Source organism: Perna viridis, chromosome 7 (assembly GCF_037379345.1).
Source record: "Perna viridis isolate PV_CMFRI_1.1 ecotype Kerala chromosome 7, ASM3737934v1, whole genome shotgun sequence".
NCBI lineage: Eukaryota > Metazoa > Mollusca > Bivalvia > Mytilida > Mytilidae > Perna > Perna viridis.
The window spans coordinates 44592980-44717384 of record NC_142451.1 but is presented as its reverse complement, the minus strand read 5'-3'; the positions used below and the strand labels follow the sequence as shown (position 1 = coordinate 44717384).

Here is a 124405-nt window from a genome sequence, read left to right as displayed (position 1 = left end):
AGCATTACAGTGGAACGACCTGGGGCACACAACCCAGTTGCTCTGTGGGCAAAGCGCCCTATTCCCCGGTCAGGGTTCTGGGCGCTATTTAGTCGCCTTTTACGACAAGCTTAGCGAGGCTGAAGGCTTATTCTTTTGACATCCGGATGCGCGCCAAGGGAACGAAATTAGGAGTAGACCAGTGTTTTTCCATCAATTTCAACATACTTCATATTTCTTATAGTTGAGCTTGATCATTACATGTACAATCCACATAATTTTCAAAGAAAACACACTAATGATACTTTAACTGAAAAGAAAATATTTATTTCATTCTGCTGAAATGTCTCACAGGAATTAATTATATAAACGTTTTTGATGGCATAAAGTGATGACAATAGCTCATATGAACTCGTTTCAGGTACCTAAAAACAATGCTGACGCGGAACCATAAAAGCAGCACCCTGCAGAAATACATTATAAAAACAAGTCATTCACATATAAACCATTAAGAGTACCGTAAATTATTCATATCCAGGCGCGTAGCTGAGGCCAAATTGAAGTGTAGGCAAAATTACGGCAGGGGTCTGGGGCAGGTCCAGGGCGGAGCCCTGGTAGGGGGTCTTTGCCCCCCCCCGAACCTCCGAGGAGATAGCAGCTACGCGCCTGATATCCCATATCACTGGATAGCTGGGTCCATTCTTGGTTAAATACCGTTATAATGAGAACGATTTAAGTAAAACTCCAGCTAAGAATCATGCAAAATGTGATATATGGTTGTAAAGCCTACATATTTCTATTTTCGATATTTTGTTTAAAATTTTATGGTTAATAAAAATTAACACGTGACTTTACCTATGACCCTTGGAGTTATATAGAATGTATTGTACAAATAAAAATAATTTATGATGACTCTTTTAAATGACGCTTCAATATAATTGAAACTAAAAGATTTTCGATGTGAAGTATCTCCAAAGATCGGACAGTTCGGAATAAAAACGTATACAATTTAACAAAAAGATCAATAAAGCACCTTGATAACAATAAAGTAAATGTGTGTGTGTGTGTGTGTGTGTGTGTGTCACTTTTTACAAAATATGAATGATTCTTAAAAAACTGCTATTTAAATAGAGCGTTATCAATTGAATACAGTACATGAAAGGTACTTTAATTTATTTGTGGATATTAACTTAGGGGATGTAAAAATTTACTTTTATCACAAAATTCTAAATTTCATCGGAACAATTAAGTTTTAAAAGAAATTGTACATTTTTTGCACTGGATGGTTTGACATTTTCGTGAAAATTCGTGATACAATGGAAATAGTTCTTTCGCTCGGCGGGTGTTTCTAGAAAAGCAGAGGACGCTTACCCTACCGGTGCACCTGGTCCATGCTCCCAGTTTTTAGTGGAGTCCGAGTTGCTCATTTACTTTTGTTACTTTGTATGTATGATTTTAGTTACTTTATGTTCTTTGTTGTGTATGTCTGTTTTCCATGTCTGGTCTTTGTCCCTGGATTACATTCTTTTGATTAACGAATGAGCAAGTCATTTAAGACAATTTAAACGACCGTAGGTGTCAATAAAGTCGCAGAAAATATTTTTATTCAAATTTTAACAGTATGTTATTTATGTGACGCCGAGTTTTTTATAATCTACGATCCTTTATGACGATATGGAAAACGTCAAATGTGAGCAATCACACGATGGCCTAATTTAATAAGCATCTTTGTAAACAATTAAAGGGTGCTTATAATGTAGCAAAATACAGAATGTACTACCAGTATTAAATTGTGATGTGGCTAATGAATTAAAACAGAATATAGAACATTAGCATCATATCTGTTTTGCTTACTTGTGTAAATGAGGCTGTGGATAGTTCATTCACTGAAATAAAATATCCCAGGTAAATTTGAAGTACAATTCTGTGTAAGAGTTTAGGCAAATTTGGTAAAAAAACAGATATGGTTTCCGTCGACTTAGCTGTTAACTTAATTCTGCTGGCTAAAACAATAATTTGACAAGGTCAAAATAATGGGATTTTTGATCACCCACTACCCGATTCAACGTCATAACATAATACAATTGCAAAAAAAAGAACAAAAACAATAACAAAAACAAAAACATAAAAATGTCATGGTGACATGAACAAACTCATAAGATGTCCTTGCTACCTACCAAATTAAATTATTCTCCAGAGTAGCTGCACTGACAATCTGCGGCAGTAGTTTATAGTTTTGGTATTTTTTAAGTTCAAAGGGGCATTATAAATTACTCCCACAAAATTTACTATTTATATGCATGTATAAGTAATTCTTGTTACAAGCCGAGTGTCATGATATTCGCTTTGAAGTGTAACGGATAGATAGATGGATAGATAGATGGATAGATTGTCGGACAGCTGGACAGACGAACGACAAAAACAATATGTATCCCTTATATAGCCATGCTTTTCAGCGATCTATGCATTAATTAGATTTAAGTTATTGTACTGAAAAACAAAAACAAAAAACAGCATAACAGTGTTTATATCTACTATGAAATCATAGGTAACTGATCAATTCCTATCTGTCTAATATTCAATAGGTGACTGATAATGTTTGTCACTAACGTACAAGATCTATCGATAAGAGGCTGCAAAGGTCGCTCCCTCAGTGATTCGAACCCCTTCTATGCACTGATATCTAGAACAACCTCTAATGGTATCAGGGAAGACAGAAGAGGAACTGCATTGAAATACAAATAGGGCCACACCAAGTAAAATACATACAAGAGGTATAATGAGATGTGGGAACTCTGACTACCATCTTACTTGCTAGTGCATATCAATATTGTATAGAGAGAGAGATGTACAAGATGGTTGCCATATACACAAGTAAAACTGCAACATATGTTTTCATATGTTTTAAAACAAATGGAAACATACGTTTAGGACCAGTATTTTTGTGCCTTTAAAAATACATGAAATCATATTAAATGCATACTCTTTTCATAAATAAATTCTATTGAAAACATATCAATACCATGATTTTTATTCAATTGTTTTTCATGAATTAATATGTCAGGCTGAAACATGTTTTCCATACGTTTTTATGGTGGCCCTAATTATAAACCTCCGAAAAACATGTTTTTCAGGTGTTTTCAAAACTTATGAAAATAATATGTTGCAATTTATCCTGAGTACCTCCTCGAACTTGGTCTAAAAATCTATAAAGAGACAAAAAACTGATTTTTTTGTTAATTTTATTCATCTGATTAATGTATGCACATTGTAATGCTTTAGATTAATGATCCATCATATTTACACAGCCTAATATAGACATCGGTGACAATGAGAAGTTTTTGTAAATTCTGTTCGAAAAATAACAATTTTGTGACTTTTTGTCAATGAACATCCCCCTGCCAGACAAATGAGAGAAGTAAGTACAAACAAGGGGTTTCTGCTCATTCATCCCTCTAAATTAGGCCCTGCATTACATGCACATTTAGCATAAAGTACTTTGACTAAAATTTAAAAGATATTGTACTGAGCAAAAAAAACAGCATAGCAAAGTGTATATATCAAACATGAATTAATAAAGTAACTGAACTTTTTACCTGTTTAATATTCAATACTGTGAAAGTAATATTGTTTGTTGGGTACCAATTTTCGTGGTTTACATGGGAAGGCCAATCCACAAAATTTGGTTCCCATTGAAAAGGAGATTTCCCTCAAATAGAAATAATTGGCAGTAACCATTTAAATTCACACTTGAAACTCACCTTTTCAATAACTTAAGTCATAAAAATTCATTTTATTTTAATTCACTAGGTATGATTGTTTGTTTGCCACATCTCTGATTTCTTGCTGTAGTGGTTACATACCTCTGTATGATACAAGTAAGAGCAACAAACATGTAACTTCAAGTTTTCATAATTTGTAAGGATCTTGCAAACAAAATGCTGGAAATCTCTTAGGTACATGGCAAATACCAATTGAACTGACAATGTACTTTTCAAACAGGCATAATTTGCATGAAATTCACACAATTTTTAAGAAAATTCTTTAAATGAGTAAGTCTCATGCCAAAAATAATAAAATTAAATTAGATCTTAGTATAAACCCATAAATTTTTATTCCTTGGAAAATATCAGGCATTTTAATTGTTAAAGCATATAACAGACCTGTAAACAAACATCATGGAAAAACAACCCAAAAACATGAAAGGATATCAACCAATGTAGATGGGGAAAAAACATAGATCTTTAATTGAATAAATCTACAACTTAAAAATTTCAATTAAATTCTTCAACAGGAAGTCAGCACTACAGAGACATAACTTATACTTTTTACAATACATAAAATAAATGTATAATTGTCATGAAGAGCAAAATAGAGGTAGCCATATCAGTCCAGCAGATAACCCAATTTATTTTGTAGAAGTCTTATTAACTAACACATTGCATTAAACAGCTAAATAAGAACTGTTAATTTTAATCATGGAAGTTCAGTGGAAAAACAGGTTTAAAAAATTTCAATGTGATAAACTGTAATGGTTGCCAAGCCAAAGAATAATGATATAAACCAAGCTATCATTTCCATGATACAGAGGAAATGTACAAGTCTAGTAGAAGTTTTCGATGTTGCTATAAGCAAAACTACTACTACAAGGGTACTACAGAAAGTACCCTGATTAACTTCAGGGAACAGATTGGTATTCCATTAATTGAATGACCATTATTACACATTTTATTATAGGTAACAATGCTGTTATCTGTTCTTGGTGGTTCATGACAGTATAACACTTTACAATATTAAACAGAAACGCCCTTTACAATTCTTATACTGCTAGATATTAGGTCACATTTTCAAGAGTTAGACCTAGGATAAGGGACATAACACTTACAAATCATTCTAATGTTTACATTCAGCAATTTACATCAATCTTATGTAAGCATCAAAGGAGTAAAACCACTATTAAAAGTTCCATTACTTTCTATGTTGAATTAAGCAATTTTCAAGGTCCCAATCTTTTTTAAAGTTTGTTAAAATGAACTTAAACAGGTTTTATCATAGAAAGGACCCTTTAAAGACTCTCTCATAAAATTTGCAGCATACCTGTAATGGCTTCTAAGAAAGAACGGTGAAGTGAAAGTAGACAGGTACTGAAAATACTACCTTCCTTTTGGAAATTCGACAAATCAATGGGCTTAAGATCTAGACTCTTGCAAATTATTTTCTACTTCAGAGTTCAAAACTTGTATTCAGTATGTACCTGGCATGATAAGCTTTCAGATAATACCCTGTTTGCATATACTGGCTAAATCACAAAAAATATACAATGCATCCTAGGAACTACTTTCTTTTTATGGACTAATTTCTGGTATGTGCAGGTGACTTGTTCCCCTTAATAGTGGTATTATACCTATTAGCAACTTGGACTGATTTCATTCTGTTTCAAATGAAAGCTTGACAACCTTGGGTAAAAATGAATATGATAAAATCGTATCACTGATTTCAAGAGTTATGTCCCTTACCCTAGGTCAACCTCCTTAGAAAAAATAAAAAATATAAAAAAATACCAACAGTATAAGCTTAAATCAAGCTTTAAAGTATATAAACTAAAAAAAAATGTCATGCATACTATAAGGAATAACAACAGTCACTGCTAGGTTTATACTCCAGTAATTACCTGCAATGTATCATATATTAAAACTATTTTTTTCAATTAAGCTAAATGATATAACAAACAAGAATATAACCACCCCCATCCCCCCCCACCCAGTCGGTAACTATTGTTATTGTGAACCCCATCTAACAGAAGCATGTGTAATGACTAGGGTTGTACATGATAACTGACAGTGAATATATTGATTACAAAGGACACATGGTGATATAAATTTAAGTAGCAATCTTTGTAAGAATCATATACAAAATCTTTAATATGTGATACTTATCCAAAAAGGCTACACATTTTTATTTTTTATAGTAAGTTGTAAAATGGGTCTATTTGATCAAATGTATAATCATTCATTCCATTCTGTCTGTTCTTGTATTTTGAGATAATTTACATTGAAAATTCAATAGTTCAAATGTATTTCAATGTCATTTACAGAGTTATATCCCTTTATTGTGAATTCTTTAAGATTCTTTCTTTATAGTTTATATCTCCTAAGAGCAGACGTTTAATGAAAAGCCAAATGTTAATTTTCGTTTACTAGGTCATTTTAACAAAATATCAAAAATAAAAATATGTAGGCTTTCCGACCCTTTACAATGCATCACATTTTGCATGATTCTGTGCTGGAGAGCTACTTGAATATCACAAACAAATCTGTAATAAGCAACAATACAATTGAGGACAAAGTTAATTTAAAATACTGTGCAGAGGGTAATTTTGGCAGGGATTTTATATATATATTATATTACTAAGCAAAACCCACCATACAGTATAAGATACACAAATCTGTAACAAGCAGGTGTACAATACTGAAATAATTGAGGACGAATGTTGATAAATAATTAAACAGTGTACATAAACCTGTCACAAGCAAGATTAAAACAATTGAGGACATGGCTGTACTAAATTAAAATGAATATATCACAAATTTGTCACTGGCAATAAAACAAAAGACAAGTTCGATACAAATCTGAAATAAATGCAATAATAAATCAATTGAGGACACACGCAGCTATAAATTTAGGTGAAACATATGAACAGTAAAGTCATAATACAAAACTGTTTTTCAAAAACACCCAAAAAGGATAGATTGCAAGTTGTGCAGGTTTGGCATGAAAAATTAGTTACTCTGAATTGTAAATATTTGAGAAATGATATAAAAGGTGAAGAAGTAACTGAGAATAATAAAAAATATTGGTTAATAACTTACCCTTTTAAAAATGTTTAAAAATGCAAACATTAAAAAAATACATGACTGATTTGTTTTCAACAAAATTGTCATTAGAACAGCACTATAACAGACTTCAAATAAAAAACACTTTATAAAAACAAATCCTACAATTCAGTGGCAGGTCCACAGGTCATTCTGGGGTTGGAACCCCCTAGAACATAAAAGGTTCATTAATGCCCTAAACATCTTTCAAAATTTCAAAAGAATATAACAAGTCTGATTATAAATGGTTAGGAAACCCTTATCACCAATTCTCACTAGCAAGAGAAAAAAGAAACTAATACACATAGCATTCCATGTACAATTATTTAGTAATTAAATAGTTCACTGGATTGTCTCCCTTGCAGGTTACAATATCATATTTAGTTCTCTGTATCCATCCATTTTCTTCTCACACTAAAATAAAAAAAAAAATCATTTAGTTAGGCCAAAAAAATAATAATTTTGTTTCCTGTTACCAACAAGAACAAATAGGATAGGATAGGATAGGGTAGGTAAGTAGGGAAATTACTTCACTTTTTAAAAAAAAAATACATTGAGTTGATTTGTAAACAATGTAGAGTTTAACAGAGCTTATAATTGCCATAAAATATCTAGGGTAGGTAGGGTAGCAGGTAGCAGACATATCATTTTTTTTTGCCTTAGTTTAAATTAACCTTTTTTTTATATAGGTTATAGGAATAAATGAGAGCACATTAAAAATTATAAAGATGACTTTGAACTTGTGTTATAAACATATTTTCCTTGGCAAAATTATTTCAAAATCAATGAAAATTCAAAATTTAAAGTTTACACAGAAGTTTATGTAGCCAGATGTCTTCTCCAACCCTAAAAGCCATGCAACAAAATCACCACATAGTCCATTTAACAGCAAAAACCAATTCCTGCTAGTGTCTAGTGAGAAAAAAAGCCATCTTGACAGTGTCCACAAGCACACAAAATGAAAATACTCATACATTAGAGTCAGCTTGCACAGAACATGTGTAAACTTTATCTGGCATCTCATGACAATGACAAAATAAATCATACTGGAATAGGGAACAGAAACTGAGTTAAGCTCAATGTAACTACCACAGTCTGTGCTCCTTACATTTACATGTAATGATATGTGATTACAAAATAAAAGTACTGTACTCGGTAAAAATCAGGCAGTTGGGTGAATCATGGTAGGAAAAAACACTCTCAAGTCTTTCCATGAAATCTTTTCCAATAAACCACCAATTCACTGATTTGGGGATATAATATTAATTCCAATAAATCATCCATTCACTGAATGGGGGTGTAATAATATCAATACTTTACTTACTTGTAGGCTGATTTGATCAGAGCATGCCATCCTGATTTTATCAACAGTTGCGGGACAGGGAAGAACAAAGTCGCCTTCTATCCCATGATCCTTTCTGGCGGCAGTTACAGCTTCGTGTATAGCTTCATGAACTGATACTCCAAGCAGCAATGGTGGTTCTCCTAATCCCTGAATATTTATAATTATATACAAAATCATATGTAATGCCTTATTAACTTGTGGATCGTTATGGTGTATCCATCTGCACCATGAAAAGTGATTTATTCAACAGGTCATGGTTTTCCTTTCCTCGTTTGTCTACCCCGGACTCTACTTTTTATGAGCAACTTGGCGGGTGTTTCTAGAAAAGCAGAGAACGTTTATCCTACTGGTGCACCTGGTCCATGTTCCCAGTTGTTTTAATGGAGTCTGAGGTGCTCATTTGCTTTTGTTACTTTGTATGTATGATTTTAGTTACTTTATGTTCTTTGTTGTGTATGTCTATTTTCCATGTCTGGTCTTTGTCCCTGGATTACATTCTTTTGATTACTGCAATAACCTTGGTTCCCTTGATTACTCATTCTCAACAGTAAAATACATAGTAAAGCAGGAAAAACATTCCCCCACCAAACAAAAAAATTGAAGTATCAATTAAATGATCACCAATTTATTTCATATTAACCTTGCTAAAATAGAAAAAAACTTTCCCACTATACATTTAAGTTTGTAGGGTTTAGTTATTACCTTTGAGGAGTAGACACTCTTCTCAATCTTACTGTCCTTCAGCAGGGTGACATTGAATTTCCTAGGTATGTTTCTGACCCCAGGAATTTTATAGTTGACTGGTCCATTAGTCTTCATCTGACCCTGGGATGTTAAGTACATGGCTTCATAGACATACATACCATACCCCTGTCAAGGAGAAGAGTTCAGTTAGACATACATACCATAGGAAAAGAAAAAATTAAAGATGCAAGTGTACAATGTAAACCGATCTAAATTTGTTTGTATATACAGTGAAACCTGGACAAACTTATCCCTGAATAAATCAAACACCTGTTTAAACCAGACACTTTGATGGAAGCAGTCCACAAATTCAAGACTCTCAGAAACAAAGAAATTTTTCAACACCCAAAAAATTGACACAAACCAATCCAAGATCCTAAACAAAACTTTTCCAAGATCCATTGACTTGTGATCAAGTTATAGTCTAGACAAAACTGAAATCTCTATCTGATTCCTAATTCCTAAACAGTTCTTTAACTCCTAAAATTAATCCCAGCCTTCCTTGTGTAGTATGGCACCTCGAGTTATAATTTCATGACATATTAAAGTCTGTATGACATGTGTATCAACCCTCGGCCTATATCAGCCCACAGACCAGTGGCCCTTGGGATGATTTAGGAATCTCAGGTTGAAACAATATGTGATACAAATTTTGACCTGTAATATTCAGTATGTATTAAGTCGGTTTGCCTATCCAAGCATTATTGGGGATAAACCTGTATAAATTCACTTTCTATCTGACCAATACAATCTTTATTCTGCAAAGATTGCCATTTTTATCTGTATAAATCCAAAGTCTATCTGACTGATATAGTCAGTAAAGTATAAATACACTTTCTATTTGATCGCTACAGTGGGTTCCGGTATACAGTCAGTAAAAGTATAAATACACTTTCTATCAGACCAATACAGCCTTTGTGCTACAATTTTTGTCATTTATACCTGTATAAATCCACCTTCTATCTGACCAACATCAATTACCGGGTTTAGACTTTTACCAATGTCCATCACTATATCTGTCTTCAGCAGCTGTAAAATACAAAGGAAAGAATTTAGAGTTTTTGCACAATCCATTTTTTCCACTTATTTACAAATCCTTGTGGTTTATAAGATTTGATAGTAACATATTTTTTTCATTCTTGATTAAGTTATTTAACCTAATCGAGGATGCTCACAATATCCAAAATACCAACGCATTTGCAATCTTTTGGAAAAATCTTCATTTCTATACCCAAATAAAAAGTGGTCCCCCTTGACCAATTTCTGTGAAAATCAATCCCATCCCAGATTTAATGTAACTAAGCAATCACCAAAGTTTTTACGGAAACTGATAGAGAAATAAAAGTTCAATTCTGGCGACAAGCCTAAAAATCATTGATTTTGTACTCAGTCCCAATCCCAAAAAAGTGGGCCCCCTAATTTCTGTGAAAATCAATCCAATCCAAAATTTACTGCTACAAACCACTAACAAAAATTTGAAGAAATTGATAATAAAATTGAAGCCCTATCCAGACAAAAAGGAGTTTTGACAAATGAACAGACCAACAGATATGTCAAAAACATTATACCCCGAATCTTTGTTGGGTTAGATATAAATATTTATCATGGGTCATTGTCTATTTATTCTGTACACAGTCAGTAATTAGTCAAATAGTTGTTTGGATCTGTTCAAGAACTTTAAAATACAACAAGGACCAAAATTGTTCAAATTATGGGCATGAATAGTGGCTGATGGTTCCAACCATACTGGTGTAGCAAGCTAAATTAAATAAGATGAAGTACTTACTCCATACAGTCACTAAATGTAGCATCCAACAACACTTCATTCTAATTTCTGTTGTGACCTTTTTAGGATCCTGGTACTTTTTCTTCATTAAATAATGCTTTCACTATCATGAAAGCTGAAATCTTATTGGCTGATAAAAAGGTAAACTGAACAAAAATAGAATAGAGATATGTTAGACTCTTCATGCAGTGAGAGTTAGGAGTAATTATTGGGTATAATTCAAATTGCTAGCCATAAATACCTGATGTTCTCCTGTCAGGCAGTCAATTTCTACTTCTGAGCATGCTGCATTGTGGGAAAAATACCATGTATAAAATCCTTCTCTCTTGTTAAAGTCATAACTTGTATCTGCCCCTGGAAGTCTAGAAATGACATAAAAAGATACATGATGTAAATAGCATATATTGGAGAAGACAACATAAATTGATGTAACTCTTGCTATAGATCCTTCTTGCTATTATGTTCAATTAAAATATGTTTGAGCTACTGTATGATTAAGTGGTTGATTGAGTATTGTTAACGTTCTATGGCAGATATTTCATAAATTGCAGGACGAGAACAGAACCTGCTTTGAAATATATATACTGACAAGCTGAGCCGGTTAGATATGAGTAGGAATTACAAAAGACCCTTTCATAGTAAGTCTATGAGAATGCTCAATATACACTTCCACAAGGTATGGCTTAGGTAAAACCAGAGAATTTTCCTTTGCAGAAGTGTATATTAAGCATGCTTCATGCCCGTAAAATATTGACAAAACGATAACAACTGTGAGCAATGCTCACTAAATCTATACCCCCACTCCCCCAAAAATAACCATATACACAGAAATCCTTATTGTAGGATAGGTAATTTTAGAACTGAAAAAAGGAAGAGTTTTAGGCTTTAACAGTGTCAATGGAATTGTGATGTTGGGTCATTGTCTCTTTGATATAATACCAAAATCCATTTTTGTTATATTTAAAAGTGTTATGTACACTGTAACCTTTGAATTATTTAAGGCTGAGAGAAGGTCATCAGTGGCTTCATGGTTTCTTGCTAATAACAGAAATTTTAAATAAATTAGACAATATGTTATACAAAGCTGTAATCAGTATACAAAAATATCTTTTAAGCTCATCTAATCACTATATCACCAAACATCTGATCATTTCTTCTAATGGGTGCTGAGGAATCTGAGACAGAAAAATTTCCCAATAACTCAAATGTAAAAATTCTACGTCACTAGGAAGACAGGAAGTTGACGACCTAAAACACTGAAAAGGGGAGACACTGTACACATCATCATGTTTAAGCCAAATACCAAAAATCTAATCATTCCTTCCAATAGGTGCTGAGAAATCTGCGACACAAAATTTCCCAATACCACATTTGTATAACTTCTAAGTCGCTCAGAAAACAGGAAGTAGATGACCAAAAAACCAAGAAAGGGGAGACATGGTACAAGTCATCATGCATAAGCTATATACTACATATCTAATTATTCCCGGTAGAAGCCAAGGAATCTTTGACAAAAATATTGGTTATGAACAAAGAACCAAAATAACACAGACACACCCCTATCACTATATATACCCCTCACTTTTCATGAGGGGGGTATAATAAAAAAAATTTTCAAAATCAGGATTTTTTCATGTAAGTTTCTAGTATTGAGATTTGTTTCATTTCTTGGTGACTAAAATGATGTTCCTTCTCTGAAATTGATGTGGCTATGGATTTGAAACATATCAATACTTCATATAGCCAAAATTAGCCTAGCAAATATCTGGAAAAAATAAAATCCTCTAACTAGCCCCAAAATTTTTTGTGAAGGTTGGATGATAATCTACCATATAAGTTTATTTGGCCATACCATTTATTGTAAATTTGTTTGCTCAAATAAATATTGTCTATAATCAAAAACTTCATGAACTAAATACCAACAATATCAGATTCATTTTAAATCAGGAAGTTAAATACAGTGAAATCTGTCTAAACCTAACATCTTTTGAAAATTAAAATTTGTTCAGTATAGACAGATGTTTCAAGGTTCAAAAACATTTAAATTGATTTAATGGAACTTTAAAAAGTGTCTGGATTAGACAGGTTTTCAGATTATTCATGATTCAGTTTAGACAGGTTTCAATGTACATATAATATGTGGTGTTCTGATGATTAATAAAATCTCAAAATGGTTGGTTTTCTTTCTAGTTGTGATTATAGACATATCTACAGTTGTGGATGCCATTGACGAAAATAATATTTAGTTCTGTTGTTATCCAATTAAATTCTCCTTCAACTTAAAGATTAATGACGTCACAATTTTAAATTACATTGTTTCATTGACATCAAAAGGTTATTCAGAGACAAATCTGGGGTCATTCAGAGCAAAATGATAAGTATGAATTCATGTATTTGATTCAGATTTTCAGTGACAAATATCTGTCAAAATCGTATGATTTAAGTTACGTCATATTCTTTATTGTGTATGTCTGTTTTCCATGTCTGGTCTTTGTCCCTGGATTACATTCTTTTGATTACCACTATAACCTTGGTTCCCTTGATTATTCTTACACAAAATCACCAAGCAGCATTTTCTACAGTCTATATTTAGGTCAAAAACCAAAATTAACCAAAATTTCTCACTGATAATAAGACTTCAAAGCCTTAACTGCTCAATTTCAAACAAACACATTCATAAGGTGATATATCCTATGGTGATATATCCTAGGACAGTATTTTTTATGAGAATACTTATGATAACTTACTTGTAATGTCCCATTTCAGACAAACTCACTCGATTTGCAAATGCTGCAGCAGCCTATAATTAAACAAGTCAAATGTTTCATTATGAAGGAACAAGTGCATATAAACTTAAACAAAGTTGTCAATATTATCAAAATCAGTTCTTACAAGACACACATGGTAATTCAAACTTTGTTTACAGAAAAAAATAAATATTTATTTTGATACAGAATTAAAAGTTCATGCTTGATCCAGACTAGTTTTATTTACTTACCCAATCCTTCATGGTACCATTAGGTATAGCTTCTTTGAAAGGTTTTAATCTTTCCATTAAGGCTTCACATGCATGCTGAAAATAAAATCTGTAATTATTACTATGCTGTTTTTTTCAGAGATTTGTGTTCTCTAAAATGTATAAAGCAACTGCCATGAAATGGGTACACATTATACTGAGCATCACACACGAGGCTTATGATAAACATTCAGTCAAACCAGAAAAAGTATCAGACAGGCCCACAGAAATGGGTCAGGAAAAATAATTTAAAAAAGTAGCCTTTAAATCTGATTTAAAATTTAAATATGTAATTCAAAAACCAACAAAAATATTTTAAAAAATAATTATGGCTTCAAGATCCATCATGCTGCATTTTTTTTTTAATGGACAACCATTTACCTACCCTATCTTGCCTACTCTATATAATCCTATAATACATGTAATTCTAAAATGTAATGTAGTTCTAAAATGTAATGTAATTCTAAAATATAATGTAATTCTAAACTGTAATGTAGTTCTTAAATATACATACAAATGTAAAGGAGAAATCAAGGAAACCAAGGTTCTAGCGGAAATCAAAAGAATGTAATCCAGGGACAAAGACCAGACATGGAAAAGAGACAAACACGACTAAGATCATAAAGTAAAATAATACATACAAAGTAACAAAAGTAAATGAGCAACTCTGACTCCATTAAAAATCTGGGAGCATGGACCAGGTGCACTGGTAGGGTAATAAATACTAAACTTCCAAGAACAATCCAAAGGTCACCTGAATATTGACTTTTAGTATAATAAATATACATTCTTTTTTTTATGCTGTGAATGAACATACCAAATACATTTACCACTCTTGTTGAATGGGTGACCAGTTTCTTCTTCCCTGAAATAACTTTGGGCAAGACCTTAGATAACTTTATCTATTTTTCTGCAAGAAAACAGCAAGTCACAAGCCAACAAGAGTGCATGGTAAATGTATATTATCACATATAGCAGGTATAATACAAACAATTAAATCTTAAGTTTAAGTTTTTGTAAGAATCAAGCAAAATAGGAAAAAATCAGAAACATGCATGTCTCTGACAATATAATTTCACTCACGGATGCTTTCTCCATTTGAAAAGAATATTATTTGATAACTGCATCACTGGATTTGCTCAGAAATTTTTAATAAGAATGTTAGAAAAATGAGGTTATTCCCTTGAAATGTTCATTTTCAGTGCATTTCAATGAAATTATAACTCAATATACCCAAGTGATATGGAAAATCTTATCTCTTTTCCTTGATGCTGATGGTGCAATTAGTAAAATTAAACGTTCAAAATGGTGGGTTATTATATACCATGTTTCACCCACTGCCTGATTCTTACAGAGACTGACACTTAACTGACCTTAACAGCAAATCCATTCGTGTCAGCAACAAAACTTCCACCAGTCTCTGCTGCATTTCCAATAATGTTCGATGATGTTTCTCCCGTAAGAATATCTGACATTGGAACTCCAAGTACAGTGGCAGCAATCTGCTGCATCTTAGTATTGATACCCTGTCCTAATTCTATCCCACCATGTGTCAATAATACAGTGCCATCTATATAGATGTTGACAAATGCGTAAGCCTATAGCAAAAATATTTGTTATATACTAGATGTAACTCAAAAAATTATACATATTCTTACATTTTGTACTTTATAGATTCTATTTAAACATTATATTTCTGACACACTGATATTTTGTGATATTGCATGTTTGGTGTTCTGATTACAGGTCAGATACAGCACGGCTAATGTCAGCTGCATGTTTACATTGACACTAATATTGTTTTGTGTGGAAAATAACCAGAGTCAATAGGAATTGTTCAATTATCTAATAGGCATTTGCCTAAATACAATCTCTTTAAAAATATTTGTGTTAAAATTGAGATGAAGAGAAACTCACAAACTGAATGGAAAATCTATTAAAATTTTAACTGAAAAATGTAATAAAACAATAAAGTCAGCAAAATGCATGCAATATCATGTTTTATGGAACACATAAGAGAGATATCGACCTTGGCCCATATCTCATTTAAGTGTTCCATAAAACTGATGAAAATTGTCTCTATGACATTTCATATCATGAAAAATAGCGAAATCCCACACAACTTTAAGTTGATATGAGACAGCACCTTTACTTGCTAAAAAGTTATACCCTGTCTCTATAAAGCCACACCTAAAATTTAAAATAAATCCATTCATTGGGAGCCAAGATAATTGTGTGTAAAATTTTGCAATTTTGATACAAAAAGGTGTTCAAAATATTTTGATGTTTTTAATTTTGGTGGGTGCTAAGTAGTAGACTACAAAGACTTTGACCCAGAGGAAATACTGTTGAAGATTTTATTTTTGTAATTTAAGAAAGACTAAGTGCTAAAATATGCCAAAATTAGAACTCTGCTAAAATTTACCTGCTATACAGTATATCCACACAATAAATGTAACAAAAAATGCATTATGAGAAAACAAAAATCTGATGGAAAATCAGCAAATTTTTCAACCATTTAAAACAAGAAATTTATTAGCAAAGGCCCACTTATGATATTCCATTTTTGTTTGTTTGTTTGTTTTTTTGACAAACAGGAAGTAGATGTCATACTAGTACAAACATGCATTTCATAATTAAGTATATCCATATGAACCTTTGTATAAAATATCAACAGCCAGTGATTTACTGAAGCTCAAAATATGGTCAGTAGGTAAACAGGAAGTAAATGAGCAATGAACCTGAAAGGGAGACAGGGTACAGTCATTATGCAAAAGTAATATACCAAATATCTAAGCATTAATTCCCACCAATAGTAGCTAAGAAATTTGTTACAAAAATCACCTAAAAAGTTATTAAGTCGATTGGTAAACAGGAAGTAAATGAGTCAGGAATTTGGAAAGGGGAGACACGGTAAACATCATCATGCAAAAGCAATATACCAAAAATTTATGCATTTTCTCCAATAGAAGCTGAGAAATCTGTTACAAAATGACAGACACAGGTAAAACAGTATAACCTCTTCTCTCACAGAGCAGGGATATAAACAATAAAAACTGTAGTATGATTAATTCACAGTACCTGATTCAGCAATGAAACTGGATACCCAAGGTTAAAAACAATTGGAGTCATGGCAATACCTCTTTTCTTCCAGGAGTTCTCACTGGAAAAATGTTCATACTATGAGTTAAAATACTGAATAATATCAGCACAAAGATTCTTAATGTAATACAAACTTTAAAGTCAATACCCTACACTAGCTTTCAAAAATATTTCAAAAGTACTGTTTTCTATCAACAATGAGATCTGTACAGAACGTCACAAAATAAAATGGTAGATATCTGTTGAAAAACTATTGAACCTAAACAGAAAATAGCTTAATAGAGAAAAAAGTGAGAGGTATTCAAAACTTTAAAACAGCACTTATAGAATAATTCATTGGGAAAACGCAAAACAAAAGACAAACTGGAGGCTCTAAAGAGCCTGAATAGCTCACTTGTTTCAATTACTGTAGCCCCGTGCAGGTCCGGGTGTTAAAAGAATAGGCCTGCAGCAGCGCTAAGCTTGTCGTAAAAGGCGACTAAATAGTGCTCAGGGCTAGGGCGCTCTGCCCACAAAGCAACTGGGTTGTGTGCCCCAGGTAGTGGAATGGGGTACCCCTGGCGTCAGGCTATAATACGGAAAACCTGACCGCAAACCATAGTGGTGCACCATGTTGGGAAAGATGCAATGTTCCTCACACATTAAAGAACCCTACTGTGGTATTCTCCCGCAGTAGGAACCATAGGGCTCTCCCTATTTCCAGTGGCAATCAAAATTTGTCCTCGTGATAGTGGCGACTGAGCATATTCACAGATTCAAAAAAATGATTAGCCTTATTTAGTGTTAAAAATCAATGTCGTGTGTACTATTTTTCACACTTTTTTTGTCCACCACGAAAATAGCAAAAAATGGTACATCGCAAAAGTTAGTACGCTTATAGTATTGTAAAAGAGGCCATAATTTTTCTTGGATAAAAATTCCTAACCCTCATACCTATGCAGAACACCCTAAGGAACATTCATACCTAGTTTGATTCTAATTGGTCAAGTAGTGAAATAATATTAAACAGAGCCAAAAAGTATTGAAAAAAGGGTAATACTCAAACATGGCCAAACAAATTAACACAATAATTTGACTGCTTATAGATCTCATTACGCTAAGTACTTTAACCCTGTCAGAGTTTGATTAAACCTAATGGTTTTGGAGATACATGCAAAAAACTTGTCTAACCCCTATTTTCTATTTTTAATAATGGAAGCCACGTTTTTTGACGGATCAAAAATCCCCACATCAATTCTCTGAAGAACACACAAAGGAACATTCACACTAAGTTTGGTTCTAATTGGTCCGATGGTTTTAGAAAAGAAGATTTTTGAAAGAAATAACATTCAAAAAAGCAAAAAAACTATGAAAAAGTGCAATAACTCCAACATGGCTTAACAAATACAAAAAAAAAATTTAATGCAGATAGATCTCATTATGCTTAACATTTCAATCCCATATCAGACTTTGGCTTAACCTAATGAATTTGGAGATATATGCAAAACTACTGTTTGTTTTTTGATGAATCAAAAATCCCCACAGCAGTTCTATGCAGGATACCCAAAAGAAACATTCATACAAAGTTTGGTTCCAGTTGATCCAGTAGTGTCAAAGAAGAAGGTTTTTGAAAGAAATATCATTAAAAATAGCAAAAAAGCAAAAAAAGGTGGAAAAAGGCATGGAAATTTGACCACAGATAGACCTCATCATGCTGAACACTTTTACCATATAAGAATTTGGCTAAATCTAACGGTTTTGGAGATATATGAGAAAAACTACTGTCTGACCTATATGTTCTATTTTAGTAATGGTGGCCATGTTATTCAACGAATCAAATATCCCTATATCAGTTCTACACAGAATACACCAAGGAACATTAGTACAAAGTTTGATTCCAATTGGTCAAGTAGTGTCAGAGGGGAAGAGATTTGAAAAATTGTTAATGACAGTGGACAATGACAGACGGCAATAGCTCACATGGCCTTTGGTCAGGTGAGCTAAAAATAGTAAAAAAATGTCAAAAAAGGGCAATAATGAAAATATTTTCCATCCCTGTCCCCCAGACTGACTGACAGTCTTGAGCGCAACCCTGTCAAAAAACAAAAAAAAAAGATATTGCATGCATACCTGTTGAACTTCTCAATTTCCTTGAGTCTAGTATCAAAATCTGCTTGTTGTTTACACTGAGACCAACATTGGTCCATATAGATACCATCTAATTTCATCCTGGAAAGGATTGTATCACCTTCTTGTGCCAAATTAACCTCTTTGATCTAAAAAGGATACTTGATTTTAGAAAATTAAGAAGAAACAGATATTTGAAAAACTAGAAAAGTTGTGATATTTTTCATTTAATGTTGTATTACTTTTACCTGCAGTTTAAAGGCAATAGTAATTATTCATCAAAACAGACTTTAATATAACTCAGCTAATCAAGAAAATAACAGATTTTTAAGAGTAATCAAGGGAACCAAGGTTATAGTGGTAATCCAAAGAATGCAATTCAGGGACAAAGACCAGACAAGGAAAACACACATACACAACAAAAAATATAAAGTAACTAAAATCATACATACAAAGTAACAAAAGCAAATGAGCAACTAAGACTCCACTAAAAACTGGGAGCATGGACCAGGTGCAGAGGTAGGGTAAGCGTTCTCTGCTTTTCTAGAAACACCCTATGAGTTGCTCATAAAAAGTCAAGTCTGGGGTAGACGAAAGAGGAAAGGAAAAAGAAGACCCATTGAACAAATCAGTTTTCATGGCACAGATGGATACACTGTAATGATCCACGAGTTCATGATGACAACCATAAAACTTTTGTAGTGATGACTTCAATCTTGTAGCAACGTAACCCTGCTCCAGAAGCCTATTTGTTAGAATTCTAGCGCAATACCAAAAGTCTGCATAGTCTCTGCAAGCTCTAACATAACATGAGTTGTAATATGAACACTCCATACACAGGTGCTGAAGGGATGTTGCCACAGATAAAAGGAAAGTTGACAATTCTGAATGAAAAGTCATTATGTTTGTCGTAAAGTTTGATCCATAAATTTCCTTTACCATCGATTTCTACGTGTAGGTCAAGATATGAGGCTGACTTCTCAGTGTCTGTAGTTTCCTTTATCTCAAGTTCTTTGGGATAGATGCAATGTATCAAATCCCCCAACTTAGGATTGTTTAAAGACAATACAACATCTATATAGCGGAAACTGAGAATAAAGGATCTAGCTAAATGATATTCTTTCTTTCTGATCAGATCAGCTATAAAGTCAGCCTCATAAGAGTGAGGGAATAGGTCAGCAAGTAGAGGAGCACAGTTTGTTCCCATTGGAATGCCGAATGTTTGTGAAAACCATGTCCACCACACTGGACAAATATGCTGTTGATTAAAAATTCCAGCATTTTGTAAACATCTTCTTCCATATATTTGGAAGATGATTTGGAATTATTTCTTGCAAAGTATGAGGGATCTCTACCAAGAGCTATTTTAAGAAAAGGTAAAAAACAGGAAAATACACATGATTTCAAGTAATATACAATCGAACCATGTTAAGTCAAAGCCAAAAGGACCATGCAAAAATTTTAAAGTTATCTGAGGTTGTCTATAACCCAGAAACAGTTTGGTTGATGATTGTTTCTGCATTAATACTATTTGTTGTGCTTGTACATGTACATGTACTTCACCTTATATGGTATTTCCTGATGTCTTGCATTTCATATCAAAAGGTATTTTTTGTATGAAAAATAGACAAGTTTCAAGCAAAATAATTCCTAAAAGGAGTCTTTATACAGCAAAACCTGTCATACTGAACCCCTTGTTGACTTTGTTCCAGTTTTGACAGGTACTTGATTTATAAAGGTTTTAAATACATTTGAATTAATATAACAGGACTTTTAAAAGTGTAGACAGGTCTTCATACTATTCTGTGTTAATATAGATTTCAATGTACTTCCACCAAGTATTAATTTTATAGGGCAGATACTGTGAATTTATCCATTATGTCAAGGTCGCTTTTTCTTATCTGCTATATATTTCTAAAAGAACCTAAAATAGTGAAACTTATTGAACAAGAAATCTGTGAGCAAATGTGCACTAGTGTTGACCCCCCTTCCAATCACGATATGAGGAAAATAAACAAAGTCCTTGGAAAATAGGAAATTGTGGAATTTTTCTGAAAATGGATCCCACCATATGGCATACCCTAAGGAAGAAAATGTTAAAATTTCAAGCCACTGTAATGATTAGCTGCTGAGAAAACTGTGATGGAAAAATTATTTACAGACAGACACACAGACAAGGATAAAACAGTATACCCCATCTCCTTCGAAGTGGGGTATAACTTAAGGGTATTAACTTTAGACTTTTAGACTTATTTTTTGGAAAGGAGGCTACACATCATTTAATTCTATTGTGATTGCAGTACCAAGAAAGGTTTGACATTATTTTGAAGTATTTTAAACTTATACAAAGTGAACCAACCAATCAGAAAGTTACTGTGAAAGTACTATTGTTCGTGAGGTACCAATTTTCATAGTTTTTGTGGGTAAGCTAAACAACGAAAATTTTCAAGGTCATTATAAAGGGATAATATATTTACAGTTTCCCGAATGAACAGTCAACAAATGTTTTATTACACTGAACCATAACAATACTGTCATAATCAAGAAATGAAAAAGTGTGACCAATGATACATCATCCATTAAGGACAAACCCAGAAAACAACCTGAACTCTAATAAGCCAATGAGAATTGGAGGGTAAAAAAAACATGAAAGATGAGTATGGCAACATTAATTTTTATTATTGATCGTATTATAATTCCTCAGTATATTTTTTCTTTACAAAACTTATTTGAATAGTTTTATTATTCTGATGGACTCGCTAGATTTGCCAAATTAGGAACATGTATATTTTTGTATGAAGACATGGTTTGCAGATTCAGAAAGTGATACTCATGGTATGTTGATTCAGCTCAATCCTTCCAAGACTTGCAGTGACAAACTGTTCCAGTATCGTAACTTGAAAAAATTTGGGGATCAATTTGGGGATCAGAAATTCCTAAATATATGCATATTTACATATTTTATCCAGGCCATATAGTGTCATGAAATTCTGTTTGGTAGGGTCAGACTAGTTGCGATGAGAAAAAGAGGACCAATGGACGGACTGACGGACACATAAAAAATGTCAATACCCCCAATAACAAATCCCTAACTTTGTTGCTTGGTATATATTTCTGACAAAAATTACAATGTCTAACTATCACCCAGTTCTGTAATATTCCGAAGTCCAACTATCACCCAGTTCCATAATATTTCATGAAAATCAAGATCCTATGACCTTGCACACCATTATTACGTGTAGAATCATCAAGCAAAAAATATTTTAGATGTAGTTCAAAAACTACAGGAGGAGACAGCCATACAAGCCATATGGCCCTATTTCTGATGAAAATAACTAAGTCTAACTTTCACCAATTTCCGTAATATTTCACCAAAATCAAAATCCTTTGACCATGCACACCTTCATCATGTGTAAAAACATCCTGTAAAATATTTTAGATGTAGTTCAAAAATTGTACGAGGAGATAGCCAGACAAGCCATGATCCATATATTTCTGGGTAAAATGACTAAGTGCAACTATCACCGATTTCTGTAATATTTCACGAAAATTAAAATCCCTTGGCCCTGCACACCTTCATCATGTGTAGAAACACTGTAAAATATTTTAGTTGTAGATCAAAAATTGTATGGGTAGATAGCCGGACAAGATCATGTGTAATCCGGATGGATGAACAGACGAACGGATAGGGGTAAATTAATATGCCCCCGACAGTTTCTTGTGGTGGCATAAAAAAACTGCTATCAGATCAGTCACCGGTCATCCATGATCAATTTGTCAGCAATCATTGCGCGGTTCAGTTTAGTGATTGTAAACTGCATTTCTAATTACCTAAGATCTTTAGGCATAATAAGTTATTACACTTGATTTTACCAAGTAAAATATATACTGAAGTATGATAATAAAATATATAAGAATAGAAGGAAAAAGTTCATTGTAATGATATCATAATGATGCAATAATGATACATCATTTTCCAAAAACTGCTGAGAATGGCAAATTTTGTTGATTTTTTGGACATATTTACAACCAGAAAACTATATTTACACCCAAGAAACAACTCTATATTTGTACATAATATAACCTATGTAAAAATGAATGTATTCACTAAATATGAAGTTGTTTCTTGAATGTGGACACCATTTCCTTGCCAAAAATATGACCAGAATGTGACAAAGAAGCACAAAGTGGAGATATCTTAATTTGTGGAAACTTTAAGCAATTCTTTTGTCCTTTTAATGTAAGAATTGTCTGAAGTCTTTATGTCTTCTCAGTTGTGATTGATTGAAGTCTACAAATTTACAATTAAATTGGTCAACACTTCATGATTAATTTTCAGTTGTATTTTTGGCCAATAAGAGGCTTTATCATCCCTTCTCCTTTCTAAGTTAATAGTAATTATCAAATGAAAATCAAGTTTATAAGTGTCAGTCTCTGTAAGAATCAGGCAAAGGGTTAAACATGTTATGAAAAAACCCACCATTTTAAAAGTTTAATTTGACTACTCTGCACCATCAGAATAAAGGAAACGAGACAAGCTTTTCCATATCATTTTGGTAAATTGAGTTATAATGTCATTGAAATACACTGAAAATGGACATTTCAAGTGCATATAACTACGTCAAAAACCAATTTTTTTTAACATTCTATTGAAAAATTCCTGAACAAATCTAGGAATGCAGAGATCAAATAATGATCTTTTCAAATAGAAAAAGCATCCTAAAGTGAAATTATATGTCAGATCAGTGAGGTTTTATTAAGGATAAGTATTAAGGTATATTGAAGTACACACCTTATTGACAGAAATCCCAGTTTTATGACTTATTGACCTCATGATCTTCTCCATGTATAGTACTTTCTGAGGATGCCCAAAACCACGCATAGCAGTATTTGATGGTGTATTGGTCTTACAGAGATGGCCCTTCATTCTAGCCACTGGAATCTTGTATGATGCATTGAAAGGCAACGTACAACTCAAAACCTATCAAAGACAGAATAGACAGTGTCATTTGTAGCATTCAAGACTATAACAAAGGATAAAAAATGAAACAGAATCATGATTTTCATAATAAGTAATGGATGAATTCCCCAAAATATCAACTCAACTTATTCATTTATTATGATGTTTCAGTTAAATAAAGCAAGCTAATATTTTGCAAAACTCAATTTTTATGAGTTATAAAACCTTTCTCTATGATTCCATTGAAATATTTTGGCGGCTTGAGATTCAGCATCTGTTTTCTAGAGTTCATCTATGACATCGCCAATGGTGCTTAAATAAAACAACCATAAAAACGTCTCAATGTTGCTTTCAATTCAATCACCAGTTCATAGCACACCATCCATTAAAAAGTCTTCCACATATCTTTGTCTTACCTATGTAAAACTGGTTGTCACGCATAATCTCCCTCTTAGAAAAGCTGAAAAAAGGGATATCTCCCTAATTGAGCATTCAAATGATTAACAGGTACGTACACAACTTCTGCCTGAACAAGACAATGTTACAATAAGTATTAAAATATTTGAAACAAACAGTATTATTTCCATATTATTGAACAATAGTACTTACAAAGTAGCTTAAATCTAGGCACCATCCACAATTCAGATATATATTTAATTCCAAACCAAGTAGTTTCCCATCACTGTTGACAGCAGCCTTAAATGAAAAAGTAAGGTCTCACTAACCACTTCTGGGTCAAATGGCCACCCCCCTATGTAGTACCAAAAACACACTGAACCTAGACATATGCATTGTAAGTGCATTATTTGTGTGTATTATGATTAAAAGTAGTCAAAATAAAGCTAAGAATGTGTACTTTAAAATCATATATGTAATTAACTACAAAAGTGTATGAATATTGTTTACATGTGTGAGTAATTTGCCTCCATGCTGTCAGTTAGCAGAACAGGTAAAAATGTGGATTTTCAGTATTATTTATTCAAGTAAATTTTGTGAAGAATTTCTACTATGATCGTATCATTAGCATAATGATTTTGGAAGCCTTATTTTCCAAGCTTCGCAACGGTATGCAGCTTTAAAATGTCATTTGTCCTGGGAATTCACAGTGAGACTTTGAAAATTACTTTTTTAACATGTAAAGTAATGGAAACGTTAGAAGTGGTTAGTGAGACCTAAACAAAATTTGATGTCTGGATCTGTGTTACAAATAGTTTTTCAATATGTTAAATGCCAAATGCAGTTTATCACTACAAAATTCAACTGTTTTCTTTGAGTCATTTTGGTATAAGAAGTTTGAAAAGTAGGGCATTAATGGTTCATTAAGTGATACACTGCCAGGTAGTATTAAAAATAGGGAAATGTCAAAATATTCCAAATTTCAAAGAAAAATTACATCTTGATTTTTGCTTAATTTGAACTTCACCTGTATTTTATGTTACTGAACAACTAAACAATGGTGCAAGGTTAAAAAAAAGTCACAGGTTGGTTCCCAAGTTATCATCTGAAAACCCTTGGGGTCAGACAGACAAATGGACATTCATCTTCTCAGAGGATATCACATAATACTCCAACACTTTATGTGGCAGGGTATAAAAAGTCGAAAAATGAACCAGTTTGGTGAAACACAACAAACGCACCAATAACCCTTATAAAAACAGTAAATAGGAAGATTGGATCAGTCCTTCCTTTCATCCAATTTTTAAGATATTTGCTCACTTAAGAAGGTAGATCTCAAGTCAGAGACACAACTCTTACAAGTCATTGGAACATTTGTATTCAGCAGTTTACATCAATCTCATACAAGCATCAAAGTAACTTGGATTGATTTCATTCTGTTTCAAATGAAAGCTTGATAGGCTTTGGTGAAATTGAATATGATACAAACATATCACTGATTTCAAGACTTATGTCCCTTACCCTAGGTCTACCTCCTTAACTGATACCTCCTCCCCCATTTGAAAACATGCACTTAATTATGACCATGAAAATTAATAGTGTTGACAATCTTGATAAGGATCAATCCACTACCTATATGCAAAATTTAATCAAAAGTCATTGGAGGATGTTGAATCTAGAATGTAAACAATCATATAACATAAATTCTCAAAATATCTAAATTGATGGTACCCTATATTCCTGAATGATCATAATCTAAAAATAAAAGAGCAGCACATCTTCAATATTTGATAAATATATATTCTATGAAAGTTTCATTAAATTTCACTCAATGATGTTGGAGTTGTGGATAAGCCATAAGTACTCTTTAATTATAAATTCCAAAGTACATGTCTTGCTGTGGACCCCCCCCCCAAACAAAAAGATCCAGATAAAAGTTGGAAATGTCTTCAATATTTCTCCATTTTTCCACAGAAACTCCATTTTATCATTATTTTACCATGGGCTGGCCACTCATGTTGTTATTTAAAACAATGCAACATGAATGGCCAGCCTGTGGTAAAAAAATGATAAAGTGGAGTTATGGTGATTAACTTTTTAAAAATTACTGATTCATTCAAAGCAAATTAACAACTATAGGACAAAGTACCTTGTAGAATGTTTTGACAGGATGTCGTTTCCCTGTTGATTTCATATCTGTGGCCCTATCAAAGATGCATCTGACAGGCCTCTTGGTTCTACAAATAAATCAAATATGAAGCTCATTTCACATACATGTACAAATGTATACATTGTATATCATGTCACTTACATGCATGTATCATATATTCTAGAGATCTACTAAAGAAGTTTTCACATTGCTCTCTGGACCTACATAGGACATTTGATTTCAATAGTTGTTTTTCATATTTACAGAATGCAAGCCATTTTAGCAAGCTTTTTTCAAAGGGACGTAACCCACCAACACCCTACAATCATTTGGAAAAGGAAAACAGTAAGTATTTTTCTTGGAAACTTAAACTATTTACTCTTCAGTAAGTACCTAAACAGTTTGAAATAAGTTATTTATAAGTTATTTATAAGTATCCCAGTACTTAAGATGGCTGTAATAAATTGAATATTTGAATTTGAAGTCTACTGCTTTCCATTGCTCCAAATTGACAGTAAACCAGTTTGTCTGTTGAAAATTTGTAGAAAGTTGCTGCCCTTTGCTTGAAATCTTAAAAAACAAAGCCAAAGTTGGGAATATGAAAAAGGACTATTCCATGGTTGGTTGTTTTTTTTATTATATATAATTTTACATCAAATGGTTTCTGATAGTTTCATGGATTTTTTTTTCTTTTGTGCTTTGAATATTATTGGTTTTATTTTAATGAACAAATATCAACTAAGGTAATTTAATGTTAATATTGCATTTATAAATAAAATGCTGAAAAATTAAATGAATAATAACCATTGGAGCCATTACTTGCCAACAATTCTGAGTACAATTGTGTAACTTCTTTGACTTTGATTTTTTCATGTGAAAAATTCATAATTTAGACAAATCATTTAAATGACATTTCTCATAATAAGAATAATAATAAGCAGTCCATATAAAAATCAGACACTGCCTTCATAGTGTAGAAAAACCCATGGAACAAAAAATGCTTTTTTGGTCTACATATGCTATATGTTTATGTGACAATAGTTGTTTATGTATTCAGATCTGCATTTTTGAGAAAAGCATACATTCATCTTCAAGTTAAATCAAACCAAATCAAGAATGATAACTCTTGCAAAGTGCTGATTTCACACACAATGTTTAAATTTGTTTTATCTCTACAGTTCAAGTGCAACAACTGAGTGGCGAATAAAGACAGGTTATGTGGTCTGTAACAAATTCTGTACAAGAAATTAACATGAATTAAGGAGGTAGATTTATGGTAAGGGACACAAATCTTACAAATAATTGGTACCTTTGTACTCAGCATTTTACATCAATCTCATGTAAGATTAACATGATACAAACATATCACTGATTTCAAGAGTTATTTCCCTTACCCTAGGTCTACCTCCTTATGTGGGTTTTTGAAATGAATGAATCACCTCCTTTCTGATTTTTATTGTGACTGCAACTTAAAAAAATAACCAAGTGAACTGGTCACTCACTTCAATTCATTAAAGCTATATAAGGTGAATTGCTATTGGAATCTTCATGTTTTTATAGAGACTCCAGTCTTTGTTTGAAATCAGATAAAAAAAGATGTGTTATCTTCCCTGAAGGTAGTATATAGAATCTGATGTCATCGTCATGTGACTATCATGTGATCTGATATTCAATTATGTAACAGTACTTCTATAAGATTGAATCAAAATTTAATAGAAGAAATATGTCTATAGAACACATCTACCTGTATGAAAGGTTAACAGGAAGTAGATGTGAAAAACACAAAAATAAAACAATGTGATACAACCTTTAATGCAGAAAACTTGATGCATCCAGTATTGTCATGGTATAGTAAATTTCATTTGTGTTAGGATTTTTTTTCATGGATACCATTTTACATCAAAATTTTCCATCAAAACTTTTCACTTCAATAATTCAAAAAAAAGGTAGAAAAAATGGCTTTAACATTGTTGGAAATATACTATTTAGGAAAATTATACATGTGGCAAAAACATTGTCTACTATACATGACAAATATGTTGTCGTACCAGCAGACAAAGCCAAAAACAACATTGTTTTTGTCTGCAAAACGTTTTACATCCAATGTTTATAATCAGAGGTAGACGTAGAAAATAGTAGCAGTGATAAGATCTATACTGCTACCACACTCTCCAAAGAAGAGATTGTGGAAAACCATAAATCTGTGCTATCCTCTTTTGGTCTCTCTACCAAGGACGATGATTGTGATTTACCATCTATGTACTGGATTCCTAAACTCCACAAGAATCCATACAAACAACGTTTCAAAATGTACCACCAAACCTCTTTCAAAACCTTTGACTTCTATACTCACAACTGTCAAAGAGGGTCTGCAGTCCTACCACAACACTTGTTACTCCTGTAGTGGTATTAATTCAATGTGGATCCTGAAAAATTGGAAAGATCTTTTGGAAATAATTAGTTTACGACTATTATCTGAATATAATAGCATTAAAACCTATGATTTTTCAAAACTGTATACTTCTATTTCCCATACTCAGTTAAAATCCTGACTTAAAAACATTATACATCGTTGTTTTTCCAAAAAAGATGGTAAACCTAGATATAAATATATAGTTCTTGGTAGAGATTCCTCATACTTTGTAAGAAACAATTCAAAATCATCTTCCAAATATACAGAGGAAGATGTTTACAAAATGCTGGAATTTTTAATCGACAACATATTTGTCCAGTGTGGTGGACGTGTTTTTCAACAAACGGTCAGCATTCCAATGGGAACAAATTGTGCTCCTTTACTTGCTGACCTATTCCTTCACTCTTATGAGGCTGACTTTATAGCTGATCTGATCAGAAAGAAAGAATATCGTTTGGCTAGATCCTTCAATCTCAGTTTCCGCTATATAGATGACATATTATCTTTAAACAATCCTAATTTCGGGGATTTGATACATCGCATCTACCCAAAAGAACTTGAGATAAAGGATACTACAGCCACTGTGAAGGCAGCCTCATATCTTGACCTACACTTAGAAATCGATGGTAAAGAAAAACTATTGATCAAACTTTACGACAAACATGATGACTTTTCATTCAGAATTGTCAACTTTCCTTTTATCTGTGGCAACATCCCTTCAGCACCTGTGTATGGAGTGTTCATATCACAACTCATACATTATGCCAGAGCCTGCCAAAACTACCCAGACTATTTGTATCGCACTGGAACTCTAACAAATAGGCTTCTGGAACAGGGTTATGTTTCTACAAGATTGAAGTTATCACTACAGAAGTTCTATGGTCGTCATCATGAACTCATGGATCGTTATGGTATATCCATCTGCACCATGAAAACTAATTTATTCAATGGGTCATAGTTTTCCTTTCCTCATTTGTCTACCCCGGACTTGATTTTTTATGAGCAACTCAGCAGGTGTTTCTAGAAAAGCAGAGGACGCTTACCCTACCGGTGCACCTGGTCCATGCTCTCAGTTTTTATTGGAGTCTGAGTTGCTCATTTGCGTTTGTTACTTTGTATGTATGATTTTAGTTACTTATGTTCTTTGTTGTGTATGTCTGTTTTCCATGTCGGGTCTTTGTCGCTGGATTACATTCTTTTGATTACCGCTATAACCTTGGTTCCCTTGATTACTCTTTCCAATCAAAGAAGATAGAAATTCCATATCTAGAACTTCTGTAGAAAAGTGAAAGCATTACAAGCAAACTAAAAAAATAAATAAACAAATATAAAAAGCACACAAAAAAGCTGTGCTGTAGAAGAAAGAAATCATTAAAAGATATTCTAAAACTAAAGGAGCACCCTCAGATAGTTAGTCAACTTGAAATTTACAAACTTACTATAGAAACATCCTACAGAAGAGGGTGAACTAATAACTTTCTTATACAAATATTTAATTTTACAACATTTTCATATATTATCATTATTTTTGGTATTATTTATATTTCTTTTGAATGCAAATTTATAGAATTATATATTTTTTAGAAGTATTTACCATAATTTAATACATAGTACATTAGAATACACAAATGAGTGAGCTCCAAATAGTACATAATGCTAAATGTTAAAAACCAAATTAAAATTACAACTGCGTTATATTATATCATAATATTGTACCATGCTTACATCATTAGATATGCATCAGTTGGTAAAACATCAGTTTACATTGCGATGTGGTGAAGAATTCTGTTGAAAGCAGTATGGTTTATATTTAACTGTTTATTAATAAAATGAAGTGAAACAGAAGACTTACTTGTGAGCACCTAAAGCAGCAATGGCAGCTGCCCAAACTGAGTCAGTACCTTTGCCCCCAAAGCCTCCACCTGGAAAGAGAACAAAACCATCCATAATAACATGAAAATTAGTCTATACATAACAATGATCTTCAAGCTGATTGGCTTGGTTACCATGGCTAAATTGTCAATTTAAGAATAGAAATATGCAGATGCAAAATTCTATCAGAACACCAAGTTTCATGAAATTTAAGTGATTGAAGTTGTGTAAAATAACCTATTAAAGTTCATACTTATGGCCTATTCCCATGGCAACCCATAAATATACTAATAAACATTTGTAACCACTGAAATAACTGAGAATTCCATAGTGTGTAACATATTTTAGATTGATTGATTGATTATAGTTTAATGTCATATGACAGGTACTATATTTAAAAAAATCCATTAAGTGAAATTGATATCAAATGTCTGTATATACCATAAGAAACTTTGATGGGAAATAGTAATGATGAAACACCATATCACAAGAAAAATCCTTTTTAAAACATGTATAGGTATGCACATATCTAGTATAACTGTTGTTCACTACTGTAAAAATAATGCTTTTTGCTTACAGAATGTTGTTGAACCACACAAAAAAATGGCATTAATGGAACATAAAATGATATCCTGCTATGTAATGGTAGAAAATGGGGATGGCATGATGTTCAAAATGGCCTACTGTGAAAGTACTCTTGTTCGTGGGGTTCCAATTTTCGTGGTTTTCGTGGATATGCCAAACCATGAAATTTTGCTCCCACCGAAAAGGAGAATCCCATTGATGTGTATATTGCAAACCTCAAAACTACAAATTCAGGAATTCGCAAACTTGTGTTTCTTACCTAATCCACAAAAATCAGTATCCACGAATTATAGTGCTTTCACAGATCTCAATCCACATATTAGATTTTGCTTAAAATTGAACTTAGTCTGTATTTTGGAGTACTATACAACTGTGCAGAGTTTAAAATAAATCATGGATCCCTTGCCAAAAGTCAATACTTTAGCTTGAATGCCTTTGTTATTTTTGTTTTCATGATCTTTTATCAGTCATTAATCCATAAAAATAATTGAGTATTGTTTTCATTGCATCATTTTGAATCAATTTATATATTTTTGAAACAAATTGTTTCTTCTCAGTCAAAAGATTGGCTTTTTCAGAAACAGCCATTGATCTGTGGTAAAGTCATGCCAATTGGTTTAGGGGCTGAAGTCTTAATTCATTACCACATCTTCTGGTTCTGACATTAATTCTGTTGCGAGGTAATTTCAGCATATTACACAATTCCCCCTGTAAAAAATATATATTCTTTTTAATAAGAATGCAACACATAAAAGAAGACATTAAAATATTATTTTATTTAATTGCAAATAGTAAGCAAGTATTCAGTAGTAGTCTTTGTAAGAATCATGCAAATTCTGTAATATGTGATACACCCCTAAAAAGGCAAGATATTTTAATTTTTGTTATTAAGCTGCTTTCTAGGTCTATATGATGAAATGTATAACTATTCATTCCAATCTGTCTGCTCTTAGGAGATCATCCACATTGAAAATCTAACAGTTTCTATCGTATTTTAGTTTCATTTAGAGTTATCTCCCTTAATTTGGAATTCTACAGTACATTCTATAAATTTGTTATCTCCTTTGGACAATATATGAAAAGCCACATGTTAATTTATGTTTACTATAACATTTTATCAAAATATCAAAAATAAAAATATGTAGGCTTTCCAACCATGGATCGCATTTTGCATGAATCTTATCTGGATAACTACTTAAACTGTGACAAAGCAAGTGTTTATTGAATAAATTTGGATATTCAGTGATGTCTGAAAAAAGGTGTTTTTATAAATGAAAATGAAAGAAGAAAATACAAATTTTTAGGTGGATTGGTTTACTGTATAAAATGTTGGACATTTCTTTCCATCCTTGCTCAGACAAGAAATTGATTTTCGACATTTCCGCCAGCACAGCTACATGGTTAGTGATTTTGTTGAATTGTTTTCAATAGAAATCTACAGAAAGTCCATTTCATGTTTGTGACGGTACACTTCTGAAAATAAAATTGAAATAATCCATTATTTCTGAATAATGATTGGGAAATAGTTCCATACTTGTACTTCCATTATAGCTTGAGTTGAACTGTAAATATCCATCTCTTTCTGTTCCACCTTAGGAATGGCTAGAGCAGTCTGAGGTTCAAAATAGAAGTGATCCTGCCCATGACTCTCCACCACTCCTTCAACAACATGTGTAGCTTCCTCCAAAGCTTTGTCCATGTCTCCTTCATCAATACCCATTGGTAATTCAAACATGGAGTTCTTCTCAATGGCTTCCTTAAATTGAACAAATTATCAAATCATTTTCAGACAGATAGATTGTTGATTTCGAAACTGTATATTGTGGAACATAGTAACAAATTAGTAACAACCTAAATCAAATTTTAATAAATGTAATTTTTTGTGGTTTAAAATTTTTTCTATTATTTCATACCTGTTAAAAACTAAATGTCAAATTTTAAACTTTGCACTCTTACAAGAAGGTGTCAAATATAAGAAGCCAAAATGAAAGCTTATTTCAAGTTTAATTACTTAATCATGTTAACATCTGTATTAATGTGGATTGAATAAAATATCTTACCTCTAATGTAAAAATTGCCTCAAGATCTTGGTACTCAATATTTACAAGTTTTGATGCCTTTCTGGCTGTTTCTCTGTCTCTGGCTATAACAGCTCCAATCAAATGGCCATGGAACATAACCTAAAACATAATAGTACATAACATAGCAGTATATAACCATTCATAACTGTATATAACAGTCCATAGTAGTATGTAACATTCCATAACAGTCAAAGTAGAACACTCAAGTCCATATCAAAAATACATTATCTACATACATGTATATTATATATATAAATTAAGGACTTTCACTCATTCAATACATTATATATGGACCTGTTCAGATTATATTGACCTCAAATGGACAATATGTATGGACCTTTTAAACTATACTGACCAAGGAAGAAGTCCGAGGTCAATATAATCTGAACAGGTCCACATATAACATACTGACTTTGTTATAAGTCTATAATTGATAAGCAACAGTCCATAACTGTTCATAGCAGTATACTTCAGTCCATAGCAATACATAAGAGTCAATAACAGTCCACGGCATTTATTTCTTTTTTATCAGTCAGTAATCAGATGAATAAATTACAATACGCTACAATTTTTATCATCAAAGGGAGATAACTCACTTTTCCCCTATCATTCTATGGTAACTGTGAACTTGTTTCTCTGCATCTTCTGACACTTCTAAGGCAAAGAAAGTGTCAATTCGTTTTCAATAGACCATAAATTATGTGCCCACACTTGTCAAATTCATGTGTTGTTTCTGAGTATGATTCATTATTTTTTTAATTTTGCCTGACTGTTATACTTCGTACTTTTCTGTAATAAGCTATTCGTTTTCTTTCATTTAAAAATTATCACCTCCCAGCAGACAACGATTTTAACTTAACAATGAGGACTATTTTACTGTAATAAATGGGACAGTTTATTTCATGGTACACATATACCATGTTATTGATATAGTTTGTTGTAACATATACTAGACTATAATCCTTTTCTTCAGAATCAATGTAATGATAATGACCTGGAAGTTTATATTCAACTATACCTCATCTTCAGCAAATACATTTTTATCTTTCATTATCAATCCATGAAAATTGGTGCCAGGGATATCTTTATAGCAAATGTAGTCAACAACTCCAGGCATATCAAGGGCCTTGGTGGCATCAACATTTAATATCTTAGCATGAGCCCTAGTGCTGGTCACGGTTGCAGCAAACAGCTCATCTGTACCATAAGAAGAGTTACAATTTTTTTTTAATACATGTACCTTACAGTCTAAGAAAACATTGATTAAGCTCTATGAAATATTTTACTAGTTTTTCAAAAAAATTGGTAGCATTATCAATTTGTTCAGTTTCTTTTCAAGAAAAACTAAAAAGAAGATTTTCCCTGTTTATAAATCTGCTGTAAAGAAAGACAACTCTTCCAAACTAAAGGTAAGTCAGAGTGCTGAAAATAGCAAATGACTCCAACAAATCAATTAACTCTACATATATTTCCCTGCAGCATTCTAACCATTGTCTATGTAAAAGTTCTGACCAATCAGATGATTTGCTTACCTTTAATAAATTCATGTTTTTTTCATAATTTTACTGATACATTTCATTCATAAACTACACAGGATTGGGCAGCACACTAAGCCTACTTAAGCCTCTATCATAATATGAGGGCAAGTACAACATAATGAACAAAAACAGATACATAAAATATATATCCAGTCATAGCATCCAATATGATATTTTAAGGTCGCACAAATGTTAATTTTTCAAATAAAAATATTTCCTAATATTTTTTTGATATGCAACTTTATCATTTTTTAATTGCTCTTACTGCCAGGAATTTTCTTTCTCAGGATAATAAATTGATGCTTAAAGATATCTGCAATATCCAATGACATCACATCAAATCAAGCCTAGAAAACTCAGTGATATTTTCTGTATTGACTTCAAGACTATTATTATTCTGTATATCTAAGTAGTAGCCGGTGAAAATATCAGGCAGTGAGAGCAAATGGAAAATACTGTGAAAGTACTTTTGTTTTTGGGGTACCAATTTCATGGTTTTCGTGGATAGACCAAACCACGAAATTTGGTTCCCAATGCAAATGAGATTTCCATTGATGTGTATACTGAAAACCTCAAAACCAGGAATTCAAGAATCCACAAACTTATGTTTCTTCCCTAGTCTACGAAAATTGGTGTCCACGAATTAAAGTACTTTCACAGTATAAATTTGTCTACAAAAGAAAGTTCACTCTTACTTGAAAATTGGCCTAAAAACCAGGAAATTAACTTTACATAGCCTTACTTGAAAGTTGTGGGAGATCATCAATGAAGACAGCTTCCCCAGACACTATATAATCTGATCCTACATTGGGTAGAGGCTGCCATACAGCATGTTTACCATCATCATCTGGTTTGTCAAAGATCTGGGTACCAGATGATGTATCCAGTTTTACGTCCTCAATGGCACTTACCTCCCTTGGTTTATTACATGGCAACTGCAAATTACAAATACTGTGCATTATAAAACAAAATCAAGATCAATTATAAACAGAAAAGTTTCAAAAATAGAGTGGAGTACTGAGAAAATAAAACAATATAACCAGTTATGATGAATATATGTGCTTCCCCTTGCTCCTAAAAGTTGCACGAGGCAAAAAAAAATCATTCTGTCTCCAGTTGCCCAACCAACCTGGATTTTTTTTCTTTGAATTTCGGAAAATATTTGTTTCCAGTCCAGACAGGAACCCGATAGCTTCCTGCATGATCCAGATCTACATTCTACTATGCCCAAACAATCAAAAAATGGCTGCTCCCATTGGAGGAGCAAGCAGGAGTGTGTTGTAATGAACATTAAAGAAAAGTCAATTCAGCCAGTCATGGTGTGTATCTTTCATCATGAAAATTCTCAATCATAAGCATTGATAATCATTTTTAAAAATCTGACCTATTGACCTACATCTTTTTGCCTTGGCCACCAGAAATTTCTTTTTTGGCCTAACTCTGAAACAAACTATCAGACAAAAATGAAATATAAAAGGAGGCTTTCCATAATAACAACATTGCACCAACATATTACTAGTCTGTGGACAGACCGAGAGTTGATTGATTGATTATTGGGGTTAAACACACGAGAAGCAATATTTCAGCTTTATTCAGGTAACAAACATAAAATAGGTGATAAAATGAACATTAAATGAAAAAAGGGATGGGACACAGAGATGACAGGGTCAACAAATTTTGATTGCCACTAGAAATAGCTAGGGGTGGATTACGGGTCGGGCAATTTTGCCTCCTGTGGCAGAGAGCAAAGGTTCCTACTCCTATTGAATACCACAGCAGGGTTCTTTAATGTGCAAGGAACATAGCATCTTTCCCAACACGGTGCTCCACTATAGTTTTCTGTATTATAGCTTGACAACCCCAACATGTAACACACTAGGGGTACCCCATTCCACCACCTGGGGCACACAACCCAGTTGCTCTGTGGGCAGAGCACCCTAACACCCGGCTAGGGTTCTTAGCACTATTTAGTCACCTTTTATGACAAGCTTAGCACTGCTGCAGGCCTATTCTTTTGACACCTGGACCTGCATGGGGCAGCAGACTGAGGGACTGACAAATTAATGTTGATAATCCATACAGTCATCTGTCACATAACAGGCGTATAAAAATCGTACACACCTTTACACTGTCACATATTTTCAGATAAAACTTATACAGGAAGCTGGCAGCTAAGGTCATCTTATACTTCAGATTTTCACAGTCTTTGAGAATAGACAGCACAGCCATAAGCTCATTGGTAATAGCTTGTATATCAAGATCTTCCCATTTCCTGAAAATGAAATAATATACTTTAAACATATTAATTCTCACAATTGCTAATCTTCACGAAAAAAAGAGAAAATTAGTACACCGTGAAAATTAGTACATTAACAGTAAGTGATAAAAGTTTACATTGTCTTTAATGAATTCCTTTTGTTCTTATTACAGAGATGATCTTACTATGTCAACAAACAATGCTAAAATTGGCAAAATCAGAAATATGCAGTCAAAAAAATTGTAACAGCTAAATCCGGATTAGAAATAGCGAAATTCTGCTTGAAAGCGGAAAAAAATCATCCCTGTTACTAGAAGTAGCAAGAAGCTTCAAAACAGCTTACTTTCCAACAAATATCGACCTGACAGACTTCAGTAAAACAGCTTACTTTCCAACAAACATCGACCTGACAGACTTCAGTAAGACAGACTTCAGTAAAACAGCTTTCTTTCCAACAAACAACGACCTGACAGACTTCAGTAAAACAGCTTACTTTCCAACAAACATCGACCTGACAGACTTCAGTAAAACAGCTTACTTTCCAACAAACATCGACCTGACCGACTTCAGTAAAACAGCTTACTTTCCAACAAACATCGACCCGACAGACTTCAGTAAAACAGCTTACTTTCCAACAAACATCGACCCGATAGACTTCAGTAAAACAGCTTACTTTCCAACAAACATCGACCCGACAGACTTCAGTAAAATAACTTACTTTCCAACAAACATCGACCCGACAGACTTCAGTAAAACAGGTTTCTTTTCAATATTGCCATAACAAATCCTTGCTTCTTTTACAACCTGACTGCCTTGCTCAAACTCTAGGAACATTCCAGCATTCAATATGGCATAATCAAAACCCCTCCTTCCAGGCTGTTTGTTGAAAGTAATATACTGGTTCTGAAAATTACATTTGTTCTTTTATTAATGAAATATTCATTTAGAGGTTCAGCAGGACTTATAAAAATTGAAAAAAAAGATAATGTCTGGATTTTTCATACAAAAACTTTCTGCTTTAACTAAGCAAACATTTTTTATTACACACCCAATTCATATCAATCTTCATGTGCATGAATTTCATGTAAAATATCTGCATGAAAACTGTAGACTTTTTATATCAAACCAACTTGAATTGCAAGTTAAAATGAAATCATTTGCACCTCATGTGTAGCCAACAATCAATTTACATGGATAACAAATAGACTTATTCAGCCTGCATGTGTATGTACTCTTGTTACAGTCATCTTTTAAAGGAGGATTTATATTAAACTTGCATTGCTTTTAAAGTTCTACAGACAAACCAGTGGCTGTCCTTGGTTTCAATAAAATGATCAAACAAAATAACTTAGCACTAGTATCATTACATCGTCAGGGCAACTGGTGCTAAATTCAGCACTAGCCAAGTTACTGACCTATTGAACTTATTCATGAATCTAACTATAAGATCATGAAAATTATGAAATTTTAGAATTTCTCTTTGTTTGATATATAAACCTGATGATATGGCATTTCTATAGAAAGATTCCATCAAAATATAAAGTGGCTGTGATGAGTAGTTTAAAGAAATAACAGACACATGGGAACAATGATGGACACATTGACATATGGACAGACAGACAGACCCAGAAAGGTTAATTAGGTCATAACTTTTACCCCTACAACCACCTTAATTCATGTTTACTTTGCAAGGCAAAGATTTTAACAGGCCTAAATTTAGGCAGTTTAGTAAATGATGATTGGAAGATTTTTCATTCCTTGAGAAATTATCTTTGCATATTTTAACATTTTTTTGTCCCCTGCAAGAAGGTACTATGCAGTGCCTACAAAAACTAAGACATCACCAAAAATATACATCATTTACAGTACCTGTGATGTTAAGGGAACAGTAATGCAGGATAGAATTTCTCTAGCACCAAACCTTCCTAAGCCATTCTTCAGGAATTGCTCATCAAATTCAATGCACTGCCCTCTCTCCTTTCCATTGTCATCTAAAACATAGAACTAAAACATTATTAATAGCAATTTTTTTATTGCCAAAGGAATTCTTTGAGTTTCATTTTTAAAGTAAAATTCCATCTAGAACCAGAAATGCTGTGAGCATGCTCATAAGGATAAACCACATACTTATCGACAAAGGTGTAGGGTAATAAAGTCATTTTTTTGGCCTAAATTTTACAAGTAGTCATGGTTTAAAAAAATGATATTTTTTATCAATGGTAAAAATGAACAATGGGGAAAAATGAGAAATATTATAGATCTCACTATTATCATTTAATGTTTTCCCCTTCTTAAGATTCATAAGTGTAAGTGTTTGTAAGAATCAGGCAAAATGGGAAAAATCAGAAACATACATCAAAACTCCACTGATCTGAAAATGTAATATCACTCAAGGATTCTTTCTCTATTTGAAAAGACCATTATTTGATCTCTGCATCACTGGCTATGCACCGAAATTTTTCAATAGAATCTTAGAAAAATGAGGTTTTTGACAGAGTTATCTGCCCTTGAAATGTTCATTTTTGGGGCATTTCAATGAAATGATCTAGCATTATGGCAAATCTCGTCTGTTTTCCTTGAATCTGATGATGCAAACAGCCAAATTACACTATCAAAATGATGGATTTTTTTCATACCATGTTTCACCTACTGCCTGATTCTTACAGAGACTGACACTTAATAGAAAAATATGAGCACATTTAAGAAACAGACACATAACCTGATTAAGTTCATTCAGTGTTTGATTGAAAAAAAAACAAAACTTACCCAGCCATACAAAATTCAACTTTGCACCAGCAGCCATTAGCAATGTTTGTAGGTCATGGTTTGGAGCCAAGGTCATTAGATGTCCACCAATGGTCTACAAAAAGATAACAGAACTGAAAATTCAAAAATTAAATTGTGTTTTAAGAAAAAATGTAAGAGTAAATTAATAATAGAAAAAAAAGCTACAGTACAGTATCACTACCGGGATCCTGATCTTTTAAAAAAGGGGATACCAGGCTTTTATGTTAATTTTTATTTTATCAAAATGATGCACAAAATTAACATATACTTTCTATCCAAAATATTCCAAAAAAAGGCTATTTAAGAATTTGGCAATAATAAAAATTTTGTCTATTGAAAAATAACATAAATTTTCCATGTGCATATTGTTTATTGCGTGAAGTGCAATAAACAAAATATGCACATGGAAAATTTATGTTCCTTTTAAATAGACAAAATTTTTATAATTGCCAATTCTTATAAATTAATTTTAAAACATATTTTTATCTTTACATATGAGAAAAGTAGCTCTGAATTTAACTGAATAGGGGCGTGTCAACATTTTTTTATCCATTGAGATATAACAAAGTTATTTTAACCAATCAGATTACAGTATTTATCTCAAATTAATTTATTACCCATTTGTTAAATAAATTGTTGTTCAAGTCCAACCATCAAAACCTCTAGATCCCCATCATGATACATATGTGCACAATTTTTTCTGAAATTCTAGAAACCAAAATGACCAAAGCTTAAAACAACAGAATTAAAACCAGGGTTCTTTGTAATGCCTGTCTGCATATGGTACTTTCGACAAGAGAGCATAATATTTTAATGATGCCATGATATCTTCTACTTAAAATATATCTTCCTGATAACTTCCCCTTTGGAACATGTACTGTACTGTCCCATTTTGATAAGAGGCAAGTTTGTCAATTGAAATGTACAGGATTAATGTTAGAAAAATTATTTGTTGTTAAGGTACAGTAAAGGACAGAACAAGAAAACATCAAGTTGTATCCATGTATTGTCTTACTTTACATACCCCAATTGTACTAGAAATTGATAATGGAGAGCAACCGAAGTTGTGTACAAAATATGCCCCATCAATACAAAGCCATACACCAAATTTTTTTGTGACCAAAATTTTCTCTATAATTCCATGTAGTAAAAAATGGCAAAGTCCATAGAAACACGAAGTTGATCTTGGAGAGCAACTAAAATTGCTAACAACATATGCTCTATCTATATAAAGCCACATACCTAATTTAAAATCAATCCATTTATTGAGAGCAGAGACAATTGCAATGAAAATTTGGATGGACAGAATGATGGACAGACAAGGTGATTCCAATATGTTTATGTACGGTCAAACCAGTCAATAGTGACCTTCCAATGAAGAGGAAATTCATGGCCACATGAAACAGGGGGTCTTAAATATATACAAGTTAATTTTATATAGAATGCACTACAAAGAAATATTTTATTCAAAATCTTTTAAGGCAGGTTATAGCTGAAGAAAGGTGGCTGCTAAGACAGGATTGACTGCTAACAACAGATTTGATAGGAAAAATTCAGACAGACCGTCTAGAAAAGTATAGGAAAGTAACTATATTGATAAAACTGGTCTCTGCTCATAGATTTTGCCAAATTTAATATACTGAAACATGTACAATGATATACCATACTATGCCAATACAAATAATTACACCGCTAGTGCATAAAATTGTTCTTAATATCAATGTTGACTACCTACGGCTAGACTCCTTATTTGATCTGCACCAATCCACCGTAAGCCATCTAGCAATGATGCCATCGTTCTTTGTTGATGTTCTGTAACCATGGTAATGCATATGATAATTAAAAATGCATCGTTTTTGCATTTTACTTGGAGTTCTCCATAAATGTTGCATAATGTTATCTCAAACAATAGCGATAGCAATATCAAAATAAATTTACAGCCCATGGTAAAACAATGATAAAATGGAGTTTCTGTGATTTATTTCAATTCTAATAGGACTAGTTTCTTCAACATATGTGTTGCATGAAATTTAAACCATTATGGAGCAAAATTGTCACAACAGTAAAATGGGGTAAAATTTTTATATAACATCAGAATACACTGGTCATATCTTTTACCACAGCTGTCGTCTAAAGACCTTTAAACACAAGTCATATTAAAATCAAACTTAAAGATGTAGACCTGGGCTAGGAGACACAACTCTTACAAATAATTGGAATGTTATATTCAGCATTTGACATCAATCTCATTTAAGAATCAAAGTAACTCAGACTGATTTCATTTTGTTTCAAATAAAAGCTTGAAATGCTTTGGTGAAATTGAATATGATACAAACATATCACTGATTTCAGGAGTTATTTACCTTACCTTAGGTCTACCTCCTTAAACAATCTTCATATCAGACTTTATATCAAAATATTACGATTGTCTACATCCATGGATTTGGAAAAGAATTGAACTATTATGAAGTTGACTCCCATGATATTGTATAATTATCAAATATCAACACAAAAAGGTGGAATTGCAAATCATTCCAAAATTAATACATTTTATTTGTGGTTGTAACTTCCAGATGAGATTAATTTTGATTGGAGTAATTTTAGAATTGAGGGCTTGGTGGATAAAAATAGAAAAAAAAGACATATATTGAATTAAGTTCAAATATAAAGTGTTTGTCTATATTAGACGTAGTTCACTATTATATAAATTTGAAAACAATGCATTGTATCTCTACAAGTACATTAATATGTCTACTATTTACTATTGTGTAATTTGATTTTTTTTGCATTTGTTTCAGTAAATATTTTCCCTCACAGGAGTATAATATTGCACTAAGAACTCCTGCAGTATGATACCTGCTTGGGAAGATATTCACCAATAATGAAATAACCATATAAAAATTAAAATACATTTTGCCTCCTGTAATATGAAATTACGTAAATTCTTCGGTCATCTGCAAAATGCATCTTTACCTTCGAGTCCATTGATTTTGTTCTTCAGGGTCAGTTCAAGGTTACTCATTGTAACAGCAGACCCTATACTGATTTCAGCATCATTGACCTTGACCTCAGTCAGTTCAGGGACATTTGTTCCACATATAATAGTCTTTGTCTGTAACTGTCCTGTTCTCAAGAAATAACCTGCAAAAACCATTAACAAAACTTAACAGAATTTGTAGCACATCAAGAAGAAAATAAAATGAACATAAAAGCATAAATTTGCCTGCATTTTTTAAGAAGCATAAAAATCTTCTTTTAAGATACATATATATATTTCCTATATAACCAATGGACTTGAAACTAAAATACCAAAACATCACAACCTGAAGAAATCAAACATACAAGAAAAAAGAATAAATATATAAAAAATCACAGTTAAAACCATACAAATTCTATTACTATTCATGTTAAAAAATATTTTCAAAATTTCGTTGTGGATAAATGATACTGAAAATCCAAACTTTATAATTTACCTTTTTTGACAGCATGGAGGTATATTACTCACAAATGTAAACAAATTCAAATTCAAATTCAATTAAGTTGATTACATTCTTACATGTTCTGTTCAATATAAATAATATCCATACAAATAAAAGTCATTAACAAAAAGAAATATCAGCCATAAATAAACAAAAACAGAAGGAATGCCAAAAATCTATAACGGATAACAGCAGAACTGGAAATAGGATTGAACTAAAAATAAAACTTATCTCAATATCATAGTCCAAATAATTGTGCATGGTTTGAATAAAATCCTTTAATCTTCTACCATCATATCAACAGAAAATTACAAAAGAGAGGAAGAAAAATGTCCAAAACAGCGTAAGTCGAGATCTACAAAAAGAAGAACTAATATGATCTGTATTTTGCATATAAGTAATCATCTTGAAACTACCAAGGAAAAACCAGATAGATAGCCAGATTGAAGGGCACACACTGATCAACGAGAATGGTTGGCATCACATTACACCTTGCAATTATGTATCACAATGATAATAGCAAGTCATTCCCTAATACATGTAAGAGGCCTATGTGTGATCATAAATTGATTTAGTGAACAGACAGACAGACAGGTGGATTACCAGCTATTTCTCAGATAAGCTCTCATAACTACGGTAAATCTTTATTACCAGTAACTGAAGTACATCCCATCACAACTGCAGCCTGTTGATTCTGATGTTTCAATAGTAACATATCAGACAGGGAACAAGGTCGACACCATTTGTAATTACCAAAGGTAAACACAGCAGAGCTCTTTCTGAAGGAGGAGTTAGTCTGAAATAAGAAATATACAAGAAAGGCCCAAATTATGGTTTAAAAAGCCCAATAACTCTGAAACAAAAATTAACAGGAAAATGACCAAAATCTAAGGAAGTTGTCTTCCATCAATCCATCTTTAGTGTCCTCTTTTCCAAGATTGTGCCCCTCCTTTACAAATTCTCAAGCTGAATCATTAGTTTCTTTTAATAGATCACCAAACCTTCTAGCATATTTAAATTAAATTTCATGATACAAAGGGATATGTTTTGTTCAATCATTTTTTTTTAATTCAGCACTGAAAATAAACTTGGTCAGATCAGTATGGATAATGTGTAATATGAAGTAAAATGTGTGCTAACTTAGCCAACAAAACTTTTTTTTTGCACTTTATCCACGTAATAAATGTAAACCACAAAGTGGAACTAAATTATGTAAATTTTGGGTTAAACGCTTGATTTCATTAGCTTTTTCGTAGAAGGAAACTTTGGCCACATGCTTCAACAACTTCAAAAATACATACATCAACATTCATTCATTAATGGCCAAAATGAAAAGACATGATTGGTAGAACTGTTTGTCAATTGATGACTGTGCATCAGTAGTTATATAGATCATTTCATATGGTGCTAAAGATGTCAACAGACTGATCATGCTTCCAGAACATTTATACATCTTCCCTATTCAATTCCCTATATTGGTAACTACCTCTATGGATAAATATGGGTATGACCAGTTATTATTAAATGAAGTCCATAATCTAAAAAAGTAAAGTACACGAATCTGTACTAGATAATTCATAATTCACTATATGAATGTGTGCATACAATGAAAATAAAGTCTTATTGCAGTTCATGCACAACTTTTGGGGCCAGCAGCTGCAGCCTGCCCTGTGGTGTAAGGGTTCCTTCATCATTCATTGAATACCCATAGGTAACATTGAGCTGCAATTTCTTTTACCATATAGTTGAAAAAAAAAAGATAGGGATAAAAAAAATATTTGCAAAACAGAAAAATTAAATGCATGCTCTATGAATTATTTATCAAAAAAAAAAAAAAGCCTGAGGTAAAAAAAATATTTGTTTGATTCCACAATCCCAACTGACCCATTTAAAATCCCCCTACCCCAAAAAGATATATACTGCAATTTTTTGATAAAATATTTTGATAGAAAATTTACTGTTTCTTATTCAAAATGCATTTGAGATATATCACATGCTTAAATTTTACCTTCATGTTAAAAAATAAAATTTGTTGCCTACTGACCTACCCAAACATTTTTTGAAGGGTCGAATTTGGGAAACAAAGCATTATTTAATTACCAGTAAGGCTGATATACCATGACTACATCTGGCAAAAATAATGTTTTTTTCTTTATTTAAAAGTCACTTCTTAACTTCTCATATTAAAAACAAGGTCTTGAAAACTATATAGAGCCAATATTTTGTGATGTTATTTTGAAACCATTATGACCAAACAGCTTGTAAATACTAAAAGCCAGTACTCATTAACATTTCAAATGTGATATATGCAAACATTTCAAAAAGTGAGTAAATAAAAATTAAAACAAAATAAGAGGCCATGAATAATCTTTTTTTAAATCAATCCCTATTTACCTGTAGTTCTGAAGGAAAAATAAAACTCTGTGTTGGATCTTTAGTTTTCTCTGTTAAAGATGATGGAGTACATGTATTTACATCGGTTTCCTTAGAACCTTCTTGTTGTAGACAAAGTCCTAAACCACATGGACATTCCTAATACATGAAGAAAAAAAATAATGAAATTTATCAATAGGAATGTTGCTGCCATAGTTCAGCTAGGTCAAAGTTCACTGTTTTACAATGCATTCTATCCCTTTGTATTTTCTTTTTCACAAATTACAAACATATTTTAAGGTAGTCTCAAGCTGACAATTGCATAGACATTTATGCCTTAATTGGGCTTAAAACAAAGTATTTTGATGTCAAAACACTGATTCAATTTAAACTCAAGATTTTTCCAAATTTATTCCTTAATGGAACTTCTCCTTTGAAACACAAAATTATCTTATTTAAATGAAACTCCAGTAACATCTGTCAAATCAAAATGTGTATGATTGAGTAAATATAGGATGAAAACACACTACTAAACAGTTCATTCAATATCAGGTCTTCCACTAAGTACCTGTGATGTAGTCAGGACTCATGTACATATGCAGACCAATGCTAAAATCCTCTTTATTTTGCAGTGGGAGACAAAGAGTACTGTCAAAACTAAAAATACAGTGAGCAAGCTAACAAAGAGAACAAGCTCTGCTTCAAATGAACTTAAATGTAAAACCTTCAATTTGCATTATCTCCCTTTGGAGTCATCCAACAGTAATATTCCTTCATGCACATCTACATATGATACCAAACCTTCCTGTAAAATAATACAAAAATTCTTTGAATGTTTAAGGAGGAGTTTTAACATGTAAAGCCCTTATTATAGATTATCTCCCTTTGGAGTCCTACGGCAGTAATTATATTTCTTCTTGCACATCCACAAATGACACCCAACCTTTCAAAATCTCTTGAATAGTCCAGGTGCAGTTGTGCTTACAAGGTTTTAACATGTAAAATCCTGTTTTTGGATTATCGGATTTGAATTATAGGAATAATCCAACAGTAATTATATTCCTACATGCAAATCAACATATCATACCCAACCTGCCTATATATTTTCATCAAAATACCTTGAGAGGGTTAGGAGTTGCATTAACACGTAAAACTCCTGACCTGGATTATGTCCCTTTGGAGTTCTCTGACAGTAATTATTTTCCTTCAGGCATACCTACATATAATTCCAAACGTTCCTATTAAATTTCATCGAAATTCCTTGAGCAGATTAGGAGGACTTGTGTTTACAAGGATTGTGGAGAGACAGAGAGACAGACAGACAGACAGGGTGATTCCTATATACCCCAAACCTTGTTTGTGGTGGGTATAAAGATATCTCATGAGCTCATAGGCTTATATCTCATAAGCTGAAAATTTCAAATCATATCTTAGAGGTAGATTGCACAAACATAGTAGGTGAAAAATTAATCAGAACCTTTGATAAAACAATGGGAAAACACAATTTTCCAGTAGCTGCTGGTAACATTTCTCCCATAGCTCTGTTTTGATTGAACATGACCAAGAATGTCATTGTTTACCTTGGAAGCTTGTTTGAATCCGTCAACTATAGGTCTGTATCCTGTACATCTACAAAGATTACCTGTAATAAAAAAAGGTATAAAGTAAAATGGTGTCAATATGATAATTATCTGTCAAATCATGTATATATAGTTTAATTACACTATGTTCAACTTAACAAAGGAGCAATTGCGCTTACAAGGCTTTTAATATGTAAAACCCTTAATTTATATTATCTCCCTTTGGAGTCCTTAAACAGAATCTATATTCCTTCATGCATATTGAAAAATGATATCAAACATTCCAAATAATTTTTTTCAAAATCCATTGAGCCGTTAATGAGAAGTTGTACTTACAACGTTTAACCATGTGAAACCTTTAGTTTGGATCATGTCTCTTTGGAGTCCTCCCACAGTAATTATATTCCTTCATGCACTTGTTCCTTCATGCATTTTGAAACATGATACCCAACCTTCCTATAGAATTACATCAAAATTCCTAAAGCAGGTAAGGAGAAGTTGCAGTTACATGACACACAGACAGACAGACAGACAGATGGGGTAATTCCTATATACCCCCCACTTTGTTTGCAGGGGGGGTGGGAGGGAAGGGGGGGTATAACAAAAAATTTGTAATAGTTTCTTTAAACTCCATTCAGTGATGTAGGTGGAGTAACAGATAAGAAATGAGTTTCCTCTCTATGGAAGGAAGGATGTAAGGAGGGAATGAAGAACAGACACCCCTATCAATATACACCCCCACTCAAAAGGGTGGGGGAGTATAAAAACATCATGCCCCTGATTCTCCAATTAAACCATTTCAATTTTCACAACAGCCCTCTATTTTTAGTCTTTCTAATAGTATTCTTTGGTATATTGAGGAAAATAACAGCAATGACTGCATTACCCTCTCCATCTACCAACTGTAGTCATCGGACATCAATGACTGCATTACCCTCTCCATCTACCAACTGTAGTCAGAGAACATCAATGACTGCATTACCCTCTCCATCTACCAACTGTAGTCAGAGGTGTATTGTGAAGTAAAGTTTAGCAGAGACTGACTTAACTGCTGGGACCATCTCCATATGACAAGTGTGTGCTGCGGTAAACTGGAGAACCGAGTATGACAGACTAACCATCTAGAGCCCTATCAATTTGATCAGCTGTTGGCTGTGATATATTGAGGAACAGAGAATGCATGACAGACCTTCTAGAGCCTCTCCATCTGATAAGCTGGTATATTGCAGAACTGAGTATACATGATAGAGGCTTACCTTCTAGAGCCTCTCCATCTGATAAGCTGGTATATTGTAGAACTGAGTAAACATGACAGAGACTTACCTTCTAGAGCCTCTCCATCTGATAAGCTGGTATATTGCAGAACTGAGTATACAATAGAGACTTACCCTCTAGAGCCCTCTCCATATCATCAGCTGTTGGCTGTGGTATATTGTGGAACAAAGTATACATGGTCATCACCATTCCAGGAGTGCAGAATCCACATTGAAATCCCTGGGCCTGTACAAGACTTTTCTACAATACAAATATACATTCAGCAATGGCTGTCTTTTTAAATTTTATGAAAAATAAAATGTATCCTTGGGGAACAGAGTCCAATAAACTTGCAATAATAGATCTTGATGTTGTTTAATAACATTCTAATTCATTTGAATATACATGTACTGGTATGTAAAATTTGATTTATCACAAATGAAAGCTAAAATTTTCACTTTTCACCAGGGCTTAACCAAAATAACTTTAGAAACATGATAACAACCTCATAGAGTAATACTACTTCTGGAAAATGGTTTTCAACCCAAAAGACCCTTAATTTGAATTTTCTCTTTTTGGAAGCATTCCAGGATAATTACAAGTAGAAAGTACACGAATACACAAACATCCATAGAAATATGAATTCAGTCTTTCCTAGTCCAACGTTCATCTGGTCATAGATTTCTTTCCTCTTTTTTCTACCCTGGACATAACATTTTGAGCAACTAAGTGGATCTTTCAAGAAAGAGGACTCCCACTCCTTCCACTGCAGTGACAGCCTAAATAGTCATCAACCTGTGTAGGGTGTAGCCCTTTATCTGACCCTCCCACTCTTTCCGCTGTAGTGACTGCCTAAATAGTCATCAACCTGTGTAGGGTGTAGCCCTTTATCTGTCCCTCCCACTCCTTCCACTGTAGAGACTGCCTAAAAAGTCACCAACCTGTATAGGGTGTAGCCATTTATCTGACCCACCCACTCCTTATGCTGTAGTCACAGCCTAAATAGTCACCAACCTGTATAGGGTGTAGCCATTTATCTGACCCTCCCACTCCTTCCACTGTAGTGACAGCCTAAAAAGTCACCAACCTGTGTAGGGTGTAGCCCTTTATCTGACCCACCAAATCCTTACGCTGTAGTGACAGCCTAAATAGTCACCAACCTGTATAGGGTGTAGCCATTTATCTGACCCTCCCACTCCTTCCACAGTAGTGACAGCCTAAAAAGTCACCAACCTGTATAGGGTGTAGCCCTTTATCTGACCCACCAAATCCTTACGCTGTAGTGACAGCCTAAATAGTCACCAACCTGTATAGGGTGTAGCCCTTTATCCGTCCCTCCCACTCCTTCCACTGTAGTGACAGCCATCCCGTGTAGATAACATATTGATACCAAACAAGCATTGGCTGAAAAATGTCTGAAATTAGGGTTAAGGTCATTTCAAACAATAATAGAAAAGATATTGGAAATGAGGGGGGTATTAATGAGGCAAATACCCCTACTAGACTGTGATAAACAGCCACCAAAGGCAGTCTTCGGGTCATGTTTTGGAATATTGAGAAATTTCCAACACCTGTTTTCTACTTATTTTTTTTGTTTTCTTGTATGAAAAGAATATTAAATGCATAAATAATGCTATTAAGCACAAGTGTTCTGGCTTCAAAACTAAGACAGCTGAGCACAGTCATGGAAAAGAGCATACTTTAGCATGTTTTCCAAAACAATTAAGGCACACCTATTAAGAAAAATATTTTACTACTATTAACCAATTATTTTCCTGATACTTCCTTATAGTGTTTTTTTTTTTTGACAGGTTTAAAATTCGGCCATTTTGAGGAAAAAAGATATACCTGGTTTTCCATGTAATCACATTCTTGTTAATTGCACATCTTGCTTAGTTGCAAAGAAACTCAAAGAACAAAAATATTCCCATCTTGTCCGTGTAAAAAATCCTCTTATTTGCATAACATAAGACCAACCAAAGTGCTGTTAGCACTGAAAGTCTTTGATTCTTGTAATAGCAGCATATATACACAATCGATTTCAAAGATTACATGATGTAAATTTTAACTGTAATCATAACTTTGCATTTTACATATATATTTTCTTAAAAGTTAAACTGAATGTTAATCTTTAATATTGATTTTGAGATATGCATACCTGTTCACCTTTGGAATAGTTCATGTGAGAATTTCCCATTGACACTGCCTCGAGTGGGAGATTTTTACATAAATGCATTTTTTTTTAAGTAAAAATTCAATTATTTTGTATTTTTCAAACAAAATATACTGATAGTAATTGAAATCATTAACTTCCCACAAATGTTACATTTTTATTTGGGAGATTATTTTTTCAATGAATTTGTGGGAGTCTTCCCCTGATGTGGATGATTCACAGTTATGGATATAATTGTAGATCAATATTTAAACAGTATCCAACTTCACACACATTTACAAAATTTGTTTCATTTCACCTTATTCACAATCTCTCAATCCTGTCCAAAACATTTATTTGCAGTTCCATTTAAAAACACTGCTTAAGAAAATAATTTCCTAGATGTACATAAGATTTTTAGAAAATAGACAATTTACCAATTTTAATTTTCCCGCCAATTTTAATTGATTAAAATTACTGCTCTTCACTTCCTATTATAATATATTGATTGACGAATGAAGATTTCGACAGACAAGTGTGTTGAGAAGAACATGCTTAACACATTCAATGCTTCTAAAATTACATTTTGTTTTCAAAAACTAAATTAGCTTACAGCAAATTTATTACTAAACATCTTTCAAGGCCAAAAAGAAGTTCATCAAGTCTTCATTTTATTTTAAGACTAGAACTTAATTTTATTTGCAGGAATACTAGAATATTATTAAGCTGAATAAGTGCCGGAGACATATTTACTAATTAATTGATATAACAGGAATTATATGTGGATCATATTCTGTGTAGTAATTCATTCAGAAGCAATGGGGAAGTTCCTGACATAAACCTTTGACATAAGATATTTTGATTCTGAAAATACCCAAAACTAGAAAATTCCTCTTAATTGCATAAATATTTTTTTTTCTAAAATTTACTCAAAAATGTACCTAAATGGGTAAAACAACTATACATTGTTAGTGAAATACCTTAATTTCTGAAGAACTTTGTTTTACAACAATATTTTCTCTTTCTTTTGACTAGACACTGTAGCAGGAATCTAATTAGACACCACAAAAGAATATGTCCCAGTTTAACATTGAAAATATTAGGTTTTTTCTCTTGAAATGGTAATTTCTGTTAATTGCATATATGACAAATAAGGCTATGGAATTAACAGGAATCCACTGTATGACAAAACATTTGTGTTTCTAATTTAGGCAAATAGATACTAAGTAACATACTTAGAACTTAAGCAGAGTACAATTTGACAGAATTAATTTAGACAGTTGCTTATTCAGGGTTTTGTTCAGAGAATTTTTTAATTTTTCAGCGTTTGGTTCAGACAGAGCTTGGGTTTATTGGTGGTATGGTTCAGACAGAGCTTGGGTTTATTCATGGTATGGTTCAAAGAGGGCTTGTGTTTATTCAAGGTATGGTTCAGAGAGGGCTTGGGTTTATTGGTGGTACGGTTCAGACAGGGCTTGGGTTTATTCATGGTATGGTTCAAAGAGGGCTTGTGTTTATTCAAGGTAGGGTTCAGAGAGGGCTTGGGTTTATTGATGGTATGGTCAAGACAGGGCTTGGGTTTATTCATGGTAAGGTTCAGACAGAGCTTGGGTTTATTCATGGTATGGTTCAGACAGGGCTTGGGTTTATTCATGGTGTGGTTTATACAGGGTTTGGGTTTAAACAAGTCTCACTGTAATATAGAAATCTCATGTCATTCCATTACATAGCATAAAATACAGCCTGTCTTTGGTCTACTAACTTCTTTCTACCTTAAAAAATACTATTTTAATCACTATAACAGAAAAAAATATACAGTGAAGATGAAATATTTGGTATGTATGCTTAAATGATTTTACTACATCCAGCAACAGGAAAAAATTCTTGTTTGATATGGAAATTGTTTTTGGATTTTGTTTGATAGTATAATTTTAAGTACCAGTCCATCTGCCTATGGCATAGATGATTTATGGTTAAGAAAAACTAACCAAACTAACAATGCTTATTCTATTTACATTATGTACATATGATATTTTTTTTTATATTTATAAATCAAACCACATCAAGAACAATGACCCAGTGCAATGTACCTATTTCATACATGGTCTATATAGTTCTTGTCTTTGAAAGTGTAACAGGGACAGACAAACTTAGACTGGATACATGGTTTGTAACTGTGTCTTTGATGAGTTTTTGACATGCATGGATACTAGAGGCCCTACAGAGCCTGAATCACTCACCTGGTCAAAAATGATCTTTTTAGCCTTCTACAGCAATAACTCAAAATTGGACTCTAGACTCTACTGTAATATTGTCATAAGAATCATTTAATCAATAGAGAGCATCTTAGTTTTTCATCACATTTTCAACTTATAAAATAAATTTCTCAGTCATTTTTTTGGCTCTTCAAGGGCAATAAATCCATCATCACCACAGATCTAAATGAAACTGTCCCATCATGCTAATAGTTTTAACCTTGTCAGAATTAGCTTAACCCACTGGTTTTTTAATTATTTCCCAAAATCTTCAATTTGATCCTATGATCTATTTTAAGTAATGGTGGGCATGTTTTTAGCAAGATCAAAAGTCCCCACCCATGGATTGTTACGGATATCCAAAGGAATGTTCATGCCAAGTTTGGGTACAATCCTTACTCTGTTTTTAGAGAAAATGACTTTCAAAGCTGAAATGTAAAATTTGGAAGAAAAAATCAGTATCAACATCCACAGCTAACATACCTGTTAACAAATCTTTTTGAAAATTTTGGCATAGGTCCATCCCATCATTTTGAACAATTTTACTAAATTTTACAACCTATCAGATGTTAGTTAAACCCAACTGTTTTGGACTAAATTCTGCAGATTGACCCTATTACCTTTTTTAAGTAACAGTGGCCATGTGTTTTGCAAAATAAAAAATTCCTAAGGAAAATTCAAGCAAAATTTCGTTATACTCTGTCCAGTAGTTCCAGAGGAGATGTTTGAAAACATTTTTGAACAATGACAGACACATTGTGACGATAATAACTCACAAAGCCCTTCTGGAAAGGCAAGTTAAAAATACCAATACCAGTATTAAAGCACCTGATGGGTAGAAACAAATAATACAAGTACATTCATGGTAACTTTATATTAAGTAGCAGTCTTTGTAAGAATCATGCAAATTCTGTAAAATTTGATACACCCCAAAAAATGGCTACATATTTTTTATTTTTGTTAATAAGTTGCTATATAGGTCTATATTATGAAATGTATAATTATTCATTCCAATATGCCGGATCTTAATAGATAATCCACATTGAAAATCCAACAGTTTCTATTGTATTTTACTTTTATTTACATATTTATCTCCTTTAACTCTGAATTCTATAGTACATTCTATATAATTTGTATCTCCTAAGAGCACAGGTTGTATGAAAAGCCACATATTAATTTATGTTAACTATAACATTTTATTAATCAAAATATCAAAAATAAAAATATGTAAGCTTTCCAACCATGTATCACATTTTGCATGATTCTTACCTGGAGAGCTACATGTACTTAAAAAGGATACATCAGTCCGTCTTCTGTACACCTTGATATCATAACAGTACAGGAGCCACATCCTCCCTGTCCACATGCCTCCTTTGTGCCTGGTAATAATACTAGAGGTTTGTTAAGGTCATAGGTCAATTACTTGTACATGATTTTTTTATTAAAATGGTTGTGCATGTATTAATAGCAAGGATTATCTTATTTCTACTTTATCTTATATATAACAATATAATATTGAATCGTAATAATTTTTTTTTACATACAAATATTAAATTTTATTGTACACACATGTATGTAGCCATTTCAGAAATATATACATGAGAAAATCACTCTGAATACCGTTGTGGGATAGAACTGAATAAATGTAATCTAAGAAATAAACAGAAAAATAGATAAATTGTCTGTTAACATACTCAGTTTCAACAAACTCAGACCCAGTGCAGGTTCCGGTGTTAATAGAATAGGCCTGCAGCAGCGCTAAGCTTGACGTAAAAGGTGACTAAATAGTGCTCAGAAATCTAGCCGGGGGGCTAGGGTGCTCAAAATGGGGTACCCTTGGCGTGTTACATGCTGGAGTTGTCAGGCCATAATACGGAAAACCTGACCACAAACCATAGTGGTGCACTGTGTTGGGAAAGATGCCACGTTCCTCGTACATTAAAGAACCCTACTGTGGTATTCTTCCGGAATAGGAACAATCTGGCTCCACCAGAGGAGACTAAATTGCCTGACCCTACCCACCTCTCCCTATTTCCAGTGGCAATAAAAATTTGTTGACCCTATTTTCCTTGTTTCCCATCCCATTTTTCATTTCATCATCATTTCATGTTCATTTTATCATCCACTTCATGTTCACCTGAATATAGCTGAAATACTGCTGCTCGGGCATTAAACCCCAACAATCAATCAATCAATCAACAAACTCAGAGGATTACACTGGCAAAGTGTTCCTTCAGTACGAAATGCAAAAAAACATCTAAGTCCCATGACTCTTCTTCAATTTGTTGAATCAAAAGAATGTTACATGTATGACCAAGTACATGTACATTGTACTCTGTAAACACCCTGCAAAATTTCAGCAAAATTTGATCAAGAAGACTTTTTGAAGACTCTTGCAGATTTTCACAAAAGGCTTCACATAAGACATGATAGTACAAATTATAATAACAAAGTTAAATGAAATTTGTTCACAGGTACATAATAATATTAATACCACTGAGAAGCATGTTGTATAAACAAAGCAGACAATGTACTGAACATATGAATAGAGTGTTAAAATGGAACGTGTAAAAGGCAGTGAAATCCTAGGTACTAAATACTGACATTATGGCATAAGACAATCCAACAAGAGTATATTTGTCATTACTAGTCATCAAATCATTAAAGCTTAAAAGTACTTTTGACACTGATAATCAGGCAAGAACTTGCATCTTTCTTCATGAAAAAAAACAATTTTACCTTGTTTGTTAAAACTACATGTACATGTACATAGGTCACAATTTCTCTCAGACCTGTCGATATTCAATTAGTGGCCTATGACTACAACATCTAGATTTACATAAGCTACATTTTTTTTATATACATTGAATCTGAAGGTATAGTACAGTAAGATAATTTACAAGACCCAAGTCAGATTTATATATACTATAATTAGTACATTTGGCAAAATTGTTCACCTGATATTGCCATTCTTTAATATATATTTAAGGAATGAATTTTACATATGATGATTGGGGTTTTTTTAATTACCTTGAACACCAATACAGGCCTCTCACGGTCGATGTTAGTGGGTTAGTAGAACCAACTGGTGTTGGTGGCGGAGCCCAGCTTTCGGGATACCTGACCAAAGAACTCTGTCAGAGTATGTCCTACTAGCGGCTGGGCAGCTGTGTTGACGCTCTGGCCTACTCCCAGACCCCACATGGGTCCAAGAGCGTTTCCCCACTCTAATGGTTTGGGATTATGTCAACGTGTAGAGTAAATGTTAAATATTTTTCGGCCTATTTGAAATAACCACAATGCCCAAGTTGCATAATACTATATACACAGGTTATTAAGTGTGCACCACACGATGAAGGTTACTTCTTCAAAGTTACATATTTTTTGGTCTATGAAGAAATAACCTTCATCATGTGGTGCACACTTAATAACCTGTGTATATAGTATTATGCAACATGGGCATTGTGGTTATTTCAAATAGGCTGACAAAGTATAAATGCAATTCATTACAATTTAATTTTAATATCAAAATTCAGGGAGTAAATCATTAAAAAAGGTTGATGACATCACAGTCATATCAATACAAAGTTTGGTCTATGAGATAATGGAGTTTCATCCAATCAGAAAGCATGTTACCTCAGCACCATAATATTAAACTGATGCAATTATAGCATCAAATAATTGTAAATAAACAGCTGCACTTTAAGCGCATGATACACCTGTTGCCCTTTTAACTTGTCCTTATGCTTTAAATGAATTTATCTGATCAACTAGAAACACTGTGAATACCCTCCCCTCCCCCCCAAAAAAAAAAGTAAATGAAAAAAGCACAAAAAAAATTGGCATTATCAAGGCTACTCAATTTTCACTAAGTTTGTTGTCTTGATTTTTCACCCATACATTTCTGTCTTGTTTAAAACACACTTTTCTGACAAGGTTACCAAGTACCTTTTATATTCATTAGTCGATCATCATAACAAATGGTCTGTTTTCAACAATTTTTCAATGAAAAAATTTCCTTAGCCATATCCGGCTTTTTTCAAAAAGTAAAACCCAGAAACGTAAAATTTGACATTTCTACAAATCGAAAGGAAGCTTACGTCAATAGATATGAACAATTCACCAAAGTGTCATTTAAAGTTGGTGAAAGCGTTTTTGAGTTATTGTCTGAAAACTTGAAAATCCCCCTTTTTTTAAGGAAAAAAATTCATAACATGGAAACGAAAAATCTGGAATTTATAAAAATCGAAAGGGAGCTTACGTCAATAGATATGAACAATTCACCAAAGTGTCATTAAAGTTGGTGAAAGCGTTTTTGAGTTAGTGTTCGAAAACTTGAAAATCCCCCCTTTTTTAAGGAAAAAAATTCATAACACAGAAACGAAAAATCTGAAATTTATAAAAATCGGGAGCTTATGTCAATAGATATGAACAATTCTCCAAAGTGTCATTAAAGTTGGTGAAAGCGTTTTTGAGTTATTGTCCGAAGTGTGAACGACTGATGGACTGACGAATGGACAATGTCCATAATACATCCCGTCTTTGACAGGTGTATAAAAAGTTATCTGTAGGTAATGACAGCTTTTTAGCTTATGTAATTAATAACATAGCTTTTCTAGCTTGCTGTTATAATCTAGCTTTACTCTTATAAAATGTACCCTCTCTTGAAAATATCAGATTGCACACAATTTACATATAAATTGAGTAATCTCCCTTTAAAAAATAAATACATGTACCACCAATGTAATGATATAGTAACAAGTGTTATCATTTATTTGACATTAGACAAGTGGGGTCACTAGTATTTCTAAATTGAATACAAATAATAGAGATAACATTGTTGCCTATAAATACCTATAAGATCATCATAACTAAGTAGTAACTGATAGGCCAAAATAAAAGAAAAAAATATATCATAGATTCTCATCCACTGTTGGCCCATTTTTTTCAGTCCCCTCAAAACATTTTACCTTGATTTTATTTGTCAATTTTGGGTCTATTTCTTTGCAATTGACAGCAATTTTCATTAAGACTGATAAAAAAAATGAAGTTAACCTGCCACCACTGATTTTGAACACAGTTGGATGAGAATCTAGGATTTTTTTTATAGTGGCCTAACTTAGATTTCTTTGTATCCTAGTTATCATGATTCTACTTATTATCTATCCATTAAATAGCACACCAATCTGGCGAGATTTTCATTTCTTTAACATAAATGAATTTAAGATGAACAAGTTGTTTTGATTGGACAATTTTGTTTTCATTTATCAATGACCAAAATTTAATGAGGACACATCCATATTTGACAACAATGACCTTCAAACTTTCGTATACTTGTTCTGTTGTTGCATGCACCAAAATTATTTATAAATGATGTCTTAAATGAATGCACTTCTAATTATGCAGTAGATTTTTTTGCAGCAAGAAAAAAACATTTGTTAGTGTAATGCTGTGAACTTGTAAAGTTTCAAGGCAGGTTCATATTTGCAATATTTTTGCAATGCAAAAATATACAGCTTTAATATGCTACAACATACAATTATTAAGGAATTTAAAGCAACACAAAAGGATTAATTGTAAAAATATTGAAAAAGACTGAAACTAGAAACCCACTAGCTAGGATACCACCCCCTTTCCTTACTCCCTAGAAACCCACTAGCTAGGATACCACCCTCTTTCCTTAGTCCCTAGAAACCCACTAGCTAGGATACCTGCCCATTCCCTTAGTCCCCATATGATCACACTACAGACTAAAAGGTTGGCAAACAGGAAGTTGATGTTGTTTCAGTCTGAAACTGCAACCGATGTATGGTACATGTATGTGATAAGTCGTTACAAAAAGGTGCAGAGGGACAAAACAGAGATGAACGAAAATCATAATCACTACATATTAACCACTTACAAAGCTGGGGGATTAAAAAAGGCACTGCATTTACAGTGATGGTCGCAGCATTATTGACATTTAAACTATTTTATACAAAGCCAAAGGATACAATCTCTCCTTAGATACTTCAGTAGTGATGTTTCAGGATTGGGATGATCAACTTGAACCTGCAATAAATAGCAAATGATATAATTAATACAAAAATAAAGTTGAAGGTTGATTGTACGACACAAAAAATAAGGGAGGTTATACAAATACTAAATAATCTCAATGGGGAGGAAATTATTATTGTTCGGGGTTCAAATTTACATTAATGTACTTTCAAAAATGAAAGATCCTTGACTTTCCCCAAGTTTGATATCAATGGTCCACTTCAGAAAAACCAAAAGTCCTCAATAAAGTGTCAATGATGATGATCTTTGTTAGTATAAAAACATATACATGTACATGCTATTTCAAGAAAAAGACATTAATTTAAAAAAAAAAACAAAACAAAAACAGAAAACAAGACAAGTTGAGGTATTTACACGAACATGACACCTACACAGTCATTGTATTAATCTAGAATAGAGCTTGTAGGTATCTTTCTCTATTTATTTTTCATCAGGAATTTCTACTGCTAAAAGCATTCATAACCGAAGCCAGATATGTATTTTTAGTTTGATACTTCCAGGAACATCAAGTTGATGCAGTTATCAGAATTTTCTATTGAAAGTCATTACAAATCATAATTTATTGTAGAATTAATAATGTATCATACTTTTATCTTCATAATTACTGTGAAAGTATTATTGTGTTTTGGATACCAGTTTTCGTGGTTTTCATGGGAAGGCCAAAACACGAAATTTATTTCCCAACGAAATGGAGATTTCCGTTAATGTGAATACTGAAAGCCTCAAAACCACGAATTCAAGAATCCATGAACTATCGTTTTCTCCCTAATCCACGAAAATTGGTATCCACGAATTAAAATACTTCCACAGTATGCATACAAGTTTTTCAATTTCACTAACAGCACTATGTTAAATATTTTATTTTTGGGATGGGGGAGCCTCATATGAGAATTTTCTACTAACAATAGATAACTGACAATATAAGCTCAAAAACATTTACATTAAATGATTATGGCATGTAGTATAAAGCATGTAAAGAATTATAAAGCAACATATTAACACACATGGGATAATCACATGTAAAATTGATTGTGGAGGAATCTAAGCTTAAAAGAAAGTCAAAACTGTTTAAAATATCTTTATTTGAAAATTTGAAATTCGTTTATGATTTAAAGGGACTCTTAATGCAGAAACATTGTAAAAGTAAAATTTATTTCATTTTAATGACTAATATATATTCTTGAGGTGCATAATATAATTTAATGCACTTTTTACCTTGCTATGCATTTAGAACATATATTTTTACTTTACATTTCATTCATACTGTGCATTCACCTGAAGCATGTCATTAATTTCATTCATTTAACATGGAGGATTCAAGGAGCCTGAACCACAATCCTGGAAACTGCTATCATTTATATTTGGCAAACAAAATATATTTTTATCTAAAACACCTTTCTACAGCTCAGCATGATAAAAACATTTACATCATATAAATAAAATTAGACCTATCAACTGTTCTATTCAGTAAATGCATGTAGGATCTAACAACACTCCAATCGAATTTATCTACATGTATCATGATTTTGAAAGGGAAAAAAAAAGAGGATTGTGAAAAAATTCACACAAAACAACAAAAGTAAATGAGCAACTCAGGAGCATGGATCAGGTGCTGCAGTAGGGTAGGCATCCTCTGCTTTTCTAGAAACACCTGCCACACTGCTCATAAAAAGTCAAGTCTGGGGTAGATGAAAGAGGAAAGGAAAACTATGACACATTGAAAAAATCAGTTCTAATGTTGCAGATGGATACATCGTAGCAATCCATGAGTTCATGATGATGACCATTAAATTTCCGTAGTGATGACTACAATCTTTAGTATAGTATAGAGTGCTGATAAATATTTACATATTGCAAGAGAAAATGCATAAGTAGTCAAAAAGTATGGAATCTTGATACGATTTTTACTTGCTTAAGTTTAAAAACTGTCAATTTCATTTTCCTTGCTTCAATTCTTTATTTAGTTAATTTCAATGTCAAAACCTAACGCTTAACCTTAAGAAGACTATACATTGTACAAGTGTACATTTTATTGTTGTATCATGTACATGTATACACTGATATATTATGATATGGAATTTACCACCTTACAGTGGAAAATACAATATACACCAGCTCACAAAAGAGACTGAGCTTAAAAAATTACCGGTAATAAGGATTCTCCCAAGTCAATCATCGTACAAAGATGGGAATTGTATTCACTTAGAAATGACCGTTAAAAATAAGAATTATTAATAGCAAGATCAGGTAAATTTAGGAGTATTTTTCCAACGCATCAGACCACACACTTTTTTGTACAAATGAACACCATATTGTGTAGATACACATGTATATGTACATGTACAACATGTCATACAGGACTTTTTTAGTGTACATGTACTGGTATATGTACGTCTCAAATCTATTTGGTTGAATTTGTTATGCATACACTTTACTGTTCTTTTCAACACCCAATATTGTTTTAAATTATGATCTGGCTAACTGAAATAATCACTTTTGAAAGAATATATTACCATCAACCTAAATTTTAATTTCTCCACTGCTTGCAGTGGAGTCACTCATGTCCTCCACTGTGACTCCACTGCGTCTCCATTAAATAAAAAAAAATTGCTTTTCATTATTTATTTATTCTGTATATAACTGAAATACTATTAAACATTAAAAATCATACTTTGACATGTACATGTAAGCACAGGAATTAAACTACAAGCATATTTTTATAATGGTGACTCCGCCCACACACAGTGTCCACTGTGAAGAGTGGAGAAATTAAAAGTTGTGTTGACAGAAGTGTACATGTATGTACATGCATGATTTAAGGAGCCCATTTTGTTACAAATATAGACCTGTATTTTCTTCACACTTTCTATATATTTACTAATAAACTGTATACTGACCAGGTGTTAAAATTTGTTACCCATGACACTATACTGAAACCAATGTTATCAATTATTAAACCTGTTCTTTTTTTCCCCCAATATGAAAAATGGGTATTTAACATATGATTTCAGGCTTATCTAGTGTCCCTGGCAGGTGCAGATGATTCACTTTTATGTAATAAATAGTCCCTTTGACAATCAATGTTCAATGCATATAGTTTACCTTCATGCAGTCTTACTAATTAGCAACAAGATCTGACAAGAAGATAAATTAGAAAAATTAAAAAGAAGGTGAAATAAAAATGAAAGTGAAGATATTTCAATGAAGTGTCAAGAAAAATGAGTTCCAGATTTAGAAAATACAAATACAAAATAAAGTACCAGTATGCCGTATTACCCTTGTAGTGACTGGGGCTTTAATTACAGAGTACTCTGTGTATTCTGTAATCAATGTAAAACATGACTTCACAAGAAATGTCAGAAACTAAATACAGGATGTAATTCAATATTTTTTATATTTGTTCTAACGCATTTACAGTAAATGGTCAAAACACAAATAATAGAAACAAAGTATGTAATTTCTGAGAACAACAGTAAAGAAAAAAGTAAGATATAAAGTTTGATATACATAGGAACATGTGCGGTGGTGACTCAACTGTGCAAAAAAAAAAGCGTAGTAAGAAAATGTGAGAGATCACAAAATAAAGTGCAAATAGACATCATAGAAAGAGTGGTTGTAAATACTTACAGTATAATTTGGTGTTAAATATTAATTATTTTGTCTTAACATCTCATTATCTCAACAATATTGAGTTAGTGGTCTTGACATTTACTGATATATTCAATGAAAGCCTTGAGGACTATTATTGAGCTGCTGAACACAATATGTTTAAGAAAGATGGAAAACCTGTCAATGTGTCTAGTGATGGCAATAGTCTCTTTAACTCTTTTTCAGGGGATATTACATATACAGGCAATGTAAGTCGGGCAAACAAACTGTGTTTTAACTTGTGTTGAACTTGTCAGCAATTAATCCAAGTATGATGCTCACACAAATGATCAACTAAGGCTATATATAGTCTCTGAATCATATGATAAGGCATCCATAAGTGCAGCAAAAAACAAAAGCTGGTCATCTGCCTGGACAATATTAGCGACAGCAACGGTTTTGGGCTGTCCGATTCAATCAGTTTATCCTTATCGAAATGGTTTCATGGATAAGGCAGTTGGCACTTATCCTAAATAATATGTTTGAACCATTGCCAGGAATAGCAAATAGTAGTAGTAATATTATGGACAGGATCTTGTTTTTGGTTCAACAAAACTTGGACACCAGACCATTTTGTACAACTGCTAAAAACAAGTGCAGACATATCTATCATAGATAAAGAAAGTGTCCAAGATTTTTTTTCATTTTGGATAAAATGTAAAAAAAATAATACTAATAAAAGAAAGAAAAAAATTCAAACTAATCCTTTGCGGCAAGCCTAATTAGGTACATGTATGAGTTTAAGTATATAGGGAAAATAATAATGTTCATATTTAAAGAACAACTGGGCACAGTTAAATTTATTTGGCAAGAAAATACATGTACCTCCAATTACCAGTATGTATTTATCAATTTATTAAATCTTTGGAGATTGTAGACCCAAAAATTCATTTTTGATCCATTTAAAGCAGGTGCACAGTGTAGAAAACATCAAATAAAGCATAAATCTAAACCAGTTTGGCATAAAAGTGCTACTCATGAGTCTTCAGTGGTCAAAACATGTGCTCTAAACCAAATTTATTAATTCCTTGTTACAAAGAAGTAGTAAAATATTTATTTTTTTCACTATATTCTTTTTTTATACAAAACAAATAATTTGTTATCATTTTTCAGGATTATACCTGTTTCATCATTGATGATAAATAATTCTGGAACTCCTTTTCTTGCAACTTAATTAAATCTAATTATTTTATTTTTTATTTGATGAAGGAAGATCATCTATAGAAACTATTAAAAATAATTTTATTCAATCTATCATCTTTTTATTGTAAAATTTTTCTTGTTTAAATTAATACTCAATTGGCAAAATTTTCTTGTAATTTTAATAAAATATCTTTATATTCATTTTTATTTCACCTTACATGTAAATAAAAAAAAACATTCTTAGAAGCTATTTCACTGCATCTAGGCTTCTCGACGCTTCTTGTGGTTAAATGATAAGACCCCCTTCATGTAATAAAAAGTAACTCCCTGTGCTTTAGGTTGCATTATACAGATGGGATTGAGGCGCACTGTTTTATACACAAAACTGACCAGGTCTAATTCTGTAAAACTTAGAAACTTGGTGGAAATATTGATTGTGGGTAGTAGAGCATTCATATGTACAAAGATGCAATACTTGTGAAGGTAAGGAGGTGCAAAATGCATGCTTAAAGCTATCCAGAAAGATTCAGGACCTTGCCAGATTGGGTTCTCTTCCCTGCAACAACTGGCCGTTTTTCAAAAATCCAAAATTTCGCACAAACTTTAAGAATAAGAATCATGAACAAATGAGCAGAAAAAGGTACATTTTCTATTTGTTTTTTTTTCCAATAATACCATGCCTGCCTACTTTTTCTGGCAGTTTTAAAGTGCCTGATATTTTAGAAAACATGTTTTTTAACAATTAATTTTGGGAAGGCATCCAAAAATTGTTATGAAAAAGTAATCAAGGGAACCAAGGTTATAGCGGTAATCAAAAGAATGCAATCCAGGGACAAAGACCAGACATGGAAAACAGACATACACAACAAAGAACATAAAGTAACTAAAACCATACATACAAAGTAACAAAAGTAAATGAGCAACTCGGACTCCACTAAGAACTGGGAGCATGGACCAGGTGCACCGGTAGGGTAAGCGTCCTCTGCTTTTCTAGAAACACCCACCAAGTTGCTCATAAAAAGTCAAGTCTGGGGTAGACAAACGAGGAAAGGTAAACTATGACCCGTTGAATAAATCAGTTTTCATGGTGCTGACGGATACATCATAACGATCCACAAGTTCATGATGACGACCATAAAACTTCTGCAGTGATGACTTCAATCTTGTAGCAACACAACCCTGCTCCAGAAGCCTATTTGTTAAGAGTTCTAGTGCGATACAGAAAGTCTGCGTAGTCTCGGCAAGCTCTGGCATAACGTATGAGTTGTGATATGAACACTCGATACGCAGGAGCCGAAGGGATGTTGCCACAGATGAAAGGAAAACTGATATATTTTTTTATTATGTTACCATGGGTACAGATTTTCATGACAAAATAGAAAAGAATGTATATATCTATCCTTTTTTTTTCATAGATCTTGATAATGTAAGATTTTGAAAAATATAACCATGTACTTTTTACAGTTAAAAATTGTTGGATTCGTTTGTCTCAATGTAGCTTTATTTCCACAAATTATCAAAACATTACCTGCAGTGACATATCTATATACATGTAGTGGGACTATAGTCCCCAATTAAACCACAGACCTGCATATAAATTTACATATTTTGTTAATCCCAGAAGAGATTAATTTTTTATATGCCTAAATAATATGAAAACACAGGTGCCTAGAATCTTATCGAGATGCAATAATAGTACTATATAACGTGTACAATACAATGTCAAAAAGATCTCATTTCGTAGAGAACATAATCTACAATGTATCATTTGACATTTTAACGTTATTTAATGCATACATCAGGCTCCGGCCTGTAGTCCTTTTCAACTGATAAGACCCCTTGAGGCGAATGTCCTTGACGGCTACAAAAATTCAATACACTACATCTTACCTTGTTTCCATTAACAAAGAAAACGAGAGATGTCTCTGTACCAACCATTATAATTCGGCGTCACTGATGAGACACGAGATCATTTGTAATTATAACCTTACATTATATCTTGTGTTTACAAAACCTGGTTCTTTTATTGGTCTAAATTTACAAGCCACGCCCATATATATATATTGTCTATCAATGTAGTTTTTGAATATCAATCTTTTCTGACTGAAAAAAGGTAACGTTTTCGGCTATTTTTCATTAAATAGAGGAGGGGTAAAAAGTATAGATCGACCCAATACACTAACAGTGAAATAAGGCGTAGTAGGTATAGGGACAATTCCGAATAAAGTTGACTATTTATAAAGTATTGTTCGGTCTAGAGGCAGGTGGCGATAGGGTTTGTAAGTCTCGTTCTAGTTTCAGTTTTCCTTCCGGAATTTTAGATGTAGAACGCATTGTAATCCGAAGGCCGGTCTGCATTTTATTGTTCACTTCCGGGAAATGAAACCGCTGTATCACTATGCAAAATCTTCCATTTCTATGCTTTTCTTAACATTTTTATTCAATAGAACTAGATATTTGTCATTTTTTATCAGTTTTTTTTCACGAAAATATATTTTGCTTTTAACATTGAACTCAGTGCTACGTTAATAACGAATCTTTATGCATTTGATTGGGAGATGAGGACCCATTCTCATGAAATCACGGAGTCACGTGACGAGACTTACATACCCTATTCGCCATAAAATCATAAGATAGTCAAGGAGTTCAATGTATTTTTTAAACTCTTTGAGATAATCAATGAAACTGTAAAAATACATGTTTAGGTCTTAAAAACAACGCTTCCTATGTTCATGTCCAACGATGTACTACTTGTCGTGAAATATTTTTTGACTGGTTTTAGTACAAAAATTCTGGCGGGAAGTTTTCCTTTACCTTTATCTGTAGCAGACCTCCTGTGGGCAACTGTCATTTGCACTATTATTTTTAATACAGCTTGTATGAGGCCGGCCTACTGAATCGCCTCCTGTCTGATTTTAAGTTTATAGACTGCAGTCTGACTGCTACTTAATCAATGAACAAAAATGACCCCAAACTTTGCTACATTTTAGTGCATTTTCAATGATATTAGATCTGTAATTAATTATAGGTCCATGGAGATCTTTACCCCTCCTCTAATTAATGCAAAAAGAAAAAAGAAAAAAGAAAACTTTCACGCGCGTAGCTGAGGCCAAATTGAAGTGTAGGCAAAATTACGGCAGTGGGTCTGGGGCCGCTTAAGGCCTCAGCAGGTCCAGGGCGGAGCCCTGGTAGGGGGTCCAGGCGCGAAGCTCCGCGGAGATAGCGTTTTAGAGCATCATTCATGCCTCTCCTGGATGTATTTTATCTAAAAAAAAAGTACAGGCAAAGCTTTTTTGCCTGACTTTACCGTTTTTCACTTGGATAAATACGATAATCAAAAACTACATTGATTGGTTTATCCTTTGACATTTTCCACAGCATTTGTGATGTTTTAAAATCTTTAATTAATTACAGATTTCGATTAGAAATTCCCTTTGCTAAAAGATACAGATACTTTATTCACAAATCAGTGGTCCACTTGCACAGAGTGAACATGAAAATACAAGGGTTACAAGATGAAGATAGAGTTGATGATTAAGAATAATCAAGGGAACCAAGGTTATAGCGGTAATAAAAAGAATGCGTAATCCGGGGACAAAGACCAGATATGGGAAACAGACATACACAACAAAGAACATAAAGTAACTAAAATCATACATACAAAGTAACAAAAGCAAATGAGCAACTCGGACTCCTCTAAAAAATGGAAGCATGGACCGGGTGCACCGGTAGGGTAAGAATACAGACTATTAACGCATATACAGAACATATTATGCATACAATTGAATTATTCTGTGGGTGTATATAACAATAATGTATAATGATTTTGACAGATACTGCCTCAGATGCTAAGAACTTTGTTAACAAGGAAACTTATTGTTTACAATTCATGATAATAATAATATATATAGGTCAGAATTTATTTCAAACTAGAGTGTCATCTGAAGTAAATATTCCCTGCAGAATGCACCACGGCAGGTGTGCAATAGGTCCAGTAAACACTTGTCCAGTAAAAGTAGTGAACAAATTGTTCACTGCCCACCCGTGCATGGTGTAGAGAACACAATTTATTTTACAAAATGATGAAATAAAATGATGCAAAATAAAGCCAAATAAAGTCAAATATATGATTTTCATGAATTTAGTACAAGAAATATAGGTGAAGATTCACTATTACAGACTGATTTATCAGAAGGTTATTGCTGTGTCTCATGTAAGAAATTCAGGGTCACATATTTGAGACCAAAAGAGAAACACACACAAAAAACAAAACAAAACAAAACTTAATATCAATTAAATTCTAAATTTAAAAGTAAACCAGATCAAATAGAAATTAAGATCAATAGTGAAATTTCACTCATATTTCACTCTTTTCAGCTCACCTTGCCAAAGGCCATATGCATGTGAGCTATTTCCATCACTTGGCGTCCACCGTCGTTGTCGTCGTCGTCCGTCGTTGTCGTCGTTAACAATTTTTCAAAATTCTTCTCCTCAGTCTTTCTAGTTGCACCGAAAAAAATGTCCGAGTAGTTCCGATTGTCTTCTCCCCTGACGCTAGCTACTTGACCAATTGAAACCAAAACTGGTATGAATATTTCTTGTATAGAACTGTTGTAGAGATTTTCAATTCGTCGAAAACATGACCGTTGTTACTAAAAATAGAACATAGGGATCAGACAGTAGTTTTTCGCATACATATCTTACAAGCCGTTAAGTTTAGCCACATTCTGATATGGTATGAAAGTGTTCAGCATAATGAGATCTATCTGCATCAAAATTTTCGTTTTAATCTGTTAAGCCATGATGGAGTTATTGCTCTTTTTGTTATTTTGAATGTTATTTCTTTCAAAAATCTTCTCCTATGACACTACCAGAACAATTGGAAACCAAATTTGGTTGAATGTTCATTAGGGTATTTTTAAATAGAAATGATGTATGGATTTTTGATCTGTAGAAAAAAAATATGGCCGCTGTTACTAAAAATAAAGCAAATGTGTCAATCAGAAGTTTTCTCATATATATCTCAAAAACCTTCAGATTGACCCCTTTGCTATATATTGACCCCTTTCAGCGGTTGAAAAAAAATTCTTTTAACTGCTGTCGACCTTTATTATACGATCTACAGAAGTCTCCAGGGATCAAAGTTGTCAGACGAATCATTGTAATAGTTATTGCTTTTGGAAGGTGAAAGGTAAAAAATGGCTTGTTTAACAGTTTTCAGCCAATTTCTTGAAAACTATGATAGAAAGAAAGAAAGTTGCAATTGCTGAAATAATCCTTATGACAAGTCCTACCAAAGTCTTCTGTAGTCAAAATTGTTGGACGACAACTTGTTATGTTTATTGCCCACGAAAGGCAAAAATTGAATCAGGTGAGCGATTCAAGCTCCTGGGAGCCTCCTGTTTATTATCTTGTTTCACAAACAATCTGAGGATCTTTAACATTCGTAAGTCAAAAATCTCTTCCTTGCTATTGAGAACATCAAATTTTTTACAGGGGTGTTTTATCACCTGGAGAAGTATTAGACGATCATATTCATGATAGCAGAAAATGTTCTTCATCATCAATATCGTATTGGAATTACACCTAAGACAGAGTCTCGCTCTGTCATGCCAGCTATAGAGACTACCCTGATATCTTCCTATCTCAATTCGTAGACGATGGGCTGATAATCTTAGTTGCGTGATCTGTCTTCTCTGCTCAAAGGTTTTGAAATTGGGAAGTAGTTTTCAAAACCTAAATGAGATTGTAGCTGTAATTGCTCAGTTTGCCATTACTGTGATTGTTTATATTTTAAAGCCACAATTTGATACAATAATTTATTAAACATTTCTTTGAATGGTTCTTGAACTTTCTTGATCTAAAGTTCCCAGAGTTTTCCATTCCATCTATCATTCAAAAGAGAGCTTTAATTGAACCATATCATGAAGGGATATTTTTCTCGTAAAGGTTTTTAGATTCTAAATAGGCACCCTTGAGAAAAGGAAAGGATGTACCTATGCCAAAAGTTAAGTCATGGATTTAATAATGTCAAAATACAAGGAAAATCTTCCTTGTTCAAATAAGACTGCAAAATTTGTGGATTTTTTATGAACAGCCAGTATGAATTTTCAGAATTTAATATTGAGTTATCCCATGCCAATTTAGAATATACCATATCTACTGAGCAATTGTCAGCCTACAGTATGGATGAAAAAGGGTTGAATCTCAGAATTACAACAAAATAAGTTTTATTGTGTACGTCCTATATACTAGTCGACTCCCATATACCAGAAAACTTCATATGTATAGTATAAGTGCGAATTTAGCTATTATAATACATGATGTCGTACTTTTTCTTATATTGGAAAAAAAATCCCGACCCGAGTACCTGTGAAAATGTTTAACTGAGGACGACGACAGACGCCAAATGATGGCAATAGCCCAAATGGCCCTTCTGGCCAGGTGAGGTAAAAATGGTTTCTTTTTTCTTTTTTAATAGTTTATAATTCAAAAATTTATTGGATAAGCAGTAAGGCGGTTAAATGAAAAAAGCTGTTGGAGATGTCCGTTAGTATAAAATTAGCGCCTTTTTGCAGCACAACTTATTTGTGTCATTTTTGCGTTTGCAACAATTATGCTGCTTTCGCACACAATTTAAAAATTCGATTTTGCCGCAATCGTCCGCATGCGCATTTGAACTCGTTTTGCGTTCACACGATAAAACAATCAATTTGTATTAATGGATTATTTTTTTAAGAATTCAATTTCGTCGAAATCATCCGTTCACAAGTCATTTGAATACTAATTATTTAATTCGCATTATCGAAAATGTATATCCATTCAATAATGTGTATTTTTTTCCAATTCGCATGGGAAATTCGTTTGACCTCGGGAATCTACAGTGGGTTAGAATTCGCATTCGCAATTCGTGTAAACGCAACATTACTTTTTGATTTAGTCATTTTTTATTGATCTGATTTTTTACGATTTTAGTGAAAGCTTTTTTCATAAATCTATCTTGTATCATTTGTCTTTACTTGCTAAAATTTCTTTTTCATTCATAAATGTAACATGCAGTTAGATGCAGCCCCACTAGTATAGGTTATTATGATAGTGGGGCTGCAAATTTGATAGTGGGAGCAAGCCCCTGTGAGTGATTGCTGAGCAGTATATAATGATATATTCGATTTTATTTGAAAAAAAAATATGATTCAAAGCGAGGTACCCCCAAATATGGGATCACCATTGTATGGGTTATTATACTAGTGGGGCAAGTCCCTATGCGGAAATCAGAAGAATGGAATCCTGGCACCAAGAGAGGGAAAATAGTTATATACAAAAAAGAACACAAAATAACCAAGAATAATGCGTACAAGGAAACAAGTAAATGAGCACCTCCGATTCCGCCAAAAACTGGGAACAATGACCAGGTGCTCCGGTAGGCTAAGCGTTCAGTTCTTTTTCTTAGAAACACCCTCCGAGTTGCTCATAAAAAGTCAAGTCAGGGGTAGAACTTTGACTTTTTTATAGACAAGTTTTCGTATTAAATGAAAGTGGCCTCTTCTGAACAAAATAGTTAAATTTACCAATTGGGTTATCTAGTTACTGTCCTTACCTGTTTAAATGATCTTTATGTCTTTGCATGTGGCTTTGGCTAAATTAAGCTTTTCACGATCTTTTGAAGGTATGACAATTACAAAGACAAAGTAAACAGCCATATATTTCCAATAATTTTCTTTCTGAGCAAAAATGACTTGAGTGAGCTTTACTAATGGTGCAACTTATTTGTATTTTTTTCAATAAATCATAGGGGACCAAATAAAGGCCTTATTGATCTCATCCTTTGTACACTGATTACACTGGGTATCAAAACAGTCTATCTGAATAATAGTTTATTAAAAATTGAAATTAAAGTGCTGGAATCTGTAAGAATCAGGCAAAATTGAAAACTATTGAATAATGCTCAGAAAAATACTGAATCATGCTCAGAAAAAAAGCCACACACACACACAAATTTGACAATGTGGGCACATAGTTGATGGTCTATTGAAGATGAGTTGACAGTTTGTTCATCTTAAAAGTGTCAGAATATACAGAAAAGCGAGCTCAAAATTACAATGAAAAGATAAGAGAAAGGTGAGTTATCTCCCTTTGAAGATGCAGTGCATACCTTGAATTACTGACACTTGATAAAAGAAACCAAATGCTTTTTCTGCATTTAAGACAGCATTTTGAATAAGATTTCACAGAGAGATTTGTGTGATTTTTTTCACCAAGAATTACTCACTGCCCGATTCTTACAAAGAATAGCATTAAATTGTAAAGAGGATAACAAATGTCTACAACCAATAACAAATATTGTAAGTAACATGTATACATATTTAAATTTTTACATGTACATCAGAATAATAATTCAATAACAATGCTGCCAATATGCCATGCGAAAATAAAGTTCTCCTGAATCAATCATTCAACTAACATACTCAAAATACTGAATTTCATTTCTTATTTTCTTGAGTATTATATTTCAAAAAGCACTGATTGTCATATTGTTTTGACCCTACAAATGATTAGCAAAAAAATGTGCTATAACAAAACAGCGAATTTTCAACACTGCAAACTTACAGATAGCAAAATGGCAATTTTTTTAAAATAGTGAACTTTCAAAAATGCATGTTAAAAAGGTTAATTTATAATAGAAATGTATATAAAATCAACAATTGTGTTAAAGAAGTATGTGAACAAAAATAGTAAGATATTTCAAAATAATGTATTTTTTTTCTTTTAAAATAAAACATAGTTGAAGATTTTAAAAATTTAACAGATCTGGTCATACCTAAATTAAACCAGATTAATGAGGTAAGTATAAGTTTGACTAGGGTGCAATTTCAATTGAAATTTTCACAATAATTACTTTTGAAATAAATACTGGTAGTCACCATTAGTCTTGACATAAAATGGATATCGAGAGGTACACAAAAAACAAAGAGTAAGACAGGATCTATAAGACAAAACGAAATCACATCTTCAGAGATTCAACAAAGCTGGGTGTTCAGCAATGTGCTAAATTATTTGCACTAAATGGTCGAAGAGAAGACTACAGAATGGTTGAATAATTAAGGCTTCCACAAAAGCAGTGGATGACCTAACAGTAGAAATAGACATTGTGTTCCTGCAGTATTTTTCTTATTACAATCAAGTCTAAGGATTGTTACATCTTGACTGTGAGTTGAGGGCTTTTTTTGATGCCACACAGGTTTACTGCCCTAAATTTTCTATATGGCCATGCCATTTCAATCTTACCCAAGCATCATGGGTCAGGATGGAGTACAAGATTAATGATTCTGTAATCAGTAGATGGCTTCAGTCCTTTTCTGGCTTTTTGGACCATACTAATGTTGAATAGTAAGCAGCATTTGATTCATTTACAGAACTAGTGCAAAGTTTCCTGCTTTCATTTGGACTGAGCCAAGCCTTGGTGTAAAAAGAACTACAAATGGTTTCCTCTCTTGAGTTGGACTGAGCTAAGCCTTGGCGTAAAAAGAACTACAAATGGTTTCCTCTCTTGAGTTGGACTGAGCTAAGCCTTGGCGTAAAAAGAACTACAAATGGTTTCCTCTCTGGAGTTGGACTGAGCTAAGCCTTGGCATAAAAAGAACTACACATAGTTTCCTCTCTTGAGTTGGGCTGAGCTAAGCCTTGGCATAAAAAGAACTACAAATGGTTTCTTCTCTTGAGTTGGACTGAGCCAAGCCTTGGCATAAAAAGAACTTCAAATGGTTTCCTCCCTTGAGTTGGACTGAGCCAAGCCTTGGCGTAAAAAGAACTTCAAATGGTTTCCTCTCTTGAGTTGGACTGAGCTAAGCCTTGATGTAAAAAGAACTATAAATTGTTTCCTCTTTGATTTGGGTGAGCCAAGGCTTGATGTATAAAAAACTACAAATGGTTGCACGGCTTTGCATTGACATTTCAGCAAAATATTTACCTTCCAAACCAAAACATCTTTCATTATAAGAATAAAACAAATCCAATCAACTCCATGAAAATATGTGCTGCCCCTAACTCTGTGTTTGACAACTTGGTTGCTGATCCAGGGAGGTGGGAGGTTGGCACTCATCATATTTATTGGAAAATTTGTCATTTTCATGTGTAAATAAACAAACAATGGTAAATAATGAATGATGTCCTAACACTCTTTACTCTTTTTTTTTAGGAACCCCAGCTGGCACCCCTCCTTTTCAAATTGTTTCGATCTGCCTCTTCAACTTTAGAAATTTGAGGAAACATAGGGACAAGAAAAAAACAAAAGCCATGTCTGGAAAGTCTCAAGAGTAGATTTTTGTGAAAGCCATTTCTTTCTAAGCATTTAATCTGGTTGACAGAGGAAATAAATTTATCTGACTTATATAAATTTTACTGAACTTCCCTGACCTTACCTATATTTTTTTTCTTTCAAATGTTTACTATTTTGATACATTTTGATTGGATAGCTGTTTTGAAAATTTCAACAAGTTAAACATTTTAAACATGCTCTGCATAAGTACGACAAAAGATGTACCAGTAATTAAACTGACAAATGATGAATGATGCTTTTCAATTCAAACCAATATACACTAAATTCTAATTCCTGATATGTTAAACAACTTTGTCCATTTTTAGAAACAAACAATTAATTAGGTACACGCCTTTGTAAGAATTAGGCAAAAAGGGATAAATCAGAGACATGCATGTCAAAAACCCACCAATCTGACACTTGTGGAAAACTTTTCATATTAGAAAATTGAGGTTTTGACAGAGTTGTCTGCCCATGAAATGTTCATTGATATCGAATACTTGTCATTTTCCCCCTAGTTCTAATTGTACAAATAGTCAAACACACAAAGTGGCAGGTTAATTCATACCATGTTTCATCTACTGCCTGATTCTTACAGAGACTGACACTTAAAACATGATGCAGTTTTTGCAATCACTTATCACAATGGAAATAGCACAATTATTCATGATTAAAAGTTATTTTTTCTTTGGTGGCTTTGGTAGAGTATCCATGTATTTACATATAATTGACAGCATAATTTCGTCAGCTCCTCCTCCAATTGACAATAATCTAAAATCCCTAAAAAATGAAAAAGGACATTTTAGGAACTTGATTTTCTTTGTATAGTTCAGGATTATCATATGATTGGTCCTATATCAGATTTGAGCATGATACAAAATTTACCTACATGAATACTCGTTATGAAAAAAATTAAAAGCATGAGGTTTAGCCATATTTCATAAAGTTGTATACATCCCATCTGCATTCTTAATTGGAAAATACAATTCACTAATGAAATGCTAACAATGACATCAATCAATCATAAAGATTGTTTCTCTAAAATATAAATTGCCAATATATTATTTGGTCTCTACAAAACACATGCCATTTTATATTTTGTATAAGGGAGATAATTTACAAAGAATGCAACATGAAAATTTGTGCCATTTTTTCCTAGTTATGAACAATACAAAAGCCCACTATTCACCTTATGGGATAAAAAAAGTAAAATCAACTGATTTTGAAAAAAGGCCTGTGTAAAAAAAGTAAATTCAAATGGAACTTTTAAGCTTAACTATATACCAACATATCTAAAATATATCTGAATACCATACTTTTTTCTCTATTTGACCATATGAAAATAGGATTGCACTTAATTTAAAGTAAAGTCTACAGTTCTCATTACTCTCCTATAATAAAGTAAAGTATATTTTCTTACTTCTTACAGCTCACCAATAACAAAGTAAAGTTTATTTTTCTGTCAGCTCACCAAGAACAAAGTAAAGTTTATTTTTCTTCATTCTTACAGCTTGCCAATAAGAAAGTAAAATGTATTTTTCTTACAGCTTACCAATAACAAAGTAAAGTATATTTTTTCATAGAGCCTTTCAAGAACAAAGTAAAGTATTTTATTACATCTCCCTAAAAAAAGTAAAGTATAATTTTTCTTACGGCTCTCTTTTAACAAAGTAAAATATCTTTTTCTTTCAGCACGCCAGTAACAAAGTAAAGAATATTTTTCTTACAACTCACCAATAACAAAGTAAAGAATAATATTTATTAAGCCCATCTATAACTAAATAAAGACTATTCTTCTTACAGCTTGCCAATAAGAAAGTAAAGTATTTTTTTCTTAAAGCTCACCAGTAACGAAGTAAAGTATATTTTTCTTACAGCTCGCAAATAAAGAAGTAAATAATATTCTCTAACAGCACACCAATAACAAAATATTTTTCTTACAGCTTAATTGTAACTTAAACACCTACTCACCTGTAAAATCTGCTAACAATTACTTCATTTGTAAAGCCCATCCCTCCCCAGAACTGTAGACATTGATCTGTCACTTCTCTACAAAGCCTCCCTGCTTTTAATTTACACATGGACGCTATCATAGTAACATCATGCCCTTGAATGTACTGACCTTTAGTGGAAAATGAGAAAGAAACATATCATCCTTTCTTTTACTTCATGCAGAATAAAACATGTCTACACTAAAATCATAGTTCATAAGCCTACATATCTTTATTTTTGAAATTTTGTTTAAAATGTTATAGAAAACAGAAATTAACATTTGGCTTTTCTTATAACCTGTGTTCTTAGGAGTTATATAAGAATGCACTGTAGAATTCTAAATTAAGGGAGATAACTCTGTAAATGACACTAAAATACAACAGAAACTGTTGGGTTTTCAATGTGGATTTTCTCCCAATAGCAGACTGATTGGAATGAATAATTATAAATTTCATTGTATAGACCTACAAAGCAACTAAATAACATAAATAAAAATGTGTATCCTTATATGAGGTGTATTACATATTACATAATTTGCATGATTCTTACAAAGACTGCTACTTAAATTTCTCAAATAATGCAGACATAAAGTAGCTCACTTTTGCTCTTGCAAAAAGGAAACAATAAGAGATTTCTGAAATCTGATTGAAAAACACAGGCAGGGATATTAGTAAGTAATCCAATGAAAAAGAATCAAAATTGGAACAAAGATAAAAAAGTAGATTTTTCTTGGTGTCGCCCAATTTCCAATCCTTTTAACACCAGAATGATTAAATATAGGTCTATTCTGTAAAAAACTCTAAAAACAGAATTCTAAAAGAAACCCATTGACATCTGATCATCAAAATCAAAATTCACATCAATGATAACACTGATTTTCTCCCAAAGGAGGTGGGGAAAAAAGCTCTAAACCTATAGGGCCCTCTGCCATGTCCCTAGGAATAATATGCTAAAATTTCAATAAGATCTGATAAGTTTTACTCAAGTAATCGTAAATAAACAAAAGTTCATGATTGCAAGTGATGTTCCCAACACAGATGCCAAAAACAATTGCTAAAATGAAGATTTACAAATAAGTTATTCTAATCTAGAGTGGCCTTAAACTTACCAACAGCTCGATACAACATAGACCTTAAAGCTTCTACCTCTGTTGATAACTCAGCTAATTTAAAGTGGACAGACTGATTGGCTAATATGGGTTGACCAAATGCTATCCTCTCTTTACAATAGTCTGCAGTCATCTGTATAAGTTTGTCTAAAGGCTCCACAGCTGAATAAAATAACATCAACAAATAATAAGCTTTTCTGTTTAATATTTTACATTTATTTTTAACTCCCTTTCTTTCAAAATTTTATTTTGTGAAACCTAACAACATTTGTAATCTTCCAGTATTTTTTTTTATACCTGTCATGGATGTTTTGTCTCCAATATCTCCTTTTTTTCTTCCTGATTTGTAATAGTAGGTTTTGTACAAGTTTTAGTACTGTTCAGTGCAATTTGTACTTAATGTTGATGATTAAGTGGTAAACGTTTGTTTCTTAGTGTTGATGGTTAGATGGTGACCTCTTGTTACTTATTGTTGATGGCTAGGTGGTGACCTCGTGTTGGTTAGTGTTGATGGCTAAGTGGCCACCTCTTGTTACTTATTGTTGATAGTAGGTGGTGACCTCTTATTGGTAAGTGTTGACATAGTGAGGATATTGTACTCCATAAAGTTATCAAGCCCATGTTTGGCAGACATATACTTCCTCTGCATTCCAGCTACTCTGTGTGCCCTTTGTAATACCACAAATTATTGTATTAAAGCTTAAAGATGAAGGTGATGTCATATCAACCCAAGTTTGGCACAAATCGTCAATTCATTATTTTTAATAAAAGACATCCATCATTTTCCCGCAAATCTTTCAGTGGTGCTGAAACTACTAATCAGTCGTAGTTTGTAATTATTAATTCATCGATTGAATCTTTTTAATACAGAAGTCAACAATCCATTAAAATCAATATACAAAATGTATCTGCGATTTTATTTTTAAAATGATCAACATTTTTTTTGTTTGATGTGGTGAAAAAGACAGAGAGACACAACGTTTTGTTTACATGTCAGAACGTCCACGTGTGGTAGAAACTGAACTCATTCACTTGTTCAGATATTTTGTAAAAGACAGGGTACGTGATTGAATAACACAAATTCCAATGTTTATCTTTAAATAACTATAAAAAAGGTTTTTAAAATTAATTCTCGATCTTGGCAGGTAAAAGACTGACACAAACGTCTGCTGAAAATTAATAAAATGTCCGACATGGGTCAATAAAATTTCCAGACCCTTGATACAAACATGTCAAAAACCACAAAATATTTTGTTTCTTAATGAGAGAGCTCCAGACCATATATACAGTCTAAGAACTTCATTCACTTGTGTACTTTCCAGAAAAAGAATAATACATTTTACAAGAAATTAGCATTATGCAAGAGTTATCTTCCTTGATTTGGTTGATTTCAATAAGCGGGAGATGTATGTATGAGTTTCTCAAGGGAAAAAAAGATGTGTATGCAGAAAAGACTTAAGAAATGTAAAAATATGACATATATAGAAAAAGAAGCATCATATGTTTGGTTGGGTTTTCTGCAACATGAATCATCTCTACTTGGCAGTGCCTGAATTTTATATGGAATGGTACTGAAGTTAAATAATACCTGCAGCAGCAGCAAATATTCTCTCTTCTTGGAACTGTATCATTTGGTATGTAAAGCCCATCCCCTCCTCTCCAATCAGGTGACTTTGAGGGACTCTTACATCCTCAAAAAATATTTGTGCTGTGTCTGAACTTCTCATCCCCATTTTATCTATCTTTTTGGCTATTGTTATACCTAGGGTCAAAGGTCAGAAAATTAAAATCATGGTAACTATGATTTAATATAAGATATTGAAATTTACAGACATTACCCATGAAATACTACTGAAATTCTCAAATTAAAAATACTTGTAGCGTCAATATGTATTCTCAATTACTACAAAATGAAACAAAGACTATAAGTATAGTAAACCGTCAAGTAAAATTTGTGTGGATATTTATTTTCTTGTTTCATGATAGGTTTCAATTTCGTTATTATCTATTTTTATTATTTTCATGATATATTGTCCGTTGCAAAATTAGCAAAAATTATAAATTGCTTAACAAAATAAGTTTGTTTACAGTATGCTAGCTTCTGGATTATTAGAAATAAGGATACAATTTGAATGTAAGAGCAAATAGTCATGTTTCAATTTTGCATTTATCTATTTTTATGACTAACACTCTCATCATGCATTCCACAATGAAGGGATATATTGGCAGAGAAATATATTTCATTTTTGTAATATTTCCTTCCCTGCAAAATTATCAAAAATTTTAAAATGCTCACAAAAATAAATTTGTTTACAGTATGCTAGCTTGTGGTTAATTGGGAATATGGAAGCAATTTGAATGTAAGTGCAAATAATTCCCTAACAACACATCTCATCCTGCCTACTTTCATCATATGCGTTCATGCACAGTGAGTACAGTGCAATTCACCAACAAGTTCAGATGGAGCTAGTATTTACAACTTCAGAACCTAAAGTCATTCATTAGTACCTATTATGACAAGGTATAATCCACTGAATAAATAATTAGCACAGATAAGAACTATGTAAAGTGATGTTATCTATATATGGACCTGATTTTGCAAGGTCAACATACAAAGTGGAAATTGGCAAAATTGGAAGTAAATAAACAGTAAAAAAAAAGAATCATAATAGTAAAATCTGGATTTGGAAAAGAGAAATTCCCCTAAAAAACAAGAAAATGTTCCTGATTATAAAACAAATTGTACCAGGTAAGTTCATAGGAAGGCATATTAGTGATTTGTTTTGATGAGGTTTTCCTTGTGAAGTATTTGCCAGTAAACACATCCAATCTGCCTGAGTACCGTTGGTTATCCACATTTTACCACCATTTATTACAAAGTCGTCTCCCTTCTTCACTGCCGTTGTCTTTATACCTGCAAACATATAGTTTTAGCAATATAGTACATTTGTGTATGTGATGCTTTCTAGATTCAAGGAAAGAATTAGCGCAATATAACAATAACATAAGGATTGCCAAAATAAAACTTTTGGTTTTTGGTGTACAGTATTACATATGACTAAACAAAATGAATCAGAATGCCTTTTAAAGTATGTTATAGGGTGACTTACCATTATGTATATCAAGATATTTTGACCAAAAAAAATAAGGAAGACTAATACATGTTTGGATCTGATTGTAAAATGGTATTTTACAACACAAAAACTACCATAATAGTTATTGTTTACATTCTAGGAGTAAATTAGATATAAAGTTTCACTTTCCAACTATTAAAACAGATCTACATAACATGTACATGTATTAGTTGGTAAGTCATGTTAATTGTTTGTAGTTCTTTGTTCATTTGTGTAACATATAATCAGTTTCTTTTTTTTGTTTTAACAAGGAACTAAGACCTTTTCGAACTGTTTTTTAGGTGTATTTAACTGTGGAATAGTTTCCATAGTGGTCAAATTTTAAAGGGGGAGGGTTGTGATCATGTCAAAGTACTTTAACTCTGCAACATTTTTTGTGCCTTCTCCAAGTCAGGAATTTATGGCTACTGTATGTATTGGTTCATTTTCACTTTCAATTTACTTTTATGTTTTCTGAGTATTTTAAGGTACAACTGTTTTGCTGTTTCGCTGTACCTATGTATAATGTTGTTATAGAGCCACCTGCAGCATGCCCTGTGGTATCAGGGTTTCTTTGTTGTTCAATGAAGCCAATGGGTGGCCTAGAGCTGACATTTTTCATCCCTGTGCCGTTTTTGTCTCTGACATATTCACCATTTCCATTCTCCTTATATTGTCAAGACCAAGTTTCTTAGTCTAAATGGCTAAACAATTAAACATTCAAGGGCCCTAATATACATGGAATTTTTCACTATTCACAATCTTAAAAGATTCAGACTAAATTATAAGGAAAAACAATATTTCTCTAACTTGATACATCTGAGCCTGATCCTACTTCACTAACACCTAGACAGGCCACTAAATCTCCACTGATTGATGGTGCTAGAAATTCTTTCTTTACTTTATCACTGCCAAACCTAAAAATAGATGCACAAAGAATAACTTGGACATGTTGGAGTAGTGAAAATCTGTCAAAATTTAGGAAAGAACACTGGTCCTAAATTTTGTTCCATGTAATTGTTCAGTGATTCTAAGTTTGTGACAAAATAAAGGGAAATAACTCTTGTGTTCTATTTTGTTCTTTTGTCAATATGACAAGTTGGTTGTTTCTTCATTATTCCATATAATCACTAAAGTTAAGAACAATAGATTCCATGCAATTGCTGGATTATGTAAGATGTAAAATTTTGTATTTACAAAGTATTTATTTACATCAATTACTGTGAAAGTACTATAGTACAGGGGATACCAATTTTCGTAGTTGTTTGTGGGTACAACAAACAACAAAATTTGGTTCCCAACTGATAAGAGATTGTCATTAATGTCTATACTGAAAACATTAAAACCACCAATTCAAGAATCCATGAACTTGTGTTTTTTCCTGCTCCATGAAAATTAGTATCCACGAATTAAAGTACTTTCACAATACATTGTAATGTAAAATAATTCTGCCATAAAATGAAATAAACCGTTTTAATACAGAGACAACTTAACAAAAATGCCTAAATAATTCATTTTTGATTCTCAAAAGCTTTCTTCTAAAAGTGAAGTAAATAATCATATTGAAAAAGGTATTAATTCAACTGATCAATGCACAAAATACAAATTCAGTAATATTTTTTATTTTTGCTATTAAATTGCTCTATTGGTCTATATGATGAAATGTATAATTATTCATTCCAATCTGTCTGTTTTTGGGAGATAACCTACATTGAACATCCAACAGTTTCTATTGTATTTTAGTGTCATTTACAGACTTATCTCCCTTAATCAGAAATTCCACAGTACATTCTATACAATTTTTATCCCCTAAGAAGAAGGGTTATATGAAAAGCCTTATGCTAATTTCTTTTTACTATAACATTTTTGAAAAAATATCAAAAATGAAAAAAATGTAGGCTTTCCAACCATGAATCACATGCATGATTCTTAGCTGGAATGCCATAAAATTTTATTCCCATACAACCTTCTCTAAAAATGCAATAATTTTCATACTTGGCTAATGCAGGTGTAGCCATATCACTCTGGACCCCTATAGCCATAGGTATAGCACCACAATTAATGTGGCCTAATTCCTCTCCTATTGCACAACTGTAAGAATAATCCAAACCAAGGCCGCCATATTCTGTAATAGAGAAAAAATACTATATGCTTCAAAAACAATATTTGCACTACTTAATTAAGACAAGATATTTGTAACAAGAGAATGTTTTCCAGTTCACAACAGTGAAATGTGAAATGGGTTTTTGCTTGACTTATCTTTATACTGGTACAAGATCTTAGAAACAAATTTATTGGAAAATAAGAAATTTGTTAAATGTTTCCATAGCTGTTCATTACAGTTAATGTTTTTAAATGCCATGCTTCTTCTAGCTGAATTTATTTTGAGTTTAAAAATGGTTTCTGTGTACACTTAATCAAGTTATTTAAAATATGTTTACTGGGTACTTCAAAAACTCTCAGTATAAGATTCTTTTTTACGAAATTTCACATGTCATTGCCTTTCCTAACAAGGCATATTACAGGTTTGAATAAAGACTGTATTTTCTTCAATTGTTTTTATACAATTATACCTGTAGGTTTGCTCACACCTAAAACACCAGCATTCCCCAATATTTTGAAGATTTTATGTGCTGGAAAAATTCCTTCTTCCTCCCATTGGTCAACAAAAGGATTGATGTCTTTATCTATTATCTGTAATTGAAATAAAATAATATAAAGTACAAGTACGGCTATTTTTTTCAACAATGTCTTAAGACCTATACACTCTGAAAGACAAACCTTAAGTAGCAGTCTTTGTAAGAATCATGCAAAATCTGAAAAATGTGATACACCCCAAAAAAAAGGCTACATATTTTTATTTTTGTAATTAAGTTGTTTTATGGAATGTGTAATTATTCATTCAAATCTGCCTACTCTTAAGAGATAATCAACACTGAAATTTAATAGATTTTATCATATTTGAGTGTCATTTACAGAGATATCTCCCACAAAAATTGGTACCCTGACGAATTAAAGTACTTTCACAGTATCATATTAATTTGATTTTGACAATGAACAGGCAGATGGACAGGAATAATTGTGTAAACATGTTTCAAAATGCAGATGTTACAAAGTATTCATGCTTCACGAACAAAAATGAAATACACCTCTAATCACTGAAGGAATGGAACAAATTGCTTGAGGTGAACATTATCTGGAAGAACTAAAATGTACATGTACAAATTTAGTATGACTATTTTGTTGTTATAAAGTGAGTTACATGTATATAAGACTGGACACAGACATGGTACCTCAAGACCAAACTGGAAAATACTGCAAACCTGACAACTATATATTTAGAAAGACTCCCACTTCTGAGCTCTGTCTCCAACAAAAAGTGGGTCTCCTGCACGTGAAGATAAAACTACCACTTTGAAAGATTTCTTTAAAAAAAAAAATTCCCAACCCAATTAATCATTTGAGGATGAACAAGTGCACTTGTGTACATCCCCTGAAATCCTTTTCATGAAAATCTTTAAATAAAGTCATTGGGATGACAGTGTTGTGTTTTTAAAAAAAAAACCATATCTTAAAGTTTCAACACAAAAAAAAGTTAGTCACACTAAATCTCCTATGTAAACTAATTGAAATGTTTGAAATCTCCAACATAATTACAATATAAAGTCCTTGAACCGATCAGTTTAACAATTTGACAGATCGATGACCATAACTGAGTGATCACTGACGGTAGATAACCATGACCGGTGACCAATCTGATCGCCGTTTCATTATATAAAATGACAGATGATTGGTTCATGTAAATATCAGAACTTCGATTGGAACATTGATCCAACATTCATAGCGAAATTCATCGCACTGTCGAACATGACCTGTACTTTTAGCCACCAGTCCCGTAAAATTTGCGTGATTTCCAGACCAGATGTCCAGTAGGTTTTTTTTTTATTAGACACACCTCAACCAGAACTTCCGGTTTAAAGATGGCATCTGAATCGAGGCAAATTTAAATTGGATTTTTTCGGTCCATCAGATAATTGTTCAGTCCAGCAGATTTTGTTAGGTTGCCGGACCAAATGTCCAACAGATTGAAAAATGATTTTGCCAGGTCTGATCCAATATAATATAATTTAAAAAGATTATCTTAAATTTAAGAAATTAAATCCACAAATCATATTTTGATTATTAAACATGATGTACATATACAATGTAACAGAAATGTTAAATAAAACTATTAATTATTTAATGTTTAAATCTATCGCATTTAGTAAATATGTGTAAAATTAACAAATGAAACAACGGAATCCGTAAAATACATGCATATTAACTGCTCAGTGGTAATGTGATGCGATCACTGGTTTAAAGGACCAGTTTGATGGATGGATGATGTAACAGAAACAGATCGCAATTATACATGTAGTTGTAGTGATCAGTTCATGTGCTCAATGACTGATTGCAATTATACATGTAGATGCTCCATCGAATCAAATTGATACAGGGAAGATATGTAAACGTATAGAAAGGTCTGAAAAATTCCCAACGATATTAAAACTGTCAAATTTGCAATGCAAATTTTTGGTCATTCCCTCTGCGGGACTCGAACTTGTACGGCTATGACATCTATGGCAACACTGCCTGCACAAAGTCCAGCATCCTAGACCCTAAGCCAGCTAGGCTATATAAAATATAGCTTTCGAAGACCGGGTCACTCCTCCTTATAGGATTAATCTAGGGCTGTAACTTAGTACACGATGTATAGTAGTACGGAACAGTTCATTTAGATGTTATGATGTAGGATATAGGATCAAGTTAATGATGCATGTCACAACAAATCAATATTATACAAACGTCTCAGAATGTGACAACTCTATTCCCTACACTGCTCCATTGGATCAAATTGATACAGGGAATATATGTAAATATATAGAAAGGTCTGAAAAATTCCAAACGATGTTAGAACTGTCACATTTGCGATTGGGAATTTTTCAGACCTTTCTATACCTTTCAAGGAACAGACAATTGCCTTATCAAGTGTCATATATTCAAGATTTTCTTATCATGCCAAGTACTCATTGTGCTTTGGTTATGGTTACTGTCTTTTTCATTGTTTACCAAGATTTAAAGGTGTGAGATTTGGCAAAAGTTTGAAAGATCAAAGTTGATAAACAATAGATCAAGGAAAAATGCTGCCAAATCAGTTTCAAAATGGGTGAGAGTTGGCACTACTGCTGTTTGTGCAGCTGACACAGAGTCTCTTTTGTAGGTAATTCTAATTTCCTATCATATAGATTGTATTTCACTGTAAGACATACTGCGTGTCATGAATTTATTTTGTTTATAAGCCTACACTGTTTAGAATAACAAAATAAACTCTCAGTTACTGTGTGGTCAAAGTTCAATTCACCGTTAATATTTAGTACAGACCTTTCTAAGCGTAGCACGCAGCTCTTCGTGCTCAGTTGTGTAAATATGTTCCTTTTGACCGTTAAAACATTGTGAACTAGAGGTGAAACTTCTTGAATACAACTGTAATGAGGATGATTTTCTCAGTTGCACGCAAATCCGTCTGCAAAGTGATGCCATTTGGTTTGTTTACATCTTCCGCAGCAAATTGTGTGAACAAATAAAACAAAACATATTATTACTATATAGTTGAGTTAAAAATATCATAATATTTAGAATAATCATTTCAGAAATTTTAAACATTTCTATATACCTAGATCGTTATTTCATGCGGACCTTGTATGTCCGGGTACAGGTCAACTCGTACCTTCGGCAACTCGTACCCAACAAAGTGTAAGCGTAAGACCTGAAATTCATTAGTATATATGCTTAAATTACTTACAGGAATGTAGTCTATCTTCCGACGTCTGGACATCAATACAAAGGCAAGAGGAACCATGAAACGCGAATCTAAATTTAATTAACTTCATGATTGTTGTCACGCTTATTCAATTACACCAACACACGTGCCAGCGAGTTTATTAACCACCCCTGTGTTTAATAAGATTAAAATGCGCGTGTAGCAAAATTGAAGTAAACATGGGCCCAATATACACCCTTCCGCATTCTACGGACAATGAAAACATTTGCAAAACATCTACGGTATACAGGGACAGTAATCATTAAATTGTATTACATTCTTATATTTATATAAGGAAATTTTCACAATACATAAATTCGTTGAACACTTTTAAAATATAATTATAATCTTGTTATAAGAGCATAATTTTATTTATTTGTGAAAAAATAATAACAACAAAAAAACAACAAAGAACAAAAATAAATTTACCAGTATTACATAATCTGTGCCGCCAGTCATTGCAGGTATCACACTGTAGAGCATCTTGGCGTAATGTTACTGTCTTCTTACAATCTACACACCTTGGTCGCACCATGGTGGCAACCGAAATATTATGCGAACTTCCATGGATATGTCTTTTATATCATCATTTTTAGCTTGGTTTTTACAAAATACAAATCTTGCATTTCCTTTGAAGCCAACAGATTGTTAGTACAAGCATTTCTCATACATCTTTGAAGTATCAAACCGGCATCCGAAACCATACTTATTGTTTTTACAATTATTGCTATTTAACCATCGTAAAAACTAATTTGCTTATACAAATATTAATCATTAAGCTTTGATGTAGCATAATATAAACTTAATTGTCCTGCTAATCATTAATTACCTATAATTTTTATTTTCATTTTCCAAATAAATTAATTAGAATGGCCCTTTTATTTTTTAATGATCACCGTATTAATTATTTTACTATCAATCAAACGTCTTATTTCTTTTTCAAAATAAATTAATTAGAATGGCCCTTTATTTTTTAATGATCACCGTATTAATTAATTTACTATCAATCAAACAAACGTCTTATTTCTTTTTCAAAATTTTATTTTTATCCCAATCAAAATGTATATCTTAATTCTCAAAATGTGCGTCTAATTTTTGCACACAAACACGTGCCATATATATTATAAAAATATAGACTATGTATTAATTCTCAAAATGTTTATTTGATTTCCCAAAATGTATATTTTATTTCCTAAAATGTATATTTTACACGCATTATCTATTTTGTTATAAATATATAGAAAGGTTGGAAAAGGTACGAGTTTGTTGGGTACGAGTTGCCGAAGGTACGGGTTGACATAGATTCGTATGTCCGATGTCAATATTTAGGATGTCTGCAACTGCATGGCCAAAATTAATCCTATTTGGTGATTCACTGACACAGGTATCACTCTTTAGTAAGACATTGCCATCACCAATTGATCTATTTAGTGACTTTGTATATGTAAAATTACATGATAGAGGAGGTGCCCGTTAAATATTTTAATTGATCAGAAGCTTTCTGATAAATTAAAAATTAGAAATTTCTGAGAAAATTGTGTTATAGATATAATGATTTTAGTCATTGCCTATGTAAAATATTTCGCCTGTAATATAGGTTACAGACCACCAATTCAACCAATGAGCATTTGGAACGTACGCAAAAATAGTCCTACGCAGAAATTACCCCTGTTCCTCATAGTGCTGTGAAAAAAGTTCTCATCTTATTTAAAAAATTTAAACAGTTTCTGAAAGGAAAAACATTTCTGTACATTTTATAGGTGCATTTTTCTTCTTGTGATGTGAAGCCTAATCTCCATAATGATTTTTAAATATACTCCTATCTTGTGAAAACACTGGGATTTCCCATGCTATTTATAGACCCTTCACTTCCGGTGACCAGTACTGCACTGCAAGTCTGCTAACCCCACATGCCATTCTGAGGATTGTGAGCTGACATATGTAGAATCATGCTGATATATAGTCCTCTGCAGGTTAAAGTTAAGGTAAAGTCCAGAGAAGCCATTGAATATTGTGAAATTAGCATAGAAGCCTATGGAAAGTGGAATTAGTGGTTTTTAGCCTATACAGAGTGTCTTTTTTACTTGCATCTGTTATGTTGTATTGGTACATGGCTCTTATTAATTTATGCTGGACTCCTGTTGTATATTGTGCATTGATGACTGGTTCCGTCTGGACAAGGTCAAGATACAAATGTACTTTTAGCATAAAAATAAACCATGCTGTCCAAAACAGAAAGCTATGGTTAGGGGATGACAATTTTCTTCTTGAAGTGGTACTCCTGCCACGTGAGGGGTTGGAATTCCGTTCCTCCATACCCCAACCCCTTACTTCCGAGCACCATATTGCATAACGCTTGTTCCGCCATTGCTTGAAATCGGCAGAATTATAGTAAACTATTTTCCATTTAAAACACTTTATACAGTTTCTTTACCATTACACGGGAGAAGGTGACTAAAGAAAAACAATGACCTACCTGATGAGAAAATCCAGCAATCCTGGAAATCCTTCGTAAATGCAGTTAAAATGAACTTCATATTTGGTTTTTAGCTTTTTGAGTGTATAGGCGGCAAGAAGCTGTGGCAAGTATACTGAAATTTCGCCACAGGAGATATTGCTATAAATTACGAGATGCAAATCCTTCTATATTTAACTACTTGAGCACATAAATAATATTTGTCAACAGCAGCCAAATTTTTTATTTGAAAATCTACATTGCTATATGATGGGGGAAATATTGAATCATAATTCTTTTTCTGTCCATGACTGAGTAATAATTTTCTTTTGCTAAAATTTGGAATAAATTTTTTAATAATACCAGGCCCCCTCCGTATATAAAATGGTGGATGCCTTAGATGCATAATAAAAGAACCATGACTTGTTTAATGGTCGATCAGAGAATTAAATTTTGTATATTTTTTTAAACATCTGACAATAGAGAAAAAGGCTTTAAGTTTTTTATTTTATGAACAACTATGATAGGTGTTTGTAACTATTTTTTTAAACTCATGCAAATAAAATACATATATTAGAGAAACAACCTGTAGAATTAAAATTGGTCATTCCTTTTGTTTTTGTACCCCCACTTAAACAGGAGGTATATACTGATCATTATGGCCATGTGTCTGTTCATCAAACCTCTTATTTTTATTACAGTTTTCTGTGCAACTACCTCTCAGAGCTACTTGATATTTTGGCACAAACTTTATATAGATATGCTATATGGTGGGATTCAATTTCAACTTCCTTTTTAAAGGGACCTTTTTATATTTTACCCATCTGATTTTGCTTCAAAATTTCCGTAACATTTTTCTCTGCAATAACTTATCATAGCTACTTTGATTTTAAATATTTTCAATGCAACAGATAAACTCAGTAGAGCATTCATTATTATAATGCTGCTCATGAAAAGTTAATTGATATTTTTTTCTTCTTTGTCCCTTGATCTTCCTATTAGGGGTTGCCCATAGACATCCAAAGGTCCATCATCATTATCCAGGAGGATCACTGACACTTTTGTACTCCTGTGCTGTCAATTTCAGTGAACTATGCGTCAGAATTACCTCTCACCCTTACTGGTGACAGTGGATGTAATACATTTTTGTATACAGGTGAATTTTCTTTCACTTATTCAAATCATGGAAGTACATGTGTAATATCTAGACATTATCTAGATATTATAATTCCATGATCAAATCTACATGCACAATGTATTTGACATTTTTCCAAATTTAAATAGTTTTATTAATCACCTCAGCATAATTAACTCAATATTCTGAAGAAAATAAAACTTGTATAAGTCTCGATCTGGCTAGATCTGATTTGACCCTCAACATACATATACATTTTCTATAGGTTTTGTAAAATGTCCATAAAGAAAATATGGCCAAAGCTGGTTTTGATAGGGAGCTCTGGAACTCAGGTATTTGTTATTACATGCATTTGTTTAGTACTAACTACATCTTTTGTGTCTCATTATTTGGGGTTTTGTTTGCTTTTTGGTGTTTCTTTTATTAAGTTCTTTATTTCTCCAAATACACCTATTTAATAAATACACATATTTAATACATGTATTGGTTTTGTAAACAATACTGTTATGACAAGGAAGAAGAAATATATCAAATGCATATGATAAAAAACAATGCAAATGAAGGATTAATTAATTCTAGAATATAAATACATGGAAGTACTCTTTTACATCAAGGACAGTGGCAGATCTAGAAATTTGGGAAATAAGGGAGGCGCCAGTGATTTCCAGTATTATGTGATACCCTTCATAAAGTTAAGTGTCCATCTGTCCATCCATACATCCCCCGATGGTTTCCAAATGTTCACTAGAGAATGCACCAATGAATTTTTTTGAAAATTTAAACAGTTGTTTAGTACAATATAATACAGGTAAAGACCAATTGTCAACAAAATCCAAAATGTAGTTTTGCCATTTTTAACATTTTGCCATCCCCCTTTTTTCACCATTACATGGTGAGGTTTCACTTAATGTTCAATTAATGCCCTATTTTTTTCTTTATAATCAACCTAACATATTGAGTATATTGTGATATTGATTGAGTTGAATACTTGTGTAATAGATGGCAGTGAGATTTGATCTAAAATCTGTGCAATTATTAATCTTTATTTAGCATACAGAATGTCTTTTATTGTTCTTGATACAAACAAATATATAGGTGACTTAACTGTATTCGTACCTATTGTTTGTGAAACATCCCTGCTTTTTTTTAAATAACATATTTTTCTTATGTGTATGTACAAAATGTATGTTAACAACATTCTATTACATATTTTTCTGATGTTTATGTATGTTAACAAAATTCTATAACATATTTTTCTTATGTGTATGTTAACAAACTTAAATTAAGCAATTGAAAATAAAAGCATTTAGACTAAGAACTAATGTGAAGCAGTTTCACCCACTCATTATTACAAACTAATACTTATAGATCAGTACATGGCCTTTAGTATTGCCCTTGCTATCAGCCCAAGATCTTGAATAATGTACATGTATGTAGGTATTGAATACATGTATATTAAAAGTGGAATACTCTTGAACAAATTTATGAAAAACAGTCAACATTGATGTATATCTACTAAACTAGCTGTTATATTTTTGCAGTACAGTTTTTCATCAGATGGATGCTGGGGCAGTCTTTTAGCTGACTTCCTTCAAAGGTATACAATATACAAATATATGTATTTTGTTTGGTTTAAGAGACATATGTGATAGAACATGAAGGAAATATGGACAAGCATGTGATAAAAATCACTACATACATGATATATGAACAATGTTGGCTAAAAAAACAACAAAAAATGTAAGCCCAGCACTCTCCTGCTTGCCTATTGCAATATATAATGAGAATGGAAATAGTGAATACATCAAAGAGACAATAGCCCTACTGGAATAAAAAATATCTTAAGTGCACTCATTGGCCTTCAATGAACAATGAGGAAACCCTAATACTACAGTACAGGGCAGGCTGCAGCTGGCTCCAAACCAACATTAAACACAGGTATAGTGAAATAGTTGCCCATTTCTACTCCAGCAATATGAACGTAAACTGAAATTGAAAATGAAACAATACATACAGAAGCCAGAAATTCCTGACTTTGGACAGGGGCAAAAATTGTGCAGGGGTAAAGTACTTTGGGGTGATCACAACACTCCCCCATTTTAAATCTGGCCACTGAAAAAAATATTACACTACTGAAGAAACTGAACATGCCTAACAATCAGTTCAAAAAGTTCTGAGTTCTGTCAAGAATATTTCATAATAGGGAAGTCAAAGTCAAACAAAGCTTTACCACTGGGCCATCTAATTTATTGATGTTTTTTTTTTTTTTTTTTTTTTTGTTTAACATATCCAGGACTTAATCTAGAAATTAATGACAAGGAGAAATTTCAGTAAATTTTGTTTGAAAAATAACGATATTGACATTTTGTCTATGTAATCTGTTACAAAAAATTGTTCCTGTCAAAGACAGACAAGAAGAAGTTTTAGATCATTTCTGTCTCTAGTTATGAACCTGATATTATAAGGGCAAGTAAACTTTCCTCTGGGCCTGTACAGTTCTGCTAAACCCCTTGACCTGTTGGACATATTTTCTTATTTCTAACCCTGTCAGTCCTTAACTTAATTATTCAAAATGATGTTTGCAGTTGAACGGTGGTTATGGATGTGATAAAATTATAAACCCTCTGATGATAAATAATATTTTTAACATATTTGTTTTCAGGAAATGTGATGTGATTAATAGAGGTTTCTCTGGCTATAACACACGATGGTGTAACAAAATGGTTCCATCAATTCTAAGTGAATTTGATCCCAAATCAGTTGCCATGGTAACAGTGTTTCTTGGAGCTAATGATTCCAATCTACCTGCCAATAAACAACAGCATGTGCCTTTAGATGAGTTCCAGAAAAACCTTGTTGAAATCATAGAGAAAATTCAGGTTTGATAGTGATATTTTTCATGGATACAAACAAAACAGGAAATATTTTCATATTTTGTAAACAGAAAACATATATCATGTTTACTTTCTTTATGTGAATACCATATTAGTGATATATAAATTAAAATAAAAATGTTTGTTTGATCGTAATTGACTTAGAACTGTAGTACTTTGATTTCTTTTACAACACTTGGTGTGTACCCTATTTTCTTCGTAAAAAAACACTTTTTTTGTTATGGAATTTAAAACAAATGTATATATTATATTTAATGCAATATTTTATTTTGTCCATTTTAATTTTATAGAACCATGGAGTGCCTAGAGAGAAGGTTGTGATAATTGGGCCACCAGCAAGTGATATTGCAGCATGGGAGAAAGACTGCCAAATGAAAGGCAAGTAAGCCTATGTTTATCACAGTATAAAGGAATGACATTTTGAAAAAATAGTTTTCTTCATGTGTTGTGTAATTCTGTAAATGTTTAAAAAAAATTCATTAAATATTGTATAACTATGGTAGGTAATTTTTTTATAATTCAATTCAAATCAATCCTTATTGTCATATAAAAAACTTTTTCTGACAAACAGATTAATTTGTTAACAATGATTACCATGTGATTTTTAATACCCTTTACTTGTAGGTAGAGTTTGTAATAAAAACAACACAGCCACTGCCCAGTATGCCAAAGCCTGTATGGATGCCGCTAGGGAGGCTGGATGTAACTCTGTTGATATGTACACAGAAATGGTTAAAGAAAAGGTATCACCAATGACATCTTATGATCGGAACAATATCACTGTTTCTGTTGTAATTGATAAAAAATAAAAAATTCCATGCAAAAAAAAAGAAAGTACTCTTATACTGCTTACCTGAATAATTTGCTGAACAAAACAGTTCTTCTATGGGGTGCTGTTTCACTGTTTAGTCAATATTTATTTCTTGATATCAAACAAATGAATCCTTGATATCATACATTTTTTTATATCAGAAAATTCTGCCCAAATTCCTCTGTTTAATGGCATGCAGGAACATTTTTTTATATATGCAATGTAAAAAAATGTGCTGATCATCAATTCTTCTAATTACTCTACCCCTGCATGATAGGATAAGGGGCTAAACCATTTTATCGTTGTCAGTCTGTCTGTATATCTGAAACATATATTATTATTACAATTTTTCTCAGGAACTATAAACCACAACCATTGAATATGTTTATATGCAACTTCAATACTGGATCACTAAAGTGACTAACCAATTTTAGATCTGTGAACTTCAACGTTTAATAACTTAAATACTTTCAAACATTTTGGGCAGAGAGTAAGGTGTTAATACATGTTGGTTTTTATAACATTGTTTTTTTTAGAATGAAGCATTCCAGTGACATTGATTTAATTGGAGAGAGCAAACATTACATTATGAATAAAAAAGCAGGGCCTTTAAATTCAAAGTTTCCATGGACTTGTTTTTGAGTTTATTTTGTGCATGAAGGCTACAAAATCAAAATAAAGTATTGAGGATAAAAAAATTCAAGCTTCCATACTATGTATATGTAAAATGTCTGTTCTCTTAAATAGAAACTCATAAGCATTTCATTAACTTTTTCAGGATTGGGAGAATATGTTAAATGATGGCCTCCATCTATCAGCAAGAGGATCAGAATACTTGTTTGAATTATTGAAACCAGTAGTGACCAAGCTAACATCTGATCTACCTATGTTGTACCCATTATGGTCGGATGTAGACAATGAGAACCCACAGTTGCCTTTTAAATCAACCTAGTTTGTTGACGAAATGTTTCAGTCCTATGATCAGTTGCCTTACAAATCTAGCTAGTCTGTTTCAGAATTTTCTTGTTGCCATTTTTTATTGTCAGTTGTGTATTTTTCAAAATGAAATCATAAGTTGTCTTTCAAACTTTGCTTGCCTGTTTCATAATTTTTTATTTTCCCATTTTATACACTGTCATTTTTTTATTTACACTGTAATGGAAATAAACAGTCTCCTTTCTCACCCAGATTAAACTTACTGGTATTGACATGGTACAGTATTCCGGTCAATATCATCGATACCATTAAAGAATTTTTGTGTACTGGATACCAAATTTCATAGAAAAAAAAAACTTTTAAAAATTTGATTGATGTTCTAATAAATTTTACAAATTTAAAAGCCCAAAATCAAGAAGAAAAAAGATAATGCAAAAATTGACATTCACAAATTAGCATATTTTCATTGTATTGTTTATTTTATGTATATCACCAGTTACGTAGTCTGCTCATCAAATGATATACATGTACTTATGGTATTCATCTTGGTTATTTCTGTTATCAGATTTAAACTGTTTATGTCAATGAGTATATCTCCAAAGCATTTTTTTTTATGGAAGTTTGTTTGGATTTTTTTTAAATCATTTGAAGTTAATCATGTAATGTTTTTTCTTTAAGATAAATCATGTTATTGCAATTCAGTTTTTAAGTACTACAGCATAACTTTGTACTTTTCAAATTGATTTGTTAAAAATATATAAAAGTTTATGTAATAAACAATATTCCTATGATGTTTGTTTTCTTTTGACTATCTTATTACATTGTTTGCAAATTTAAAGATGCAAGTAAAGGTTGTCAAAAAATGTCCAAAAAAATGTAAGACAGTACTAGATAGAAGTCTGTCCATTAGAGGACAGTCTCCAGATTATAACTTGAGAATGGATCAGAAGTCTGTCCATTACCGAACTGTCTCCAGATTATAACTTGAGAATGGATCAGAAGACTGTCTATTACCAGACTGTCTCCAGATTATAGCTTGAGAATGGATCAGAAGTCTGTCCATTACCGAACAGTCTCCAGATTATAACTTGAGAATGGATCAGAAGTCCGTCCATTACCAAACAGTCTCCAGATTATAACTTGAGAATGGATCAGAAGTCTGTCCATTACCGAACTGTCTCCAGATTATAACTTGAGAATGGATCAGAAGACTGTCTATTACCAGACTGTCTCCAGATTATAGCTTGAGAATGGATCAGAAGTCTGTCCATTACCGAACAGTCTCCAGATTATAACTTGAGAATGGATCAGAAGTCTGTCCATTACCGAACAGTCTCCAGATTATAACTTGAGAATGGATCAGAAGTCTGTCCATTACCAGACTGTCTCCGGATTACAACTTGAGAATGGATCAGAAGTCTGTCCATTAGAGGACAGTCTCCAGATTATAACTTGAGAATGGATCAGAAGTCTGTCCATTACTAAACAGTCTCCAGATTATAACTTGAGAATGGATCAGAAGTCTGTCCATTACCAGACTGTCTCCGGATTATAACTTGAGAATGGATCAGAAGTCTGTCCATTAGAGGACAGTCTCCAGATTATAACTTGAGAATGGATCAGAAGTCTGTCCATTACCAGACTGTCTCCGGATTATAACTTGAGAATGGATCAGAAGTCTATGTTGTCAAAAAATGTAAAAAAAGTTGTAAGACAGTACTAGATAGAAGTCTGTCCATTAGAGGACAGTCTCCAGATTATAACTTGAGAATGGATCAGAATTCTGTACATTACCGAACAGTCTCCAGATTATAACTTGAGAATGGATCAGAAGTCTGTCCATTACCGAACAGTCTCCAGATTATAATTTGAGAATGGATCAGAAGTCTGTCCATTACCAGACTGTCTCCAGATTATAGCTTGAGAATGGATCAGAAGTCTGTCCATTACTGAACAGTCTCCAGATTATAACTTGAGAATGGATCAGAAGTCTGTCCATTACCGAACAGTCTCCAGATTATAACTTGAGAATGGATCAGAAGTCTGTCCATTACCGAACAGTCTCCAGATTATAATTTGAGAATGGATCAGAAGTCTGTCCATTACCAGACTGTCTCCAGATTATAACTTGAGAATGGATCAGAAGTCTGTCCATTACCGAACAGTCTCCAGATTATAACTTGAGAATGGATCAGAAGTCTGTCCATTACCGAACAGTCTCCAGATTATAACTTGAGAATGGATCAGAAGTCTGTCCATTACCGAACTCTCCAGATTATAACTTGATAATGGATCAGAAGTCTGTCCATTACCAGACTGTCTCCAGATTATAACTTAAGAATGGATCAATATCTTTTTTTTGTAGAAGTCTGTCCATTACCGAACAGTCTCCAGATTATAACTTGAGAATGGATCAGAAGTCTGTCCATTACCGAACTCTCCAGATTATAACTTGAGAATGGATCAGAAGTCTGTCCATTACCAGACTGTCTCCAGATTATAACTTAAGAATGGATCAATATCTTTTTTTTTTGTAGAAACTGTGCAAAGTTTTTTAGTAAGTTCTGTTTTCAGCAAAATCCAAAATGTAGTTTTGCCATTTTGAACACTTTGCCATCCCTGTTTTTTTACCATTATATGGCAGGGTATTTCTTCATAATCTGTTAATGCCTTAATTTTCTTGTGTATGAACAGTCTAAAATAAGACCCTAATAACTGTTTTTGCAGAAAAAATGTAAAAAAACCTCCCCTCCTTCATTGGTTTCCTGAAAAATTGCCTGAGATCTATAATTTAAATTAAATGGCCTGATGTATAAAACTTTTGGCAAAATATATAAAAAACAGTTAATTGCAAATGAAAATTTTTCAAACACCTTTCATATGTGGTTAAGTTCAGGGGTTAGAACTCCCCCTTTTGTTTTTTTGTTTTTTTTGTGTGTGTGCGCTAAATTTGGGCAAATTGAGCCAAGTATAGTCAAGAGCCCCCTATTTGTATATGATCAGGAAAAAAAGTCCTCAAATAATGGTACCACTCTGTCATCATCAAAGTCGTCATTAGTGCCATTGTCGTTGGCCTTTGTAAACTTTCATATGTTTGTTTGTAACTTGTTTAAAACTTATCCAACCTTTTTGAAATCCTAGGGACATGGGAAGGGCTCTATATTTTTTGGAAATTTTTGCCCCACCCCATTTGAAAAAAGAGCTAAAAAGTGGAAAATGTTAATGACAGAAAAAAAGTTTATTGTTGATCTGATTTGTATGATTCAGATTTCCATGTATTTGGAGTAAAAGGGGTATGAAATATGGAAATGCCCTAAAATATTAACTGTTTCATTTCAGTTATACATGCTGTGCATGCAGAGCTCTTTATTAATAGTTTGGATTGTAACCTCTTACCCCTTTTATATTTTTCTGGATCTGCCCCTGAATTACTTGGGGAGCTATTTTTAGTTTAGCCAGACAATTTTCTAAGGACCAGAATAATGTTAATTCAAAAATTAATCAGAAATTACTGTGTACATTAATTATTACAATTCTGTTCTTTTTTGTCAAGAATTAGTGTAGTTTAATTTTTTTGAGAAATTTCCATAATAACAGTTTTAAAAAAAAATATTGTGATTTTCAGTTCGTGACATTTTTGTTGTTTGTACAATATGAAAACAACATATTCTGAATTAAAACTGATCATTTCTTTTTCCCAAATTATTGTACATGTATGACTTGAAGCTGTCATTTTCTTTATTGTTAGTATACAGATATGGGTGGCTGATTATATCAAGAGATTTATTTTTACCTTTTTTTGATAGCTATAAAACCTTTATTTTAAAAAAATCCTTCTCCACCCACATGCTTATTCCTGAAGGTACAATGAAAAAAAAAGAAAAGCAAAAAAAAAGTTTACATCGGGATGAGATCATACCAAATAAGCAGTCATTTTAAAAACTGAGTAAACTGATTCAAGTTCTGTTCTTTTTTTATAAGGTTGATGCTAAGTTATTCCATACTTCAGGTGATAAATGACTTTCAAAACTTTGTATTCACAATTTTGTTCTTCCATATTGACTAAATATGTCAGAGGAGGTTGACATTACGTGACCGAGCATGTTGAACTAATTCTGAATTATCCCAATCTTTTAAATATTTTTGTGAAATGCATGAAATATCTGCCACTACAATGAATCAATCATTAGCGTTCAGTGATTACTTTGTCAAACAGTTGTTCATAGCTTCGACTAACAAGAGAATGGTCAACTGCATATCATGGGGCGAAATCAATATGGAACGAACAAATTAGTGACGACTTTAACAGAACGATCTTTAATGTGGAGGTTAAAATAGTCTCGTTGCTAAGGAAAATAGGAAAAAGGATGGCGAGTGTGCAAAACGGAGAAGAAACCGAGAAGTTTTATCTCCAGAGTATCCTTTTTTAATCAATACACGGAGAAATATTGAAGCCATACACATGTTGGTCTTGTTTGAAATTGTATTTAATTAAAATTATCTCCAAATACTCACAAGAGAATCGCATAATAATTACTGACTGTCTGTTAGTGTTGTTTCAAGGTGGTCCCGATTGACAGATTTTGAAATTCGTGTTGCTCTGTTTGTTATTTAGAACGCATGTTTGCAAAATAAGTCACCCAAAATGAAAATGATACACTTAACTTGTTCTAACATTAATTTAAACCGAAAACAAGCACACAATTACAATGGGATGTTTATTTTGAGTCTGTATTTGACATCAAAAACCTTTTCTTAACCCTTTATTAGAGGAGCAATTGACTGTGGACTCAGATGATGAATATGAGTATGAAGAAGTACCTGTGGATGAAGACTTTATTACTGCAGGTTTGTAAAATCAATCTGATTAATTTTGCTTTTGAATGTTTGGTAAAATATGAGATCAGAACTTCCTGGAATGCTCCTGAAGAACAGATTAATTTGCTAATATAACAATGTGCAAAATCAGGCCTTTTCTACAATACTGAAAAATTAATCCAAATTGTCAAGGCTCAATCGTCTTTGGGCTAAAATGATAGGGAATTTTTTGGGTCAGACTGATGAGGTCATTGTAGTGAACACTTGGACACCATCATTTAAAAAATGAGCTTTCCATGATTCTGTAGACTAGCAAATATTTTCCTAGCTAGAGTGTGTGATTTGGTTATCAATCACATTTACAATAATTAATAACAGTACATAATTCATGACCAGTTTATTTTCCTCATTTTGGCAAAAAAAGCCTAGGGTCGACAGTAACACTTAAGAGTCAGTCGGGCGACCGGATCCACATTTGTTTTTATTTTTTATTTGGCCTGATATGTACATTGCAGTTTGTTGTATTTAATCATCATATAAGCGTACATTCATTCCTTTATGCTAACTGAAGCTTTAAATTGCTAATATTGCTTGATGTTGGAATTTTTTTATATATATATTTTAGATTTAGATGAAGATTTGGATCTTGCAGTAAGAACAATCAAAGAGGCTGATGAAGATGTTGCTGCTGGGGTAAATTTTTTATTTTTTCAAATGATATCTGAATAAAGTGATTTTCCTTTATTTAATGTGATAAGTGAATAACAAAAGTTTTAGTAATTAGGACATGTACATGTATTCATGCTGATGCAAACAGTCCTGAGGTACTCCAGTTTAATCACACTTGATGACAACAGAATTATCTGTGAATGACCTTTTGACATCTGATAAAAAAAGTTTTATCTAGTTAAATGAAACTTTATATCCATTTTGTCTTGGGTCAGCTATTGTATGTTTTTTATTTTGGTGACATTTGTGGAGGATAATTACGTTTTGAACAAATTTCATTTCTGGCACTTTTCATTGCTCCCAAATTTCACATGATAAATACATGTTGAAAACAACTCCTTTTTCCGTCTATCTCATTAGAATTAAAACTAACTACTATTTAGGGCTTCAATTTTACTGCAGATAGTGAAAGGTACTAGATTTCTTTTGCTACTGAAATGAACAGTCCACAAAAAGAGTGAAAATCCTGAGTAAAAGTAAATGTAAAACATGGTAGATCCAGGACTTGATAAATGGTTTTAATTGTCCTTTATATCAGATTGATGGTCAGCACTTACATGTATTTGAACCCTTGTCTATTTTACTACCTGTTCAGATCAACTTTTCAGAATCTTCAGGTTTTTTCCCTGAAATGATCAGGGCCAGTTCCAGATACTTTGAAAAGTTTGGAGATGGGTGGGGGTGGGGTGGAGGGGGGGCAGGTACCAGCCAAGGTTCCTAAGAAAAAGAGGGTGCTAGGACATTATTTGCCATTTTTGTCAATTTTTCCTCTGTCCTCTGGATCTGCCACTGATGATGCATTACTACCTGTTCAGATCATCTTTAAAGAATCTTCGTTTTTTTTTCCCTTGAAATGATGCAGTCTTAACCATGGAAGGTGATATATTGTTTATTAATCAGAAAGGTCATATCAGAACAAAAAGTAGAATATAGTGTTGCATGCAGTGACTGAATTTAGTAAGTCAAATTGTAAAATATTGTAGCTGTATAGAATTCAAGATATATCATATATTAATTTTGTAGGGCAAGAAAGGTGAATTGCCAAAACCATCTGTAACAAGGAGACCAGAAGTAGTAGATGACTTTGTAAGAAATTTTCTGGTGAGGATGGGAATGAACAGAACACTAGATACATTCCAAACAGAATGGTAAGATTTGATCTTCAAACAAGACCAACTAGTGCATAATTGTAGTTTTTGAAAATTTTGAGGCATCAGTTGTTAAGAAAGTGATTTGTGACCACTGCATCAGGAGTAATGACTACCAATTTTTAAGTCAATGATAGTCAGTGCCATTCTAATTTATTTATAAAATATGTCTGTGTAAATTGCAAATTTCAATTGAAAATATCTGATATAATGTCTCTGCTTGTGTATAAAAATTGGAGTCAGTAACTGTTGTTGCATTGATATGTTGAAGCTAAATTTACAATGATATTCAGTGAAATAAGACGTAAAAATGTATACTGCATTAGAATTTGAATTAAGAAGCACCACACGTTCATTTAAACTGATACAATTCAAAATAACAACATTGCAATGTTTGTATTTATCAGTTTTAATTAGATTATTTCAGTTACCATATAGCAGGTAATTTTCATGGGGTGTTAATTATGTATTTTTTGTATTTTTGCACTCTGTCTAAATAGGTCAAAATAAATTTAGCAAAATATTTACTCTCGGCTTAAGTACATGTACCACTTACCATCTGCCACAATTCCAAACACCAAAATTTTTTGTATACTTTTTTTTAATTCAAAATCACAAAAAATAACTGGCATACAGTATTTACACAACTTTGGTATCATTAAAACATTTTCAGGTATGAACTTCAACAGAAAGGTCTTCTTCATGCTGAGGACATAGGTGTTGTTCCTGACATGTACATCAGAAATCAGGATCTAGATAATGATGTTAAATTCCTCAAGAGAGAGGTAGAAAAATACAGGGATGCTGCTATGTAAGTTTATGTATCAAAAGTTTATATGATCTTACAATTCCTCTTAATTTCCTGAGAAATATACTGCCTTCAATGCCTACAAAGAAAGTTGAATTATAGGTAGAGTTGACACTGTACATAGATTCAACATAAGTTGGTCTTTTTTCAGTTATGTGACCAATCATAATTCCTGTCACTACTGGTCATACCTTAGGTTGTGTTAGGTAGAAAGTTGATTTGAGCACTGTGTATTTTGCTTTTTTTTGGTAATATACATTGTAATTCTTTGTGTTTTTTCCCAATGTTACTCTTGCTTATTTCACTGTTTTTTATGGTTGGGATTACTAAGTCTTTCTCCTTATGCAGGAGAATACCTAGTATACACTAGGTGGAAGAACCTATCCAGAATTTGTCCAATCTGATTTTAATATGATAGCTAAACTGGTAAAAACTCTCATTTTTTTTTAGAATGAGAGGGCAGTTGGTAATAATAATTTACAATCATTATTGAATTACGTTTCTTGACAATTGTCAAAATTCATTAATGTCCTATGATTTCCCTCAGATGCCATCCAATAAAGTTTAGTTTGCCAAAATGTAACAGTATAAAAAGTTGAAAAAAATGGACATTTGTCTTATCTTATTTGAAATTTTGAAGCTATAAGCTATTCTGTATATATAAACAATAACCATTTCTTCTTTTTAAGCACCTCTCTTATTGCCAAAATTCTTAAAAGAGTCAGTGTTCTTAACTTATAATGATTCTTACATAAATTCCTATCGTCACCCTGTGATTGGAACTATACATGTACAAAATGTACATTGGTCCTTGTTACACTACAATTCTGGCAAATCATTCATTGACAAGAAGAAATTCTCCTTTCTGCATCTTAGGTTATTTTATAGTGAAGCAGAAATGGTGGAGTAGTTCTGATTGTGTGGTTATACTTCTTTGTACTTTTTTAAAACAATTTTCGACAAATTATTTCAAAACTTTTACAGGAATGCCAAAGAAACATATGTCAAACTAAGAAAGGAAAGAGATTACCACAGAATGCATCATAAAAGAGTAGTACAGGAAAAGAACAAACTTATTAATGACATCAAAAGGTAAATGGAATAAGGGGAGATAATCAAGATATTTTACTGCTGGCCTAATACCAAATCTTAAGCTTGTTTATCATCTTTCACTGAGATATTTGTCATGATACTGCTATGACTTGAACCAGTTTTACTGTTTTTCTTTTCAGTTAAATTATGAGATTCTTCTATCATGTATCTGAATAGATGTAAATTAATTTCATGAAAGAACCTTAGTGAAAACAACCTTTATTCCCAATGTTTCATAGATTTTACTTGTCTAATTATGACTAACATTTATAAATTGTTTCAACACATTCAGTAATTTGTACATTGTTCAAAAATTATTATTGGGAGAGAGTAATCAAGGGAACCAAGGTTATAGCGGTAATCAAACGAATGTAATCCAGGGACATACACAACAAAGAACATAAAGTAACTAAAATCCTACATACAAAGTAACAAAAGTAAATGAGCAACTCGGACTCCACTAAAAACTGGGAGCATGGACCAGGTGCACTGGTAGGGTAAGCGTCCTCTGCTTTTCTAGAAACACCCGCCGAGTTGCTCATAAAAAGTCAAGTCTGGGGTAGACAAACGAGGGAAGGACAACTATGACCCGTTGAATAAATCAGTTCTCATGGTGGAGTTTTCTTTTTTGTGATATAAATATATGTTTATACTTATATGTAATATCAAATTTCTCCTGGATGATCAATTTTATATAATTACATATGATTAAAGTTATTAGTGAAAGTCAACCATGTTTATGGTCTTTTGGTAGCATGTTTGACTTGAGTAAGGGAGGTCCTTGGTTAAATCTGTGGCCAAGTCATACAAAAAGCTTTAAATACTTATACATTGGTAATTTCTGTTTCTCAAAGTGCATGTTATATTTAGGAGACAGCATAATAACTGGTTGAATTGGAGTTAGAATGATTTGTTTAAATAGGATTACTTGCCTCCTTGCAATTTGTAGCTTCAGTGTGCTTGTAATCTTGTATAAGGCAGGGTCTGCCCAATTGTTCTTGTCATGAATTGAATGAAAAATCTACCATAGTACACCAAACTACAATCTTTCATAGAAGTCATTGTTACGTAATTTTATACACCCTAAAAAACTGATATTGACCAAACCCATAGGCTCAGCTTTTAAATATTGACTAATTGTTTTAGTACTGAACATTTCAAGTGAAAATAAAGCCTACAGAAGTTTCAGAATGTCATGTATCAACATTTCATCTAATGAATACTTTTTAATTTTTTTTTTTAAATATTTTTAAAGAGACTGTCAATGCAAAAACCAGGCAGTAGGTTGCATTTGACAAATTTTGTTTGCAAAATATTTTCATCCTTTTCATATCACGAATGCATCCTATCCCATAGTTGAATGTTGTTTTTTTTTTTGTATAATTGCAATGATTAAAGAGAAAAAAAAATACATAGAAAGCATTTAAAGCCATTGAAAAAATGAGCTAATTCTTTATTTTTGCGCAAAATTTGATTACTTTGTTAGGGAACTTTAAAATCGTTTTCCATTCCATTCATTGTCGTTATAAAATGTTTTCTTTTACTATCTGACATACATATGATAGTGTATCATAGCCTCTAAAGGCTGGTTGGTAAAAAAAGAAACATACTTAGTGTCATGACTTTGTATGAATGTGATGTTATGTTTATATATGCAAAGCTGCATAAATATAATATCTACCTGTATCTATCATATGATATAAACATTATATTTGAACAAAAATTGAGTGGGTTAAAATTTACTCTGTGCCAAGTCTATCAGAGGATCTGCCTGATTTTTACATGGACAGCCTTTTAAAGTTTTGAATATTTTTATTTCAGATTAAAGAGACACTACCAGCAGTATGAACCAACATTACAACAACTGAAGAAAAAGTATGAGGTAGCCATGAAAGAGAAAATGTTGTCTAAGTTAGAGAAGGATAGAGCTGTTGGTCAAGTTTCAGGTCTACAAAATACACTGAAGAGTGTGGAATCATTCAAAGGAGGGTCAGCTAAAGCTTCAGCAGGTTCATATTGTTTGTCTGTCTGTAATACCATCTAAACACCAGTCAATACTTGTTAATGCCTTGGTTAAAAAAAATTCTAAGTTATATATAAATCAAAGTTTAAGGTCAAAAAGTCAATTTTCTATAATGGTGTGTTAACTTATTGGGTATTTATTTATACTGTTACAACATGTTTGAAGATGTGTCATTGTGAGTGCCACAGTGCCAGATGGTTGTAAAAAAATTATACACTGTAGTTCATGTAGGTCTACCTCCTTGTTAAACCACAATAGCATTCTATTTAAAAATAGTTTCTTTAGAGAAAAGTTTGTACAATGGAATCAAACTTACTAAATTGGTATTATGCAAGACCATGAGTATTTATACTTATGAAAAAAGGTTATTTCAGCATACCTACTTCTAATGTTATGCTTATAGGGTTAGCAACTTCAACAACTAGAAGAGGTGTGTACCTGGTAGATAGTGAAGGCAGGGGACCAACACAAAGAACACTAGCCATGGAGAGAGTGGTACAGGATGTTGGAAAACAGTCTGTAGACTTCAAGAGATATCCTAATGTAATAATATATGCGAAAATATTTTATTGACCCTTTATTGATAAATATGCTGATCATTTTTTTACAGCTTACAGTTAACTGTTAGTTGTAATTGACTACCGTACACAGCCAAAAGTAAATCATATGATAATCATATAATTGACTTATGGTAAATTACACATGCTAGTCTTATTTTTCACATATGGTCCTCACATGTAAAGATAATTCATGGCTTGCAAATGTACAATAATAAAATATCGGGAAAAAAAAACAAAACATATAATGATCATGTTTGAATCATGTAAGAATCATATGTAAACTGATGATAATCATAACACATTAATTTTATATGTATATCATGTTGATCCATATATGATTGTCACTTATGGCCCATTTGTCTGTGTACTGGTATAACTATGGTTTCATAATAGTTAACAGTGTTTGACTTGTGGCAAAAGAACATTTAACCATAACAACACATCTTAAAACATGTTGCATTCACAACTAACTAATTGCCATAGTAACATACATGGAATGAAATGTTTATATTGTTTAATTTCTAACAGGACACAGAATTCCCAGTTGATACTGGAATCAACCCACAGTTAGCCAACATAAAGGGATCAACGAGCAGTCATTTGTCAAGAACTGGTGGCTTTAGATTATCCCACACATTCCAGGCACATTCTCATCCAGTTAGCTGGTAGGTTGATTAAAAATATACGTAAAACATTTTTTTTTTTTTTTTTGCATATTTGACAATTTGATTGCAAGTATATAGTTTTCGGAATTCCATTTAAGAATTTTATGATTTGGAAAGAAGAAGTTTCAAGGTTCTTTTAACCAAAGGTCCTGATAAAATGAAACTATTCATTGTAATGTATAATATTTTTCCATTTCAGTGTAAGACTACATCCTCGTAAACCTATCCTAGCAACGACAAGTGATGACCACCATTGGAAGATGTGGTCTGTACCGGGTGGTGAAATTATCATGACTGGTGAAGGACACACAGACTGGGTTTCTGGTTGTGACTTCCATCCCTCGTATGTTATAAATTTGTATTTGACATATTAAAAATTTAGAAGTTTTATATATTATTATGTATCTGGTTTATTTCCCTTTAAAGTGAATATATGGTTTTTTAAACCCGGATTATACCCTCATTATCCTTTTTTTTGCTGCATAATGTATTCATGACTTCCAACTTTGTTAATTTCCAATACACCATTGTAAAATAAAATCTCAAATTACAAGGCTAACATTATTCCTTTCCTGATATGAGACCATGGTTATGGCAAGACACAGTACAGTATGTTTTTTTCCCATAAATTATAATACAGTAGCTGCTCTTGCTACAACTAAATTCAACAGAAGCACAGTAGTAAAAAGTTATAGCAATAAAAATGACAGCACTTCTTTGGGGCAAAAGTTTTATACTTCACATAAATGTTTCATTAAATGCTGTTTTAAATTTGTCCTAGCCATCTATTTTGTTGGAGTGCTAGATTTTGTTTCAAATTACTTTTCTCTCAAAATTTTTAAATGTAACTAGATGTTTCTATGTAATTGAACAGCATTAAGGACGTAGACTTAGGGTAGGGGACACAACTCTTACAAATCATTGGAATGTTTACATTCAGCATTTTACATCAATCTTATGTGAGCATTAAAGTAAGTTTGGCTGATTTCATTCTGTTTCAACTGAAAGCTTGATAGGCTTTGGTGAAACTGAATATGATACAGACATATCTCTGATTTCAAGAGTTATGTCCCATAATCTAGGTCCACCTTCTTAATTACATTTTTCTGTTGCTTTGATGTTTCATTTTGATATTGCAGAGGCACAAAGTTAGCTACATCAAGTGGTGATACAACAGTTAAAGTCTGGGACTTCTCCAAAGCTGAATGTGTACAGACTTTTACTGATCACACTCATGCTGGTAAGATAGTTGGCACTATATATTGGATTGAACTTTAAGGTTTCCCTTTAGTGAACCCCTAGCCAGTTGCAGATCCAAGGACAGTTCTAAGAGTTTGAACCTCCCTATTGTTGGACAATCCTGTTGTTTTAAAGCAGATTTTGGGCAAAAAATGAGCAAAAATTGTGGCCTGGACACCCCCACGCCTTTTTTTTTTTTAAATTTCTTGATCTGCCCCTCACTAGCTGATATGTTTTATTAAAAAGATTTCATCTTTTGTATTGCACATGACATTTTAGTGACATTATGCTAGATCATAGTTTTGTGTGAAAGTAGCAGAGATTTGTGAATTTATTTCTGTACATAAAAAAGAACTGCAATACAATTACTTTTATTGTACAAGTAACATATGATAAGAACTGCTGAAGTTAAGAATTATTTCAGAAAAAAATATCATTGCTTGAGCAAATTTCCTGAGCATTACAGTAACTTTCTGAAAGCAGTTATAGGCTCTTATTGCTTGTCTGATCTGATATTTGATAATATTTAGTCAACTGTAGATTTATTTTGCTTTGTATCGTATAAAATGAACATGAGCATGCCTCATTTTTTTTTTAGTATGGGGTGTTACCTGGCACTCGTGTGGAGATTTCTTAGCTTCTTGTTCCATGGATATGACAGGCAAAATTTGGGATTTGAACAGTTTACGCTGCCGTTACACTCTACGTGGACACACAGATTCTGTTAACAATATAGAGTTCCTGCCATATTCCAACACACTACTGACCTGTTCAGCAGATAAGACTATTTCACTCTGGGATGCTAGAACTGTAAGATTCTGTTAATAATATTTATAGGTATACTATTTTTGGCAGATGTTTTCTGTCTAAAAATTTTGTATGAATTACTATGACACCTTATTGATCACTGAACAAAGGAAATTTCAACATACCTGAAATTGAATCAAGCACTACAACTGGAGGAAGGGGATTTACCAAGAGTTTGTAGCCTCATTAGTCTCTTTATATCAGTTTACATGTGTTTTGAACCTTGGTAAACCCAACACCTGTCTATACCAAACCAATATTAAGGTTCAAAAGGGGTTCAGTTAAGACAGGTATTGCTGTGTGTTCAATATATACATATTTGTAATGAAAAGATTTTTACACAAATTATGGATGGGCCAAATTTAAAAAGATATGTGTTTCCTATCACCCTACCAATCATACACATATTTTTTTTGTTGTTGCTAAAAATAGTGTACTCTTAGTATTTTTTTTTATCACTTTTCAATAAACAGTGTTAAAGTCAGAATTTTTCTGTCATAGATGCAATATGGAAAGAGATTCTTTTACATTGCATCCATGGGATGAAAATTCTGACTTTTTAATGAGCTATAATTTTTTTGCCATGGTTGCAACAACATACACTTTAGTTGCACCAATATACAGTATTATTTTAAGATTTTTTAGGTTTTATTTGTCAATGAGTAGTTTATTTCATAAAAATGAAGTATTCAATTAAGAAGTTAAAAATAAAATACTTTGATTATCCAATGATGTATTTATATTCTTTTCACAGGGATTATGTGCACAGACCTTTTATGGACACATGCATTCTGTCAACTTTTCAACATTCAACCTTAGGGTAAGTGTAAAAAGAAAAGGAACAAAAAATCTATTATTTTTCTCAAAATTTGTGTGAATTCTTGCCCATTACTATCTGGTTGTTAGAAAAGTGTGTATCAAATCATCAGTCAAGTTGTTGTAGTTGTAGATGGCTTTTCTTTCTTATAGATAACTTTTTTAAGATGGCTCCAAGCTCAAATTTAATTTTCTTTATTTTGATATACATTGTATTTCATATTTATCCTCATTTCAAAAATGAAAAGAAAATAGGGGATCACTGGACTCATTTTCATATAAATGGGCACCTAAATGAGAATTTTGCCCTTTAAATGAATTAACATTTCATTCAGATTGTGTACTTCAATGCAGAATGTAAACAAATTGAAACCATTCTCAAAGGCCTTTTTGTTGTTATTTGTTTAGCATATAATACTTTTTTTAAGGTAAATAAAAAAATATATCCTACTAATTGCATTTAGCAAAATTTTTTTCCCTGTTGTTGAGGCCCATTTTTTGCCTAAAATATTCTAAAAAATTAACACAAATAAATTTTTATAAAAGTCGTCAAATTTATCCTTTCTTATAAACTAATATGTTTTACAGATGCAAAATTGAAACATTTTGAAGGTAAAAAAATAAATGGTCATTGGGATGTTTATGGAGATATACTTAAAATTATCAGACCAACCCTTTTCTACATTTTCTACATTTTAATACTAATTACTTAAGAAAAAAATGGTTGTCCCAACTTGGGTAAAAAAAATCAATACATTGTAGCATTTGAAATGTATCCATATTCATTTTCATGTAGTGGACTTAACTCCCCTTTTCATTGCTTTTTCTTGTACTTTAAAAAATAGAAGTTGTTCCGAATGCACTCCATTACCATGATAAATTTATACGAAAGAGTTTTCAGATTATCTGAAATGAGAACATTTTGAAATTTTGAAATGCCACTAAATAGGGGAGTCGCTTTAAGCTTATTATAAATAAAACTTGCACTTTCATAGGGAACTATATTAAAAGCCATTTTGACTCTCACTAGTAGATCTTATGTTCTGTTGTTCTCTTTTTCAATGAGTTAAATTTTTTTTGTAATTTTTAGCCAATAAAAATGTAAAAAAACTTCAGGAATCGTTAAAAAAAATCATGTTCCCACATTTCTTTTTTTCTGTTTGTGATATTTTCCCCCAATAATTGAAATGAATATGTCATATTGCAGGGTGACACTGTAGGATCATGTGATTCGTATGGAGTTGTGAAACTATGGGATGTCAGAGCTAATGCTCCAATGATAAGTTTAGATGTTGGTCCTCATCCCAGTAACAGACTGGCATTTGACCCTACAGGTTCGGTATTATTATGTTTACTCTCAGGTGTAGGAGTTAGTGTTGTGTTTGTAGCCTTTTCTTGAAAGCATATTGTACCCATAAGGAGGGGGCATTTTCTTGAAAGCATATGTACATATCTATGCATATGGTTTCATACAAAATATAATTTGGTTAATACCTTATCAATTTTTATGCATACCTAGCACCTTTGTAAGATGTTTTTATATTCCCCTTTAAAGTTAAAAAAAATATTACCATAGAAAAATTAGTACAATTTCCTACCTTCCAGCTTTGATTGAAAATAAAAATGAATTGCTTCTCAAGTGCTGCCTGATGCAGCTCTGACTTTTGTTTTGCAATAAAATATTTTGCCCTTGTCCACAGGTACAGTGGTTGCTGTGGCCAGCAATGACAGCACGATCAAAATGTATGAAGTAGCTACTGGAAAGGTATGTAATTACTGTTTTTTTGTTTTTTAGAAAGAGAGGGCAGTTGGTAATTAATCATTATTGAATAAGGTTTCTTGACATTTGTCAAAATTCATTAATGTCCCATGATTTCCCTCAGATGCCATCCTATAAAGTTTTGTTTGTCAAAATGTAACAGTATAAAAAGTTGAAAAAAATGGACATTTGTCTTATCTTATTTGAAATTTTGAAGCTATAATTTGAGCTGATAGAGTGACACAATTAATTTTGTTTTTGAAATTCTGTATAGTCAATTTGATTTTAATAAATCTTGCAGAAGAAATTCAATGAAATTTATTTTTAACTTAAGTAAAAAATTTAGCTGCAAATTCTTTCATAGCATAAATTAACTTTAGGAAATATTTTAAGAATTTTGACAGAAAAAATCCATCAGCCTTATTGTAAAGTATATTTTCAAAATTTCTGTTCTATTTTGTATATATAAACAATAACAGTGAACTGACTTGACTTAAAACTGATATATGGAAGAGGCTGTGCTGAGCATTTTGATCTGTTTGAGCCAAAATCATATATCAAAGTTTTTGTGAAGTCAGTGCAGTGTTATTGTCTTTATACTGCAAACAGGTTTTAAATGAAGAATGACATTTTAAGCAAGGATATCAGCAATGTTTATTCAGAGTGGAGGGCATAAATGAATGTAATGTTCTTGACATTAAACAGAAAAGTTATGTTCAGTCAATGACCCGTTATCACTTGTAAATATACAGTCAATGCATTTTGACAGCGCAAATAAAATAGTTGCAGTATAATTTCTGTAATTTTAGTAATGTTGTAAGAGCTATTTGAATATCCATGTATGTAACTGTAGGTCATGTGACCTAGTTTTTTTTCAATATCTTTTAAGACATTATTAGACCAACACAAAAACATGCTTTTTAGTCTTGTTTTGACATTTATAGACATTCAAAACTCAGTCAAATGGCTTTGTTATATATGTATGAAGACTAACCATACTGGTTTCTTTTTATATTGCCCCGTGCAGGTCCGGGTGTTAAAAGAATAGGCCTGCAGCAGCACTAAGCTTGTCGTAAAAGGCAACTAAATAGTGCTCAGAAACCTAGCCGGGGGTTAGGCGCTCTGCCCACAGAGCAACTGGGATGTGTGCCCCAGGTGGTGGAATTGGGTACCCCTGGCATGTTACATGCTGGGGTTGTCAGGCTATAATACGGAAAACCTGACCGCAAACCATAGTGGTGCACCGTGTTGGGAAAGATGCCACGTTCTTTGCACGTTAAAGAACCCTGCTGTGGTATTCGATAGGAGTAGGAACCTTTGCGCTCCGCCACAGGAGGCTAAATTGCCCGACCTTACCCATCCCCCCTTTTTCCAGTGGCAATCAAAATTTGTCGACCCTATTATCCTTGTGACCCATCCTTTCTTTTTTTTCATTTCATGTTCATTTTATCATCCATTTCATGTTCATTGTCTGAATATAGCTGAAATATTGCTGCTCGGACGTTAAACCCCAACAACCAACCATCTTTTTATATTTACTGCAAAAATTCAAATAGCTGTTCCAACATTTAAAGAAATAGAACTTCAACTATACATTTATGAAATTAAAATAAAATTAAGACTTATATCTGAAATTTTAGGACTCTGAAAATATTTCTCATAGTTCATGTGCACTATAGAAATGCAAATACAATTTGAAAATTGGAGTTTTCAAAAATTAATATCATAAGAATTATTATTTCTGAAAATTTATGAAACTGAGAACATGCTATTAGTAGAAACACAAGAGAAAATGGTTTAAAAAACTTTTGGACAAGAAGTAATAAGTAAGATATGAAGCAATACATATAAAAAATATAAACAAAGAAACACATTCTGGAACTAATGTGAACTTCCATCTTATGGTAAGATAGAGTAATTAAAAACATATTTTTCTGACAGCTAAGTTTGGTCTACTTTTTTCTAAGTTACTAAGTTTACTGAGTTTTTTTCTGGCTAAGACTTTTTATAGCCAGGGTGGCCCCTTAGCTAGAAGTTTTAAGAATAGTTTTTGACAGACTGTACAATTTACATAGAACTAATCTAATCAGACTTCATGAGCCTAGGCCTGAATCTTTAACTTTATGACATTTTTCTTTTAATATGATCGACTTGTTACTCCACAATTTGTAAAAATTTCACAAGCCCTAAACAATTTATACAGGCCAGGGTTGTTAGACTTGTGATTGATTTGGAAAACTGATCTATTTTTTTTCCAGGTGATGTCACTGGTTGGACACGAGGATGCAGTTCAATGCTTGACCTTTGACACCAAGGGAGAATATCTTATTTCTGGTGGTAGTGATTGTACTGTTAGGCTCTGGTCATAGGAAGAATTTATTTAATTTGTTAGACAGGATTGTTTTTTTTGTTAAATTGGATTCATGTACTTAAGCTATGTGCTGTATGATGATGAAAGTAATTGTTGATGTTATTTGTACATTGTAGGTGAAGATTATTTACTTTCCAATTTGAAGTTTCATGAAATTATTAAAGAAATTTTTATGTTCGTGTTATATATATTGTTACATTTACTATTTATCATATGCCAAGATATTAAATTCTCCTGAAAGAAGGTATTTAGTTTTGGACACTTCTTCAACATGCTTTTGCAAACTGATTTATTATATCTTTTAATGAAAAAAGAAAGCAATTATTCTATGTTTATAACTAAATATATTTAATTTATTAAAGAAGTTTTGTAATATTTAAATTTTTACTTATTTTCATTAACTTGTATGTACGTAAATCTTGATAATTACATAGTGTCAGGGATATCGTATATATGTAAATAGATGCTCTGATACAAGTTATGAATGGCTCAAAACTATTCTGTAAGAAGTGACATATTTTGGAAATTACATACATATGCAGTTAGAAATTGATTGTTTGGAATTTTAGTGCAAATGCACAGAGAATGTTATAGGAAGGCTTGCATAATCACATTGTCCGAGAAATCCCAATATCACAACATAGTGATACATTGTCAGCAAGGTCAAAGGTTAACTTGCTTGAGCACAAATAGCCCCCTATTTTATAGGTATATTCAGTTTAAGTGTTCAATATTTTGCTAATGTACCTAATCAGTGATCAATTTAGAGAACAGATTTCATGGGACAGTGCTCTTTCATTTGTATAAACAATGACTCAAGAAGGAAGATAAATACATTCTATCTTTATTGTAGTCATGTATCTTAATAAGTTCATTAACAATTGGTCTACAAGGAAGATAAAACAGATATTCATTCTTCATTTTCATCACGTACTAATATCTAAATGGGCCAATGGCCCTTCTGTCTCACTAACTATGGGCCAAACAATGAACAACGATAAAATTGATATTCAAAATTTCAAAGTAATCACCCATTTTAATTGCTCAAAATGATATTTGATCTTCAAAGTAATCACTCATTTTAATTGATCAAAATGATATTCAAACTTCATTGTAATCACCTGTTATAATTGGTCAAAATGATGTTGGAGCTTCATTGTAATTTAATGGCCTATTTTAATTGGTCAAAATGATATTCTAAATTCATTGTAATCACCTATTTTAATTGGTCAAAATGACATTCAAACTTCAAAGTAATCACCCGTTTTAATTGGTCAAAATGATATTTGAACTTCAAAGAAATCACCCATTTTAATTGTTCAAAATGATATTCCAAATTCATTGTAATCACCTATTTTAATTGGTCAATAAGCATTCAGTCCCTTCTGAACATGAAAAGTATGCCACATACTAGCGGCACATTTATGACAACTGAATCCATATGCCATGCATGTAGATTTATGCAGGACAGTACCACACTTCTGGCAAATTTATGGCACAGATTTAGAGAGCAATGAATATTCATAAACACAGCCTGAAGTGTGCCAGGAAAATAAATTTATTGAAAGATTTTATTTATGTGTGCCAGGAACTGAATAAACAAATCAGGTGAGCTAAAGAGTCAATCATACGTAATGTAGAGTTGTACAAAATTCAAATGTATTCACTTGTGATTTGGATCGAGGTAGGCATGCATATGTTTTTTTTGCAATATGAAAACTGCTGGGAAGGTCTGAACTTCAAATCATTCAAGGAATAATTCTCAGTTCCATATATTCATGTAATACTAATAGTGCATGTACTTAAGCTAACAGATTTATATGCATGCAGTTCCAAGTCGGTGCTTAGTCAAGGAGATATTATAAAGTTTTATTTAAAAAATAACGATTTTTAAATGTGTTATGTAATCTTTTACAAATATACTTCTCCATGTCAAAGATAAATGGAAGCAGTGAGCGCAAAAATGAAGTTTTTAACTCATTTCTCCCTCCAGATTAGGCCCTGCGGTCCAAGGAATAACTCTATGTTCACATACATTAATAAGATGTGCTAGATACATGCATTTATTTATACTACATGGTACTACATGTGTATTTTATGGTAACACCAGAACAGAAACATTACACAATATGCTGTTGTGCTCAACTTTTAACTTAAAATTATTTCAAATATACGTCAAAGACATTTAGAATATTTGTCTGTAGCTTATACTTTTTTTTTCACATTGATTAATTTGATGAATAAAAGCAATCAGTTTGTCGCAAATTTACGTCAAACTGCTTATTTGCGGCTGGTTTGCTGCAGTTTGGTATATTTGGTAAGGGGTTTCACCAATAATGGACCAACGAGGAAGGAAGAAAAACATGACATTCAAACTTTGTTATAGGATTCCGTGTTTTTAATTTGGGTGATGGCATTTTGTTTTCACAAACAAGGGGCCAAAAGGGGAGAAAGATAAATCATTGTAATCACATATTTTATGGGGTCAATGTCCTTAGGTTTGACCACAAAGGGTCAAGAAGAAAAAAAATAAGAAATCAAAACTTTAGTTATCGTAATCACACATTTTAATCCCTTTTCGCCACAATGGTCCAAAAAGGAATAAAAAAACCATTGTAACTTAATAGTTTTACCATTTTTACACGGTAGTCTTGACCAGTCTAATGTATAACGATCAGTTTTCATTTAAAATTCTAAACATTATTATAATAATTTTTGCCACTTTTTGTTTTTTTTTTCTCGCTATTTAATGTTAGCAAATTACACTATGACAATTAAGTTGAAAAAAGATAGCCTTTTATCCGTATACCTGATTCACCCTTAATTAAAACAAATTGTGAAGGACAACGTAGCTTTTAGGGTATAATTTTACTGTCTTTGTTGATATAAACCACAAAAATCCCCATAAAAAATCTTTCGTAACGCAGTGTTAACCAATAAAACGCACAGTATGAGTGACGCTGACTGTTCCTATACTTAATGTAATTGCCATTTTCGTGCTAAGAATATATATACTCATTCCCTTGCAATCATATATGGTGTTTGTAATATATGATCATGACCGACTAAAGAATTTTATAACATCCTAAGCTATTATTTGCTCGTGAACATCATTTATGTACATTAGTTAACGAAACATTTTATATCATTATCACAGTAGTAACTTATTTTTAAATATGGATGAAATGTACTCCCCCCCCTCCCCCCCGCGGTACTCATTCCTTTATGTTCGGAAGAGAGGTTATTTTCAATGATTATTGGCGAAGTTCTGTTGTTTCAATACCTTAAGGCTTAGTCGACAGCTAGCTAGCCTTTTCATGTAATTCATGTCTGTACTTCTAAAAGTAAGTGAAACCTTATATATGTAAAATTATCACACTAGCAATTTAAAATATGGATGAAATGTATGTACCCCCCGCAGTACCCTCACTCTTTTTTATAAAGCAATATTCGGAAGAGAACGTATGCAAGTAAAAGGAGTGCAAAAAGGTGACTTTTTTTTTTGCGTTTCAGTACCTAAGTTAATCATAATTTCAATGCGAATAATTTACCTTTAGGGGTCGTTGACACGTTTTCAATGTTATACATCTGTGTACTATTTAGAACACGTTAACCTTTTTTTTTCCTATTAATTGAAAAGTTGGGACCCCGCGGTACTCCTGTCCAATTCTGCGGTGGGACCCCGCAGTACTCCTGTCCAATTCTGCGGTGGGACCCCGCAGTACTCCTGTCCAATTCTGCGGTGGGGTTATTTAAGTTTACATACTGTGTAAATATCTTTTATATTTATTGATATATATTTTAGTACCATATTTTCTAATATTTCGTGTGATGCACGATTTAAAGAGATATACTAGATTTGATCAATTTGTTCATTCTAATTACAGTACCCCGGACACCTGGATATTAGAATATTCCAATCTTACACGTTCAATTATTGAGTTTAGTTTTCGTCGCATCAATACAGATGAGTCTAAAACAATTTTAATTGGGGTGTTTATCATTTCTTACAATCAAATTGATGGTTATGCGTGTTTTATTTCTTCTTATTTCATCAATTTAAAAAACAAAGAATTAAAGATTAAATTGAAAATAAAAGGTTCAACGAACAGTGTAAACGCTGTTTAGGTATATGTTAGACGAACCCAATATTGCACGGGAAATCAGTGTCGCCATTGTCGAGAAGAAAATGCAGCGTAAAAATCATATAAGTTACTCTGTTCTTCAAAATGGCCCCGTGCGGATCCGGGTGTCAAAAGAATAGGCCCGCAGTAGCGCTGAGCTTGTCGTAAAAGGCGACTAAATAGTGCTCATGCAGAACCCTGACCGGGGTCTAGGGCGCTCTGGCCACTGAGTTATGTGCCCCAGGTGGTTCAATGGGTTACCCCTAGCGTCTTACAAGCTGGGATCTTCGGGCTATAACAGAGAAAAACTGACCGCAAACCATAGTGTAGCACCTTGTTGGTAAAGATGCCGCGTTCCTCAAACGTTAAAAAACCCTGTTGCGGTATTCGATAGAAGTATGAACCTTTGCGCTCCGCCACAGGAGGCAAAATTGTCCGACCATACCCATCCCTCCCTATTTCTTAGGGCAATCGAAATTTGTTGACCATATGCTAGTGTCCCATCCCATTTTTCATTTCATCATTATTTCATAGTTATTTTATCATCCATTTTATGTTCATCGCCTGAATATAGCTGAAATGTTGCTGCTCGGACGTTAAACCTTAACAATCAATCAATCAATTATTGTGTTTAGTTTAACTAGAAATAAATGTTTTATGTCTTACAAAAAGGTCCCATTAGGCCATGGGTTAGTTAAGTCATTACAAGGATTTAATTCTTTCTAAACATGCACTACCAAGCAGACATTTTTTTTAAAACAAGCCTAAATGGCTTCATAAAACACCAAAAATTCTCCACATATTGGTGCTACATGTGTACATTTGATTTGAAGCAGCTGAATGACCCAGATTGCCAAGTCTTAATTAATACCTGCATTTGAAGAGTACGTGTATTATTTTCCTTTATGTACATGTATCTACAAAAAAAAAGAGCTCTGAGCAGCATGAATTGCTCAAGTGGTATTGTTAGGAATCTGGTTACTATTTTATTTGTTCCAGCAGAACTTTTTTTTTAATGTACAGAGGCCAATCCTATTACATTTTGTAATATCTATATTTATATTGCCCTATCATAGGAATCAAATTATCAACTGAAAGGGGTTTCCATCTATTGAACCTTAAAGAAATGATAGGCCAACAAAGGACCGAAACCATAATTTTCTTGAAGTATCAGGTACAAGTAAATTGATCGTTTTGAGATTGTACTACAAGGTATCATTTTGGGGGTTGTGATTTGATCTGATTAAGAACTAGGGGTTAAAAACAACCATATCCTGATGTCTGGATGATAACTTGAGTGAAGCAGAACTAATCACTGAAATTGTACCACTATGTGCCTTTTCCCAATGAAAAGTTCAGACTGATTCGAACCTGATGAGAACCACATTGATTCTGGTGAAATTCTTTTTCTCCGAGGGAAAGTTTTAGATTGATTTGAACCAAATACGGTAGAAAGGCCATGCTGATTCTCGTGAAATTCCCATCTTGTGTCAATGCAATCCAAATTCAAAGCTTTATCAACTTTGAATAGTGTGTTTTTCAAGGTTTAACTCTGCAGTCATATCAAGATGTCACAGAGGACGTATTATACTGGGTTATAAAATTTTACGCTTTTCATTTTTTTAGAGCACGAAGATTTAACTGTATGCTATACACAGTGTAGATGTCATTTTATTTTTGCAGTGAATTACAGTGTAGTTATCATAGTGTTACCAGGTAATGTGAGTAGAAGTTAATTCTGACATAGAGCCCTACAGAGGTATGTTTCTTATTATACCAGGGAAGTGTTATATCTTTAATCAATGAACTTGAAGTACATTTTAAACTAAATTTTACCACGCAATCCAAATTATATTTTTAATTTTATATCATGTATTGCTTTCAAAATATAAAGTTCCGTCGATATAATGTCAGCAATCTGGACTGCTAGTACAGCTGCACACTGATGTCCGTTTGAAGACACAAACTTTGCTCTCAGATATTAAGACCAAAGTTAGTGTCATCCACCGAGTCTATCGAATTCAATATACCACTGCAGCTGTAGCCTTTCCCGACGCGTCACAATATATCAAGCTATTGATAGCATGTAAAAGTTTTATGTATTGAACCTTCATCCACATAGAAGATTTCTTAAGCAGTAGGTGGCGACAGCTTGGGACAGGCTCTTCCCTACGCATGCGGTACTCTATCAGTTATTTGAACCTGTCTTTATCTTCAAAGCAGTAGAAGCGCAAATAGTGTATTGCTTTATTAACGACCAAGTAATTAATTATTTTTTAATGTCTACTGAACACCAACAAGTTCTTTTCATTTTGAACTTTTTGTGAGCTATTGGTAATGCCTTGTCCGGATAATAGCACCTCGTTCTCAAATTTCGCTGATGAGTTGAACATCACTTTAATTTTTGTTGTTTTTTTGAGGTGTTTGAAGCCACTAGAAAAAGGAAGGGATGGGTAAGGTCGGGCAATTAAGCCTCCTGTGGCGGAGCGCAAAGGTTCTTACTCCTATCGAATACCACAGCAGTGTTCTTTAACGTGCAAGGAACGTGGATCTTTCCAAACACGGTGCACCACTATGGCTTGCGGTCAGGTTTTCCGTATCATAGCCTGACAACCCCAGTATGAAACACGCCAGGGGTACCCCATTCCACCACCTGGGGCACACATTCCAGTTGTGTGTGTGGGCAGAGCCCCTAGCACTGAGCACTATTTAGTCGCCTTTTACGACCTATTCTTTTAACATTAGGACCTGCACGGGGCAACTCACTACAGAATTGTGTACATTTACCGGAGGATTCAGTTGACGGTACAGTAGGTAGTATCTCCCCACCATAGTGTGACGAAGGTAGTGTCACTTTATTAAAATGTAGGCGAACCACTTCCACATTTATATCAATATATTTTTGGTTACCGTATATCAACATATCTCATTTGGTTACCTTTAGTCATCTTATATCAACATATTCAATTCGGTTACCTCTGGTTACCCTATATCAATATACCTCCTTTGGTCACAGAAGTAGCAATAGATTTCATCGCATAGTTTTCTAAACAATAATCACCAGCTCACTTACAAACAGGGATTTTATCAAAAGATGTGTTATGAGTGCGTATTAATTCTTATAGCCTTAGATTTGCTGTTGTCATTACTAAGTTTTGTACTTTAATAAACTTTACAGTTCTTTCCAAACTCAATTTTTGTATTGGTGTAAAACTGTTCAACGGTCGCCATGAACGGTCGTTAAGCTTTTACTGTAATATAGGTGTTTCTTATTTGTTTTCATTATTCCGCACTCACTTTCAGACATTTGTGTAGAATAGTAGAACGCGTAATATAGGTTGAACATTTGCTTACATTGTTGTAGAGAGGACAAATGTACATCTGGTAAAAGTTTTATCCATGCTCTTTATCCAAGGTTATTGAAATGCAAAAAACACAAGTGAATCTTTCCTACTATGTTTCAATTTTTTTTAAGCGTTGGGACGGTATGTAATTTTAACAAACCTTTCTAATAATTAAATTGAATAGTTTACGCTTTATTTAATGGCAATATACAAAAGGTTTGCTATTGTTTATTCAGCTTGTAGATAGAATAACCAAGGGAACAAAGGTAATAGCGGTAATCAAAAGAATGTAATCTAGGAACAAAGACCAGACATGGATAACAGGCATACACAACAAAAAACATAAAGTAAATAAAATCATACATAAAAAGCAACAAAAGCAAATGAGCAACCCGGACTCCACTAAAAACTGGTCGCATGGAGCAGGTGCACCGGTAGAAAAGCGTCCTCTGCTTTTCTAGAAATACCCGCCGAGTTGCTAATAAAAAGCCAAGTCCGGAGTAGACAAACGAGAAAACTAGATGCTACTATGAGACCATTTTGCACTTTTTTCTTATATTTTTAAAGAAAATTTCCCAAGACATGAAACTCAAAGATATCAACGGCCACGAAATGAATGCATGTGATGTGTTTGCTATTTGCATCGAGTATATTAAAAACAAGGCATTCAAGAGATTATCGCAGTTATATAATAATGTAAAAGAAGAACAGATACACTGGATGATCACTGTACCTGCCATTTGGTGTGACACTGCCCGACATTTTATGATTGATGCAGCTGAAAAGGTAAGGAAAATACACTTTTGTGTTCTCTGTTGTCGTTAAAAACCATTGTCATCTATTTTATTTTACATAGTAAGAAAAGAAAGATTTATTATTACAGTTATAAAATACATTCATAAATAAAGTTTGTACCAGTCGGTGAACAATGTCGGAAGACAAACTACAGTGTCAACGAAATGAAAGAAACTATTCTTTTGAAAACATTTTCAGGCTAAAAACAGCTGAAGTGTCCTAAACAACGTATTATCAGCTTTCCTTGGATTGCCCATCCCAAGAATATCAAAACCCGCATTGTTTAGTCACCATACACTGTTTTGAATTGCTTTTCGTCATGTACAATTTTGTATACTTACAACTTAAAACATTTTTCATCATGAACTTACGCATCTTCACAATGATCAATATCATTTTTAGGGAACATGTACCTTCTCTCAGTACTGTTGATCGGCAATTGTGAGTCTTCTGTTCAACACATTTTTGCCCCTGACGAAGATTTTAAGGCTGAAAAGTTTGGCCCAATATATACTTTATATTGTTCATGTTTTATGTGTATTTTATTTGTATGTAGTTCCTTAAAACCCCTCAAACCTGGCTATTGTTCACTTTTTCATTATTCCTATAACTAACTTATTTCAATAGTACTACCTTAACATATGTTTTCTTTAAATAGATAGGATATCTAAACTTATGTGTGGCCCATGCAGGTCTGGGTGACAAAGGAATAGACCTGCAGCAGCGCTCAGCTTGTTGTAAAAGGCGACTAAATAGTGCTCAGAAGCCTAGCCGGGGGCTAGGCGTTCTGCCCACAAAGTAACTGGGGTGGTGGATTTGGGTAACCCTGGCGTGTTACATGCTGGGATTGACAGGCAATAATATGGAAAACCTGACCGCAAATCAAAGTGATGCACGTTCCTCGCACGATAAAGAACCCTGCTGTGGTATTCGATAGTAATAGGTACCTTTGCGCTCCGTCACAGGAGGCTAAATTGCCCGACCTTACCCATCCCTCCCTTTTGTCTTGTGGCAATCAAAATTTGTCGACAGTATTATATTTGTGCCCCATCCCTTTTTTCAGTCATCACCATTTCATGTTCATTTTATAATTCCTGTCATGTTCATCGCCTGAATATAGCTTAAATATTGCTGCTCGGGCGTTAAACCCCAACCATCAATCAATCATTAACCTTTTGTAGTTCGTCATATTAAGGTCTCGAAACAACCCACATATTCATTTTTTTTCAAAAGTGATATAGCCTTTCCATTATTTAACGACATTTTCTAATGACCGGATCTGAGGTAATCATAGTTTTACATGAAAACTGATTTATTTTAACGGGTCATAGTTGTCCTTTCCTCGTTTGTCTACCCTGGACTTGACATTTTATGAGCAACTCGACGGATGTTTCTAGAAAAAACAGAGGACGCTTACCCTACCGGTGCACCTGGTCAATGCTCCCAGTTTTTAGTGGAGTCTGAGTTGCTCATTTGCTTTTGTTGCTTTTGTATGTATGATTTTAGTTACTTTATATTCTTTGTTGTGAATGTCTGTTTTCCTTGTCTGGTATTTGTCCCTGGATTACATTCTTTTGATTACTGTTTTAACCTTACTTCCCTTGATAATTTGAATAGATGTCCATGCTAAGTATGATCACATTGCCTTTTTCCTACTACCAAATATACACCCGAATCATATATAATTCGGGTGCATATCTGATAGTAGGTGTAATTCCCCGATATGTGATACCGTCCGTAAATATTATTATTACATAAGGCTCTATTTTACTGTTTTTCTATTGGCCAGAAGCTGTACTCGTGATATTCTATTTTCTAACATATTGATTAGCAAAAAGATGTTTCTGTGCAATATATAATCATATTACACTCTCGAGCTTAATTTATGAATGAAAGTAGGTGGCATGATTCATCAATACTATCTACATTTTACGTTGAAGCAAAGACGGTAGATGGAATATTGTATATGAAGTCCTCTCTGCAAACTTTTCGCCATGGACTATGTCGTTACTTGTCAGATTATCGAGAAATTAACATTATGAAGGACAGTGATTTCAAAGAACTGAACCGTGTACAATGCAATATAAATTACCATTTTAACAGAAGTAACTGTTCAAACAATAAAACTGGAGTTGTTGTTGATTTGATCTTATTATAATTAAATTTGTTGAATTTGAAGGTATTCAATATTTACACAAAACAGTAAAATAGAGCCGTGTGTAATTAAAAATATTACTACACTTGATCATTATGAGGTTTTATGGAGCAGAGTACAGCAATATTGAAATCGGCTTTGCCTCGGCGGTCAATATTATTGGACTCTGCTCTATAAAACCTCGTATAGATTTCATTCAAGTGCAGTAATTGTATAAAATTAACGAAACATTTTTCGTCCCGGTTGAAATATTCGCAATATACATTCTTGTAATATTTGCACCATTGAATTAGAGATTGGAGACATATTATTCAATGAACTCATTTCGTTTTGTTTCTTAATTTTCGCACTTTACAGGTACCATGACGACAACATGTTGTTGTTCGTGTGCTTTTGCTGTGCAATTCTAGTTTTGTGCGTTAACCTCTTGTCGTGTAACGAGTCGATATTTGCAGTAAACCAGGAAAGACACCGGGTGCTCCAGAAAGAGGAGCATGCCCTGGTCTACCAGCAGCACCCGTCATATTGCAGTGGAGTGTAATATGGTAATAGTTAAGCAACAGTAATACAGCTCCAAGTCACGAGCCAACTTGTGTTATATTCA

At 32.8% G+C, this 124405-nt stretch overlaps 4 protein-coding genes across 8 annotated transcripts; 2 read left to right on the top strand and 2 right to left on the bottom strand.

Annotated features, from left to right (window-relative positions):
- Positions 1-3204: 3204 nt before the first annotated feature.
- LOC148612877 (xanthine dehydrogenase/oxidase-like) lies at positions 3205-65971 on the bottom strand. 2 transcript variants are annotated; one of them, XM_088594743.1, is made up of 33 exons: positions 65820-65971; positions 59075-59132; positions 54382-54472; positions 49981-50089; positions 48809-48935; positions 47421-47482; positions 45862-45999; positions 44119-44263; positions 42962-43129; positions 41724-41800; positions 39968-40061; positions 39071-39192; positions 37920-38104; positions 37066-37216; positions 35687-35879; positions 34425-34603; positions 33386-33505; positions 32860-33081; positions 31970-32033; positions 30721-30790; positions 26456-26543; positions 24520-24606; positions 23743-23931; positions 18954-19099; positions 16824-16905; positions 15116-15340; positions 13725-13799; positions 13474-13526; positions 10968-11088; positions 9883-9969; positions 8899-9066; positions 8176-8343; positions 3205-7265 (listed from the first exon to the last, which is right to left on the bottom strand). In XM_088594743.1, the coding sequence occupies exons 1-33, from the start codon at positions 65865-65867 to the stop codon at positions 7218-7220; spliced, it is 3960 nt and encodes a 1319-aa protein (XP_088450869.1). In that variant the 5' UTR covers positions 65868-65971; the 3' UTR covers positions 3205-7217. The 2 variants fall into 2 exon arrangements, with proteins under 2 accessions (XP_088450869.1, XP_088450870.1); XM_088594744.1 differs by lacking the exons at positions 59075-59132; positions 65820-65971 and adding an exon at positions 56112-56424 and having other exon boundaries at positions 54382-54460.
- A 5817-nt stretch (positions 65972-71788) lies between these two features.
- LOC148612876 (putative acyl-CoA dehydrogenase 6) lies at positions 71789-86148 on the bottom strand. Its single transcript, XM_088594742.1, has 9 exons — positions 85879-86148; positions 83031-83151; positions 82453-82582; positions 81268-81374; positions 80091-80258; positions 78933-79106; positions 77345-77506; positions 76216-76366; positions 71789-75024 (listed from the first exon to the last, which is right to left on the bottom strand). The coding sequence occupies exons 1-9, from the start codon at positions 86035-86037 to the stop codon at positions 74922-74924; spliced, it is 1275 nt and encodes a 424-aa protein (XP_088450868.1). The 5' UTR covers positions 86038-86148; the 3' UTR covers positions 71789-74921.
- Positions 86149-87600: 1452 nt separating this feature from the next.
- On the top strand, positions 87601-95339 carry LOC148612875 (isoamyl acetate-hydrolyzing esterase 1 homolog). Of its 4 annotated transcripts, none has more exons than XM_088594741.1 (7): positions 87601-87701; positions 90173-90239; positions 91449-91504; positions 92570-92786; positions 93092-93183; positions 93430-93544; positions 94391-95339. In XM_088594741.1, the coding sequence occupies exons 2-7, from the start codon at positions 90183-90185 to the stop codon at positions 94562-94564; spliced, it is 711 nt and encodes a 236-aa protein (XP_088450867.1). In that variant the 5' UTR covers positions 87601-87701; positions 90173-90182; the 3' UTR covers positions 94565-95339. The 4 variants fall into 4 exon arrangements, with proteins under 4 accessions (XP_088450867.1, XP_088450865.1, XP_088450864.1 ...); XM_088594740.1 differs by having other exon boundaries at positions 87605-87701; positions 93092-93179; positions 93426-93544; XM_088594739.1 differs by lacking the exon at positions 90173-90239.
- A 3535-nt stretch (positions 95340-98874) lies between these two features.
- LOC148612874 (sperm-associated antigen 16 protein-like) lies at positions 98875-113758 on the top strand. The gene is made up of 16 exons (XM_088594737.1): positions 98875-98964; positions 99319-99396; positions 99992-100059; positions 101119-101243; positions 101917-102054; positions 103036-103143; positions 104965-105152; positions 105570-105709; positions 106255-106391; positions 106591-106734; positions 107531-107631; positions 108229-108440; positions 109192-109257; positions 110461-110587; positions 110954-111018; positions 113271-113758. Exons 1-16 carry the CDS (start codon positions 98916-98918, stop codon positions 113379-113381), a joined length of 1857 nt encoding a protein of 618 aa, XP_088450863.1. The 5' UTR covers positions 98875-98915; the 3' UTR covers positions 113382-113758.
- The last annotated feature ends 10647 nt before the right edge of the window (positions 113759-124405 follow it).

Bases quoted from the DNA above. Each gene is read 5' to 3' on its own strand.
- LOC148612877 (XM_088594743.1), bottom strand. From the start codon at position 65,867: ATGGTTGGTACAGAGACATCTCTCGTTTTCTTTGTTAATGGAAACAAG. The intron at 46,000-47,420 runs GTAAACAATGAC...TTCATGTATTAG, and splicing joins GATTCAAACAAGCTTCCAAG to GAATGTCCATGTGGTTTAGG. The intron at 39,193-39,967 runs GTAAGTTTTGTT...TCTATGTTTTAG, and splicing joins GTTGAATTTTGTATGGCTGG to ATGACAATGGAAAGGAGAGA.
- LOC148612876 (XM_088594742.1), bottom strand. From the start codon at position 86,037: ATGGCATCACTTTGCAGACGGATTTGCGTGCAACTGAGAAAATCATCC. The intron at 82,583-83,030 runs GTATAATTGTAT...TCTCTATTACAG, and splicing joins AGGTGTGAGCAAACCTACAG to AATATGGCGGCCTTGGTTTG. The intron at 77,507-78,932 runs GTATTATTTAAC...TATTTTATTCAG, and splicing joins AATATTTGCTGCTGCTGCAG to CTGTGGAGCCTTTAGACAAA.
- LOC148612875 (XM_088594739.1), top strand. From the start codon at position 87,633: ATGTCAATATTTAGGATGTCTGCAACTGCATGGCCAAAATTAATCCTA. The intron at 92,787-93,091 runs GTTTGATAGTGA...TTAATTTTATAG, and splicing joins AAATCATAGAGAAAATTCAG to AACCATGGAGTGCCTAGAGA. The intron at 93,184-93,429 runs GTAAGCCTATGT...ACTTGTAGGTAG, and splicing joins GACTGCCAAATGAAAGGCAA to AGTTTGTAATAAAAACAACA.
- LOC148612874 (XM_088594737.1), top strand. From the start codon at position 98,916: ATGGCGAGTGTGCAAAACGGAGAAGAAACCGAGAAGTTTTATCTCCAG. The intron at 105,153-105,569 runs GTTCATATTGTT...TTATGCTTATAG, and splicing joins GTCAGCTAAAGCTTCAGCAG to GGTTAGCAACTTCAACAACT. The intron at 106,392-106,590 runs GTAGGTTGATTA...TTTCCATTTCAG, and splicing joins CATTCTCATCCAGTTAGCTG to TGTAAGACTACATCCTCGTA.